Here is a 142,456-nt window from a genome sequence, read left to right as displayed (position 1 = left end):
TGCAATCTCGCACATTTGGAGGAGGAGTCAGTGATTGGGGGGATGGAGCGATGGAAGTGAAAATTAAGACCAAACTTACCAGGGAAATGAACACTTGAACTTGCATCAGTGTGATAAGAACTATCTAAAACACAGAAATCATTTTTGAAACAAATATATTTGACGTATACTCCGTGTCCCATCCACTAACATGGAGGAAGCTTGGTTTATTACCTGTACTATACTGCAGCCAGACACTTCATATCTAGGGAGCCGCCATGTCGTCGAATCTCTATATATACAGACCATGCCCAGGGACACAGTTTCTGGATCATGAACGGTTCAGCAGGAGAAATATCTGATCCTGGAAGACCACGACCGTGTGTGTGACCGTGTTTAATGAACAAATGAACCACAAACATCTGGGCGATGCGCAGATATCAAACAGATGTACGGAGTTAAAGTCAGAGGAAGTGATAGTGTGGGGAAGATATGTGAGAAAAACTTTGGCCCAAAATATGTAAGTGCAAGAACAGACTCCTGATGATCCATTATGAGTGAGAGAAGGACGAAGAGAGGGAGAAAGGGAAGAGGAGGAGGAGGAGAGACAGGCGGGTTCCAAATGTCGGGAGAATTGTCGAGACAGAAGTGGGACTGCAGGACAACATGCGGTCAGCTAAAAGAGGATGAGTCAGACGAGGAGGGAAGCGTGGGAGGGCGAAGAATGGGGTTACATGGAAGTCAGGGTAAGATACGGATCATTTAAAAGTACTTAGAGAGGCAGACGGGCGGGGTTCACTTCATCAGATACCGCACATTATGTTATTTGAGCCCGGGTATGTGAGGTATGTAAACTTCCCGGACATTTAAGTAAGAAAACAACAGATGCCATTTGACCCATATCTATTTAAAGTCCCTCTAGGAGAGTCCAGAGGTGGGCACGAGACAAAGTGCTTATTAGATTAGACGGATTTCATTGAAAAGCCGGCACTGAAAAGCCTCTGTCACGTAACGTGTGAGACAGGAGACAAGTGAGGGTGGAAACTGTCACAAGCTGCGACAGGGACAGAAGCAGGACCGCAGGACAACTGATGGTCAGGTCCAATTACCAGGAAATGCACTCCTCCAGGCACAAGACACTGTGGGTAAACACTGCTTCCTGACAGGTGTGTGTGTGTGTGTGTGTGTGTGTGTGTGTGTGTGTGTGTGTGTGTGTGTGTGTGTGTGTGGGGCAGGGAGTGCCATTACGGGAGGAGAAGCCGGGCTTTCATATAATGCTTGTGGTCTGAATTTACTGCTCGTGTTGGTTCTGTCTGGCACCGGACTGTTTGGCACGAGCACCCCCCCCAACATATAAAATGTACTCTCTTTAATAAAGCGATTGGGATTCAGAGCACAGCAGAGTTTGTACTTCTCACAGAACAGAAGGAGAAGCACCAGCACAGGAAACACTCACATCCAACTCTCATCAATACGATCAATGTATGCCCACGTGAACCACACAGCTTCAAATCATGATGATAAAAGAAGTAATGCACTTATACTTTATTGCATCATACAATTTAAAAGGAGTATTTTTCTACTTGGTGCTAGTTTTCCAACTCTAATCACTAAAAAGTTAAATTGTATAATCTTAAATCCAGGATTTGGCCTCATTCATTTTAAGTAGCTTGTTTCATGAGGTGATAAAAACTTCTCTCACAGCTCTACACAACAACATGGATGCTCCTACTCTGAGAGTGAATCACATTACTTTTGCTAATTAACCGAGATTATGAGGCAGGTTAACTCCTCTCAAAGCACATGTGGATCAGGCTAATAACTCATTTTAATATCCCTACTTTAAGCCCATAGACATATCCAGAGTTTTTGTAATACCGTGATATATTGCAGTCCCTATAAACAACTAAAAAATAATCTATTATCAATCTACTGTAACTATCAGCAAATAAACAACAAAACAAATAGGTATAATTTCCCCAAATGACAACTGACTCTATTCCTTTGAATTGAAAACCCCATATTAGGTTGTACAATCTCATGTAAAGTAAATTCAAGACGACATTTCTTTCCTTCCGAAGTAAACTGTGTCTACACACATCACGAGTGTCCTCATTGTCCTCTGCAGCACTTGAAGCCCTGATGAGATTCTTTGTGTGCAGCCACTTTATTACATCACGTGAAACAGTAGCGTAATCGTAAAAAACGTCAGACCCTCGTGCAGCTCTAACCCACCACTGGACCGACGTGCTGACCAACCAGTAGAAATCACTGGTGCAGCTACAGGGAGGAGATAGCGTGCCAGTTCCTCAGTCCACAGCCAGCTGAGGTCACTGGAGGCCCCGTGCGGGCCCAAGGCGCCGCGGCTGGGAGCCGAGTCTCGTTTCCTGCCGCAAACGGTGAAGCTCCATAGCCTTAAATCACTCAGTGACGACTAAACAGACCATTTAAATGCAATAAAATGACAAGTGATGTGATCGGACGCCAACGAAGACGCCTAATAAATGTGAGTGGGAAGGTGAGTCAAGCTCTAAGTGACAAATAGTGGCAGCGCTTCAGTCTGCTTTGACACAATACACCTTCAATCTCACACAAACACACACGTGCCATTCGTCCACACGATAAAATGCACAATCACGTGTAAACACAACTCACGCACACAGATACTCGAGACGTAAATCCCCTCCCCCAGAATGTTCTTTCCCCTTTGTGTTTCCCCCGGTGTGTTTGTGTGTGTTATTATTACACACTCGAAGTGTATTTACCGTCCTGTGACACTGGGGGAGACAGATCAGTGCAAAGGGCCACAATGGAAAACAAATCTCTGCCACTCAAAGGCCCCACTGCGGTGACACCATCAGCTTTTCTTTGATGTGGTGAGCGCCGCTGAGCAGAATTCAGAAGTGTTGCGTGTCGGCTGCCGCTCCTGTGGACTTAATACTGTCTCGAGGTGGAGAAGAAAATAAATCTTCAACATGTGAACAGATCCCAGCTTGTTCTCACTGTTACATCTGGTCAGTTTTGAACTTTAATAATCATATTTGGTTCGCCTATATCAAGTAAAGACATACTATCTTTGATGGTGAGAGCGCACACACGTGAAAAAATGTGACCTCAAAACAAAAACAAACGTAGAGGTGGACCTACTAGAGTCGGTACGGAAAACAAAAGTCTTACGTTGACTGTAGGCCGATGCATTTGGTTTCTAATCACATGTTATGAAATATCTGGTTAGTGACGCTTCCCGATCAGCTCGCTCTCATCTGCTCGCCTGATCGATTTTAGTCTCCCCGATTGCGAAATTGTAAAACATGTTCGATATTTACGATTCACCACACAGAATAATTTGGCAGGATAATTTGTTCAGATTGGCCTCAAGTCAGCAACCCCCCCCCCATCATAATCATAGGGACCTGAAATCGGCCCGATTACCCTCTGGTGTGCAGGAGGCATGAATGTAATTTGGGGAAATTGGAGTTTTGAACCCAGCCAGTTTTCTGTGCTCTATTAAACAACATTTTTTAGATAATTCCGAATCCATATTTTCCTCCGTCTGACATCTATTAGTTTATCAGTAGACAGTGTGACCTGCAGATTTGTGATGCGACCCTGTGAGCTTCCTGTCCCTTTGTGGTGCTACTCAGTGTGAGGACTCCCACAGAAACCCGCTCTCGATAATAATGAAATGTGCATTGGTGCAGGTATGTAACCGCAAGGCCACATCCATCACGGGCTTTTCATTGATTTAGCACCATGACACCGGCGGGAGACTGTGCGGTTAAAATGGAAGCTTAAAAGTTGTGCATTGTGAGTCAGGATTTAAGGGATTTAACGAGTGACGGTGCAGTTGCCAGAGTTGGGGATTGTTAATAGTTCTGACAGCAATCCCTGCTCTCGCTGACAGGCAGCGCTGCCTCCAGTCTCTTTATTTGTTTATTACACGGCGTCAAATAAAATCAATCACTCACTTATTCGCGCTCTCTTCCTCCTCCTCCTCCTCCGTCTCTCACCCGTGTACGCACAGAGACACAAATGCAAAGAAACCGAAGGGCATGACTGCAAACGCACACTTGCACACACACTTGCACACACACACACCCAAGGAAGAGAGGTGGGTGATGTCTTCAGTGTTTCTAGGCGACCTGTCACTGAACCCTGAGGCCTCTTGTTACGACAGAGCTGGAAAGATGTGGTCACTCAGCTGTCAATAATATATGAACTGTAACTAATGGTGTGTGTTGGTGTGTAAACAGGTTACATACAGTTAAGTGCACAACTGGAGGGGTGTGCTGAGGGTGTGATTACTAGTGTGTGTGTGTGTGTGTGTGTGTGTATGTGTGTGTGTGTGTGTGTATGTGTGTGTGTGTGTGTGTGTGTGTGTGAGTTTTCAAGCCTCAAAGTAATTAAAGCGAGAGGTTTATTGCGTGTGTGTAAAACATTCCTGTGCACACTGGGACAGTAAAATCTCTCAGAAAGAGTTTACCTTACGTTGACGCATCACTCCCTGGATTACTTAGATCTCTCTAATGGATGCGTGTGTGTGTGTGTGTGTGTGTGTGTGTGCGCGCGCGCGCGCGCGCGCGCAGTGGGTATTGATGACGTATGTGAGTTTCCATTAATCTGGTGGTGACCGTCTGGTGGGGTCTGACTCACTAGGAATGTTTATCCCTTATAAATAAAGTTTTTATGACCACATAGTGTAAAAGATATGAAATATTCTTGTAAGATACAAGAAAAATACTATTCATGAAAGGTTGATGGAGTAATTGATCAACACCAGTGACTCAATAACTACGATTACAGGGATGAGGATATTAGAGAAATACTTTGGCTAAGAGTGTGTCAACTTCAGTGAGGTCAAAGTTGTAGTAAATATTATTCAAAGGATATCTCATTTATCTTTAAAAGTACTGTTGTTTCCCAGAACACAGATAAACGACAGACGCAGCCAGAGTACAGGAGGTTAACTACGGCACTCTGATACCGTCACGGCTGGTTAATCGTGCTCTCCACTGGGTCTTCACCTGCATAATTCTTAAAGCTTTAGTTTTATATTCAACGCACAGATGTAACTTCATCAAAACACTTTTATTCAAAACAGGGCCAAGAGTCAGATTCATGTGATCCATAACTTTATCTGACACTCGGATCTCTGCCATTAAAGTCTCACGTTTGCTTTTCCATTCACGACCTCAGCTGTGACTCCGATTTCTCACACTCCCTCAGAGCGTCTCGTTGTGTGCGTGCACATGCCCGGGGGGGGTCACAGGAAGAGGTCACATGTGAGTTTATAGATTATTGATGAAGTGATCAGTGCGCGGCTTGGAGGAGGGGCCTCTCTGACAGTCCACCACACCTCATTGGTGCGTGACCACATGACGAAGAAAGACGGAGAAACTGAAGCTGCTTCCTGACTTCATCTCTCACATTTCTTGTCCAACAGTGTCACGCAACACACACGACTGTATTTAACACATATTTCCACATTCAACCATATGAAGGTCACGATCCAACCACTGATCCTATTGTTAGGAAATCTAACGTTATTGTGCTTGTTTTTATTGTGTTTAATCTTTTTTCATTCAGGCTATACATCCTATAGCTTTAGCACGTCGTATACGTAGCCGCTCGATGACACGACTCTTCTATATTTAACCGCCAAGAGCCAGATTAGGACCAAACACAGGAGACCAGGAAATCTGTTCTTTGTTCTTCCTGCTGTCTGTGACAGTGATTACATAACCCTGCCCTCCTTTACGTAAGTGTCATTAGTCAGCTGTGAATTTCAAAATGTTAAAAATGCATTTGAGGAGCATTCGGCCTGTTCTCCTGCTGGATTCCATTTACTGTGGTAACATAAATACTTTTTGTTGCTGGTGGTAAACGGTTGTGCTGGAGAGCATCTCTGCACAGCCGGGCAGCTTGAGGTCGGAGAGGGACGTTATTTATATATTTGTTCACAGAATGTCCCCTGATGTCAAACATACTTCGATATGACCTGGTTTGTGTACATGCTAATAGATAATATCAAGATTTTTAATTGATGATCATAATAATAATGGCTAGACTTGAATGGGAGCTATTAAAATATACAAAAGGACAACGGCCTACATCATTTTTTTAGTCATACATTTCTCTTCCCCACTTCTTAATTACTGTTGTTCACTGTAGATTGCAAAGTCCTCCGAAGACTATGACTGAGGAAATCAAATTGTGCAGCTTCACACCACATGTCAGCACAAGTCAGTAGCCACTTCTCAGCAGCATTGCCAAGGCTCAGAAACGACCAGCTGGTACAGGGAACATTATGGCCGGAGCTGTGTGGCCAAGCCAATTTGCATTTGCACGTCAAATTATTGAATTCTGCTCCCCAAAGTGCACTAACTCCACAAACTGGGAACAATTACACTGAAGGCTGCGACACCGTCGACCTGGCAGCGCTGCCGGTACACAGAGGGTCGTGAATTCAAACAGATGGAATGTAAAGTGATTTCAGGAAGCTGGGTTTCTATGGCGCCATCTTTTTTCTTCGAACATTAAATATTAATGTCGAGATTTCCATCCACATCACATAAACTGAGCCCCTCGGGAGAATTCAGCCGCCACGCGAGATCGACTTTGAGGCTCAATTCAAAGCAAAACTAATGTATATGTTGATGTATGAAATGTAAATCTTTCAAATTCAAACTCTGCAAAACAAGAAAACTGTTCGACACGCATACGTTTAATGTATAAAGTGATGTAAGCTGCAATGTTGTGTTGTGGAAAAGGAAAAAGCATCCATCACTGTAATCTGCTCCCACTTGGTTCAGGTTCTGGAGTTCTTACTCTTTCTCTGGTAAAAATCCCGTCTGAGGAGCTGGTTCCTGTGAATCTGTGAATCTTTCTCACGCTGTCAGTTTCTTCCCTCAATCAATCTTCCTGAATAAAAACGACTCTTGTCGCCTTGTATTTTCTATTTGTAGCGATTGTCTCTTGCAGAACTATCGATCGCATTCATATCATCAAGCCGATCTAGGCAAAGAACTACATCTTTCACTGTTGCATTCAGGGCAGGTCTGCTGTGGGGGGAAACTCTTACCAAGTGAGAGAGGACATTTTAAAATGTAAAACGTGTTTATGTCTTTACTGGAGCGCTGAAGCTTCATCAGATGGGACAGGTGGGGAACAGAACGGCCTGGATTCAGCCCTCTCGTGGCTGGGAGTCAACAAAAGCAGAGCGTGAGGCCCACACGACAACTCATGAATAAGAGAAGGAACTCAGAAATACAAAGGAATTCTCATGACAGCAATAACGATTATCAACGATAAAGGAAAATATCTTAATAGTAAACTAAAGGTCCATTTAGGCTGTATTTTCGTACAAAAAGAGATAAGTGTGTTTAAAATGAGTTAACTGTCACCACCCACATACTTCCATGTGTCCTTGTATCTTGATTGAAGTATTAGCTATACGGCCCCTCCCACGATTTCCAGTTGTAGTGCTCTACTTTGTACGGAACAAATGCTCTGTCCATTTCCATAAACACTCAAGGTTAACACAGCTCACACGTGATTGTAATGTTTCAGTGCAGACAGGCATTGTGCCGAAGTAAAAAACAGCCGCAAGTAGCATTATCATCATCATCACTACCATCTGACATCAGATACCTGACTAAATAGAAGTGGTGCTTGCCATCGCATTGGAGAGGTTGCTATGTTATACAGTAAGTGTTCAATAATTTAGTCCTAAAAGGATGTAGTACAAATCTAAACAACCCATCATGGGGGGGGAAAGCCTGCTGTAAAAGGGGGGTGGGACAAAATCCTTGAAAAACTCCTTGCGCCTTGAAAATATATTTTTAAAGATGAGCCAAAGCCAATAAATGGAAAGATTTAAATGGATCAGAATGTCAAGTGAGTGAAGTGTGGAAACATGTGTGTGAAAAGTCCTGAAGTCCTGCCATTCTTCATTTATCAGTCAAAAACAGAAGCAAAATGGACAATTCTTTGTTGTTGTGGGAACTATTTCTTTCCTTTCATTTTATGCACAATAGTTGCCGCAAGAGAGACGGCACCAGAGTTTGAAAAACACATGATGGAGATCAGACAAGAACAGACACACACAACACACACACAGAGTAACAGATTAACACCTGATGCAGGGACAGTGGGGGAGGAGTGTGAGGAAGTGTGAGAGCACACACAATTAGATTTAAGTGAATTATGATTTCCTTATATGTGTCATCATCAACTGTGATTAATAGAATATATGTTGATTGTACTTAGGAAGCTCATTGAATTGAGCTCATTTGAACTGAGATGAGCAACAGGGTGAAGGAAAGGACGGAGGGAAAGGCTCAAGGGAAGGGAGCGAAACAGTGGAGGGGAGAGGTGATGCAGGGAGGAGGAGTGTGATGGAGGGAGGGAGGGAGGGAGAGAGAGATGGAGTGATGGTGGAAATGTTGGGGAGGGAGGAGGAAACATGTTGGTGTGGACGCAAAGAACAGATCATTCTCTGGTTGGAGATGACAGCACATAGTGACGCAGACATCACGTAGAAGTGTGTGTGTGTGTGTGTGTGTGTGAAAGCGAGATAATGCCTGCTCAGTCGTGCCATCATGCACCAATCCCTTGCAATATGGCTGATAGACATATCCCTCCATAGAAAACAGAAATCTGAAACCATTTTTACTTTTATTAACAGATAAAACAAGCATGAGTTGAATAAAACAACGTTCATCTGTAAGCAAAGTCGAGCATCAAGTATCGTTAGATTAACGGCCTTCACCTCCCTGTATCCTTGAAATACTCATTAATATCATTGACGAGCCAATATCAATTACTTGAAAGTGGTTGATGTGCATTATCTAAGCTCACACACTGGCTTAGCTATCTTGTAACACTTAGGTGTCTTGACAGAGCTCCGGTCATGTTTAATTCATGAGGCACCATCTCCATGTCTGGATTAGACAGTAGCTGCATGAATATGGATCAAGAGAAACACACACGCACACACTAACACGCACACACTCACTAACATACACACCTCAAACAAAGCACTTGGTTTTTCACTGGCATCATGTGGGTGGGTCATCAAAAGAAATTAGACAGTTTCCTTTTGTGGTGGCAACATCCAGGTCCGATTCAGATTATTTTTAATGCTGTGGGTCAGATACTGATTGTGCACTCAGACGTCATCAACATCAACTCTCGTCTTCTGCTCCTCGTCCTTTCATCTGCTTCAGAGGCTTTTATCTTTACAATATTTCATCATTTACATTCTGCTTTTCTGAATGCACCTGCCTTGTTTGATCTGGATCTTCAGACTTTTCAGTTTAGTCAACTGAGCAAAGCTTAGCTCGATCAAATTGAACCATCGTTTGGTTCGTTTGCAGAGTGAAACCAGAACTAACTGGATCATATGTAAAGATCCTTGTTCGGACTTTCAGGGTGAAAACGTGCTTTGGCTCCATTCACACAAGTTTACTATAAGTGAAAAAAACACAGTCCTTTACATTATGTTTAACGTCTTAAGTCATTTCATCAAAAAGGCCTAAAAAGTCACTTTCTTCTCGTGCCACAGTGTTTTATCTGGTTCAACTTCTGCTGCATTGCAGCGTGATGTAATCAGGTGCTGCGTTGTCCAATCACATAAATGTAAGCGAGCATTCCTGGTGGACTTTCTACTCACTATCCTGAATGCTGTAATTCTGCTATTTACCCCGAGACCATCACAACAAAAGCAAAAACCGTTGCCACAGCAATAACTTTGTAAAAATCAATAATAAAGTTGTAAAATCCTCGATGTGAGTATTACAAACCTGGTGAGCTATTAAACACATAAATCTGATCCTCCAACTGGACTTCCTGGATCGTATTTGATTGGTGTCACTGGTCCCACAAGAGAGAACATGACCCCACAAGAGAGAACATGACCCCACAACACATCCCCCCCTGTGCACGGCTTATTGTCTGTGTGGACACAACTGTCCAGGGTGCAATTAACTAAAAGTGGCGCCCCCATGTGGCAGAAATGGTAACGTTACTGCTGCATTTTGTATGTTGTCCCACTGCCCTTTGACTGAGCGAAGTTTATATTGTGTGTCCAATATGAGCGATCAGAAAATATCACAACAACAAAAACACTCCTGCTCTGTCATACAATACTTTGTTGTGTTGACAGACGACAAAAATGTTCCCGTCTTCAGATTCAAGCCGGTGTCAGACGGCGTTCGATGAAGGTTTTGTGCAAAGTGCAGAGACACACAGACACACAGACACACACACACACAGACACACAGACACACACACACACACACAGCTCTGAAAATGTCCTGTAATTTCAGTGCAGGTTGTTTAGGAGGTGGCTCCTGTGACAGTTTGAGAGGTTGCGGTCGGGGAGAGGACACACAGACCATTGATCCTGTCAGCCGGGCCAACAACATTTAAGAGAAGTTTAGACTCTGCCGTGACCCTTTCTCCTTTTCTTCTTGTTACATCACGCTGCCAGACCCTCCCTCTATTTCGTCCTCCTTTTCCACACCTTCCCTCCCTCACACACACACACACACACACACACACACACACCTGTCTCTGGAAGGAGATGCTGCTTTGGATGCAAGCAGTGGTTTGCCGTCACCAGCAGAAAAATCTGGTCATATAGCACGAGGCGTTTACAGCCATGGAAAAAGAAAGAACAAGAGGTAACTGAGACCAAATGTTGCATGTTGACGCTAATGGCGGCTGTATCCTGGCTATATGGGCCATATAACAGCAGATCTGACGATGCCTGCTGGAATCTCCGCAGGCAGCTCTGCTCCACCTCGTAAAGCTGCAGCTCCACGGGGGGTTGTGCAGAGCATCATTCACCTGTCCAGAATTGCTCAGGTAGTAAATGGTACCGTCTCCCCGACCTCCTGTGCATGTGTGATCCGATTCACTGGAAATAGCTGCTACACACAGGGTCTGGACCATATATATAAAGATTAGAGCCAGAGCCTGTGGAGCAGGTTTTATGACCTGTGACACTTTGGCTTCAGTTTTGAGGAGCAGCCATCTCATCCAACTTCACCGTATATACAGTCTGATGTCTGCACAGACACAGATTTCTGCAGAGCAACAAACTGAATGGTACCAGGACCGATTCTCATTTCCCAACAGCAGGAGCATTTGCTGCAAATCGCAAAGACAGACAAGGGTTTAAAAACCTTCAGTGAGGGGAGTCTGATGGATCTTTACTAATTCTTTCTCTAACGTGACAGAAATTCAAGTTAGTCTGGAGAGCAGGAGCAATTCGGAAATCTGTAAAAAAACAAACCAGATATATCGCACTTATATATTTTTACAGAAAACAAGCAACAGGACTGATCGTTAAGACTCTAAATGAAAATGAATAACTGAAAACATGTGTTGGCTAACATTCTTAGCACATAATAGCTAAATGCATGAATTACCATTTATTTGTGGCCACCTGTCAACTGTAGAATATTCCCTCTCCTCCACTTCAGCTGTGATTGTGGTGTCTGGCTCTGTAGGTGCTAAATGCTTCACTCGTTTCACCAGCTGGTTGCTAAGTTTGTCCGCCTGCTGTGAAGTGCGGGTCACTTATGGATTTATCAGAGCTTGTTCTCTGGAAACCGCCGCCTGCTGTGACGAGAAACAAGCTCGAGGTGAGAGAGTGAAGCGAAACATCAGAGAAGCTGAAAGAGTCTGAAACACGGAACTGTCGGGTGATAAATCTCTGTGTGTCCCGCAGACATGTAATCCATTGGTAATATAAAGAATTGATTACAGCCACTTTGTTGAAAAATCGGAAGTCATTCGTTGAGTAAATAGATGGAGTTTTTGCTTGTTTCCCTGTTTGAATGCCGTTAATACAGACTTAATAAAAGTCAGATGAAATTAACGAGTCACTGTGACGGCCGTTTATCATCATGTCATGTTTAGCTTTGAATAACGAGGATGACTGAATACCATTAACCAATTTAATCACAAAGACAGAATGTAACAACATTGATGATTAAACCAGCCGCAGTCGGATCATTATTAAACTTATGAACTGCCTTTTAAATGGAAAGCTTCCTTTGTGCAGAGTGATGTCGCTGACACGCTTCTATTAGCACTTCCTCTATTCTTCTTTGTCTCGGTTTCCTCTGGCAGGATTTAACTTTTTATTAATGTTTGGATTACTGGGTCATAACAACCTCTCTGCCGGCTGCACCGAGAGATATCACTTTATAATCGTGTTTATCCGAATCCAATCTTCTCATTTAGTCATATGCATAAAACTGTGCACATCCTGCCGCAGCCAACTCGGGGCTTCCCCTCACTTCAGCGCATCCTGCAGACGCACTGAGCCTCTTCTGAAGCTGGAGCTGTGTGGGTTTGCTCCTTGGAATCGTGTCCAAGATTATTTCCCGTGTCTTGATTACTGCTCAATGTGGAGATGATGCCTCTGGGCTGCATGTGACACACGCGTCAATACATTAGAGCTGCGTCTTATCCGGTGACGGTGATGGCAGCAGCGGGGGTATCACAGCAGTCAAGTGGAGGATAAAACCCAGTTTTGCAGCATCTGTTAGCACAGTGAATTATCCAGTGTACTACTTTAGCTGCAGGGGCAAATGAAGAAGTTATGCATATTTCTCTAACTAGGCCACAGGGGAGGTGGGGAGGGAACAGGGCTGTTGAGGGGTGTACTAGTGGAGGGGGATGATGTGATTGTCAAGACATGCAGAATTCCCACTTTGTGTGAAAGGAAGAGAGGGAGGGGGGGGGGGGGGGGGGGGGGGGAGAGAAAAGGAGAGAGTGAAGGAAGGGAAGAAGAAAGAGAGCGAGAGATGAAAAAGTGTAAGCCACTGCATCAAAGCGGGGCAGACTTAAATGCCCTCGCTGATACTCGGAGTAAAAACAACAATATTCAGCCGCCGTATAAAGCTGAACTGCGGGGTGGATTTGAGTTCCCCGTCGCTCTCTCTCTCTCTCTCTGTCCGTGATACTGCAGAACTGGGGGGAGGACTTCCTCTCGCTTTCTCTTTCATGTGTTCAGCTCCGTGCAATCCACAGATAACAGGCATGCATAACACACACACACACACACACACACACACACACACACACACACACACACACACACACACACACACACACACACACACACACACACACACACACACACACACACACACACACACACACAAGCTGCGGTGTCCTTTAAGCATGCCGCCACACTCAGAGGTGAGAGTGTGAAAGTGCTAAGAATGTTTTCAGGTTACTCTGTAGTTCAAACACTCACACAGAAGTGATGAAGAGGAGGAGGAAGAGTGGAGTGGGGGTGATTCTGTTGCTATGCAACCAGACTGCGCTGTTTGAGAGCATAACTATCCACTCTGCAATGAGTTGATGCAACGTGTGAGCACACACACACACACGCACATGCATGCACCCACGCACATGCACAAACTGTGGGAATCTGCACAAACATTCCACCGGCTGATTCCCACCATTGAAATGTTTGACACGTGCACCATCATCATTATTATGCCAGAATCTTTCTCTCAAATCCATGCGTGTGCTCAGTGGCCGGTGCACTGATTGGTTATCAGAGATCCAGTGAAAGTGGCCAGAATAAAGCCTCCTTTCCTCTGTGTGACAGACTCTGCCTCCAGGGATGAGAGTTTGAGCAGGAGAATGATCCAAAGCACATTGTAAATTCAGTGCGAGTGCCATTCTCCTCTCAAGTGACCCACCAGGACAAATCATACAAACGCATGAATGGCTCTTATTATTCATTTCCATATTAGCTCCATGTCCCACAGTGCTATCTTCCAGGCGTAGCGGTGCTTTGCATTTGTATGTTTTAAGTAGTTTTCTCTGTCAGTGGGGAGAATCATCCCTCACATTCCAGCTCATACATCCACACTGGCCCACAGTGTGCTGAACATACAGCCAACCCAGCAGCTACTGTTTTACCATCTTCAAGTCATTCATCTGGTTTTAGATTCAAGATAGATAATGGTACCAACACCCCACAGAAAATAAAAGCTCACTGTGTGTTTGGTGTATATATATATATATATATATATATATTTTGGTCTGTTCTCTTTTAACGTTATGTCCCGGGACTTTTTTCACTAACGTATAATCTGACAAGACTAAAACTAATTCTCCTTAAACCTTTTGTAAATGTGTCAAACTCTGTAGATCACTCAGAGGCTTAACAAAGATTAAGCAGCGTGATATTTTCTCACAGTGACATCCCCATGCTGTGCGATGTGTGAGCTTCTTATGACATTACTCTTTCTAATATTCTGTTGAGGTAAGTGAATTCATTCCGACACAGGAGGACACAGAGAAAACAGGCAAAAAATAATTTAATAACGTTTTTCACTCAATTGCTTCCATGTGATATTAAACCTTCTTTAAGAATAGGTAAAAAAAATGGATATTTTAAAACATCAGACACAGATGAGCTAGCCGACGAGAGAGCCGGCTACAGACAGAGAGTGGTGGCTAAAGACAGAGAGTGGTGGCTACAGACAGAGAGTGGTGGCTACAGACAGAGAGAGGCGGCTACAGACAGAGAGTGGTGGCTACAGACAGAGAGAGCCGGCTACAGACAGAGAGCGGCGGCTACAGACAGAGAGCGGCGGCTACAGACAGAGAGCGGCGGCTACAGACAGAGAGAGCCGGCTACAGACAGAGAGTGGTGGCTAAAGACAGAGAGTGGTGGCTACAGACAGAGAGCGGTGGCTACAGACAGAGAGCGGCGGCTACAGACAGAGAGCGGCGGCTACAGACAGAGAGAGCCGGCTACAGACAGAGAGAGCCGGCTACAGACAGAGAGAGCCGGCTACAGACAGAGAGAGGAGGCTACAGACAGAGAGAGGCGGCTACAGACAGAAAGTGGCGGCTACAGACAGAGAGAGGCGGCTACAGACAGAGAGCGGAGGCTGCATCAGGGCAGAAACATTTTTAATCTTCTTCCTTTTGTTGGAAATTGGATTCTGTTAATCAGAAAAAATGCTGAATATTGGATCTGATAATCAGCTGCAGGCGATAAAGGGTCGACCTCTTATCAGTTCAGATTTTTCCCTCCTTTCCGTCCTTCTCTGTTGATTAAATGTGTCATACGCCGCACTCCATCTCTTACCCCTCCAGTCCTCGGCCTGTGCTGCCAACCTTTTCCTCACCACCAGCACCAGCCTCACCCTCCTCACCCTCCTCACCCCACCGACCGTCCACCCCTCCCCTCCAGCGCTGCTCTTCAAAGCAGCAGGCAGAAGTCTACAGCAGCTCTGCATCTCTTGAAATATAGATTCTATTGCCTGTGGGAATCTGTGTTGCTGCGCAGATACGTTCACTCACTTGGTTACACACACACACACACACACACACACACACACACACACACACACACACACACACACACACACACACACACACACACACACACACACACACACACACACACACACTCACACATTCAAACCCTATTTCTCTATTTCAGCTTCTCACAATGATTCATACACACAGACACCAAACGTTTTTCACTCCTCTATATGTTCTTTTGCAATAAAGTCTCTGCTCTTGCACCACTTAGATGTTATGAGCGGCTCAGTATTGGAATGAACTGCAGCCTTCACTAATAACTTCCTCACCCCCTCCACTCTTCTCTCACCCCCTCCACAGTTTGCCATCTTCATTCTTTTAAGCCTGGTTCACGTGTGCTGATCCTGTCCTTGCACGAGGTAATGGAAGCCAGAAATAACGTAATTTCTGCTGGTTGTGCGCCTCCCAACTTTTTAAACAACGTGGACAAGCTTGAGCCAAGAATCTGTGAACAGGTCTGTCCCTACAGACGTCTCGATTCTCCCTAATTAATGGGGGAGCGTAGAGATTCTCACATGGCTCCTGGAGGGAGATTGCTGGCACTTGCCGGGACTTAATTCTGCAGGAAACTACGGAAAAAGCTCTGCTACTGGTTTGTAAAGACAAAGAAGCAACCACAAGCCCAGGAGGAAACAAACCAGTGCCCAATCAGTTCCATTTGTTTCTTCTTTGCATTGTTCTCAGTGGTGACATCACCACACGTCAAGGGCAAAATTTAAAAGGAAAGGCGTTGTGTAAATACGAGCAGTGATCAGACAAGCATATCAGAGGCTTTAGTTTAGCAAGTTAGCATCCCAACATGTAAAGATGGATGATTGATGGGAAGGTAATTAGCTTTGGATTATTTGATCCATTGTGGTGGAAGCACTCACAAACCAACATTAACATCCCTAGAGCGAGTGGATAAAAACAATTTCAGGGATGGTACATTTTCATAAATTAATATTTTATCACCACTCATTGTCCACTCGCACAAAAAAAGTCAAATAGGCCAAAGTCAACAGCCTCGACTTCTCCACAAAACAACACAACTGACCTTTTTGCTAATTGGTGACAGAGAAGTAAACACAAAACTGAATCAATAGCACAAATTGAAGCAATGTCAGTGAAAAACATCGAATTGAGGAAGATGAATTAAACACATCTTGTGGGATGAGAGGTTTTCAACGGAGGGAGGCTCCACTTTCCGCTGATTATTACAAATGATTCAGAGAATAATTTTACATTGAATATTATTACACAAAGTTTTATTTTTAGGTGTCGTCAGGTACTCTGAGATTTTTGTCCAGAACATCTGCTTTCATACACACTACATTAACCTTTTTCCTTTTTAGAGGCCATTTCAATTTTATAACAGCCTTCGGGGGCCACACTAAATTGAACATATATTACACTAACCTCTCTAATGTGATGGCAGGGACTGCTTCTCTTTGGAGAGCCATCTGATGTCAGGTAATAGTGATGATGATGCTATTCGCGGCTGCTTCTCCAGGTGTGAGTCAGTCAGGCTTGAGCGGAGCCGACGGGCAAACAACCAGAGGAGACCACCGAGAAGAACATGTTCTTTTATCCTAGAAACAAATGAATTGCCGTTATATACATTTTTTATATATATATATTTCGAGTTAGGTCATATACAGCCCAGAGGCAGGAAGTTCCCCACTCCAGCAATAAAGCTCCACTTTGCCAACTCTCTTTACCACTTTAGTCTTTTCTCGTTTCTCGATCGGTTTGTCTTCCCCTGCCCACCTCTTCTCCTCTGGCGTTTTCCTAAGATCCATTTTAACTCGAGTGGCGGTAAATCCGAGATCACGAAAACATCTTCAGCACTTCTCAGCCCATCAGTTCAGAGATTCTTCTCGAGAAAATGGGCCTGTATAACTCAATTGTAACCGCGCTGCTTTGGAAACGTCTCCCGGGGGGGGGGGGGGGGGGGGGGGGGGGGGGGTGGATCTCCATCACTCACCCTCTCTCGTTTTCAGCCACTCGACGTTTCCTCTCAGTCTTCCTCGTTCGAGCTTTCTTTCATTTCCCATCATCCCTTCTTTCATTATTGATTAGGTCGAAAACCTCTCAAATCCCGAAGAGTTGACCTGCCCAAGCTGAGTGTGTGTGTGTGTGTGTGTGTGTGTGTGTGTGTGTGTGTGTGTGTGTGTGTGTGTGTGTGTGTGTGTGTGTGTGTGTGTGTGTGTGTGTGTGTGTTATGTGCATTTGCCCAAACCAAGTGGGAATTCACTACCCACTTTGCTACATTGACATCAGCGGTTGCCGGGTGTGTTCATAACTACAGTGACCCTGTTGTCTGGGTGACGGCCATTATGTTGTCACGGAAGCACTCAGGCTAATGGAGGAGCCATATTAATGATGATGCTCTGTCCCCCCGCCCTCCTTCTCTCTCGTCTTCTCCTCACGCGGGGCATACAGATATGCATACATTACTAATGGGCTTTCATAATAAATGGCTTCTTCATTTCTAAGACGCCAGCTATAAATCGATGACACTTTTACCTGACCTCCTTTCTTTTATTCGTTTCCCGATGCGCACTCAAGGCACAATCGCACAGACGGCGACGCAGCAGCAGCAGCTCTGTTTACCTGAGTCACTTCGTCTATTGATTAAGGATTTCACCGAGGCCAGTTGTTCTCTGTAAGCAAAAAGAAGCAGACATCGGCCGGTTTAATACACGTCAGGGCAAACACACTGCAGATGGGAGTCATTATCAGTCACAACATGGGTTTATCTCCGTCAGGGAAAATGCTGCCAGAGATTCATGTTGAAAAGCACTGGCAGCAAAGTGTCGTTACATGTGTGTGAGTGTTGTTCTGGCTGTCAGCTGGTCTCGGTAATGGAAGTCAGACAAGTCAGTGAAAGGAAACATTACTGAGAGGTGGATGAAAGGATGATGGGTAGACGGACGGTTATCTATTCAGCGGGTAGTGTCCCAGTGTGTGTGTCTGTGCGCGTGCATGTGAGCGTGCATGTTTTCACCGAGGTAGATTTCTTTCTTTAGCCACAGTCCAGAGGCAGAGGCTCAGTGGATTGGAGACTCTTAACTTCCCTGTGTGTGTGTGTCACAAAACAGCAACTGGTGGTTGGAGAATACACAGCGAATGTGTGACTACTGCTAAATATGAGATACACAACTGAAAGGTTCCCTGTGATGGTTCAGTGTTTACACCACAGGTTTACACACACACCCTATGCATAAAGTTTGATATACCGAGGATATTCTTTCATTATCTGGCTTCACTGAACCCAATGACCACAATCGCATTATGCAGTCGTACAAAGATTCAACTTGGAAAGTCAACCCAAGTTTCCTCAGGTTCATTCACATTAAAGTTGGGTGGTGTTGCAAACATGGACAAGTCTACAGTCAGCAGCCAACAGGGAAATAATGGAGCTGAAGAAAGGAAGAACCTCCAGCTGAGGAACTCTGCTGTAAGGAGGGTGGTGCATTAATGACTGATCCGTCTCATTGGATCTCGTCAGCTCCCAACAGGCCACATTTTAATGAGTCCATGTTAAACTACTGTGATGCTCAAGAAAAAATATTATAATATACATTTCCCCCCGACATGTTGCACTGACAACAAACGGCTGAAGAAGCTGACGCAGATAAGTGATTCCCTCCGGATAGAATCAATAGCCGTGTCTCATCCTTCGGAGGCTGGATTTAAAGACCGACTGTGTCACGGCAGAGTGACTGAGCTGTCCCATCTCAAAAGGCTCGTTCCAATGCGGCTGACAGAAGTGTCCTTCCATTCCTAAGCAGCAAAGGATCCAAATGGTGGAGCCTTGTCAGACCAAACCTATCTCAGGACTCATCACACCCCGGTGATGAGTTTGCTATCTGGGCGACTGAGCTGCAGTAAGTACAGCAGCTTAAAATGTGACACACTGGAAAAAAAAGATACTTCCCACTCATAATTATGACTGTGATTAATTTCTATGACTGTAAAACTGCACTGGACATCAGGGTCAGTGCAACCAGACCTAGACATGGTGTAAACAAACCAACAGTGGAAAGATATTCTCATGGAAATTAAGCAGCATGAGCCTCCTACCCAGGATGGCACTGTAGATAAGAACGGCTCCTTGAACAGCTCGCCTGCTTAAACGAAGGTGAAGCGTTTGAATGAGCAGAGGCACGGGGGAACGGTTTATTACGTAACCAAGGCACTCCAGGCTCCATCATTCCCCATTACATCTCAGTGATGTTCAGATCACATGACTGGGGAAGCGCCAGCAGTCATCTGAAACCCCTCTGGTATTAGTTTAGCCGTGTATCTGGGAAGGATTATTGTCTCAGCACCATCAACAGCTACTGGTTTCACACTGTGTGCTGCAGCAGCTACAGTGAAACGTTCTTGGTTGTTTGAACCGCGCAGAGCAATAATCTAATCGAATGACTTGTACTTAAGATGGCATCAAAACCGCTGTAGATCATGAGCTAACAGCCGGGAAGACACAGCTCAGGACATTCTTTGGCTTCCTCCATCTGACCACATGAAGGGAAAAGGTGACAGATGATCTTTTGGGTCGTTCTTCAACCACCCATTTGTTTTTAAACATACTAAATGTTCGGGGTTACGGGGACAGAGGATGTTAAAGGCCTCTCAATGACAGCCACACTTTAATGTAGCTTAAAGTGTGGCTGTCGCAGCGTGGGTTCTAGTGGTGAACTCTGACCTGTGACACTCGCTTCACGCGTGTATGCGACCGTGCTCTCATGTCCCATCCAATCACAAGTCTGTCTCCCGTCTCCCGGTGCTTACGGTGCTCCAATCAGATTTGAATCCAACTGATGATCTCATTCAGCCAAATCATGTGGTCGCTGCCAAACTTTAAATCTGTTCTCCTCTCTCTTGCTGTTCAGGTCGAGTCCAGCTGAGTCCACTCGTCTCCTTCAGATCCAGTGTCTAGACTCCAGGAGTTTTACTATTCTACGCACAGGGTCACTCCCTTTCCACAGTGATGACATCACCAGGAGTCTAAGTGCCAAATGGACTTTATCTCTTGTTGTACACAGCAATAAATTTAGTTCATTTTTCAACTGGAGTCTCTCCAGAAGAAAGTGTACGGAGCCAATTTTGAGATCCGACACATATTTTTCAGTTACCTTGTTAGTGTTTCTTTCTCCCGGTGAGATAAGGAGCCTCTGTCTGACTCGTTGGGAGCTTCCCGTCATCACGATAAGACGTGCATGTGAGGAGAGTCAGAGGTTGGGCTTTATTATTTGGAGAAAGGGCATTCAATCTCATAATAATAGGTTGGCTTTAAGTAAAAGAATGAGTCAATACCAGGGAGAAAAACACCAACTCCTCTGAAAGTTTCAGGTCTTGTCTGTGCACCTCTACATCCCAGCAGGTAAAACACAAGAGGCCACAATACCAAGGCTTGTTGTCTTTTAGCTTAGTGCAGTTTGCGGTTTTGTTTCCATCTGCTCTACCCGTCACTGAGGTCCCTCTATCAGGTGCACCTCTGCTCAACCAGCACATTGAGCCGTGTCTCGGAAACGCCAGGTGCTGGAGCAGATGTGGGAGATTAGCCGGTGGAAAGGTACAAGCAGATTACAGCCCCTCTCTGGCCCGCTCCCACTCCGACTGCAGATAATCAGCTGAAATTACAGGAACGACGGCTGGACGCGGAGCAACAGCAACGACAGCACATGTCGATGTACAGCAGGAGAAACTGCTCAGGACTGCTACTCCCTAATATCGGCATTCATTAATATGGATAAGTTTGAGGCTGTTCTAACACATTTTACTATAACACTGTGCACTGTATCCGAATCATAAATTCTAAATTATAGGTGATTGTATTTTTAAAAATAGGACAAGATGGTGAATATCCTTTGTACGATAAGTTGCCCCCCCACAGGCAGATGTCAGGGACACGTCATCTCATGTGACTCTTGTAACCCTGAACCCTCAGTCTACCGAAACTGTATGTTTCATGATCAGGATCCTGAGGTGATTCTATCATGAGGAGAAATTTCACTGAGCACAACAGATCTGGGACTAATTAACTTCTACGTCCACGTGGAAAGAACAGGCAGCAGTGTTACAGATATAAAAGCCAGGGGAATTGAATTGTATCAATTAAAGAAATGTGATGCACAGGATCTGCTTCTCTCCGACAGGCTCATGACTTACAACTCTGGGGAGCTGGGGAGGCCAGGCTGACCTTAAAGACTCACTCCAGTGATGAATATCTAAATAAGCTCCCCTCTGAGTTCTTCAAATCAACCTCTGCTCGCTCCCCCCCCCCCCCCGTCCACCTTCATCAGCTGCTTGATTCCCTCCTCTCCATCACTGCCCACTCCTCTACAGTCCCTTAAACCGGCTGTCGTTAGAAAGCAATAGATTTGTCATTTTTTGGTCCCTGTAACTTTCCCCTTGTAACACCTCGCTGCCCCCCCCCCCCCCCCCTCCTCGGTGAAGGACGGCGGAGGGTAGAGAGCCGGTTCGTAGCCTGCGGGCAGATCAGGCTCTCAGCGAAGGAAAGACGAGGCTGAAGTTTAAGTGCATCTCTCTCCAGTCATGTAGCCCCTGAGCCTTTAAAAGCTGATTCTACAGTAACCTACGTGCAAAGTGAGTTTGTTTTGTGGGAGGTTTGTGGCCACACAGGTTTTATCTGAACATAAAGAAATGCTGATGGTAGATTATAGCTTTCCCATTGAAAATCAAGGGTAGGAGACACATAGTCACTATGTCACATGTAGCATATTCTTCAATATTTAATAAAAAACACCTTGCTAAAAACCAGTAAAATATGAAAAATATATGAATCCCGTATCTTCCTTGTACTGCCAACATTTCCCCCTCTCTGGCAAAACAACATGACAGAGTCGAGTGAAAACCGGCAGCAGCGATAACACAAATGCTTAAGTTGCACAGGAAGTGAGAAACAACCGCTCATCAAACTGCGATGTCTCGTTTTTATAATCACGTTTTTTGGATTAAATGAAAGAGGTACAACGTGAGGATTAAAGGTGTCATTATGTGATTTCCTCCCCTGGTGGCGGTATCTTATATCCAAAATGTCCAAAAAAATCCATTTCAGGTAAAAGTTATTGATTTGAGTGTAAATATGTCTTCAGTGGAAAATCTGCTCTAATGTTCACGATGGCTGAAAATGAGCCTTTGGCCTAAACAGCCTGATTCTGGACAGATGGGCCCGTGGGAGATGAGAGGACTCCGAGTCTGAGGCGGAGAGACATTTGGGGGGGGGGGCGTAGCATGGAGGGCAGTCATTTCAAAATATGATGTGGAGATATTGTGCCTAGAATAAAAGAAAGTGGGCCAAAGATGCACCACAGACAAACAAACACACCCACATGCACCACACCAAACTGTAGAACTCAGCCGGAGTAGAAAGCAAGTCCGAGTTTGGCACATGAGAAGACGACCTAGATGAGAAACTTGTGCCGAGAGTCTGTCCAGGAACAGAAGGAGCGACAGAACGGCTCCGCTGAGGAGGAAGAGCTCATTAAAGTGAAAGTGACTTATTACACAGGGTAAATGTTTCCACTGTCACAGGTAGGTCTCTTCATTAAGCCTCTGAGAATATCTGCTATGGAATTAATAGGAAGATTTAATTTAGGAAGATGTTAAAATCTCTCTCTATCTGGTAATGTGGCCTGTGACGGGAGAATTTGACCAATCAGGGGTCAGTTCAGAGAGAGCACACTCCTATTGGCATTCTATTTGACGCACGTGCATCTGGCTATGCTAAAATGTTATTAAATCTGTTCGCGATTCCGTCTACTGCATCTTTAAATTTTCCGTCTCAAAACCGAACCCACAGCATCACCTCCCTCTTTCTTTCCCCTCGTTCCTTCCAGCAATGCAACTAACTCGGTCATTACCTTTACGATCAATTAATCAGTCAATTATGTTTTCCAACTCATTTCTGCCCCATAAAATATCAGTAAATTGAATGTTCACGGTGACCGGCAGTCCAAAACCAAGAGAGAAGTCTTTTCTTGGACAGCAGGTCTCTCAGGAGCAAAGTGTGTGAACCCCCGGTCACGGACCATTAGTCACACACAGCTCCAGACATTAACCTCCATCAGCAACTCCTTTCTCTGCTGCGTCTGTTCCGTGTCTGCAGCCGTTTGAAAATTAGATAAACAGGACTCACTGGATTAAGCTCGTCAGACATAACAGTTCTGTTACTGAGCAGGGATTGTGTGGTGAGTGTATGCGTCTGTGTGCTTCAGCTGCAATAAGAAAAGCTCTACCCGTTGTTTTTTTTTGTCCCTCTATTTTCCACCCGTGTTCTAAATGAATCACACTCACCGAGTAGATTCCTGTGAAGGGCACTTCAGCGAGACATTTTCTCCAAGGTGCTGCAGCCTCCAGGCTCGAGATCATTGTGTGATCTATGACATAGAAAGAAAAGTCCATAAGGAACACACAAACAAAGCATGTGTTACTTTCAATCACAAGGGGACCTGTGAAACGCACGAGGTGACAAGCGTGAAATGTGTTATTCTCATTTTCTAGTTATTTGTCAGTGGAAATACATATAAAGTGTTTTTAGAGGCCTAATTTATGGGCTTTTATTTTGAAATACACATGCACAGATTGTGGAATTTGAAGGAAAACACCAGATAATCCTTCTGACAGGCCACTCCACAGCAACTTTTAATGGTCTGACTCAAAGTCAACCATTTGGAAGGAAGAAAAAAGGATTGTGGGAGATGAGAGGGCAGAGAGAGGAGGAGACAGAAGGACAGAGCCACCACAGGAGAAGAGGGAGGAATGATACATGTTCCATCGAGGAGAAAGAGACAAGGAGGCGGACAATGGAGAGGGAGGGGGGCGAGAAGAAGAGGAGAAAATAGGCAGGACATTGAGAGAAGGGAGGAAAGAGGGAGGAGGCGAGAGGGAAAATAGGTAATATGGAGAAGATGGAGCATTTAAAAAATGACAAGGGGGACTGCAGGAGGTGGAGAAAACACAAAGACACATATTTGGCAGGTGGAGAGGAGGGAGGGCCAGTGAAGTGGTGGGATGAAGTGAAGAAGGGATGCTGCTGGGAAGAAGATGAAAAGTGATGGTGGGGGGCCAAAAGGAAGGCAGTTGGATTGGAGGCGGAGGGAAAGTGCTGCAGGAAGGGGGAAGGAGACTTAAGGAAGAGACAAGGAGTTTGTTGGGAGAAAGTAAGGAATCAATGAGTGTGTTTAGTATCCTGGTTTGGAGCCTTACCCCCTTTTTTGAGCATGAAAAACCTAGTTATTCATTTTTCTATATAAGTGATCATAATATTTTTGATCGTGCCGTGAATTCTCATTGTTTCCAAACCTGGATGTGGTGTTTCCTCAAACTCGACTGTTTCCAAAATGAACAGAGTGAGAGGAGGAGGAGGAGGAGGAGGAGGAGGAGGAGGAGGAGGAAGTTCAGGTACTCAGAGGAAACAGGAAGCGGAGGGCTGCTTGCATTTATCACAAGGCTACAATGTCATCGTACTGGCATTTATTTGAATGTCTGGGAGGCTGATGTCTTTTGGCCGACTGTGTGATGCTGAATGTCAAATGATTGTGTCCCTTTACTTCAATACGAGACGGGTGGGGTTGGGTAACGATGGGTGGAGAGCTGATGAACAGAGGAAAGAGAGAGGATGGAGGATGGAGGAAGGAGAAGAGAGCGGCTGTTTGGGCAGGAATAAAAAGGTCAGAGACTCGGGGGGGCGCTGGGTGGGCGCTGCTATCTGCAACACACACACACACACACACACACACAGAAAGAAAGAAAGGGAGATAGAAAGAACGAGGGGGGATAGAGAGACGAACTGAGGGGTAAATTAATGGTGTGTGTGACAGAGCTGATAGAAACAGTTGATTATCCACAGTAAATCTAAAACAGCTAATTATCTGAACAATTGAAGCTAATGGACATGTAGCCCGATAATTACCCTTAAGTATATATATGCTATTATGAGTGAAAAGTCCTGTGTAATAGACACAAACTCCCCACAGCGTCTTAGTGGGATCATCTGTATCTGTAATTGTTGTTTGTTACAGCACAGTTTGTCATTCACATGTAAACACTGTCAAACTGAACGGAAACACAGCCAGAGTGGAGTTTAAATAAATTCCCAGGGGGCAAACTCCCCTCAACCAAGACAAGTCTACACATTTAAACTTTTTCCCACAATATAAATACATATTCAATGTCAGTGTTGAATTTAGGGCTGGGAAATAAAACAATATCAACGATTACCACAGTACAGTTTTTATAAATAGCAAGAAAAGGTTCAACAAGGTAATGCTCGTACATAGATTAGATTTGTTGAGTGTTTGTCATTCTCTGCCAATAAAGAAGAGTTTAAAAACACGAACTTCACTCGGGAGGAGAAAAAAAATCAAGTCTTTAAACTTGACAGAAATAATAATGTGAGATGTATCGTGATAATTATGAATATTGACTCATTTTAGGGTTTTTATCCCGGTAACATTTTGGTCATTTTGCCCAAATGTAGTTACTGTAGCTGTTGTCACAAAACTGAGAACAGTCCAAATCCCCCGGGTGCCAACTCTCCTCTAACAAAACCAGCCTAGAAATTGAAAGTTTTCCCATAACTTATAAATAAAATGTAGCTGCGTTGTGTGAAAGCATCCACCGCAGTAGATTACACAGAATTCTAGGGAATAAATGTTAAATACACAATTTAATTTCTGCTCAAATGCAAGAAACCAAAGATATAAATCACCCTCTGTCACACAGCACTGGACAAAGCTACCTAGTTGAGAATTAATGTTATGTTTGTGTTTACAGGGGAATATTTAATTCAGCTTCAACAACACACTCCGTTGATTCTTGTGGGAATTAATTAAAGAAATATCCATTTTCTGTTATACTCTTGTTTACCACAGTTGCAAATGTGACTTGCTGAACAAAGTTTATTCTTTAGCTGGGTTAAACTCAGAGCTGGGGGGGTGGGGGGGTGTAAACACTCCTCAAGGTCCACTTACTGCATCTCTGAGGCTGGCACCACATCTCATGTTCTTCCTCAGCAGACTGGGGGACTAATGAAGATGAAGACATCTCCATCCTGGCTCAGCCCACGTTGTGTTTGATTGAAAACCCCCATGATGCATCAGTGTAAACAGGTGGACGTTTAGTTTCCGGTGAGGTGAGCGCGTGTCTGGCGTCAGGTGTGGTTGGAACACTGCCGCCATCTTGTGGACAGTTTTTAATTGCAAAGTACAAATCTTACAATCAACGTCCTTTCCAATAAAAAAACAAAAGTTCAGTACTGAGACTTTTTAATTGGTTAAGGTTTCAAAAACAAGCAGGAAACCAAACAATAAAGAAACAAAACAAATGATAACACAAAGAAGGATGTGAAAATAAATTAAATACATGTTTGGGGTCCAGTCGAAAGATTCATTTAACATATGTTCATATAAGAGTCTGGCTTTTTTACAATTGATCGATTTAAATGAGTCCGTGTAAAAAGACAGTTGTGGTGTTTTTTTGAAATTTTTTCAAAAAATTTGGATATAATTATCAAATTATTGAATTCAAATGTTCTTTCCTACATTATTAGAAGAAATTTGATGTTTTTGTAAGTCAACACTGTTTTCTAGGCAAATTATTACACTAAATTTTGAAAGTCCTTCCAAAATAAACAAGAGAACATCATATGTTCAGTTGTTTATATTTCTTTACATAATACACATTTATTATCATTACAAATTAAATTAAAGTCGTAAAAATCCACTCATATGATAAATATCATTGTTTTAAAGTGTTTTTCTTTCGCTTTATAATCTTTTTTAGCACGTTTTTAATTCTAGCAGCTCTTCCGCGCTCTGGTTCGGTTTGGACCAAGCGGGCACCCGTTGGATGGGAAGCAAGCGTCGCCCTGGCAACGGACGGCTCCTCACTGGTTAGCATCGAGATTCTGTTCAACTGATCCGAATAAACCTGAATAACACCGCGTTGTTTACCGTTTTACTGACAGACCCCTGCTGTGATGGCCACGAGCGACCCGTCCGTGTTTCTTCTGATCGTGAACGGACAGATCGAGGGAGGCAATGTGAGTGCTTCTCTGTGGTTAGCCTAGCCTAGCCGCTTACCCCAGCTAGCATCAGCAGCTCATCTTTGTGTTAATCTGACTTGTGTGTGTCTCGCTGTGCACGTTCATCTCATCTGTTTGTTGTTGTGTCTCAGTTTCCAGAGTACGACAACCTCTACTGCAAATACTGCTTCGTGTACGGACACGACTGGGCCCCGATCTCAGTGAGTAGCCGAGGGAAACACAGGACTTGTGTTTAATGTACAAACAGTGAGAGACTGTTGATGCACTAATCTTAAAATTCAAGAGTTATGTAGATGTGAGTTGTGTAATATATTGTCCACATCCAGCTACAGGAAACACAAACTGTGTATTTAATACTAATTGTACTCACAGAAGTATTTTGTATGCATGTACAGTGAAGTACTTTGGTCCAGTTTCCAAAACTTTGGTTACAAGAGAAGTCATCTAAAAAAATAAATACCTATGAATGTAAAAATTATAAAATTAGCTCCTTTAATCTATGTAATGACTTTGTAAAGTAACATAGTGATGTTTTGATCTGTTGATTGGGCATCATTCACTATTTTCTTACATTTAATCGCAGAAATCATAAAATAATGTACATACTTATATACATTACTTTCTTTTTTATATGTTTAATCTAATTGTCTAGTTTTTGTACTTCTATTTTTCTCCTTAATGTTCATGCACCTAACACCAGAGCTAATTCCGTGTATGTTGAAAACCAACTTGGCAATAAATCTGATTGTCCTCCTCCCCCCCACCCCCCCAACACACTTTAGTATGTAGTTATTATTGCCAGTTAATCTTTAATGTTATTAATGTTAAGTTTACTAACATTAATAACTTGGTTACCTGAACGGTCACGTTTACAAAATATTACAACAATTAACTTGGCTTTAATGTTTCTTTCTTTAACTTCCATCTGTTCAGGGGCTAATTTTATTATAAATTGCTGAGAATGTTTGTTGCAATAACAGCGCTGCAGTAAAATATGATTGTTAAGTGTAATTGTTCCGTTAAGGGAAGGCTCATTAAATCTAATGTAAAGAAATCCTTTAATATCCCCAAAGGGTTAAAAACAACACTTTTTAATAAAGTCTGAATAATGATGAGCTTTTCACAGGCATGCAGCTGCAACAGAAAAATAACTTATAGAAAATAGAGCTTATGGTTATATATCATCTTCTCTCAAAGTGTTTGTGTGTCTGTTTGTGTCTCCAGGGGCTGGAGGAAGGCATCACTCAGATCACCTGTAAAGGCAGCCAGTCGTCAAACAAACTAATATGGAACTTCCCACTGGAGACAACTTTTAAGAGCACAAACCCATCAGGATGTAAGCAGCACTCACTCACGCACACGCACACACACACACACACACACACAGAAGCTGAGTATTCATTTGGGAGTTCCTTTTGATTTCACAGGGCCTCAGCTGGTGGTGAGCGTGTACGGTCCAGATGTGTTCGGCAACGACGTCGTCCGGGGCTACGGAGCAACACACATCCCTTTAACCTCTGGACAGTCAGTATCACCCCCCCTCACTTCCTCTTCTTTTATATCAATGATTAACCAAGGCCTTGTTTGTAATAGCAGCCGTGCATATTGCTTGTTATCACTTCCCAGACACACAAGGACCGTCCCCATGTTTGTTCCCGAGCCCACATGGAGACTTCAGAAATTCACAAGGTGAGACGTGTGGACGGTCGTTCAGCTTTCTCTCTGCGTCTCAGCCGCTGTGAAGCTGAGCTGAGGCAGCAGAGTGTTATCAAATATTTAGTGTGTGTCCGTCTCAGGCCTGTTGTGAGAACACGCCACATCAGTGTGTGATGCTTCCCAGCTGCTGTTGTCAACGCATGGAAACACACACACACAAAGATACTTACTGGTCCAGAGGTGCACATCTGCATTTGCAATTTAACCAGCAGCATTGGTAGCAAGGTGTGTTTTTCCACTTGACCTGGGAAAGTGTGTTTGTGCTCTTTAACTACTGCACTGTCTGTTAGTGGTATGAACAAGAACATCAACACGTCACTGACACCACAGAGGGAAGTGATTTAGAAGAGCAAGAGCATAATATCTTATGATTAGTTGAATACAGATTTATATTTATGAAAATTTGTTGTACAAAAAAAGATGTATCAGTGATTAATTCATTATTTTAATCTTTGTGTGGATTCTGTACATGATTAACTGTAGAATGACTGACTTCACTAAACCCTTTTTCCCCCCCCCTCTCTCGTTTAGCTGGCTGTTGGGACGGCGGCCCGAGTACACAGACCCAAAAGTCGTGGCTCAGGGTGAAGGCAGAGAAGGTTTGTTGTTTAAATCTGAATTATTATTTATTTTTGTGGACATTAACATAACTGTAATGTGTTAGATATGTAACAGTAGATGTTTACTTTAAGTGTATCTGGACCAGTGTAACAAAACTACCTCAACTGAAGCAGACTGATGGCTTTTCTTTTCATATTGTTATTTCATACATGGTTGTTTTAATTACGTGTATTTCTGTGTCGTAGTGACGCGGGTTCGTTCCCAAGGCTTCGTCAGCGTCTCCTTTCACATCCTGACTAAAGACATGAAGAAACTGGGTTATGACACGGGGCCATCGAGTCCTGCGAACAAGCCGTCTGATGCGTCTGCCTGGTCGACAGAAGAACAAACCTACAGGATGTAGTAACACGAGAGACTTTGAGAACTTGTGGCTGTTATTTTTTTTGGGCCCTCAAGGATACCTGGTCCCCCACGAACACGAAAACACAACCCCCCACTGCCACAGTTTGTAAAGTGCAGTGCCACAGCCACAAGAACACAAGATGTAAATAAAATAAGCACAAATGTTTTATAGTAAAATGTTTAGAAATGAAATGATAGAGGTTAAATATTTTATTAGATAATTTTGATTTTAGGCCGTTTTCAAAATATTTGCATGTTTTACTGTGTTTTTTACTTTTTTAAATAAATGTGGATTCAACACTTACGTTGTTTTCAGTCATTCTCAACCTGAAGATCCGTGAAGATCTCAGCTTCCTGATCACGTTTGGACATTTGTGTAAAACAAAGAACAGGACGTAGACACTGGAGTTACAGATCTGAAGTGATACACATTTTATTTTTGAACCAATGCAGCTACAGTTGTCATCATCCAACAGGGGGCGGTGTGCTGCGTTCGTTTGTTTAGATGCCGTTAAAATATCACGGTGACTTTTCCTACAAAACCCATTACACAGAATAATAAGGTATACAGGAGAACAGTATGTTACAATAGTACAAATGATAAATTATATTATACAGTTATAATGCCAACGGGTTGAGCACGTATCCAATAAAAAAAAGCAGCCTGCTCCCAGTACTATGAGAAGAGTAAATAGACAGAGGTGGAAAAAGAAGAAAGGAGGCTGTTTATGCATACAAAGACAGTCCATAGGGTCAGTTAGTCCTCTTGATAAAAGCATAGTGAATACATAGTAACACACAGAGGAGCTCGCTACACACGGGCCACATTTTCACTGCACCGTAAAAGTTGTAACTGTGAAACTGCTGCCAGGGATCGAGACCGAAACAAAAAGTAAAGAACTGCAGTGTCGTGACAGTTTGGGAGCGTTGACTCTGATCAACACGGTAACAGGTTCGCCTTGTGATTTTTCTTTTTTTGACCAATGCATCGATAAAACAATCTTTGACACAATCAGCCGGAGTTAAAAGTTAAAAGGTCAGGCCGCAGTGAAACCAAGGCCAGTGACAGAGTGACGTGTCCCGGCTGGAGTTCATCACAGTCGCATTTCAATACACAATACTTCTATTAGCAAATCGGACTTTGCTAAACTCATCCAAGCGTTCGGTCTTCTTAATCTTTTTTTCTTACTGTTTCCAGCTCAAATTGTTTTGCATATATTTTGTTAGGATTTAAAAACATCTGCTGGTCAGTGTCACACCCATTCGTTCAAGACCCCAAGCATAAAAATCACCACAGCCCTCAGCATCCCAAAAAAAAAGAAAAAAATATCATACACACGGTTGGAGCTGCCCCTCCTTTTGCCTGAGAGAAATTAAGGTCTGCCTCTAGTGGAAGGTCCTGGTGTAGCTATCAAATCACAGCAGACCAGGAGAGGGCGCCAACCCACACAAAAGAGAAAAGAAAACCCCTCTTCCACAGTAACATTGGCAGTGAAGAACTGAAGAGAGTACAGTGACCTAAAGGGAAGAAGGGTCTAAAAAAAAAACCCAGGCGCAATTCATAATCTGTAGCTGTTCATCAACCCACTTCTCCCAACCAATAGACACAGAGATGCTCGGTTTGCCGTCAGTAAATGTGCCGATACGCAGCAAACAGTAACACTTTCTTACACAAGTTCCAAACAAATGGGGGGGGGGGGGATAAAAGCAGTGAAAATATAAAAAAAACAAAAACAACGGAGTCTCTGCTAGTGTGAGCTCCCTAAACAGAAAAACAAAACATGTCAGTGAAGTGTGACCCTACTGTTCAAACTACAACGTCCTCGCAAATCACAGTCGCTATGACTTTGGTAACAGTTGTGCTTCTAAGAGAAGAGAATTACAAAAGCCTACCCACAGGGTGAGAAAAAAAAAAAAAACTAGACAGAACAGAGACGAAAGAAGAGAATGAAGATGATACTTGGCTTAGCTAGTGCACAGCTCCACAACTCAGAAAGACTTGGCTATGAATTTACATCTAATGAGTAAATAACAGAAACAAAAAATGCTTGTTTACAAGACGCGTCTCGCTGCTGTGTGCTGCAGGATTCCCTGGCTATGAATACACCGATCCTGGAGCAACCCCAAAGTGTGTGTGTGTGTGTGTGTGAGTCCACCAGATAATGTTCTTTCAGATAGATTAGCCACAGTAAATCCACTCAGAGGTAAACTGTCTTCACAATGCTGACTGGCTGACCTTTGAACCCAGACATTTCTCTGCAACCCGTTGATATATGGTCGCGCACGCACACACACGTAACACATGCTAGCACATACACACACACATTTAAGGCTGCAAATGTCTACATTATCTTTTGTTTTGATTCTTTAGTGACCAATGAAAAAACCTGTTCATTAAAAGACACTTGGAAGCTAAACGTTTCTCATGCGCGCACACAGAAAACCCACCTCTTCCCTTTGACCCTAGAAACAAACTAAAACAGGGGAAAACCGTCCCACTGCACGTTCAGACAGTAAAATACTGATGCCATCACAGTTCATGTCATTTTCTCTAAACACACACTGGGTAGTGACACTTAATTTACCGCGTGGCTGTTAGTATCTGAGCATTAACGCAAGGTCACGCACGTACATACACAAAATTAGCATTTACACATCTTTTCATCTCTTGTCGATGAGTGTTTGTTGTTAATCCTGTGACTCCTGGAGGTCAAAGTTTATGCGAAAGGTCAGGAAAAGTGTCCATGGTGACGGGAAGTGACCAGACGAGAGTTGAGACTGAGTGGTACCAAGAGTCGAGGCAGTGTGTGTGTGTTGTCGTCGTCTCCGTCGTTTTAGGGGCGAGCCTCCCTCCCTAAGCTAAGGTGTAATGGTGAGCCCAACAGTCGCAGAAAATAAAAAGCAAAAAATTGTGCAAAATCCCTGCTTAGTATCACATACACACGCACACACACACACAGATTATAAACCCATCTCTCATCCTTACTCCAGTGTGCAAGTAAAACCCACTGGAATATACACAGTGTAAAAGTACTGAGATGTGTGCACACACACACACACACACACACAGACACACACACAGACACACCAGCTGACAGGGCTTATAAAAGATTAGCTTTAGTGAAGAGATAAGATCCTGGCATTAGTACAGTTATTCTCTCCCGTCACTCCACCGCAGAAGAAGAGGAGAGGTCCTAAGGGAAGAAGTAAGGGACCGGAGGCAGGTGAGAGAGGAGGACAGAGGATGAGAGTCTGGGCCCTGACGTGCCTCTGTGGAAATAAACTGTAAACACCACTGCTACTCTGTAAGTCTGTAGACAGAAGCAAACTCTTTGTGGTCACCAACATCGTCGTCAGATCAGCATGGAACACACAGGACTAGGCAGCTTTTAGCACAGAGACAAAGAAACTGGAGAAAGGAGTGTGGTAAGTTAGGAGGAGGCCGGGCCGGGACTATGACCTGGGTAGGAGTTGGTTATAAAGGGATAAATGGGATATAAGACATCTCCTTGTTCATGTTGAAGCTTCTTAAGGAGCCAAAAGTAGAAAAGAGAGAGGGAGGAGAGAGGGGTAACTCTGGGGCAAATCGTCCCCCCAGTCACCCCCCTCACAAAAGGAAGGGGTTGGTGGTTCCTGTGGGCTGCCCCGGGGGGGGCATGCTCATCAGGGGCTGGGGCATGGACATGGAGGCTGGCATCCCCACACCTCCGACAGCGCTGACCCCCATACCGGGCATTGCACGCCCGATGGGAGCCATCCCTGCCACAGGGACCATGGTGATTGGCTGGGCCATGGACTCAGGCATGGCGGCGAAGCCCGAGGGCATGGGGCTGACCCGCATCTGGTTGAGGGTGGGGGGAGCTGGCTGGCTTACTTGGAAGGGGTTGGCGTGGGTTGCTGCTGCTGCCGCCGGAGCGGTGCCACCTGGAGAACGATGGGTAAGGGACAAAGGAAGAGAGGGAAAGTTAGTGAGTTCATGGTATTGCACTGCTGAATGGAAAACCACAGTAAATAGTATAAGAAGAGATAAAGTAGAAACTACCTCAAGAAAACTATCCGCAGAAAATACGATCATGTGCTTCTGTCATTTTATGAAAGTATTAATGTGACTACTCTCTACTGCCAGAGAGTTAAGAGCTTGTATTGACAGGACGAGGTAAGATGGGTGCGTCTGGTTGAGTGTGTTCAGGCCCAGACGTGTACGTCCATGTCTCTTAGTTTACTGACTACACTCCCAAGTTCACCAACTCTGTTATCTAATCGCTAAACGTTAATTAGCGTGTTCACTTCTTTAACAAATCATTTTGTACAACATTTTTTAGCTTATCCATCTCTAAATTGCAGATGATATATATTCTGTTAAAGTGCTAAACAGTTTAGATTTTAAGACCAACAGTGTGACATTGTCTCTTCCTCTCCCACCTGTCGAAGCCAAGAACGGGTTGACGACTGGCGGGGGCTGGGCTGGTTTGGTCACCAGGGAGTCCAGATTCACCAGGGCTGCGTTGGGACCCAGGAAGGACTCAGGAGTCTTTCTGGTTGGGTGTGTGTTGATAGATGTGGGCATGTGGTCGAAGAGGTCCAGACTGCCGCTGCTGGCGAGACTGGCTTGGGAGGGAATAGAGGAGGTGATACCCCCATCACCTGCAGAACAGAAACCAGGAAGAAAGTGAGCTTCTCTTACAATGGGTGAACCAACACTTCCATGATGTAGAAATGATGTGGGTATGTTAAAAGAATGTGCACGTCTACAATACAGATCAGCCATTCTAAGTTAAAGGTACAATATGTAACCTTGGCCACTAGGGGTCTCTCAATCAAACCAATAACTAAAGACCTAATTTGATGACACCGTGAAGCAGCGTAGGATCATGGGAGTTGTTTGATTAAAAATCTACCGGACACAACTCTGTATCAATATATCTAACATATGTCTAGTTGTGACATTTTAATGAATTGTTACATATTAAAGCTTTCAAAAGGGAAAATCTATGTATTATTATTATTACATAATTTTCATGTTATGTCCATTCTTGCAGTCAAACCTTCCGACATCTGAAAGTCTACAAAAAAAACTACTAACCCTCTGTAAACATAAATGTATGGAGCCACATTTACTGTGAGAAAATGTGGATTTGGTGCATTAAAATGAGCAGAAGGTGCTATTATTAGAGGACATCAGCGGCAGACAGCCTGGCTGTTCAGAGTCTTTTCTTTTGCAGCAGCAGAGATGTTTATTAATGCACACACACAAGGAAATGTCAAAGATGGAAACTGTCTCCCCAGAACAGGAAGTGATATGTACCAGAGCCGGAAAAAAGGGCTCATGATAAAATCAGCCCAGTGTGAATTATTGCCCCATAAATCCTGTGGATTTCAGCCAGAGCTGATTCAAATGTTATCATTTCAACAGCTCGTTCTGGCTGCTTCCTCAACATCACCGACGCTCTTTGTCCTCCACACACACACACACACACACACACACACACACACACACACACACACACACACACACACACACACACACACACACACACACACACACACACACACACACACACACACACACACACACACACACACACACACACACACACACACACACAAGGTGAGCTAAAGTTTCAACAGAGGCATTTTCCTTCCTGGAAAAAGTTAGTGAAGTTCTACGTCTGTGTTTGCGTTCCTTCTCACCTTGTCCTTGACTGTATCAGAGGTGTTTGTGTTGAGTGAAAACACAAGTCTGACATCAATGTCACCCTCCCACACCCAGAGACTTCCAAACCACATGAGAAAAACACCCAAGACGTGGCGTGAAGTGTATTTGAAAGAGGTTCCATTGACTAGATGGCCCAGGTCTAATGTATACAGACAAAAGCTGCATAGATTACACCACAGTGATCTGGGACCAGACCAGAGCAGAGCAGCTACTGTTCCACCAGTCATCGTGTTTACAGTTTGCAGTGAACAATTATCAACCATTAGAAAAAGAACTCCAGTGGTTCTAACACTGTCTTTGCTCAGGTCTGGGCCCATTTACATACAAAAGACAAGACATGTGTGTGTGTCTGTCTGTGCCTGGCAGCAGAGTTGAATCTGCACACATCGTTACAGACACAGAGAAACCACGAGTCATTAGAGAGACGAAGACAAGGGTGAGTACCAGTGGGGACAGAGGAGGAGGAGCGCAGGCTGTCAAACTCTGAGAAGTCCTCTTTGGACGTACCATTGGATGAATTGAACAGGTCGAAGCTACCTGAAAGAGGACAGACAGCAGACACACACACAGACAGATGGAGACAGACGTATGAATGAGTATGGATATTTTGGTGCACTAACAGACAAATGAGCACAATAAGCATGCCGACATTAGACATCATTCCAGGATAAACTAACTCAAATGTTAACCTCTTTGGTGGAGGTACAGTTGTGGCGGTGAATTTTGCAAATGCCCTACAAACTGATGGATGTGGAAAAAACTGGATGGTCACCTGTGTTGGATGTCTTGGGGCGGGCGGCTGCAGAGCCCCAGGGGTCAGAGGCGGGGGTGGAGTTTGCCCATGGGTCGCTGCTCTTCATGGGTGGGACAGAAGGCGGCACACCCCACGGGTCAACTGGGGCTGCTGGCTTAGGGGCAGACCCTATGGTGGTGGGGGGGAGAGATTCAGAGGTGTGAGGGAGTTGCATGAAGTATCAAAAACATTAGGTATCATTGGAGACATGGGAAGGAGGGGTAGAGACAAGATTTCCCGCTAGCCCCCCTCCCCCTTTGCCACAATGCCACTGAGCCAGTGCAGCAGCATTCCTATTTAACAAAGAGTCACAGTGCTGAGAGCTGCAGGTGGAGAGCAGAGACGACTCACACACAGAATTCTGACTCTTTACACAAGTCATTCTCACCAGTGTGAGGGTATCGTATCACGTATTAATTTCCAGTGAGAGTGTGTATACCATAAGGCTGCCAGGGGTCTCCTGATGCAGCAGCAGCCCCGGCTCCAGCTACGGCTCCGGCTCCCGCTCCGGCTGCTGCTCTGGCCCGAGCTCCAGCACCCCAGGGATCGGCACTGGCACCAGCCACTGGGACGTCCATCAGATCCAATAAAGATGACTGTGGCTAGACATAGACAGAGAAAGTGGGTAAGAAATATTAGGAGACATGAAAAGAAAAGAAGGAAGAATGCAAACAAAAGAGGAAAAGGAAGAATGGGATAAATAAAAAATACTAAGGGAATAGATGAGGAGAAAAAAAACCCATCAGTAAGGGCCACAGCACAAACACTGTTCACACACTAGCGGTGGTCAAGCAGCCCTGTGTGTCAGTCGGCTATTCGTGCAGAATAATGACGAGTAAACTCTGCAGTCTGCTGCCAGTTAGTGTCTTCATTACTGCTACTGAAGGAACAGACTGGGTCAGGCAGAAGAAGGAGCTCGGGAGAGACAGGACGGTTAAAGAAGCATGGCAACAATAATGGAATAATTGAGTCACTCTAGTCTCAACGTTTGTGTATTTTACCTCTTTCTTCTTTTTGGGCAGTTTTGCTGAACCTGGACCCTTCTTGCTCTCCTCTAAGGCCATCTGTAGTCTCAAGTCATCCCCTCTGCGAATGCGATCCTCCTAAACAACCAGAGTGCTGTTAGCAACAACAGCATGTGCACAACCTCTCACAGTTTTTCTTAAAAATATAAATGAGTCTTTCTATGGCACACTGCATGACATTTCTAGAACAATGTCATCAATTTATATTTTCTATTCATCCAAATTAAGTTATTAATTGCTGTCCCAGTACATTTGGTTTAAAAGGAATTTGGATGGGGAAATAGCAACAATTAACTGCAACCTGGTTTAAGTTGCTTATTTGCAAACAATAACATGGTTATTTGTGCAAAAGCATTTGGCTTGAAGATGTACAATGTTAGTGGTGTTTAATAATTCAGTACTGCTAAGTATCTGTGAGTAACTTCATCGGCCTCCAATGACAGCTGGTTCAAATGCACTGCTGTAATCATATCGTTCCGTATTTTTCTGACTTCAGAAATGTTCATGTAAGTGGGAATCTCACTTGTCTATTTACAGAAGAATTACCCAACACAGACAAAGTATTCTTATGTCGTAGAATTTAATTAAAGATAATTACTCTTGAACTGTAATAATAAAATTCAGTCTTTAAACGAAGAAAACAACATTCATAATCCCGTCAATATATATGAAATATTCTAATAAGGTGGTTTCTACACATGTAAATTTCAATCACAGCCACTGAGTATCGAAAAGAAATGACAAGACTGGATTCTTGCTTTGTCATGTGTGTGTGTGTACGTGCACACGTGTACCTGCTCTGCAGCCTCTCTGCTCATGGCGAGAGCGAGTTGCAGCTGTAGCTCCTCCTCTCCGCTGGTCTGAGGTCGGGCCTGCTCCAGCTCTGAGCCCGCTGCCGCCGCCGCCGCCGCCGCATTGGGGGACGTGGCTGACAAACACATTGAGAACGTTATGTTAACAATCACTGCCTCATGGGTCTCCATCACATACTGTACAGGTATGTAGACTAGAAAGTTACACTGAATATACAACTTCAGTTTGTCTGTAAGAGATGACAGGTCCATTCTTCTTATTGGATTAGATCAGGCCATGAGGCAGCACACAAATACACACACTTAAACTAGGGCTGCGAGCAGTACTGTGCGGGCCCAAGCACTTGCAATCTCGGGACCTGATGCGGCCGCTGGGGAGGGCGAGCTGGGCCTGGGCTTGATGACCCGTATTCATTTCTTGTGTTACTTAATGAATTTTTACCATAAATCATTATTTAACTTTTTCTTTTCTTACTTTATAAACAAACGTAAATTTTGTATTCCTTCATCACTTTTACACACATGGGTAAAAAATGACCCATACAGCATCTATTCTCCTACCATACATTTCTACTCAAAATATAACAGTATATACTTAATAGACTGATTGATATGCATTTGAAAATATGCTACTGATTATCTTTATCCAGAGTGTGAGTATGGCTTGTCGCAATCATTTCAGACTTACGGTTGACATAGCTATTACGACGACGCATAAAGAATAGGATGAGGAAAATGAGCAGGCAATTCTTGGTCTTGTTTCTGAATCTGAAATCTCTGGTGCTGAGGACCTAGACTATGTTCTACAGCTGGTGTTGTGGGTGTGTCTTGGAATCCACAGGAGACTAAATGAAGAAGTCTTCTTTGATGACAGAGGACTCTCCTATCTCATATGTCATCAAAAGAGCCTTCTCCTAAATGAAAAAGAAAGAATAAGCTATAAAATAATATAGCAAAGAAACACCCAGCTATGCATGAAATAACACTTTTTGACCCATGTTGTGCATTAGAGGCGGTTTGCACAGCTTGTGTACTAAAGGGTTAACATATTCAGAGTAATCACCTGAACAACTAAACTCAACAGTGCAGTAAATCGAGGGAAAGACCATAAAGGCACACGAGATGAATGACCAACAGCTTATACATTCCCCGTCGGAGCTCGGGCTCTAATAAACATGGTCTAACTCCTTGTGTATACCTAATTTTTCTCTGCTCCAAATAGCAACACAGATCAGTCATGACAAGCTGCAGATGTGGACACTCCCACACACACACACACACACACACACACACACACACACACACACACACACACACACACACACACACACACACACACACACACACACACACACACACACACACACACACACACACACACACACACACACACACACACACACACACCATGATGACCTTGCACATAATGTCACATTATTTTGGTAGCTATTCTCAATGCCGATGAATACAGAAAGATAAAGGCCACAGTGCCAAAACAAAACAACAACACTGACACACATATGACACAGGGAAACTAGAGATTTATTACGGTATCTGACACATTGAACTATGAAAGCTCACATCTGACTAACATCCGCTTTCCTGTCAAGACTTCTGTACGCAGTAGACACCATATAGGAGTAACAATGAATTTGCAACATCAAATGTTTCCAATGAAGCGAAATGGTTAACATAATATGTGTGGTTAGATTCAATTGTGTGACGTGGATCAGTCTAACATCTATTGAGGTGGTTGGGCTTTGAAAAGACAGATGCTGCTCAAAACACGACAACCTGGAAACTACCAAGGGAACTGGCTGTTGTTGAAAAAGGTTGACCACTAACTTGTTTCATCTTCTGCAAAGTAACCATCGCACAGAATATATATGAGAAGCTCACCACAGGCTTAAACCAGCACAAACAACAGCTAACTTTCATCCTCAGACCTGGGTCCTCATCTCATCTCCTTCCTCGTTCTATGCCTGGGCTGTGTGTCTCCAGGGGACGTGACCAGAAGTACCAGGGCTAAAGGTGTGTTTGGTTAGCTGGTTGGACTTCAGCCATGGACTCCTCATAAGCATCATGCCTGCCTTAAATAGACAGTGAACGCAGCTGTACCAAAGCCTACACAGAGACAGTGTATAACCCTGCAGGTTGTGCTGGGATTAAAGTTACATATCCCGTTCAAAAGTGCCTAGCAAGCAACAGAATGTGTTCTGTGCAACAGGTGGTACATTTGTGATGGATGCATTTGGTCGTTCCATCGGAGGGAAAACTTTCCTAGAGCCAAATACAACAACAAACTAAAAGAGCGTTTCAACAGCAGTTTGTAATCACTGAGCCCAAAGAGAGACTAAACTGGCACACAATAACAAACAGAGCAACACTTAATAGTAGTGAGGCAGAAAGACAAATAAACAACTCAAAGCCAACTACAACACACCAGCTTCTTACCCACCACGGTGGGAAAGGACCAAAAATGGATAATCTATCAATTTCTGAGCATACCTTACATTTCTGTCTGCTCAGAGAAAAATGTATAGAGCCACATTTTCTGAATAATTCTTCTTCAGTCTCCTCCGGTCTCCGTACTCTACTGTGTAATTCAGTCTGAACAGAGAGTTTTTGGGAAAGTGAAAAGGGATGAGGACTACTAGTGTCACTGGCAGAAGATTTATGTGGTGATAATAGTGTGCAGGGCTTTTATCCCAGGGTGTCAACCGCTAACTACCTCGCATTTGCAGACACTCTGTCTCTCGTCTCTCTGAGGAATAAGGTGGCAGATAGAAACCCGGTGAGAGAGACAGTTTCTCTGAGGAGTTGGACTGTCTCGCATTTTGCAACATTTTGTGGGAGACTTCATGAGGTCGACTGAGCACTGGACAGGAGAACCAATGAGGATGAATGATAATAAAAATATAAATGTCCTGTGTTTACACTATATGTGCCGGTTATTGGGGGAAACACACTGCAACACATACACCATTTGATAATATGGCTTAAGTCAAGCTAAAAAACTTTAAAAGGCACAACAGACCTTCAACTTTTAGACTGAAATGAAAAGGAAATGAAAACCAGTGATCTATAAATACAGAAAACCACAGAATCTAGTATGGCTATTGGCTGGAAATCACATCCTACTTGTGTAACTGAAAAGACAGATCTATTTAAAGTATTATACTGGTGTTAAGTAAATAATGCAGAAAGCCAAAGAAAACTAAAACTTACTGATTACTGAAAATGACACCTCTATATTATATTAAAGTGATTTTAGTGATCAAGATAAGGCAAACGCTAGATCTTTTCAGACACTCTGCAGACTTGGGGATGTGGTAGGTTAACAACAACAAGAACACTTGCATGGCCACTCATTCACACCCTGTCTGGACAACAATACTCGGAAAATTCAGCTGGAATCCCCAAAATCCCTCCTGGCAACGCCCACAGCTGCCGCCCAGCCGCGCTCCTATTGGCCAATCTCCACTTCGGCTTTCTTAACTGATGATTCAGCTGCTGGAGCTTCCACCTCTGAGCCACACACTCAAACACAAGGTGCATTAAAGAATGAATGCAAAATGAAAGATGAACACATGCTCCATGCAACACAGAAGATTCAAACTGAAACCACTTGTGTTGCATCAGACACACATAACCCCCCCCCCCCCACACACACACACAAACACCCACACAGCTGTATACAAAGGACCGGGGGGTCAGAAGGTGGAAGGAAAACCGGCCATGGTTCATTCTTTCATTTCAACTTCTCCATTCTCACCCTCTCAGCATTATCCCATTTCCTGAATGTGATTTATGTTGCTATTCAAATCTTTCCCTCTCTCATTTCCATCTTTCTTTCAATCCATTCAAACGCTGCTTTTTTTTGTCAGGCTTCCATTAACTCACTCTCTGTTGAGGTAAGTAGAAGAACTGAAGGCATTTGTAGGAACTGAGCCCATACATTGTTATATTTGCACTTACTAATACATATAAAAAGTGTACACACTTCAGAAAACATTTCGTGTCCCCATTTCCATTCATTAAAGAATGCCCAAGCCTGTATACTGGTTTCCAATATGTTGTATCTATAAGTGCTTTAAATACCCGGCTACACTGTCTATCACTGCGCCCACACACTGTATGTGCAGGACTCAGTTTACCTCAGGAGTTTGTCAGCAGTCGTGGTTATGTGAGTGCATGTATTTGTTTGTGGATGTGTTTGAGGGTCCGGTTCCCTTCATACGAGCCCAAGTCAGCCCTGCACAGAATAGGAAGTGAAAGTGGCAGTGGCTAGGTTTTGTTGTGAATATTAATGAACCATGTGAAATTTCAGCCGCAGAACTTCTGATTCAGCAGAGAAACACTGAGATTCCTCTGTCATGCGGAAGATAGAGGTTGGGGTGGAAGTCTGCTTCCTCTTCTCTCTCTCTGACAGTGTGTGTGAGTGTGTGTGTGTGTGTGTGTGTGTGTGTGTGTGTGTGTGTGTGTGTGTGTGTGTGTGTGTGTGTGTGTGTGTGTGTGTGTGTGAGAGAGAGACAGAGATCTAAGGAATGCAGCCCTACTGCAGACTGCAGTAGAACAGGGGGAGGGGCAGGTTTCAGGATGTAGGCCAAAGTTACACCAAGTGGGACACAATAATAATGGAGTATACTGTTTAAAAATCAATGCGGTTACTACAAGCCAGTACTCACAGCCATGGTAGGAGGCAGGTGAGCCCTCTGACCTGCCGTACTCTTCGCTGTAAGAAGTGGAGAGGTTGGGCTGAGACGAGCCTCGGCCAAAACCCATCTGACTGCTCCCTGTGGACACCTGGGCCATGCGCTCTTTGGTCTTCAAAGCCTGAGACCTACCAGGGCCAAAAGAAAAACAGAACAGCATTATAATACGACATCTTCACTCAAATATCAAGATTTTTATTATCGTTGGAGGAGCATCAAAAATAAACAAGAGGTGCAAAAGACTTATTAATCTTTGGAGCCCTAAAACCAATAATATTACTATTATATTATTACCAAAACCACCCTGAGAACCAGGACTTCAAATGGTTTCGATACTTAAATCTCAGAGCAATATCCTTATTAAAAATGAATCACGCTGTCAAAGACATAATGAAGCCTCTGCCCAAGGCTAGTTAGTCTAGCAGTCTAATTCTGGAAAGTGCTACGCCCTAGAATTTGCCAAAATGTCGCCTGTGTGCCTGTGGAAGGTTTAGATAAATAGCAATACCTTACAACTGCCCAGACAAAAGCTGGAATTACCATTAAAGACTGTCTCCACAAACATGGCCTGTGCAGAGAACTCCGCTTTATGTCAATACATCATAATCTAAACGAGGCTATAAACAATAACTATTCAATTATTAGTGTAATTGGAATATACTATGCATGTCAAAGGGTCTGTTTGGGTCAGGTTTGGTCGACCTTGCTGAGTTTCACATTCAGATCTGAGATCAGCAGTCTTCTAAAATGGCCTCCTAAATATTGATGATTTGAATCGTTAGTCAAACAGAAAATGTCTGAGGAGGGAAGTCTATTAGTGTCATACCCCCTCGTGCAGTAGAATCAGGTATGACTGAATTTCAGATTTAGGCAAAACATCATATAACATATAAGACAGGAGGACTGGATAGTGGGTCCACGTTGTTGCAGGACTCGACCGAAACACTGCTCATTCACTTTAACTGGAGTCATGTCGTACTGCTGCTCCAGCTGCGTGCGGTAAAAGTTAATTCGGTAGCGGAGGCACCAGCCAGTAAAACTGTGTTTAAACAACTACTCACGCACAAGCACTGGCCAATCAAATTATATCAAACACAGGTCTGTCTGTCAAGCGATCTAAATGAGCCTAGAAAGAGGATGTAGACAGATTGTGAATCTGGTGTGTGTAAATCTGTGTACTGCTCTTTTGCATTACACTGACAGCTAGCATGACACACAGGTGTGTTCCGAGTTTGATTGCGACATCACCAAGCGACAGGCACACCCACTCCAAGCATCCTGCGTAATGCTCAATCACAAAATCCCTCCACCTACGCAGTAACAAAAGCTGACTACTACGAAGATATTAAACTGTTTTTATTAGATTTGATTGAAGTTTTTACCTTTCTCCTTTGAGGCGCTCCTCGTCTTTGAGTAGGACCACCAGCTGCTTGCTCTTCTCTCTGACATTGATGCCCTGGTCTTTGCCGTCCCTGTCAATGTACTGGAAGTCCTTCAGAGTCTGGATGGCAAAGATGTTCTCTTTGCATTGCAGCGCCACTCGCTCCGAGCCCGTCTTGATCAGGTAGTCGAGCAGAGTGAGCGCCTTGTAGACGTGGCGCCAGTTCTTGCCGTGGTCGTTGAGCCGCTTCCAGATCATGCTCATGATCTCGCTGAAGGCCACCACGTTGTAGGTAAGGTCTGCGATCTCGGACATGAGAGAAGACGACGGGCCCCAGGGGTCGTTGGAAGTGGCCTCTCTCACTTTCTTCTCTGCATCAGAGTAGTTGTTCACCATGTTCTTCATCTGCCGGCGGATGGTGGAGCTTGGCATGGTGGCGGCGGAGGTGGGACAGACAGGGGGAAAAAATGTACACTCTCACACAGGAGAGGAGATAGAGTGACGGGCTGCTAACTCACAAACACGCAGGATGTGAATTGGCGTGCCTGTGTTGTGTGTCCTTGTGTCTCTGTCCTATCTTCCAGCACGGCAGCAGAGTGTTTATGTGTAAATCTTCTTGTCTACAGGTGTTTGTTTATGAGGCTCCTCCAGGCCAGTGCAGTGTTCCTGAGTCCTCCAGAACAACGTCTGTTAAAACCATCTCCACACATACAGCGCTGGCTGTACACATGACCACGCCATCACCTGGGCCAAACAGACAAACAGCAGGTTAGCGAACAGGAGGTCAAATTATATTACATTACACCCACACAGTAAGTACAGCAACACTTTGAGCTCTTCCTCATTCAAATCAGTTTCTTACCACTTCTTTTAGACTATCCAATGCTCTCCTCTGAAAATAAATTCTTTTAAATAAAAAAAAGGAATACTTTTAACTTTAAAGTGTAAGACTGTTAAGAGAGGTTTTCTTGTCAGTCGAGGGTAAAATCCAAGTCAGCTACTGACAAGTGCAATTCAAATGAAAATGATGTGTTCATAGAAACAGCTGTAGTGTCTTCCTTTTTGAAACTAGACAAAACAATGGGTTTGATACTTTCCTAAGTAATTTCCGTGCAGTCGCACAGTGCCTGCCTCCTCCATATTATGACAAGGCCAGGGGGGGGCGTGAATTGTGTTTCCTCTTTTGTAATCTCACTTGAGTTTACAGTAACTTGACTCAATCGCAAATTACAAGGTAGAGTGTTGAAAATGAATAGCGTCAGTCGGGGCAGTCGGGTCTGTGTGGCCATGCTGTTCCTGCTCAGAAAGCCTCAGGTGGTGAAGAAGCTCACTGGGTGGGCTTGAAGGGCATGAGGTGGCAGCACAGAAAACACAAGGCAGTCAAGACTAAACACAATATAATTTGGGACTAATCACAGAACCTTCGTGATGAAAAAGCATAACGTTAACCTACATAATTTGTGTCTTACATGTCTCACTCAAATACAGTATGGAAAATATTATCAATAATCTGTTTCAGCATAAATATATAGTATGAGCAAAACCTCTTTAATCTGGCGATAGACAGAAGAAAATAGGACAATTAAAACCTAGTAGTCACAAAACTATTAGCTCGTTTTAGAAGAGCGATATTCAACGTTTTGCTGATATAAAGTCCACAAATTCAAGCATTATTTTTAAAGAGAGTCAGAGACCACAATGAGCCTTTATCTATGCATCGGTTTTAACATTCAGTCGACTGTTTGAGAGAAACCAGAGCAATAAGTGAGTAAAAATTTGATTCCACCCTTTGGTGGGTGGAAGAGGAGATTTCCAGTCTGATGATGACGAGAGGAGCGACTGATGACTCTTATGTCCTGTTTCTAACAGAAGACCAGCTACTAATCACTTCCTTACTGACACACACACAGTTTCGAAAGTGTGTGGGGCCCAACATTTCTAAGTTCCAGATACAACAATACTTAAGCATGTAATATTAAGTTGCGCAACACAAATTGACCATGTCTTCTGTTTACCCAGTTGTCCCTTTGTATGTATGTGATATGGGCATCATGGAAATAAAAATCGATGCCACTGAAACACAATATTATACAGTTTGGGCTTTGCTGCTAAACGTGCCACAGCTTGATCATTTAGAAAGATTAGTCCTGGGGCTGATCTACTTTTATCCAGAGCAAATCTGTTGAGCAAACACACACATCGCCCACCGCTGTCATGCACCACATCAGCAGATTAATAGACATTCCCACGGCAAAGTTACCTAATCTCATTTAAACTGTTGTTCAGTGATAAACATCAGCTCAAGTTTTCTGAGATCTGTCAGGTCCCACTGTTTTTCTATCAGGGGAGACCAATGATGACTTGTCCTACTCAGTCATCTGATCCCTGCACCGAGCGTGCACCGACATGCCCTTAAAGCCTTAAAAGTACTTTCATGAACAGAGGAAGTGTTTTTTAAAGCTGTCTGTGCAGTTAAACAAATGTGTTAAATATAACAGGATTTTCTTAATTTTCAAATTAGCGTGTATTTCCTTGCATATGTATGAATCTGTTTCAGGGAGATTCCTGCTTAGCAGTGCCATGGAAGGACAGCTGGGGGGGACGAGGGTGAGGAAACGAGGAGGAGGGTGTGCGTGTGCGTGTGTGTGTTTGGGAGAGGGTAAGAAAACAACTTGGCACATCCCGTAAATTCACTTAACGCCAGTGAAATGTGATTCCTGTGGAGCACCCCCCCCCCTAAACGTTCCCTCGTCACCCTCCTCCTCACCCTGCATCCGAATGAATACAGCTCAGACCTAATGACACATCTGCTGTTATAATCACCTATTCACCCAAGGCAGACAGGAAGAAGAGAGGAGAGTCTGTCTTGTCCATTCCACCCCCCCGCACCCCGGAACAACCTCCACCAAAAGACACTGCCCGCCTTCCTTCAGTCCTTCTTTGCTTAGATTGCACAAGCCTCAAGTTCCAGAGAAGATGCCACACATACAATTTATGTTTGTGTGCATGTACAAATACATATTAATGTGTCAATGCGGATTCAATATGACTGAGCCCATCATCATTCGTGTGAAACTGCCAGAAGGCCAAGTAGAGTAGGAGGGCGAACAGAAAATCCAGTGTCTGACATGATGAACTCAAAGCACCTGCCGTCTGCCGCCACCCTTTCTTTCGTTCCCTCTGTCTTACTTCACTGCACAGCTCTATCTGACACAATCAAGAGTTTGAGGAACTTTGAGAAGTCTTGTGGCTGCGAGATATAATACTTGTATATGTTGTGAAAAAAGACTGCCTCTTGACAATATTGGATTTAAATTGGATTACATTTAACAATATGGATTTCCTCTATATCCTCTTCACCTACACAAAGCAAAGCTCCACCAAGGCCCAACAGTCCTTGAATTCAACCGGAACCAGATTGCACACACTGATAGAAATCAGTGAAAATGTCAAAACAATGTCCTATCTCTAAATGTTTAAATTCCTGGATCCACATAAAAATCTAACCAAGACATTCTGCACCCTTCCACCATTTTTTGTGAAAATCTGGATACTTGTTTTTGTATAATCTTGCATATAAACAAATCAACCAACAAACTAACAGAGGAGTAATAACCTCCTTGAAGGGGGTAAAAACTGCAACAGCAGACCACACATGCATCTGTTGTTCCCAAAGAGGCCTAATTAAAAGTCATGCAGGGTTTTTCGAATGAGGACAAGTGAACGTGACCTTCGTAAATAGATGTTGTAGCAAAACATTAACCACACCACATCCACAGTGGACAACACAGGGGTAAAGACAGAAAGTTAAAATCAAGGCCCTCTGTGTTATGTTTTAACCATATGAGATACTTGTGAACTAACTTATAACAGTATTATCAGATTTAACGCATGTGGAATGGCAGAAAAACATACTGCAATGTCATTTGATATTGTCATGTTTACATTTACAAAGAAATATGAGATGGAGACATTGATGTCTGCAACAGAACGTGACGCGTGAACGTGGTTTGATAGCTATCGCTTTGCTGTCAGTGCAGACGAGATGTAGCAGGGACGGAAAAAAACTTGTGGACAAGCAAATATTGAATTTCAATAGTCCATCAAGAAGGAAGTGAACATGAACTGTCTAACGCAAGTGCACAGATTGTATCTTATGTGTTTACACGTGGGCGTACGTGCATGTGTGCGTCTTGGCAAAACCTAGGTCAGTTGTAATTAGCATTAAGGTTTGAGAGGCAGTGCTCTGAGAACAGGTCTACCTTGCCTGGCCCACACAGCGAGAGTAAAGCTGATCTGGAGATAGACGGCTTGCATAACTAGGCTCGTGTGTTGTGAATGTGTTTGTTTGTGACAGAGTTCAAACCCGGGCACGAGTCTGCCAAAGTGTGACAACAAGTAGCCCAGCCGGTTTTTTTAAACCATCCATTTACTTCTTTTCAGGTAAATTCAGGGTTCATCCAAAGGCAACTCGTTAACCACATTTAATCCTCAACTATCCGAGGATTAAGCACCTAAGGGCCAAACTAAGAATCCAATCAAGTCGAGCCCACGGATGATCTATCCACTGTGGCATGTTCCAAAAGACCTCAAGTGACTTTAAAGTGTACGTGCTGTGTGATGAGCGGCGATCTTGAAAAGCAATGAGGAGAAGACAGGAGGGGAAGCCACCTTCTGATCTGCATGTCACCGCGCCTTTTGTCCTGCCAGGCCGGCCGAGATGGTTTTTAAACCATCCGTTTACTTCCTTTTCAGGTAAATTCGGGGGTTTATCCACAAGCAGTCAGGAATAGTGAACTATTCAAGCATTAAGCAGGAACTCAGAATCAAATCAAACCCACGGATGACCAATCCAATAGCAAAGGTTCCACAGGACCTCAAGTGACTTTCAGTGCGATGAGCAATGAGGAAAAGACAGGAAGGGACACCACCTTCTGATCTGCATGTCACCCCCGCCTTTTGTCCTCCCAGTCCGGCCCGTGGGAGACAAAGCCAAGCCGGGGACGGGAGGAGGACGGCGATGATGCGTCTGTCACCCACTGTGACTGACTGAGCATCCTGACAATAGACAAAGCCCTGCCCCTATCTCCCGAGCCACGTTTATACGAGCCAAGCGGAGCCGTGATACAAAAAAATATACGAATCCAAACCTCTACAATAGCTCATAAAATAAATAAACTCTGCCACTGTTCATTTGTCTTTCAGCAAACACGCAGCGGGGGTTAGGTGACTGGAAGCGGGGCGTGTAAACAGACCAGCGCCCACACCGGGGAGAATGTCTTAAGTTGTACCTGGATTGAGTCGCTGAACTGGGGGTTAAATCCTCTCAATCTCCGTGTGGAGCCTGGAGGCAGAACATGTGTTTATTCAACAAAACCCAAGCCTTTCTCTGAGGAAGCACACAAACACACAAATCACGGCGTTTCCCTGAAACTGATGTCACTGATAGCATGCAAGCTAACGTAGCTTCAGCTAATACAAACGCCCCGTGCTTGATAAGATGTCTCAGCCGTATTTGTAAAAAACTACATTCGTTAAATAATACAGTTTTAAATTGTAAATAAAACTCTGGATGTGCCGTTAAGCAGAGATGCCCGGTCGCTTTGATAACTACCTCGGGGTGGAGTAGCTAGCGCTCAGCTGTTGCCGCTAACGCTAGCGAGTTGCGAGCAAACTTGCGTCAAGTATGTGTTTGTTAGCTAGCACAATACGCTAGCAGGACGGGGTTCAATTGTGCGCTTTAAAAAAGTGATAAACCCGACTTTTAAACTGTTTCAGCTGCGTGTCCTGGTCCACTCGGTTTACCCGCCGATTTGAATAGTAGCGCCGGGGAGATACAGCCACTGACTCGGGCTAATTCCTGACAAAACTTGGGCTTTGGAAAAAAGAAAAAGTTGGACGAAGCTAAGCGTTGGGGGGGGGTTTAGCCTTCCACAGACACCGCAGGAGTTCGGCTACGAGCACAACTGTTGATCGCTCATGGTCGTGACAGTTTATCGGATCCACAGCCGCGTCTTTACCGGGATACGCAACGAATCCGACCGGCTCCCAAGTGTACTTTCACCGCTAAGATAGCCGTGTAGCATGCTAGGCTAGTTAGCTTATAGCCAAGACGGGTGCTCGGTGGAGACATCACCAGAGAAAACCGGATTACAGGACACTCTGGAGAAGAAGAAGAAGGGGAAAAAAACACACACACAAAACAACTCGATCGTCTCGAAACCCCCTCCACGAAAAAAATTAACTCACCGTGTCTTCTGTCAGCTTCCGCTTTCAATCCCGGGATTTAAACCCATACACGAGCGAACGGCCAGATCCGAGGAGCGACCCAAAGAAAAAGAGGGGGGGGGGTGAGATCACTTATTTCGGCGTCCGAGGAGCTTGTTGCGCCTCCGCCTTAGCTGTGTGTTGCTAATGCTAAGCCAGCTAAAGCCAAGGCTACACGTATCTCCTCCTCCTCCTCCTCCAGAACATGGCGGGCACAGTGGGAGGAGGGGAGGAGGGGGGAGGCTGGGAAGGGTGTGACCCCGGGCGGCTCGGTTGGGCTTGGTCTCGGGGCGCAGGGAACCCCCCCTTCCCTCTCCCCTCTCTCCCCTCTCTCCCCGCTGAAATGTTTTTAAAAACCGATGACCACCCCTCCACAAGTAGTCCCACATGTAACGGGCCTGTTTTCCACACTTATCCTCGTTATAGTTGGTCTGAATGGAAGTTTTTATTATTTTTGTATTCACAGGAATGCCATGTGGGCAGCTTGGGGAACAATGTCTGATCGTTTTTTTTTTTAAAGCACAGCCTCTTTTGTGTTGTCCTGTGAGTGTGTCCTGGCTGTGAGACAGCCTGAACAGACCTCTCAGGTTAATCAGGTTCCTCTCAGGAAAGTAGTGTCAGTGATTGTTTTATTTCCTTTGTGCATGGCATGATTTATTAAAGCCACGAAAAGCCTCTAGTGTGTGTGTGTGTGTGTGTGTACTTTATGGCCTCTTTAAGACATTTCCCAGTCTTTTTCAAGACCAGTAGACCTCATGGGGACCAAAGCTGAGGCCTAACTAGGGAAACATTTCTGAGGTCCTGGTTAAGATTTGGGATAAGATGTGAATTGTGGTTAGGTATGAACTGGTCGTGGAAGCGCACCCAGGCTCGGAAGCTAGCGGCGCTTCTGTTTCTGTCAGGAACACAATAATTCTACCTGGTCACAAATGGTCAAATGTAATGTCAAACTCCAGAAAAAAACGCTTACATCCCAAAACACAACCGATCACTACTACGCAGTTGGCGGTGGTGACTACTCCCTTATGTGACGTTATATGACGCAATAGGGAACAACAAGCATTTGTTGGTGCAATGCTGAAAATCGCCCCTGGTTTCTCTGAATCTTTCCACTTATGTCTTGGATTAACTTTTTGAATGATAATTTTCAAGGGTGTTTTGGTTCAGCTGTCCACAATGAATGGGAGTCAATGCAAAGTCTTAAAGGTTCAGTGTGTAGAATTTAGTGACATCTAGTGGTGAAGTTGCATGTTGCAGCTGAATACCCATCACTTCAGCCTCCCCTTCCAAACATGACAGAGAACCTGTGGTAACCTTCAGTTGTCATAAAAACTTAAAAGGTGTTTAATTTGTCCAGTCTGGGCTACTGTAAAAAAAACATGGCTGCCTCCGTAGAGAGGACCCGCTCCCGATGTAAATATAAAGTATTTCAATATAAAGGGCTCATTCTAGGCTGAAGAAAACAACAATTCATACAATAGATGAAACACACTAGAGAAAGCATAATTTTATATTAAATGTCTGCCATTAGATCCTTTTCACCTAATAAGGATAGTTACACAGGTTTATAATCGGGTTAGTGTTAGACGTTTAGTTGTCAAGGCAAAGGTTATGATAAGGTTCCTACTTTACATACTTCAAACGATAAATATAAATGCAAACATCCATTGCTCATTTTGCACAACCCTCTAGTGCTTATAATATTTTCATACCGTTTCCTATTCAAATATTTATGGTTGCACAAACACACCAATACAAATTTCTTGTATGTGTAAACCTACTTAGCAATAAACCCTGATTCTGATACTGAAGCCGCGAGGGAACGCATTATGCAAATGGCTGTCCTGGCTGAGATAGAAGTACAAGGCTGTGTGTGGGTTACAGGTGTGTCAGAACAAGCCGCAGAACATTGCAGGACAGCATTCCATCACTAAGACGTTTCCACTCTCTGTGAAACCGCCCCATTAGTTTTAAAAGAAGGGAGGGGCCAAAGTTATCACACGCTTTAAACACACATGCAAAACACGCCATCTAATCAGCTGCTATAAATAGGCATGAAAGTTTCCCTGCAATGTATTCAGCGAGCTATGAATAGAAGTCTACATGCGTAGATGTCGCAAATGGAGACTGCGTCGCTTAAAAATAGAAGCAGGGATCCAAAGTGTGAGAGTTTTGCGTCCCTGCCAGCACCTGAATTGCAGTATGAGTGGACAGCCAATGTGGGGTCGCTAAACTTTTTCTGTCTTTCTATTATCAATATGCCATACATCCAGAGCCAGCACTGCCAATTTCATTCCTCTTTGAACCTTCTCTCCGTCTCTATATAGACTCACTGGAGCTTCGCCCTCCCTGCTATGTTGGGAGCACAGGATAAGCCAAAGGAAGCCTAAGCCAAGCTGATGTAAGTGTGTTTGTTGTTCTCTGCGTGAGACGGTGAGAAAGAGAACAAACAAAAAAAAACGTCCAACCAGCACAGTTTAAACAAATCCTGCTCGGCCACATATGCTTTACTGCTTGAAACAGAACAGACAGGACACTTGCAAATCGGGATGCCATAAAAAAATTTATATGACATGTTTGCATTTCATTAAACAGATTAAGATGTCATAAATTTCCAGGAAGTAGGTGGTAAAGTCCTACTTCTTTGACCTTTACCAAAAACGATTTTCTAGTGTTTATACAAATAGTAACGCTAACCTGAATGAACTGGTTGACTACATAGACAGATTGGAGTAAATGACTCATCACGCTAGACTTCAAAACAGCCACATTAAAAAAAGCACAACTCCCGGAACACACAGGCACAATCAATATTTAGCTCAGATATGATTCTCGTAAAAATGAGATTACAAACTAAACACTGTTTGTCCAGCAACACTGGAGGTGACAAGAAGAGGGCATTGTGTCTTTGTGCTACTATATATTAACATAAGATTATATATAATACAGCAGGAAATCAAACACAAGTGGAATTGCTCTAACAAAATGTGATAAATACTCGTGCGTCGTCAAAGATAAAACTGAAGTTCAAGGTTGTTTCTGGTCTCTCAGTCAAAAAAGGACTTTGCAAACAACATGTAAAAAACAAACAAACATGCTTTAACATTCACAAAGTGTCACCTTGGTATGTTAAACAACTTACTAACTCTCCTTATCCAGTGGTTATGCTTTCTAATCATATCTCCTTGGGTGTTATCAAGCACATATGAGCCTGTGCAAACGTTGACTGTGCTATAAGACCATATGTAAAATAGTTAAATGGGAAGTGAATGCATCTGAGGCATGAAACGTCTGGATCTGGTCTTCCTGCAGCTCCAGTTTCAGCCAGCAGATGTCAGGAGCGATTTACTTTTCACAATGCAAATGTTTGGGTAGTACTGTGGGAGGGGGGGGGATTTGGGAGGTCTTCCAAGCAGAGCCCCTGCAGCCATGTGTGTCCTTCAATATGTGATTAGCATCAGCGACCCTTGATTTAAAAAGTCATTAGAGCTAATTAACATTAAACACCATAGTCTCCCTGCTTTCATATAATTACCCCCATTCACAATGCTCACGACCTATTAGAGCGTCATCAACCCTCAGGTTGCACTGACCAGGGATTTGTATTCTGAGTCGCACATGAGTCAAATGAAGAAAGAGCCACAAACACAGGTTTGACTGAGCAGCCAAACACAAAATGGTCTCTTTTGTTTTGGACACATTCGTGTAAACCCTCTTACATTATTACAGTTATATTTGAGCTTTGCGTTATTCCTGAGGTAATGGCAAAAGCTTCCTGACCTATAGCCTGTCTGAGAAAAGTTCTCTCCTCTATTTCAATTTGCAATACTCCCCACAAATACTTTTACACTATTATAGACTGTATATAAAGATGGACGACATGACAGCTCCCCAAAAGTGAACCCAAGTTTCTCGATTGCCCCCTGGTGGCTGGCTGTTGTGTAGGTCAAACACTCCACCTCCTCCATGTTGGTCAATGGAACAAAGACTAAACTAAAAAGTCAAAGTACACGATAAATGCGCTAATTCTTCCGCCAAATGTTGTTTAACAATAAATGCAATGCAGCGATGTCCACCGGCCTCTTATCTCTTCAGACTTTAATTAAAAGAATCCATGCACCGCACCACAGAATGCATCAGCCCAGAAATACAACACTGGTGAAGCTCAGAAAGTTCCATCTCTGTCAGTGATTGTTTGCCATATCTCATCTACATTATATAACTGAGCAGTGTTTTGTCACACACCAGCAGTTCAGGCCCTGACGGCAGTAAACAGCAGCCGCTAAGGCAGCAAGACACGGGATTCATTTGACCACCATTCAGTCATGTGCCAACACACATAAGGAAAGTTATAGATGTGCAGAGACGCCCGATAAAGCTGCGTGAATAACTGGTGCATCTGTTTCGAAACCGGCAAAGTTGCGTAACGTGGAAACAGGAAAAGAGCCGTAGGATTCAGTCTGTGGCCCAAAGTGTCACACGTGGCTCCAGACGGAGCCCAAATCAGCAGAAACGCAGAAGACGACAGAAAGCATGAAACAGGATGAAGTCTAATACCTGCCACTCCTGCCGGCTTATTAGCTAAATCTCTTCATACATGCAAAAGGTTTTATGTTGGCTGGGGGCAGGTGTGGATTCTACCCGGAGCATGAAGGTGAGCGTGAGGTAAAAGTGCTTAATGGCTTAAACAGTTGACATTCACGCAGTTTTATCACACATACCTGATGAGATTTTTAAACTTGTGTGATTTTTTTTTAACTTTTAATTACCGACAGCCATCACAGGCAACATGTCGATTTATTTTCCCTCTTATATAAGCAAGAATAGAAAAACAGACAAAGTTCCATCTTGAAATCTATAATTCAGTAACACTCAGGGGATCAGTCTGCTTCTTTGCTCACACCACTCTGTAGTTCTCAGCCTTTCATTGTTGAAAGCGGGAACCACATAAACCACAAAACTGACTGATGTTATTTGAAACAACAGCAACAGAGGAAACATTAATAATACACAGTGTTAATCTTACTTTGCTGCAAAGAATGATATTAATTCAAACCCCTTTTTTCTGCATAACTTGGTGCCAGATATGATTTATTTGAAAACACGCTGAAAACACAACAATGTTTAATTTACACATAGTTTTTCATCCACTCTGGTTTCAATATCACTGCTGACGCAAAGTGAGGTCAATTAACGGGAAAAAACACCATAATTACAGAGAGTAATTAACGTCCCTTACAATTTTGAAAGGGCGACATAATGAGTGGACCTTATTTACACAATTAAAATGATCACATGATATTTAATGTCCATTATACGAGGCATGGGGTTTTTGATTTAAAAGAAGATGTCTGCTGTTCTATGTTGCTTCGATGTCACACGTCACTAAAAGAATCACAAACATAAACAAAAGATTGCACACGAGTAAAAGTGGACGGATACGTCTGCTTTGTGAGAGAGGAAATCCCCCAAATGGTCACTGAGTTTATATAACTTTTCTAATCCCAGTGTTGTTATGACTAAGGAAATAGCTCAGCGGCCATCTTATCCTGCTCCCTGCCTTCTGTTCAATACGTGCATGAGTGTGGAGAACATGATTTAAATCTGAATTCTGTGTAAAACCAGTGAGAGAAGGGGACAGACAAGCTAAAGACAGAGACAGAGATTTTTAAACATATTGTGTGACAAAGACAACGTGACTGAAGGAGAATGAAGGAGAGGAAGAGAATCCGTGAACACAGACCTTTTTCAGACCATAATAGTAAGAAAAAAATAAGGTGAGACCAAACTGTTGAGAAACTGGGCCTCAGACCAAACAGAGAAGGAGGCAGCGTTGTCACTGACTTTGAAGGGAAGTTGAGAGACTCTGTGCCCACCTGCTTTTCTGCTGTTGCCCACTTGCTTCTTCCGACACACACACACACACACACACACACACACACACACACACCTGCTCATCTAATTCATATCCTCTGCATCAGTGCTTCTGTCAGGAGGAAATGTTAGTGTCACTGAGGCAGAAAGCACAAGCGTGCATATGAGATGTGCCTGTGAGTTGTGGGTAACACATGATGCATCACAGCTGAAGGCGACAGAATTTTGTTTACATCGACGCTGAGATCAGAGAAAAGATTCCGGAATATTTTCAGAAAGTGTATCACTGAGTATGTGTACAACTGGGGAGTGGCACACGGACACACAACATTGGCACCAATTCAAACACAGAAATGAAATTAAGCTGCCAAATGGATGCTCATCTGTACAGGTTGTGTTGATTTCTCAATCCTGGCTCGTGTTTAAATTACACAGGAAGTCTTCCCACGCAAAAGACAGGAAAAAAAAGTAAAAAAACAAGTTTGTGCTTTGGCCCTTGAGCTGAAAGGAAGTTCTACTTCCTCTCCTCCTCTTCCTCTTCTATTGTCCCATCGCCACACATCCAGCCCTCCTCTCCTCTTCCTGCAATCCCTCGTCTCATGGCTGAGTCAAGTGAGCAGCTGACCGGGGATTTCCTGGACAGGTCATGCAATAGAAACCACAGACCCTTCCATGGTGTTCTGTTGTTCTGCTTTGCCTTGTTCTGCTTCATTTTTCTCTTCTTATCTACTGCTGCATCCCCTCTCTTTCTCTCTGGCCTCTCACTCATTCACATTCATGCCTCACGAGCTGATATTTTTTCCTGAGGCGTGGTTGATAATGTGGTAATTACTTTCACCCAACTGGTCAAAATCCTGTCTGGGTATTAAGAGAAGTTTCAGACTCCCCCTTATGTTAATGCATTCAATACACACTCGAAGCTGTTTTCACACTGAAGTCCTCACATCTCCATGAACTTTTCAAGAGGGGCTGAGTTTGAGAACAGATGCTCCGAACCTTTCGTGCTTTTTCGTGAGCCGATGTGAAGATACAGCAGGAGAATGTCAGGGAAAGTCCCAGCAAGCGAGCAGGCGTGTTGATGATGTTTCTAACATGTGATAGATATGAAACTGGAAGTATAAGAATATCTCAGGCTGAAAAAGAGGTGCCATTCAAAGGTGTCATCTTTGAAAGACTCAGTGGAATTTATACGTGGAATTTATACGTAATGTCCTGCCTCTTGATTTCTCCCCTAAAAGTCGCATGAAAAAACATTTTCATGTTGTTGTGAATGTGTATGAACCAGATAATCTGCGTTCTTCATATGTTTTGAAAGGGAAACTCCCTTTCAAATCAATGCTTAGGCTTGTTTTAGTTTCACCGATGCTTTTATCTCTTTGTTTGAACTTTGCAATCGAAACCTAAACTTAACCTTCACAAGTGTCAGACACATTTAGCACCGTATGGCTGCACCACTAGACTAAAACACATTAAATCACAAATCTTCACACAACACTGAGCCCATCTTATACACTTAGCCATGAGATTGTCCATTGCACTGCAGGACGAGTTCATGACGAAGAATACAAACACATCAGTCGGGATTCTTTTGAACAGCTACAGAAAACGGCGACACTTCTCAAGACGTATTTGGACCGGGCCAAAGGCTGATTGCTTTTCTCAGCTTGTGGCCTCAGTGACTCAGCTTGGGGCAATTCAGACCTTAGAAACAAGAAGTGAAGTGTGCATGTTGTATCTTCCACTGAAAAAAAGAGAATGAGTGACCGTGTAAAGTACTGATGAGCCTGTTTGTGCAAGATTCCTCAGCGTTACTGTCTTTTAGGGCTAATTCACGACATCTGGTATTAACAACAACATAACACAAGACAGACGTATTTCACTTGATCAGGCCTTATTGTTCCTTTATTATATTTATCGCTCAGTATAAAGTCTTTCATTTGTTATGAAAAAACATGTCAAACACCAAAATACCACAAGTTACTGTTGGACAGATTTAATTCCCAGTATAATAAATGTCTTTGAATTCATTTTTACTACAGAGCAACACATTTCACACTTTCTTCTTATACCAGCGGCTTCATTAAGCATCATTTCACTGGGACAACAATTCAGCTCATTGTCTCCTTCAACTCCCGACTGAGTTTTTGATTTCAAGTTGTAAATGAAGTGAGAAAAATTTAAGCCTCTATTACACCCACACAGTGTCATGGTGATTCGATCCCCACATCCTGAGTGCGTCCCTCAGGGATCGAAATGAAAAGGCTCTTCAATAACAAACCACTTTTTAACTGTCCTCTGTTTCCAGCCTTATCCTAGGATCCACCTCTCGCGACATTGAATTCAAGTCAGCAAACGTCGTAAGTGGGACAGATGATGTGAGAAACACTTAAAAATATGATTAAACTAGAATTAGCGTCCTGCGGTTGTAAGCCTCCACCTGCAGTTTCCGTCCCTCCAGGTGTTCCTGACATATTGCATTCACAGTGAATGGGAAATGCTCTGTATTTATATAGAGCTTATCTAGTATTAATGACCACTCAAAGCTCTTACAGCCATTCACACACACATTCATACAGCGCATCTATGTGTAGCACTTTCTGTATGAGCATGCGAAATGGGGAAGACGGGGATCGAACCGCCTGGTAAGAGGACGACCGCTCCCTCTGAGCCACAGCCGCACACTAATATGAGGTCAATGGGAAATCGAATTAGTGAACCTTTGACTACAAGTGACATTGGGTCAAAGTTTTGAGAGCGTTAGACTCGCGATAACGTGTTCAAACATGGTTTATGAGGTCGATGGGAACTTGACGTTTGAAATTCGACCACCAAATTCTAATCAGTTCATCTGTGAGTCAAAGTGAATGTTTGCACCAAATTTTTTAAGGATTCCCCGGAGGTGCTCTTTAGATATAGCGCTCACAAGGCAAAAATGGGTTGACAATTAAATTCATCAACCCTATTCTATTGGTTGGGGAATTTTGACAGACATCAAAAATGCAAGCGCAGAAGAAATGAATACAAGAGCTGGGGAGAAATGCAAGAACAGATGTTTCATGCATGCACATCCAGCAGTGTGAGTGTGAGGAAAAGAGCTAGAGCTGGACCGCAGGTCCAAGCAACAACATTATCTGAGTGCAAGCGCACAGTTTGAGCACAAGCAGACCAAATCTGAGGGGCTATTTCAGTGCGAGTGCTGGGTTTGGAGTGAAAGCTAAGATCTGAACGTGAAATCAATAAGTCCTGTTCTCAAACTGAACGACCACGCTCTTGAACAGAGAGGAGAAAAAAAACCCCGAAAGGTGACGCGGAAGACAAGAGCACATGAGCTCACTTAACATTATATATACACAGGAAGTGCCTCCCACTCACTCGTCCCTTCATGCTCTCTCTCTCTCTCTCTCTCTCTCTCTCTCTCTCTCTCTCTCTAAACGTTACTCATGGCAGTGTGTTGCTGAGCAGCAGCCAGTCGTCTCTCTCTCCCCTCACCGAGCTCACTCTCTATCTCCTCCTCTGCTCCGTCTCCCTTTACGCGCTCTCAAGCTCGGCGGACGGACGAGACCTTTCTCCCTCTCTCGCTCTCTCCCTCTCTTCCATTTCATCGTACCCTCTTCCTTTATCTTTTTGATATAATTTTTGTTACCCTGCCTACCACCCCCCCTTCCCCCGTGTCAGGGGCAATTGTGGGGGTCCCCAAAGTGTGTGATTGAGAGTGTGTGTGTGTTTTGGAGGGTTTCGGCATGGAAGCAGTGGCACTGTATACGTTCCGTGCCACTGAGGGCGATGAACTCAGTTTCAACAAAGGCGACATGCTCAAGGTAAGAGAAATATCTATCTATCCATCTATCTATCTATCTATCTATCTATCTATCTATCTATCTATCTATCTATCTATCTATCTATCTCTACATCTCTACATCTATCTATCTATCTCTACATCTCTACATCTATCTATCTATCTATCTATCTATCTATCTATCTATCTATCTATCTATCTATCTATCTATCTATCTATCTATCTATCTATCTATCTACATACATTACTCATACTTGGACCAATCACCCGGCTCTCTCTGCCTCCGCTGTGATAATTGCAACAATTATAACTTTAGCGCCTACAGCTCTTGACATCCTGTATCCAGGTGATGCTGTTGCTGGCTAAAAGAAAGAGCGGAGCGTAAAAAGAGCAGCATGTAGACGGCTTCAACTTCTTCGGACTGTTACGATGATTGTGAACATTTTCCCATTTGAGATAAGGGTTTTTTGGGGGGGCTGGTAGCTGAGACGATGTTTATACCTTTAAAAAACTGCTTGTTCTGCATCTGATTGTAAACTTAGACGAGTGAGAGATGAGGAGACTGATGGATGACGTATGTGCTGTGAACGTGTTTCTGGAGCCAGCAGCTAGTTTGGCACATAAGACTAGAAACAGTGTGAAACAGATCTAACAACATCTGTCCACCAACATCTGTAATGCTCCCTAATTAACAGCGATGTCAACGTGCTACTTCTCAGGGGTTAACACACCATACATCTAGATCTTGACCAGCAGCAGTAAGTTCCTGGACTTTCTGCTGGTTGCCAGGAAACTGGCCGATCTATAGCGAGATATGTATAACCTCTTATAAAGTGGCAAGTTGTCATCTCGTGTGCTTCAGGCTTGCTGTTCCGCCTGTTTTGAGTCTTTGTGCCAAGTTAAGGAAACTGTCTCCAGGCAGTAGTGTCATATTAACTGAACAGACACAAGAGTTCCATCAATATCTTCATCTCTGCAGTGATAGAAAGAAACAAAAACCTATTCCTTTTTACGGTACGTGGTCTATTTTTGCACTGACATCCAGCTGTGGTGTTTTTCTGACGGTTAGCAGGCCAGAGACATTTTCTGCACAGCTGGAAGTTATTGTCGTAGAAAATCGTCCCTCTAAGACATCAGCAGTTAAAGCTCGGAATTAAAGAGCATGAGCTTCTTTCTGGCCTTACAATACGTGCTGGCACCAGCTGTTCCACACTCATGGCAGAGGAAAGCGAAACCAATTTGTCCTCCTCATTCTCTCGCCCTTATCATGATATTGCTGTGGCCACTTCTACGTGCTACTGGTTTGTCACTGATCTCCGCCAAGGGCTTAGAACTGTGGGAAAATTGTAGGAATCGCTTGATGAGGTAGGAAAATGGAAAAACCCATCACATCAAATGGCACAAAAATAACCCATGACATGAATTTGATGTCGTCTAATGGGATAGTGATGCCTGAGGGTGGAATTTACCTTTAATCGTATGCAGGAGGCGAGGTTATTATTCACCCCAGACAGACTCGGTTCCAATATTAGAGACAATATGAGATGGCATTTAGTTTTGTTGCCGCGTCAGTGTTTTCGCAGCAAATAAATGTGATTCTCTATTTCCATGGAGTATTTATGTGCAGATAAAACTCTTTTTTCAAATCTGCACTTGTGACTGGAGAAGCTTTTTTTCCCCAAATAACCTACTTGTAAATCCTGATGTACTTATTTTTGGGGGCTTTGATCAGTGCACGGTGAAATAGTATTATACCAAAGTCACAGAGACGCATTTATTGTGACAAAAAATGGGATGAACACTTAAAAAAAGCTGTTCACTTTATCTGCTTTCTTTCCTCCCACTGGGATAAACTGCTGTCTTGTCTTAGTCAAACAGCTCCGGTTCACACTTGGGTCAAACTGTACTTAAACAGCTCTGCACATTTGTTCATTCACTGGCTGCAGCACAGATGAACTGAACCTTGTAGTATCATCACAAAATCATGCAAAATGTTCAACACAAAAAAAAATACGACATTTAATTATCACTTAACATCTTTTTCTTGTTTAAAAATCACACTTTCTACATAAAAAAGCTTTATTTTGGTCCCAAATCTTCTCTTTTTCCACCTGAATGAAAGAAAATAGATTTTCTTTTTTACTGTGTCATTTTTCTGGGGGACATTATTTTGTTCATATCCTGCTGTGCCAGAAACCATGTGATCAATCGGGCGGAGTGGAGAGTGGGCTCATAAAATAAATGATAAAAATAGCTTCATAGTTAAATTCAACTGACACTCGGTTTTAAAGCCAAGCAGCGTTGCCAAGATTGACACGAGGGAAGGGGACACAAAAGTGGAGCGTTTTCTTTTTGTTCTCCAAACCTAAAACACATCAATGTGACAATCTGGAATTTTAATTGGATTTGGATGGTGTGACTTCTCTGTTAGCGAGTCAAATCCCAGGCAATAGCAAATTAGAGGAATATAAAAATATGAGTCACTGAAGTTTTTATTCGTTCATGTCCCAGTACAACAAAAGCTCAGGCTGGCGCTGTGTGTGCAGTGGGACACTCAGGTTGAAGGGCATCACTCAGGCCATGTCTGGGCCTCAACTAGAATCTTATTCAGATATTTGCAGTGAAAATGTTCATGCCATAGACTGTATATGGAAATTGACATAGACTCCGGGTTGGGAAAGTGAAGCCATTGCTGACATGCCTGAGACCTGTATTCCTTTCAAATGACCAGCAGAGGGTGACCCCACAAGAAGACTGTGAGAAAATGACCCTACTTCACTTTCAAAAAGTTTAAATTGCTGGTTTCAAGTCTTTGATACAGCAAGATGTTTATTTTAAAGCTCGCCATGCATTGGGACGTGGATACCGTGTGATTGACAGCTAGTGCCATCCAATAGGTGCTCGTCGCAGGTGTAGGTGGGCGTGCAGCGTCCCTGAGCTCTCAGTCAGGCTCCACCCCCCCCCGCTCCTTCAAATATGGTTATTTCTGGTTTCAAAACACCAAGCTGGTGCTGGACAATGTGTCACAACTCGAGGCTTTAAAAGGGGCAGCTCACAAACCAATGGGTGACGTCATAGTTGAACGCCACTTGATTCATGCTGAATATTTATGCTGAATATTCCTTCATTCTATTTGGATTTTAAATGTGATTTTTTATTTTTATTTTGTAATTGTTAAATCCATTTTTAAGGCCCTGGAGCAGCTGAGTCAGTCACAGCTGAATCATCGGGGGCGGTGGTGGATAAACATCCTAAATATACGTTTTTTAAAGACATGAGTTTCACAGATGGGTCCAAAGGACGCCGCTAATATTAGATCAGCATTGAGAATGTACTGAATCTAAAGAAGTAAATAGTGGAAATGTTAATACAACATTGTGTAGTTGTACTGTTTATTGTTTATTGGCAGCAGAGCTACAGCAAGGCCAAATAATGACTGAAATACAGGTAACGATCTATAAACTTTAACAGGCAGAATGCGAGTGGACTTGCTCTGTTAGAGCACAGAAGGGTATGAAGAAGCAAAAGCCGCAATTTTCTGAGAGAAAGCAGATGTAGGTATAAAGAACAGAGCGCTTCAGAAGATATGAAAGGAAGAAATTATTTATAGATTTGGCTAAACTTGGACTCACAGTGCTCTGTACCAAGACAGACTATGTGTGATAAGAACATAACCAGGGATCTGGAGTTTTTCCCATGATGCAGGGCGTTACCCAAAGATGTTGGGACTCGGTTAAGTGCTGCTTATTGTTTAACTAATAAAGGGTGGAGCAGTCAGGACGAGGTAAAGACGAAAGAGAGGAAGAAGTGGAGAGCTGTAGATTGTAAAGTGCCCCCTGGCAAAGTGGAATTCAGAAGCAGAATCCAACAAGGAACTGGAGAGGGAGTGTGGTGAGAGGTGGGCAAAGTCTGTGGGTCACAGGGTCACAGTGATGAATTAACCGAGGCTGTGGTTGAATGGGCTTGACAAGAGAATGATGTGCAAATAATGGCCAATCACTCAGCTCTGTGATCGATGGTGAGAACAGTAAATCACTCTGTAGCCTGCATGCGACGTCGTACAGCAGAGTAACCATGAAACTAGCTGGTGCATGAAATAAAGTTCCAAAAGGCAAAGAGGAGACAGGGAAACTTTTTGACAGACGGTGGCAACAAAAAAGGAGCTGAACCCCTTCACAGTCGTAGAAACTTGGCAAAGTCTTCATCTAAGTTCCAACACACAAAGGATCGTATCACATTTGTCCATATACCAAAAAATATTCACAGTGTAGACTGGAAAACGTACATGAACTCTGAGGATAATGACATGAACAGAAGTCAACAGGACTCAGGGGTGTGTAAATCAAAGTAAGAGGGGCCTCAGAACACGATCCAGACCGACGGACCAAATTTAGTCTGAACAAAAGAATTGGTTCTTGGTCCGGATCAAACTGAACCATGGTTTGGATCATCTGAAGTGTGGAAACACTTTTTGAGAAAGTTTCGGACTTTTGGACCAAGAGCAGGAACTTGAGGCAGCTTTATGCAACAGAAGAAGCCTTTCTAAACTTCTAGAGTTGTTTACGATATGACAGTCACACGTTGACTGTTTTAATTTCACCGATAACACACAGAGGCAATGTGATAAATAAATAAAACAAAAAAAAGGATGATGAAGATGAAGTGACTCGAGCTCTGCAGGGTTGATAAGACGGAGGGTTTATGAGACGTGTCACTGCGAGCAGCCGAGCAGAGCGAACAAAACAACAGTTTAAAATATCAAAATGACAAAGAATGTCACAGCTGGATTAGAATCACAGAAAAAACCCACATGATTACAAAAAAAAACAACACCCAGTGACAAGAGAGATGGATGAGAAAGTATAAAACAGGTAAATATGAAACTGGGACATATCAGGTGCAAGTGTCTCATCTTTTTTGTTTCTAAAGCTTGTCTAAAAAAAAGAAATACGAACTAGAAGTCGATCTCAGTTTAATCCAAACTGATGCTGAGGTATAGAGAACAACAAGCAGAGAAGGGAGGAGCAGCTGTCACTCACTTCACTCGTCGAACCCATTCTGCTTTGTTATGTGAAGCCAAATGTTGTGTGTGTACTTATACTGAACTAATGTAAAAAATATTACATGTGGGATTTGTGTGAATTGATAGCTTGATGTGTTTGTGTTTGTGTTTGTGCTCATCCCCAGATCACCAACATGGAGGATGATCCTAACTGGTACACAGCTGAGCACCACAACAGAAAAGGCTTCGTGCCGAAGAACTACATCAACCTGCGGCCGCACGCGTAAGTATACACACACACACACACACACTTTGATAGGACGTTGATGTAATGCATTCCCTAGTCCCTGACCTCAACCTCAACCATCACAACTACAAGCTAAACCCATAACTTTACGTGTAGCTGTCACTTTGAGAGCTGAACGGAAACTTAACTCTCATCTGAACCCTCAGTCTTACGCCTAAATGGCCCCACTTTCCCAAACTGTCCTTTCTCTGTGAAGCCGATAGCTCAAACTTGTCCCGAGGCTTCACGCACGCGCACACGCACACACACACACATATTCATTTGCAAAGCAGATGAATACATTTCACACGTCCAGCACTGGTCCGTCTAAGCAGCTCATCAGTGAGTGTGTACGGCTGCAGGCGTTTTCTGCTTTGGACATCTGCACTCCGGCATAAGGCAGCCTACCCAAAGGGACACACTCGCTGCTTTACATAATCACACACAATGCAGCCGCGTATGAAAATGTTTACAGTGAAGCTGCTGGTACACCCTGAATCTCCATCAGATGGTCATGCACCAGCTGGGGCTTCTACTTCTTCTCGCTGTGACAAACACTAAACTGACAGCACAGCCATTGCAGCGGCTCGAGCTCATTAATGAACACTGGTGTACGGTCCAGTTGGAGTGTGTGCACACCACAGGGGAGATGTGTTGTCTGCTGGGAATTGTGTTTATGAGAGTGTTTCCCCTCCTCCACATTTCTGCACAGAACCAATGTAATAAAACCCAGAGAACACTGACCCTGTGACCTCAATCGAGATCATCCTTTAACTTGTCCACCACACTGGATATGTTCTCTGCTCATATGAGTCATCGAACTGCCGTGGTCGGCACGCAGGATCATGAAAGCAGAACATCATTTATGCAAGTCTCGCATCCCGGCAAACTGCTCGACTAAGCAAGACTAATAAGCAAAAATAATAAAATGAAAAAATGACACTATTACTTACGCTTCACCACTGACAAATGAAATCCAGCATTCTGGGATTTGTGTTGAGTGCATATTTAGCCGCGCGTTTAAAAATAACTTCACAGACGTTCTAATTTCCACCACACTCAACAGCTCCTTCATTTGTCAGCATTGATCTGTGCAGTGCCGAACAACACAAACAGCCGGAGTTTTTTTAGGCTTTCAAACAAACGCCAGAAACAAGTTTGTGGGTGCGAGACACAAACAACAAAGCCGTAGCATCGCTGACGTCTTTTCTTTCAGTCTGACTTCTGTTCTGTGTTTCCTGTCGTTCCTCCAGCTGGTTCGCCGGCCGTATATCTCGCGGTGTGGCCGAGAGTCGACTCAGACAAATGGGCTGTGGAGCTTTTCTGGTCAGAGAGAGTGAAAGTGCCCCCGGAGAGTTCTCCATGTCCGTGAGGTAGGAGAACATTCAACAAATCTTTGATCCATGTATTTGTTTTTAATGACATATTATTACCATTCTTCACGTATCTTCTCACGACTGCAACCACCCTGTTTCAATTTCTGCATCTGTGGACATATGTGCGCATCCCCTCCACACACAGAAGTGCTATCAAAAAGTTCCGGGGACTGATTCTGCAAATCTGATTTACATTTGGCCACCAAATCAACATGTGCAGCGAAACACTGCTCCCAGCGCTCCTGCCTTGATTGGAACGCTCCCTGGAAGTCCCGTTCTGTAAGTGTGTCAAGCGCCATCTGCGCCACGCACTGGATCTCCTCCACTGTGTCAAAACGGCAACTCCTCAGATTGCATTTCATTTTTGGGGGGGAAAGAGGAGGAAGTTGCGGGGGAGCCAAATTTGACAAGTAGGCCAATTGGAGGGCCTGTGTTGGTGGAGCCAAAGCCCACGCTGTGAGTGGGCGTGTTGTCATGACAGAGAGGCCAATTGAAATCACGCCACAGTTAAGGTTTGTTTGCACCGGATGGCCTCCCGTGGACACTTGAGCAGAGTGCAAAATGAGAAGGTCTGACCCTGCACGGCAAATTCACAGTGCAAAGAAAACCAAGAGCATGGCCTCGGTCACACGGGTCTCAGAGGCTGTGGCTCGTCCACTGTCAGGCTGCTGTTCGGTCTCTGGGTGACAGTCGTCGACGGCCGTGATGATCCTCAACATGAGTGTGAAGCAGAATCTGAAGTTTCCTCTCTGCACAAGGTTGAGGTCCATGGAGAAATTTCCGAATGCACACATGTTGAGCTGCAGTTTGCACCTTCACAGCAGGAGCATTATCGGGCCTCGCTCCGTTCATGCGCGACAGGAACAGTCAAAGAACTTTTTTTAATCGCACCTTGTACGTTCTGAGCAGTCACAGGAAGGGGGTTTAGAGGACATGGTGTCGGGAAGAGGGTAAAAGGGAGGATCTGCAGCCCCTCTGGCCCGATGTGAGCTAATCCTGTGTGGCACACTGTGGCATCTGGAGCTGCTGAACCGGCCGATCCGTTGTCTTGTAGGGGGGATGAAGGTCAGGGATGCAGCTGAGGCTTGGCATTGTGCTCCTGGGGGCTGTGTGGATGTTAGAAGAGTGGAGCCAGGGTGGTTGTGTCTGAAATTTGGCTTTATTAAGAGAAAGGTCTGGAGCTGAGGGTTGGCTCCTCACTTCCAGTTGGGGGCTGTAAGATGGCTCAAGTCATGGAGTCAGGTTTTTGGGTTGTTCTGAGGTTATTTCAACGTCTGGGCTTGACACTCTTTCCCAGTGGATTTGTCTCATGCCTTCGGAAAACAGGACAGGAAAGGAGAAGGAAAACTAGGTTGTCTGCAGTGAGGGAATTAAAGGGGGAAATTACAGATGAGTGAGGGAAGAGGAGGGAGGTGCTGTGTGTAAAACAGGTTTGCCAAGAGGGGACAGACAGGATTTTGCTGCTACTTGTTTTTTTGGCACTTTGTTGGTGTGTCTCTCCGGCTGTTGTTGCTGGATGGTGCAGTAGCTCGAAAATTGGGTCAGGTGTTTGTGTGCCTGTGTGTATGTGTGTGTGTGTGTGTGTGTGTGTGTGTGTGTGTGTGTGTGTGTGTGTGTGTGTGTGTGTGTGTGTGTGTGTGTGTGTGTGTGTGTGTGTGTGTGTGTGTGTGCGTGCATGTGTGTGGTCCTTGTGTACTGACAGCTCTCCTGTCGGAGGAGATGTCCTGGCAGGAGTAGCTGTGAAGATTCAGCTCAGCCCGATCAGATCCACTTTCACAGTCATGAATGGAGCCATGAGAGGGAGTTTGTTTCTAATTGTAAAAAACTAAGTTAGAAATCATGCAAAACAACTTAATGTTATTTTCACTGAAATTAAAATGAAATCCCTGGCTGCAATTTCCTGGTATAATTGGCTTTTTAAAAAATTGATTCATTTATAATGTGACAATTTCATTATATATATTTAAACTAAGGCTCAGTTTCATTTTCATCTGTTATCACTTTGATAAGTTGATTGGGTTATAAAGTTTTAATAGTTGCTCTAAAGTCAAGGTATCAGGTTTTGCATTGTTTTGTCAGCCGAGGAAGTTGGAGAGTTTGATCAAACCTTAAGGAAAGAATAAAGTAAACTTAAATCTCTAATTCCTATAACTTAAAAACTTGTAACTTGTGAGAAAATAATAATTCCTGCATTTATTGAGTCATTAAAACACTAAAATAACCCAAATGCTCCAACAAGCATGCCGGGCAAGTATACATGAAACTGGTATATAGAAAAGCTGTGATGTCATAGTTTCCCAAAACGCTCCTTTTTACACTTAAAATGTTCCTTTTAAAATCTGCACTTTGGATGGTGTTTGTAAAAACTCTCTGTGTTAGTGGTTTAAAGTGTGGATGAGAGGCCCGAGACGCGGAGGGAAAAAGTTAGTTTTGCAGAGAATCCGCATTAGTGCTGACAGGGCATCAGAGACAGAGCAGGGGGGGGGCGCCTTGTTTAAAATGCAGACGACAGAAGACAGCAGAATACTTTTTGAGAGGTGTGTATGAAGGAATATGTGACGGGGGACTAGCTTCAGACTGTGCCTAGTGAAACTGTCCCAATGGGTTATTTATTAGCAGTGTATTTTTGGAAAGTGGAGCGAAGTGACGCCAACCTTTATAGAGAGAGAGAGAAAGAGAGACGAGGAATACATTTTGCTGAGCTCGGCTTTACCAGCTCTTTTTGACTCAGCAGCAGATGCACCCAAAGGACGGATTTAGTCTTTTCCGAGTTTCTCACAATAGTATAATATCGATCTATTCCGAGAAAGAATGTTTGAAGAGCTCAGATACGTCAACGTAGTTCTAAACAAAAGGGCAGGATGTTGTGTAGCGGGTTCCATTTTTGGAAGTGTAGTCGAAGAAATGTAACTCTCACTTTTTCTCGAATGGAAAATCTCACTTCCTGGTTCTCTTGCTCAATATCAGTCCCTCACCTGCACATTAAACCCGCAGCTGAATGTTAGAACTGTGTTCAGGCTCCGTGAGTCATCACAGGACACGAGATGTGAAGGTCTCCCGAGATTATTTGAGTTTTGGGAATCTTTTAGTGTCGTTTTGTTTACTGCCACTTTCTCCTTGAAACGATACTAAGAACCAAATGTGTTCTCTTGTCTCTTTGTCTGTGAGAGCATGACATCACTTCCTATTTGAGCGCTGGATATCCTCTTGTGTGACACAGACCAAGGTTGTTCGACCACAGCTACGTCCTGCTCGACACAATGTTCTTCGAAACGAAACAAAACAGCTCATCAACACCCAGGTGGTTTTTGTTTCCACTGGCCTTTGTCTTTTTATCAGGTGAACATCCTGCAGAACAAAAGACGTTTTTCTTTCACTCTGACGGTTTCGACTGAGCCAAATGTCTGTCAGCGACTTTTTTGTGTGTCTGTGTCTCAAGGTCTTGTTTTTGAGGGAGTTCAATCCAGGTGCTCTACCCTGAAACTAAAGCAGATATTCTTTCAAATCTAAACCATGTGGTTTTTTGGGGTATTAAGTCCAATCTAAGTAGAGATTTTCAGACCAACTCGTTCTTCCAGTAGCTGATGGCTCATACGAACTCGGCTGGTCGTTCAGCCTCCTCGTCTCTTACCAGGTTCATTACTCTAAAGGGGAACCCTTAAAGGGAACTGCCCCTTTGGCTTATGCTTATTTTATAGCTTCATAATCTTCTCCGCAAGTTCGCTGTCCCATGAATGTCGTCACTCGGGGGCAATTTCACACCGAGTGACTCCTGATATCCCCTCAGACAGCAGTTAATTTACTTTGACAAGTTAATGCTCATGGATGCATTATAATGCACAGTCAGTGAGTTATGCGGGGCCCATTTTGGAATAAATATATAAGTGCAATTAGCTTTTTTTCTAGGTTAAATTCTCCTGTGTGCATATTTGGAAAGAGACGACCAATACGGATACGACTCCGATGTCTGAAACACTTCTAGAAAGTTAACTTGGATTTGTTCAACGAGATCTTAAGCACACACATTATATAAAATCAGATAGAGCCAGGCTAAATGTTTCCCCCGTTTCCAGTGTTTCTGCTAAGCTATGCTAACCAGCTTCACATACACTCAAACACATCAATTGTATAAATCTCAATTCCACCGTTGAAGACAACTTTGTCTAAATGTGGAGGACCCATCGAAAGAAAATGGTGAATTGCTCTTTTTTTTAGCTCACACCACAGTTAAATTGCACAATTTACAGTTCAGTGGCCAAAGCACAGCTGAGAGAGACTTGAGAAAGACGGAGTAGAGGGCAACGTTTAAGAGAAAGAGAAAGAAAGAGCGACAGCAGATAGAATACACAGGAAAAGAGAAGAGCTGAAATAGGACCAGTCAGGCGTCTGGGAGACAAAAGAAGAAGAAGGTTTTGTCCAGTCCCGCTGTTACCAAGATTGAATTTATAGGAAACTTCAAGGATTAGTTGGAAATTTGGGGAATTATTTGCTTTCTAGTCTAAGGTCATACGTCATATGTCTTATAGTAGCTGTCTACGCTTAGCACAGAAGACAGGGAACTAGCTATAGCCAAAATTGGTAGTTTGTAGTTTTTTCCTGGTTAGGCCTGAGTAAAGCTCGTAAGGGTTCGTATAAAACTACTCAATCTCGTGAATCTCTATTATAGGGATTCCTTGGTTGAGGTTAAATTGAGCTAGATGCAGATACGAGATATGTATCCCCCTGAAATACAGGATCTCTAAACCAGATTGTATAAGTCTGTCCTAATTTCCAGGCTGATACCCAGGATGTTTGAATTCGTCATATAAGGTTTCACATTTAATGAGTCTCGAAAGTATCATGAGTTTTTATGTGCGTGGGTTTTGAGTCTAATTAAACATCTAATGAGGAGCTGGAGATGATGTAAATCTATACAGGGATATCTTTTCATAAGCGAAAACTAACTCTAATTAATTTGCAAATGTATGTTTTCTTTCTGATGAAAACCGACTGGAGAAGACACTGTTTCTTACTTTCTCGGGCTCATATCATTTTTTTTATCTGAAAGGCTCCTTATTTAGCAGTCAACACACTTTGCAGCCACCAAATATACTTTTTTCCATTCTTCATCTCATTCGTTTCATCCCAGCTCCGTCTCTCTGACACACACACACACACACACACACCCCCACCCACTTCCTGACCCAACTACCCATCTATTGAAGCAGGTGACGGTGGTGGGGGTAGTGGGGGGGCTTTTATAATGCTGCAAAAGGAGCTGAACCACTCACCCACTCACTGGCTTGGCTGACATGCAAACCACAGGATGACACACAAAACACACAAAATCGCACACAAGCAGCACCTACACACTCACGACCACTTTCCCACCGGCAGAGCTGCCACACGTGAGATACAAGCCGCTATCGCACACATGCATCAGACACACGTCGGCTGCCACATGTCAACTTCTTGACACGACCACCAGTTACACACACACACACACACACACAGACACACACAGAGAGAGAAACACACAGTTAAATCGACAGCTTTAGGTGCTGCAGACATCTGCAAACTGGACCGCAGATTAGACGGGTTGGGGGTCGGCAGAGTGAGAGACAGTCAGAACGGGGGAAGTGAGACTAGATTGATGGAGGAAGTGGAGTGACGACGATGGACGGATGACCTCCGTGCCTTTTGAATTGTGCTGGCACACAGCAAAAACTTCTGTCCTCATCTACAGTATCTCTCGCTGTGTGTTCTATCTCCGCATCTATTTCATTTTCCCCCCTTCTTTCAATCTTTCTCAGCCTTGTTCTGTCTTAATCTCTCTGTCGATTCGTTCTACGTGGAGAAATCACATAATCTCTCTATCGCTGTGGGCCTTAATTACACTGGATCAGGGAGATGAGAGGGCACTTGGAGAGAGAGAGTGTGTTTGTGTGTGTGTGTGTGTGTGTGTGTGTGTGTGTGTGTGTGTGTGTGTGTGTGATGAAGCTGAGACAGATGCTGTCTGTCTTGTTATAGCACACTAGTTCTCTAATGTCTCTGGGTAATAAAACCTTTGTCAGCTACAACATTTTATCCACTTTCTCTCGTTCTCCTTTTTATTTCTCTATTTCTTCACTTTTTTTTTACAAACTAACAGTCTGCGCTCACCACAATGAGATCACTGACCTGTGGTTTGATTTCCTCAACGTGCAGAGGCGTCGCTGAACTGCCACAACACGCAGAGCTGCGAAATCCAACATGAGAGATTATCGTTGGCTCGGAAACTTTACTGGTATCATTATATATTTGTTTTATGTATTTAAAGACTGGCTTCATGCTTTTTACCACATGTAGCCAGTGCTAAAAAAATAATACTATAAATTTGTTGTCATTACTGTTTGTGTGTCTGTCAACAGGATTATGAAATACAGGACCAATTTTCTTGAGGCTTAGCTGAGGAGAGGACTATGGGCCAAGAAGAACCCATTAACCTTTTTCTTTTTTACATTTTGCAACATTTTCATTAAATTCTCAAGAAATAATGTTGAGATCTTGTTAAAAAAAAGAAAACAGGCATGTGTAGAGTATATGAAACAAAAATACAGACATAAATATACAATAATACATTTTTGCAAATACGTGTTTTTGCGGTTTGCAATGAAAACATATTTCTACATTTCTTTCTACATGTATTCATTCATTTCTGTATTCCTACATTCATTCATTTATGTGTCCGTATGTTAAATAGGCAGTCAGGGTAACTCAGTCATATACAAGCTTGGTTGTGATCATTAATAAATGTGGAAATGTAGAAATAAATGAGTGAGTACATTTATAAATTAATAATTTAATGAGTAAAAGAATAAGAAATAAATGCAGAGAAATTGCCCTTTTCATCGCAAACTGTATTTATTTATATATGCTAATGTCATATTTGTGCTTCATATATATATAATAAGCGAAATGTGTCCAACCTCAGTGGCGAATGTCTACTCCCCAAGTGCCGTTCTTGTTCCTGTATATTTCCACTGGATTTATTTTACCACTGCCTTCTTATCTCCTGTGAGAAACCTACTTTGTTTTATTTGACATATCCGTATGTGGGTGTAGAGACAACCACTGGATGAAATCTCTGCCGTGACGCTGGATGATTGCATTTTTCTGTTTCCAAGTCTTTCTGCTAGGGCATTCAATTTTAAGCGGACATCTTTTGTATTTCAAAACGGACTCGGAAACAAACAAAATTGCGAGACATGGCATGCTCCCAGCTGCAGGAACCCTAAACGAGATGTGGTGAACAATAACGTTTTGTTTCCCATCCCTATAAGTATTTGATGATGAGGCTGTTTTAGAATATTTGTGAATGCCCTGAAGGAAAAGTCCTTGCCCTGTCTGCTCCGCACCCTGTCTTTCATCTCTAAACTCTTTTCTTCACCTGACACGGCTTCTGTCTTCATAAATCCTCACAGACAAAACAGCTGTACAGGTGCACAGCTTGTGGCAGTGACACAGCCCCACCAGTAGGAGGCAGCAGAGGGGCAACCCCACAACCAGGGGTAATGGAGATTCTCAGACACATTCAGTTGCATGTGTGAGTCAGCGGAGGATGAATCGAGAGAAAGCAACAGAGACACAGCGGAGCAGATAACAAGAGGAATTGCGATAGGGAGGGAATAGTTAGATAGAAGTCCCATAATAACGAAGAGTGAGCAACACAGAGAGAGAAATCTGGACCCAGAGGCACAGCAGAGGAAAAGAAAGACTGACAGATAGCACTGCTGCTCACACATAACGACTTAATATTCAAAGACTACAAAGGCCGGTACAGTGTCAATCCAAAAAACAAGTCAAAGAACATCTTTGGAACTGAAAGAACGCTGCAGTTTCATAATTTTTCAGAGACGGGCTGAGGGTGAGAAGAGGGGAAACGAGGGCACGCTGGGTGAGACAGAGGAGGCAGAGACAGAGGAGGCAGGGTGGAGGTGCAGCTGAATGCCATCCAGTCATCAGGGAGTCGGTCCTGCTTGTTCATGGAGCTCAGCGGCTGAATAAGAGAGAGGAATCCTGGGTGAGGAGACAAGCCGATGATCATTCACTTTCCCTAAAGCTTGGGACGGTGCCAGCCAGTCGGACTCGATCCAGGAGGAGCCTGGTGAGGCTCAAATGCCAAATTGTGATGGATCCAAAGAAAAGACACGACATTTATAGGAGGAACCTTTTACATTGAATATTACTATGAAAGGATATTGACGCCGTTTTTCCAAACAAAGGTTTAAAGCGTCATTAACACAGGCCGACACACACACACCTACTCTGTGATGTGTTTAGAAACATGGGGGAGTTGCATTGACTTCCGCTGCATATGATGATGCGGTTATATAACATGATCCTGGTGAGATGTCCAGATTTCTAAAGATAAGCTTACAAGTTACTTAGCAACCAACACAGAGCCGGATGGAGGAGCAGGTGTGATTGCCAACAAACACAAGGCAAACTTTACTCACAACAACGAGGCACGCACACTTCAACACAATGGCTATTTCGGGTTTGTGGCATTAGCTCAATTTTATTATTCTTTAGCGACACAAAATGATTTTCTTTCATCGAAATTACTGGTGCAACAATATGTTCTGGGATTTTCTTTACATACATTTGTGCAGAATCTACAACCCACATAGAAGCCTTTGTAAATGTGACTGTCAACATTTCCCTTCCAACATATGACTCACACGCACTAAAATAAACAGCATGACTGGTAACCGCCTCCAATCTCTACTAATTATATTGATTTGGATTTTCAGTTTGGCTTTTTCTTTACAAATATAATGTCTGTGTTTTTTGTGTCGTCTCACCTTTGTCTGGCCGAACATGAACGCAAATGAAAATTTATTAAAAGAGGAAATACAGGCGAAACACCCTGGGTTTTTCTTGGGTTTTTTTTTCGGACCAGGAAAATAAAGAGGACGACACTGAATGCATGCCAGCTCTGACAGCTGACAGCTGTGGAGTTAAAGTGGTGGTGGTGGTGGTGGTGGTGGTGGGGGGCATGAGATGAGTAAAGGCCAAGACTGTTGTTGTCAACCCAAACCAGTTCCAAATGGTTCGGATGCAAAAAGCAGTTTGTGAGGTGAAGACATGTTGCACTCGACCAAGATCTGTTGGACTTTGTTCATCTTCACCGTTGCCTTAAACCCTGCCTCCTCCTTGTTAGCAGATGGGACAAAGTACAAGTCAAAATATTTTTTCTCAAAGATGGTTTCTGTCTGTTTGTTCAAATGTTCGTTTCTCCAGTAAGTTTGGTTTTATTAGTTATTTGATGCTATAAAAAAATGGGATTGAAATATCACGATTGACATCTGGGACTGACTCACGATTGGTCGATCAAGGACGTGTCCCGTCACAGGGCTCTGGCTCCTCAAATTGCATCTTCGGCTGCAGGTGGCAGCGTTGGCATCTGGGACATTTCGGCCTCATTCGTCCACTCATCCATCTTCATACACACTTTAAGGCTCGGACACATGTCACATCCATTTTTAGTTTTTAGTCCAACTGCAGCGACACTGAGCTCCTCAAACAAGTCTCTGACGCAGAGAAGCCAAACACTGTAGCACCCGTAATAATTGACTGACACTCCTTGAACCCACTGGAGATATACGAGGGAGCAGAAAGCGTTATGAAGGCCCCTTTTTTTTGGGATGAAAGGCTGTTGTGAAATTCTCTCTTTCTCTCTGCTCATTTGTTTTGCAGCTATGGCGACCACGTTCAGCACTTCAAGGTGCTGCAGGATCGCAGTGGTCAGTACTACGTGTGGGACGAGCTCTTCTCCTCGCTCAACGAGCTGGTGGAGTTCTACCATAGCAACAGCATCGCTAAGGAGAGGAACGTCTTTCTGAGAGACCCCGAGCAATTCGCCAGGGTGAGCTTTGTTTGTTTCTTTTTTTTAATTCAGTTTAGCAAACATTTCTATTTTCAAATATAGCAACCGAAGCAAATTAGACAACTTTTAAAAATGTCAAATTCGCATAAACACACAAATAAAATTCAGTAATAAAGCAGTAATAACGATATTCCCTTTAAAAGTAAAAAGTTACACAACTATTTTCAAATTCAAGTCCTTCCTGTAACTTCCCTGTGACTGATTCATATTGTATGTGGGAGATTTACAATTATTGCAAAGAGATGTGTGACTTTTTTTCATTATAAAATGATTGTACTTAATTAACGTTGAGAATAGATAAGATATTGATTGATAAGAACAAAATAAACATGTTTTCATGAACAAAGAAATTATTATTCTTATATCACACGATTCGTTTCTAGTGATTCTCTTGACCAAACTTCTCTGAACATCCTTTTGTCTGACTTTGAACTCACATGTGTCTTTATAAATTATTTACCACTATTTTATCTTTGCAGTGTCATTTTAAATCTCCTGTCATCCTTCATCTCCTTCATCCCCCTCTTCTATATGCTGCCGGTGAAACTACATTTGGACGAATTAAATATTTTTTTCCATCTAATGTTAAAACCCCGACTGTCAGGACAAACATAAAATGGTCCCGGGAGTTCATATTTCATTTTGCAGTGACTCCAAATCATACGTATAGATATAGATATATATATAGATTTTTCTTTTTTCTTTATAACAGCTGACAGCTATGGGAACAGTCTATATGGTGGTGAGATTTGTGACCGTGGCAGCAGGGCTTGATATAGAGGTGCAGCTCGTAATGAAAGATCACAGGGGTGCCGCCGGTTAGCAGCGGAAACCAAATCAGTCATCTTGGGCAGGGAGCCAAAGGGAGGGAGCACTGCAGCGCTCGGGAAAACTGATTTTAAAGGCAATTATTTACCTCAGTCAGGATTTTAGTCCCTTCATATAAGTCTGGACCAAGCAGTACTTAAGTTTTGTATTAGTCCAGTTTCCCTCCAATAGGTCAAGCTGTCAGGATTTTACTCCCATTTGAATGAGATATAGTTCCTTTAATAAATCATTGCAGTTCTAAGTAGACAATCATCCAACGCTGTGGAGGGAGAACTTGTCATTCAGGGCGTATCCCAAACTTCACACAATGTTTTCTCTCAGGTTCGGTGAGAGAAAGTGCACGGGACAGGTAGTTCCCATGATGCTGTCACCATGTGAGAAGCGACTGTTGTCATTATTGTGAACTCATTACGCTGACAAGATCACATTGCACCATAACTATTCCTGGGGAGTGGCACAGGCAGGACGCCCGCAGGCGAGCCCGGTCGCTGCCGGGGAGGGGTTTGATACACAGTGATCCTGACGTGACAGCGTGTTCTTATCACTGCAGCAGCGGCCGCGTGCTAATACTTATCACATCGCACTTACCTCAGCATCCTGGCACCTGGGAGCAGACCGACAGTCCTAAGGGAAGATACGGCGTATAATTCTATTTGATGTACTGTACAGCAGGGAGGGTAAATTAAAATTGACTGAACAAACTAACCTTAACCGCAACAGACGTTCATTCATAATCATTCTCGCAGAAGAGACCAACATAGCAGTGATGCATACGACCAATAAAACCTCAATTTCCACCATACTGACTATCTGTGTTTGACTAGTCTTCCTGACAGTTTGCCCAGTAATGAAGTCACCGCACTTTATCTTTATCGTCATCTCATTTGGAAAGTCCCTCCAAGTCTGGGATTAAGTGGATGTGACAAGGATCCAGATACGATCAGGCCAAATGACTCAGCGGTGACACATCTCATTATTTGTGGTGACGACTAAACATGTTTAATGGGGATTGTCAAAATCTCACATGACCTCTGTGGGCAGGGCCTTCGTGTTAATTCAGATTAAACCATGATTTAAACTTCACTAATGTGAGCAACAAAAAAAAGCTTTGTCTGTATTTCCTTATGGGAAAGATTGTAGGAATCTAGTCCGGTCAATTTTCAAAGATGTAGTTTGAACAGCAAATTGGATTAAATGTAAAAAAAAAACTTTATATATCTAAATATATAAAATTATTTGTTTAACATTGCAAGATTTTTGATAGTTTTCACCAATTTCCCAGGGAATAATGTATGGATCTCGATGAAAACAAATAAGGCATATTTATGGAGCTCTTTCTATTAGTGTGGTTAAATTTAAAGGGCTGTTGGTCCAAGGTGAACTTCTCGCAAAGTTAAAGTAAGTGAAAAACAATTCTAGATCCCCCCTTTAATCAAAGCCAACATTTAAACGGTTCCTCCTTTGATCATTCCCCACCCTTCAACCAAGTTTCAGTAAAATTGGTTCTGTATTTTTTTGGTAATCCTAGCGACACAGACACACACACACCAATGAAAACAGGTAATTCAGTTTTTTTTCCTGAATTTCTAAAAAGAATAAAATATCAAGCGCTATATCACTGAAGTCATATAAGTTCATGACCATACGCAGCCCTTAATCATCTGATATGAAAAGTGTTGAGTCGGTAAGACTGTCTGAAGCTTCTGCTCTTTTGAAGATGATCCACGTGTATTGATCTCTGTGATGTGTGAGCTTTACTTCAATATATATATCTGGACCTTCAGATGGAGCGAGCGCTTTCTTTTCTCCCTCCTTTTTTATCAACTAATTTCTCAAACTTGATCTTCTGTCTCAGAGGAGGTTGAGTCGTTGCCGGCGGTCTGCTGCCGCTGCTGTATTTCACCTGGTGCAGACGCAGCCTCTCGGATGAGGATGACAGGTTTTGATCCTAAAAATAGTTCTGTCGTTTCGCAGAGCAGCATCTCACAAATGTCGCCGTCGTTTCGTAACATCCGGCTTCAGAACTTTAAAACTTTACCACATTTTCTCTCAAAAAGTTTCTAGAGAACGGTGCATCTCAGTCCTCTAAACAAATTGCAGCCGGAGCAGGTGCAACTGAAGCCGTGCATTTGGCTTCAGGGTGTTGTGATGACAGTTAGAAGAAAGATAATTTACCCCTATACCTGCTTAACCTGCATATTCCCAACCATCATTCTGTCATTGTCAAAATGAACCTCTGTTGTTAGTGGATCCACAGACAAACCCAAGTCAAGTAATGTTTCTGTTTCCTTGGACAACACCTGCATGAAATAAGGACAGTGGGTGTTTTATGGTTATACTTATTATTGCTATTATAAAATAGATTGAAGACATTAAGTAGATGTTCATGCTTATTTATTTAATTAGATTCCAGAGGCCAAAGGTCACGGTGACCTCATATGAGTCTGGATAAATATATTTGTTGACTGAAACTGCTCAATTAATCGATTCATAGTTTTATCTGCAAACTGTAAATCTTCTAACTATGAAAACCTAAAATATTTTACAAAGACAAAAACCAAACAGACGAACAGGCCTCACGTGTGAGAAGCTGGGACTTGATGTTCTGGCAGTTGTACTTGAAAAGTGACTCAAACAACGAGCTAATTATCAAAGAAGCTGCAGATGAATTTTTTCTGTTGACTGATTAAATGAGTAATCATCTCAGCTTCATTCTTCAGGCAGTTACTGCTCTATTAACGACACTCGACAGGACACTGAATGTGCACACGCTGCAATGAGCTGGATACGTTTCTAGCCGATAAATAAAAAGTATGCATTGCAGTATCAGGTGCAATGTGGAACTTTATTTTCAAACCTTTAGTTTAAATTCCCAGGGTTAATTTGACGATAAGAGCAAATGACTCGATATCATATCCTGAGATTTGCCACTGGTCAGAAGTAAAGTCACATCGTTAACATGAGGATTCAAGGTTAATGACGATGGTTTATTCCATAACATCCTGCCTCCGGTGTGAAGGATGAGGTCAGAGGTCACCGTGTTGTTTACTGTTATGTTTAGATGTAATACGCCTTGGGTGCTGTAGGTGCTGTGTTTACATACATGACTCCTAAAAATGTATTGTGCTTCCTTCATTGGGCTGGAAACACTAAACTCGGATTCAACAACTCAGAATAAAGAAAAAGATGCATGAATACAGTTCATTTAACATCTTTCAGACCTCAGTAGCTACAATACACATCTACAGTATATTTACCTCCTACTGCCAAGCAGGTTTTCATCTGCGTTTGTTTTTCATTAAACCGGATTATGCAAAAACAACTGAGCTGATTTCCATGAAATGTTTTGAACATGGCCCTTGGAAGAACCCATTCAGTTTGATAGCAGACGTGAATAAATAGGCAGATCCGGGATTTTTTTCACTTTCCTTGTTGCATTTGTGTACACAGACTTGAGAGTGAAGGAGAAGTTCAGCGTGAGAGGCAGAACTGTATTGCATGACCCTTGTGGACGGGAGCACAACTGCAGCTGAAGCTATGAGGTCCGACTGTCTGCGTGGACGGTAAAATCGTTATGGACGATAGCGTGAAACTGAAAAAGATGAAAGATGATTCTCAAAATTGGCCTCTAGATGTGCTTTGTTTCAAATTATTACTTAGTTAGCGTACCACGGTTGCTTTTTGCCGGTCATATACAGTACCCCACGTGTCATTCCAACACGTACTCATTGGTTGTGACTGTTCTTGAACTGCAGGTCACGGTGTTGCGTCGTCACGACCTGCAGATAATCTGACAACGTGCCCCACAGCCCAACGTGTCGTGCTGAAGTTGCAGTGTTTACCTACGCTGTGTTGTGAGCCTCAGAAACAAAAAAATCTGTCGGTCCACATCGGATCACGGCAGATGAGTCATACCTTTATGTTCGTGAGTTCTTGTTTACTTTACCGTCTGTAACTGTTTTAATTAGAGTCTCAAAGGGGTCGGCCATATTTTCCACGATCTATTTTTAGAATGGAAATAGGCAGTGATCCAGCAACAAGCGTTCTGTAAATGCAGATCCACTGTCTGCCAATGTACTGCATTATGTGATGTACAATAGATTTGCTGCTTCAGATTTATTATTATTATTATTATTTTGGACCTCGGCATTAAATCATGTCAAATTAAAATTAAAAGAAACTTTTCTTGAGTTATTTTCTTCAGCTTTCCAGGCAGCCTGTTTTTTTTTTTATCTTGCAGCAGAACAAAGATCATAAACTCCATCCTACCTTTTCTTCGGTATCTTCTTAGATGTTTAAGCGTATCATGTTCATCTTTAATCCAAGCCGGGGGTCTTTGTCTCTGCAGATTAAAACAAAGCTGCGATTTATTTGTCATTTTATAGAAAGTCATCATCACCTGGTCTTTATATCTGTCGGGGTTTTATCGTGGCCGTCAGCATCAACACTGCTCGGATCTCTCGCTGCAATACGGCTCCACACCGTTCAGTCCAATTAAAGAAATAATATGTAACAATTCTTCAATAGAAAGTCTAAAAACAACTACGTTTTATTGACTTGTCTACTTACATTATACAAAATATTAAAACTCAAAGAAATACACTATTTTATTCAAGGTAACAGGATATTTCCGTCATATCCGCTTTACTTTGCTCATCTCTGCTGAAACTTACGTTGCAAACAACTAGCCAGTTAGCCAGTCGGCCGCTGGCTCCTCGTAATGGATCATGTGTTTTCATTGTTGTCTGCGACGTAAACGTGAATTAAACTTTGATACGTGACCTAATTCGTGAACATGGTCAAGTAGAGCGGTGAAGAAAGCAACTCCCATGATGCCACGCTGCTTCACAACATCAAGTCTTTTTTTATTATTGTTTTATAATTGAGAGACCCCTAGTGGCCGGAGTTAAGGCTTCATTTACCTGGATTATTATGTCAGACAGATAATCTAATTGGAAACATTCAACCTTTTCTATCACTGTCAACATTCTGCCAATTCCTTCAGCAGCTCTCCTCCCGGCCTCTGCACCCTCGCTGTGTTTGCTCTCTGCCAAACATATATATAGTAAACATATTAAATATTAAATACTAATATTGTACCCACTTCTGCGGTTACCAACATACCGGTGCAGGTTTTAGTCGGTGACACTAAAAGCACAGAAGTACAAGAAAAAGCGAGTTCTTACACCGCTCCCTTTAGAGCTTTAGATTATTAATCGACTGTATGAAAACAGGGTTAGAAAGAACTTGTGTTAACTGGAAATTATTCATCGGGTTGATTATTCCTTGGCTGCACTTATCTTTCTCACTGTTTCTGACACCATCACATGATCGCTGTTTTTTATTTTTGTTTTTGACGATAAGAGTCAGTTTAATAAATCTGGTTTAATCTATGTATGTAATCCATGTTGCAAAAGCTTCTCAGATGTTTGTGGCAATGGCCTCTTAGATGTTGCAGTTTCTTTCTCGTGTTGTCTCTGCCATTGTGCGGTTTCGTCTCTCCAAGCTAATTCCACATCAGCTCATTACATGGCCCGAGATCACTTCTTATCTCACCACGGCAGGATCGGAAATAATTCTCAGTCTTTTTTTTTTTTTTGTCACTTCTCCAACCAGCGATATCCCCAATGTCCTCGTGTCTCTAAGCTTTTTCTTCAAATAAGAAAGCTGCAAAACGTTGCCCTCTTTTCTGAGGAGGAAATGGAAACAGAGGCTGTGTGTGTGTGTGTGTGTGTGTGTGTGTGTGTGTGTGTGTGTGTGTGTGTGTGTGTGTGTGTGTGTGTGTGTGTGTGTGTGTGTGTGTGTGTGTGGAGACAAATCTATTACAGAGCCCGCTGATGTTACGGAGCTCCGGCTCTGGGTCGGAGCTGATCACAGAGCAGCCGAGCACAGCTGATATGGAGAGACCCTACACTGCTCCTTCCAAACTGCTGTTTACAAGTTGGCAGTGAAAAGTGAATGGGTTCTTCCTGTGTGGTCATTCATATATACGCAAAAGTCACAGGATTGCGCACACACACACACTCGCTCACACCCAAACACTCACACACAACCGGGAAGTCTAGACGAGATCAGTAACACAAAACAGGATAAGGCTGTGAGGATTTCTTTAGATTGTTAGATTATGTTTGTCTGTCTTGTTTCTAATCCTGTCGTCTGCTTTGGGTGTACACATGTTTGTGCCTGTGCCTGCCTCTGACTGGATGCCATTAAACTGGGCCTTGGTCTACAATACTCAAAAGAATTAAGCCAGGATTGCAACACAGATCACACACATCCTACAGTCTGTCTTTATGTCTTTCTGTGTTTCTCATCAACCGCTCATCGGGGTTGTTTTTCAAACTCGGGGGATTTGTTGCTGAGGAACCACGGAAGTATATTGTCCACTGTGAGGTTTTTTGTTGGGATGAGCAGTTGTCACGTCTCTGTGATCTCACCCGATCCTCATAGTCACGGGTGATGTCACACAGCTGCCAAGTTTGAGGACAATACGCTGAGCCGTGCTCGAACGACAGAGGTGTCAGGGTTTATTTGAAAGAGTCGACAGAGATGAGAGGAGGTCAGTTATCCGTGCAGGAGAAAAAAAAACGACTTTATATGATCTCGAAGAAAAGCACATTATCTGTGGGTCACAGTTTAACACAGATCTGTTTTTAGTAGCAGTGTGTGTGTGTATGTACTTTATTCAAAGCCAATAATAAACAAAGCTGATGAGGAGAAGAGCTGTGGAGCCGGATTTACATATTTCATCAAGATATAAATGTTTTTTTTTGTTTTGCTTCGTACCCTGATTTCAAGCTTAAAGCCCAAAGTGCAGCAGAGATCTAAAAGACCTTTTTCTTAACATGATGTCAGGAGTGGAGATAAAGCTTAAAGATGGCTTTTTTGGTATTTGCCTCCCTGTAAGTCTGTCAGTCACAGTTTTCACCTCTCTTAGTCAAATTCACCTTGTCAATATTTGTACAGGGTTAAACATATTTGTGTTTCAAATGTCCCTGAGGCAACAAAGACTATTTTTTATGAAGGAAAAGTATTTTTTTCTGAATAAATATTGAATGAAAATGATAAATAAAATATATAATTTGCTTTAATGAATCATAGAATACATTCTTTATAAAGTGGACACAACTTTATGCTCTCTATGAACTCTGTCATACACCAGGGAGTCAGCTCATGCGTCAGTCTTTTTATTTCCACCTCCTCCACACAAATAAAAATATTTTTCTCTCCCCCTCTCTCAGATTCTTAACATCTTTTTTTTCATTAATTGATTAAAAAATTAACTATTTAACTTCTAACTAACAGGCACCGATCGAGTAGTTTAAGGTGTGATGGCAGAATGATGACCTGCAGTAGAGGAAGATGCAGTGCGGACAAATCATGTTAAGTTCCAGCTAATTACTACAAAACATAATGTATTAATAATATACAATAAAGTTTTATAGTTATTATATAGTTATTCAATTTTGTGGCTGATTTGCAAACAGGTTTCTGTGTTGGAGTCATCAGACTTTTTGCATGTTGTGTCATGTTGGTCTTGTATAACAAAGGAGGCGTTTTGAATTAAGCGGTGCTTCACTTTAATTATGCGTTTGTGGCAGTTCATTAGGGACAATGGCGGCTTCTTTGTTGGTAAATCAAACGTTATATCGGAAACGGAGAGTTTTTCTTCTGTGAAAGAAGAGCACAGGACGGCATTGAAGGCTTTTGTCAATGGAAAAGATATTTTCACTCTTCTCTACAGATACAAAGACCGGGTGACAGTGTCTCCGCCACAAACCACTAACATTGAAAACTAGTAGATAGAGAAGGAATGAGTGGCTCAGCTGGAAAAAAAGAAACAGGATCAAAAATGGGGGTTTGATTTCATGAGAGTCTTAAAGAGTTTGGCTCAGAGACGACTTTTATATTAACTTTCTCTGTTTGTCTTCTTCACTTCCACAGCGTCCCCATCACGCGCACGCCCTCTTCGACTTCGCCCCCCAGCACCCTTCCCAGCTACGCTTCCTGCGCGGCGACGTCATCGAACTCATCGACTGCTCCGATTCGCTGCGCTGGAGGGGCCGTTGCCATGGGCACGTGGGCTACTTCCCACCGGAGTACGTCCAGCCTATTTACCAGTGCCAATGAACTGACGCGTCAATCAAACGCAGAGCCAATACCGCAGGCTCCTCGATTGAGCCATCCTGACCCTCGCCCCTCACACTGCTCCCCTGCTCTGCACTCAGCCAATTAATGTCTGGAGCGGACGACCGACGAGCTGACGCTGAACTGCTCTTATGTTACTGACTCCTCCAATTTCCTGTGATGTCACAAGCCTCGTCCAATCGGTTGCCACAGCCGCATCAATTGCTTTCACCCGATCCCACGACCCCACTTCTCTGTAATCATAAGAAATTCCAGATTTGGACCTATACACTGTGGAGAATTCACAGACTAACACACACACACCTAGACATAATCATTTATTACAGCTTATCAGCACTGGTGCAGACTAAATAAAGGAACACGCACACACACACTAACCTGATGAAAAGGAATGAAGGGAGTGTGTGGGGCCCACAGGAGCGAGCGGAGGAGGGTCAAGGCTTCCTCTGCTGCAGATGAGTCAGGATTTGCTCCGGCACCTTGCAGCCATTCCCACAAGGAGATCCGGGGAGCTGGGCGGAGACACATGAAGAGTTATTGTGTTCTGAATAAATGTGAGAGTTAGTGAAGACTCGGTGGAAACTGACGGCAGATTCCTCTTCTTCCCCCGGACTGATGTGTGTGTGTGAGGAGAGATTCTGGGTTTAAAATGTGGGCCTGAGTACATGTAAACTTTATTTAAGTGTATGTTTGTTGGGTGACAATAAGAATATGTGTGTGAGTGTGTGTCTGTGTGTGTGTGCGTGTGTGTGTGTATGTTAGAGATGTTCACTCCCCAAAACACTGCTTTGTTTTATACATATACACACATAGCCGAAAATGTAAAAACGCTCATCTCAACTTATGGACCATTTGTTTCTATGTATTTATTCTTATTCACGTGAAATCTTAGAAAACATATATTACAAGTGAGAATTAAACATTGTACAAAGCTTTTGTTCCTGTTGCAGCAAGTTGATGAAGAGAAGCACATTTTACGTGGTGAACAGTGAGAACGAGGACCGGTCTTCCTTAACCTGTAATGACAAATCATTTCAATAAAGTGATGCATTTATCTCTTTGAACGTGACCCGTGGACATTATTGTTCGGTAACATTTAAATCCATGTTAAATTGATTTGTCTATTGAATTATTAATTTAACACTTTGCGAACGCAATATAGTTTAAAGACGTGGTATCAGATCAGTACATAAATTTCATGTACTCGACGATTAGTATTAACGTTTTATCGACGGCCTGGTTCCAGATCTCTGAATTGCCTCCTTCCTTTTCTTTTATTTCATCAGCTCCGATAGAATAATGAAGTGAAACAATTAAAGAATTAAATGAATCATGATAAATGTCACTGTTTTGAGTTTAAAGCCTGTTTTTTGCTCCTGAGCGAGAGTTGGGGTTTTAAACGCTCTTTATGGACAGAGAATTTCACAAATCTGAGGTTAATCAATTATGTGTCACATCTCACAAAGCATAAACATTATAGCGACATATATATTGGACTTTTGTTTTATTGCTAGTCATGAAAATCATATAGCGATATTTATTTATATTGTTTTATCACCCGGCCTTACTACAACTATTTTAATTATCGATTCATCGTGAAAGATGTCAAATTAGAGTGGTTCCAGTCTTTCCAGTCCCTGCAGCCTTGTTTATATAAATAGCTTGTGACTAAATGATTAATTGAAATAACAATAACACTAATAGCAGCTGAAGTGATGAAGATAATCATTACATGCCACTGTATAAACAAATTTTGTCGGCCACTGGTTTACATTTAATACTGTGCTAATAAGGTCATTAGTGTCATGACAAGTGTGCACATGCCAGTTGAGATCTCATTGTCAATTAATCCATAATATGTTGGGTCTGAGTGTGTTCATGTGTGTGTGAGACTGAACAGCACTTCAACTGATGACACCCCTTCAATGGATTTCATTATGGACGTTAGCGCCTTGTCTTGACACCAGACTGCTGCTATGCGAGGAATGCGGCGCTGCTTCTCTCACCAGGACGTCATGTTTGAAATGAAGCAGGTTTATATTCTGTTTACATTTTTCTCTCGCTCCTTTGTCTCCTCTTGTGTGTTGTTTTTTCTTTTCCTCAAACAAACCACGTTTTTCATTCCTCCTGACAGAGTCACCTCTGGCTTTTTGCACCGCCAGTCAATAAACCAGCGTCATCGTCCAGGGGAGAAGAGGAAAGGTGTTGGAAGGTGTCACCAGAAATAGCACTGCTGTTTTTCTGTTCTTTTTAAAACTGCAGAGTCACTTTGAAGTGTGTGCCTGACAGACTGGCCCAGTTACGATGGCATATTTGTGTCATACATTAGAAGTGAGACGACTTAAATGTCACTGACACACAGTCACAAGGGGAAAAAAAACGCTTTGAAAGTAACAGGCGAGAGCAGGAGAGGAGGACAGACAGAGGCAGAGAGGAAGAAACCTGAAGTGCAGTTGTGGAGACAGCAGCGAAATGAGCAAATGAGGAGAAAGAGAAATGTGCAATGACGTGTGACAGTAAAACAGAAAGGAAAAGGCAGAGCACTGATGAAGGGTGGAAACGGCGAGGGAAGCAACGTGTCAACAGAGAGCGACAGTGAGAGAGCGAGCGGCGAGGGAAGGTGTGTGAGCTGTGACATGATATCGACAGGCTGATATTCTCTGACTGTTTAAGCCCTGCAGTGAAAAGGAGGAATAGCCACAACCATTAAACCATTAAACCATTTATCACATTATTATCCATGTGCTGGCAACCTGCAAGTCAATAAATCAAAAAAGGTAAACTGCACATCGGGTGAGTGAGCAAGAACCGGCCTGTATGGGAAGTGAAGTGTCAGTCAGAGACTGAAATTTGGAAATACTTCAGGTTTCCGCAGGTAATTCTGCCCTCAAGGAGCTAAACCGGCACATTCTCCACAACCTCACGGTCTGCAGAGGAGGGTTAGATGACAGGAGACATTACTTCGTTACTTAGTCTCCTTTATGGTTTGAACTGGTCTGGGCGAGTTGCTTTATGCACCAGAAAAGAGTATTGAGATGTAGATCAATATATATCCAATGCACCTTAATGCACCAGCAACTTGCACTTGAAGGTATTTGATCACTCGAAAGCCTGAATCCGTAGTAATACGTTTTTCCTGGACCCCATTGTGACTCACAGTTTGGTGGAAATTATAGAATGTACAGTATATAAAGATGTACCATGCACCAACATGGAGGAGGCAGGCACAATTAGGCCAACACTGCAGCCAGCCACTAGGGGGAGATCAAGGCTTCACTTTTGGGGCGCTGTCATGTCGTCAATCTTCATTTACAGTCTATAATGGAAGTTAGTTTAGTATATTCTACGTAATCATTCTAACGAATAAACAAACGAACAAACTAAACAAGGGTGAAAACGTAACTACAACAAGAAGCAAAGGATACTTTAACATTTCCGATCAGTAAAAAGAGATTTGCATTTAAATGATTTGATTAGAATCAGGTTTTGTATATATCCTGTTCCTTAAACACGGCATGAAACCTGAAACCTGAGACTTATGCACCGACATTAACCTTCCAACAAAGCTAGTTTGCACGGATGTGTTCTGCTGCCTCATGCATGTGATAAACATTGTTTTTCTTCTTCCTGTTGGCCCGAGGGCAACAACATAACCCTGCTAACCACAGAACATGAATAATGCATGTTCATATACACATACTGACTGATGAGTACCTCCCAACATGCTATACTACGCCCCCTACGGCAAAGTAACAACCTTCAGATTAATCTGGAGTAGATACTGACATGCCAATACGTCGTGCACAGACACAGAGATCCTGCCTCATGTGACTGTTAATCAAGTGCGGTTAAGGTTTTTTAAAGTTATTCCAACATGAAAGATGTAAAACTACCCTAAAAAACCTGGAGGCTATGTGTTTGAGTTGGCCGCTGACTTTGTGAAGGCTTGTTTTCCTTTCACTGTGGTAAACTTGTTAGTGTCATCAAGGTGTGTAATTTAGTTGAACTTAACTAATATGCGGTGAAACCATTACTAAAGGTGGTGGTTTAATATTCACATGTGAGTGGGGATTGTTGTCCAAGACGTGACATAGATACTGAACTTTCTTGCAGTTATTTTTAAGATCTTCATTTTGTGGTCTGTCCCCTCCAGTTAATGTTTTTTGACAACATTGATCTCGACCTAATCTCCCTGTCTTTCTTTAAAAATAATTATGTGGTTCAGTTTGATCTTTTCTAAACACTCTCCACCCATTCTGGCAGAGGAGTGAAGAAACAAGACGGAACAGGTAAAACAGCCCCGAGCAGGTTATGTATGATATGCTGATGGCTTTAATGCAGACGGCTTCATTTCTACAACTCTGATACCACCTGTATTTCCCGGTCTTAGTCCAGGCAACACACACGCACACACACACACACACACACACACACACACACACAAACGCACAACCCCAACCTACCCCTTAACCAAACCATAACCTAAACCCAACTTAATCCTTACCCTAACCATAAACTTAACTCAAATCTAACCCTTAACCTAACTTTAACCTAAACCCAACCTAACACTAACACACACACAAAGTTGTTGGAGAACCCTACATGTCACGTGACAGAGGTGTGCATGTTTTTGCTCAGCGAGGGTGGGTGTGTTTTGTCTGTCAGGGTCACACCTGTCGGGCGGTGCCGCCGGCGGGATGAGTGCGTGGGTGCGCGTGTGTCTCTCGGGTGCTTCACTCCGTAATGTGTGTTAATGGAGCGCGGAGGGTCACATGAGGAGCAGCGGACCTCATGAAGTTGTTGTCGGTGTCTGGAGACCTGCTGCTCGGCTGCTTTGACTCGAGGCGACGCGTTAATGCGGCTCCTTCCCCCCGGAGGGTGGAGAACTTCCTGAAGTGCGTTTCTGTGAAGTGCTCTGGTTCTCTTGAGTGTTGTGGTTCTCCGGAGAGTCGTGGTTCTGGTCATGGCTCTGTCCCAGCTCCAGTGTCTTGACGACAACCACGTGAACCTGCGCACGCACGAGTCCAAAGTCGGGTTCCTGTACTGTGAGGACCAGCGGCTCGCGCTCGAGGCTCTGCTGCGGGATGGTCGCGACGCGCTGGTCAAGCTCCAGCTGGAACGCGGCCTGCGCGGCTTCCTGTCGGAGCCGGAGATGGAGGCTCTGGCCGCGGCGGCGGAGCCCTACGACCCGGGTCTGGAGCTGTTCCTGGGGGACCCGGAGGACGACGAGCCCCCGCTGTCACTGCAATACTGGCCCGAGCTGTCGGACACGTCCGTGCCGCAGATGGACCTGGGCTGGCCCGACTGCGCCTCGTACCGGGGGGTGACGCGCGCCACCGTGTACGCGCAGCCACCGCTGGATGGTCAGACGCACATCAAAGAGGTTGTGAGGAAGATGATTGCGCAGGCGCAGAAGGTAAGTGAGGGGGGGTGCACACCTGGACACACCTGAGTGTTGTTTTATAGACAGATGGATGCATATAGATAGATGATGGATAGATCAAAGCTGTACAAAATATGAGATCAAAGCTGTACAAAATATAAAGAATTAAGCATTTAAATCATCAGTGTAGGTTGTTTAAGGACATGCTATGAAATATTCATCTCTTTAGCTGGCTCTGCTTGTTTTAGACCTATATAGAGTCCTTATAAATATTCTGCTCCCCGGTATCTCCGCTGTATCGACCCTACGCTCTTTGATTCTCATGCCTTGCATCAAAGCCAGAGATACTGTCAGCAAATGCAACTCTTGCTCCAGTTCCTTTTAATGGCTGGGTCAATGTGGCATGTTGGTTTTCCAAGCTTCTTAAATACCTTCATGGCTGTGGAATTCATTAGCTGTGCCCATTCAAAACATGAACTGTGGTGTTCACCCGTGAACATCCTTGGCTCTGTGTGAGCATGAGGTCAGAGTACACAGAGCCAACCACATGAGACCATCTAGAGTAAAGTGCAACTTGCTTTATCAGACGTGTCGCAAGTCACCGGCAGCACGGGGGCACTATATGCTGGATGTCTGCATTTCTTCCAGGTTGCATGTGCGTAAGTGTGACTGACTCATCGGAAGGTGCAAGTTTATGACACATTTTAATTCTTAGCACCTGTTCTCAGAGGTGTGTGTGTAGTTTCCCTGGCGAGCTTCTGACATGAGAACTTGGGAAACAGTCGTAACATCTCAAACCGGTGGAACAGCTTTAATTTGCTCTTTTTGGCAGAAGAGGAAACTATTGTACAACCTTTGCATGTACAAGTATAGTCATCGACTTCCTGCTGCACAGTGATGAGGAAGCTGTGTGTGCATACGTACATATACAGCACATATGAACTGTACTGTGTGTTCTCAAGGTGATCGCAGTGGTCATGGATGTCTTCACTGACGTCGACATCTTCAGAGATTTGCTTGACGCTGGTTTCAAGAGGAGGGTTTCTGTCTACATCCTGTTGGAGCGCACAAGGCTACCTCATTTCCTGTCCATGTGTCAGAGGGCCAACATGCACCCGGGGCACCTCAAGGTGAGCTGCTTCCACCCCCCCAAACCCTTAATACTTTCTGCGTAATGAGATGATGTCTAGGATTATTGAAAACGTCTAAGTTGTACTCAAGATGAAAACATAATCCATTTAGGGGTCAGAACTGTTTGTGGTCAGTAAATCATCTTCTGGGGACCACATTTCATGGTAATTCTTATTCCATGATAAAATGTTATAATTCCTTTATAGAGAAAGCAAATAAGTCACAAATGAATCGCAACTCTTTTACCTGTGGTAAGTGGGGAGAATTCCCACGTGTTCGGAAACGCACCGAGATTTTATGTGACTATAAACCTTTCGTCCAAAACAACCTAATTTTGAGACATAAACACATCTGCAAACCAACTATCATGTGAAAAAGACAAGAAAAGACACAATCCACCTGCACTGATCCACGTTTTACGTTCTCTCTCACGAGCGTTCAAACAACGACCAGCGAACCCTACCATGGAAAGGCAAGTTATAACGTGAAGATAAAACAGTTGTCTGTTAAACGATTCTTAAGAAACAATTCACATTTGGTGCAAAGCCAACAAGGTTCTGGCAAACATCTCTGCTGAGGTGTTAGTAACCAAGGAAGGTAAAATGGTTTCCTTCTAACTGTGCAGTGTTGGGTCGGTACAATTCAGGCTTTTTATCTTCCCGCCTCACTGTTGCTGAGTTGTCCTACTTTCTCCAGGGAGACAGTTTAAAAGATGCTTTATTCAAAGTGGTGTTGATCATACGCTGCTTTACATCCGTGTTTGGCAGCCGTGAGACACTGAAGATGCTAAACGCTGTATTTAGGAGAACATAAGAAATGCATAGAAACCAGATTATCTGCACATGTACAAACACACACGTGTGGTGACAGACTCACATATTTAAAGATTATGGAGATATAAGGTTTTAATGTAACACACAAACACACAAGCACTCTAAAGTGAAACCCAAAGGCAGTCAGAGCCTGACAGACCTTCAGTACCATCTTGATCTGGGCTATAAGGCAAACAACAGGAAATACCACAGTCACGTGTGGAAGTTTGTGCTTTATAAACTGAAACATGCTTATGTGGCATATGACAGTTAACGCATGACAAGTGAATGAGGCTGACATTCTCAGAGATATTGTCTGGATCCGGTTTTATTCCATTTTCCTACATAGCAAGTTTTGTTGTCATTGAATATCAAATGACAAACAAACCCACAGACGACAATACAGCTGTGCAGTTCACATGTAGCCTGAAGGGGCCATAAAATAAAGTAGTCACATTTTTAATAGCAGAATACTTCGATATTAAGAAAATATGTCACATCTTTCTCTATTGGTTTCCTATGTCGAATGTCATGGCTCTGTTGTGCACTTTTCAACCAGCGCAGGTGCTTCGTCGTACAGTACCTGAGAAATTCTGCACAAGCACATGCAAAGGGGATTGTTCTTAACCTGCTCACATCGCATATAAAGTGCACATCAATAATGGCAACAGCCGGCTGAACTTTATTTGTTGATGCTCACTCACTCCCTCCCTCACAAAGCTGCATATTAATAAATCGATTCAGTGGATTAATGGAGCGCAGTGAGGAGTTTGACTGCTGATAAACCGAGAGCACAATTCATATCCTGGTCATATTCTCTATGTGTGCCTGGGGTCTGTCCTTTAAAACACTGCAGGGATTCGCTCTGCTGATAATGCGTATAACCATTTAGGTTATTCGTGGTACTCCGACATAAGTCTCCGACATTTGCCACAGCTTATCATTGTGGGAACGAGGTGGTTTCCCAGAAAATTGAATCGCCCGGGGCACAGCTGACTCAAAATTCCCCAAAGTAACAAGTCTGCCTGTGAGCTGAGGCTGAGCTGCAGGTTGGAGAGGACGGGTGTGACAGCTTGAGAACAGCCTGACTTTTTTTACTGTAAGTGACAACAGGAGGAGCAGGTGGAGGAGTCGATAGACAAGATGGGAGGAGACGCAGATACGTTGATGCCAGCAAAGAGGTGCCAGATTCCATTTGAGCGATGAGGTTCCTAGGTATTTTACACCTCCGTTCCAGGGACCTTTCAACCTGATGTGTGCTCCCAGCTTAGTTTAAGTATTTTCACAAAACGGGCCATGTCTCATTTGGCCGGGAAGCTGTTCTCTGTTGTATATTCACATAAGATTCTTTGCATGACAGTGTAAGTGATCTTCATTCACAGCTCAGAGCTGCAGAGACACACCCAGTAAAGCAATTTGCTGATTTGATCTAATCACCAAAGGAATGTACTGAGGGAAAGAGAAAGCAAAGGGTGGGAGAGGAGGAAGGAAATCAATTATTTCTAAAGGGGAGGGGGGGGGGGGGGGCACGCCGTACAATGACTAAAATGCTGCATCAAGACAATTGCTGACATGAATTCTTAGTTGCCTCACAGCTCAGGGCCCGGTTCCCCGGAGTCTACTCGCACGAGAAGGTGCGACTTCAAAGAAGAAGGCTGAACCTACGCCTCTGTCAGAATGTGCCGGTCAATGTGTAAACTTACAACAGCCAAAATAATGATGGGTGGGGGAGGGATGGGGGGTGGTGGCGGCCCCAGGGTGGTTCACTGAGTTAAAATCTCCTAGTATCTCTAGTGAAAGGGACTCAAACAGTTCAGCATAACCAGGCTTCCTATGAGCAGAATACAGTGGCGTTTACTGGGATTCTATTATGTACACCCTGTAGTATAGTCGTAAGTAACCAAACATTTTGAAAGCATGATGTGACCACATTATATTTCCAGTTTATGCCCTAAAGGATCACCGTATGATTATGGGAAACTGGAGGCCACAGTGACCAGTCATTTCCTCCAGACATCTGGAAAAGGAGGCTGCGTGTTTCTCATTCATGTGAAGGAGTCTTTAAACTAGGACATGTTCTCTGGCCATGATACGTTCTTCATTGAGACAGGCAGACATTTAGGAATTATTGGACCAGTACAAACATCCTCATCAATGTCTGCAAACAGTCTCTTCTCTGAAATGCTGTTTTTATAACTACAACATTATACCACCCGGTTGTTATCATGAATGTTAGGTTAAATGTTAACACTTCCACTCATTGAAGATATTACTTTGCAGTCTGTCTGAGTGCACAATGCAGAAAAGCAAATAGACAAATACGTGCACACACCCACACACGCACACACACACAAATAAAGGCTATGCAAACATGGAAAGAAACAGTGTGCAGAGGCTTAGTGAGCAAACACTTGACATCATATCACCCCTAGAAGAAGTTAACTGATGTTTATGGAAGCAGCCCACATTTACAACAGGTCATTTTCTTTTTCGCTTTCAAATGCAGCCATAGGACATAAACAGTGGACCGAGCACCGATCCCTGTGGGTTTTATTTGTATAAACCCTGATCATTCGTTAATAAATAATCAAAAGGGAAAATAAGGTCACTAGATAAAATCCTATGGAGTCATTTTAGTTCCTTTCCTGCTTGAAACTAGATGTTATGAATATTTGTTGTGATCGTATTAATTGGCGTTAATGTTGTGTAACCATTTTGCAGATCACAGACAAATATACGCTTTGTGTGTGTGTGTTTGTGTTACAGCACCTTCGTGTTCGCTGCTCAGAAGGATCAGAATTCCTCACTCGGTCGTGCTCGAGGGTCAAAGGGCAACTGGGACACAGATTTATGTTCGTCGATGGAGACAAAGCTGTGTCGGGGTCGTACAGGTCAGTGTTCTTCGTGTGTTTGTGTGACGACGAGATAACGTATGAAAGACAATGGCCGAATGAAAGATTATCCCTGTGTGCTCCACCTGCCTTTCGTCTGTGAGCGTGAAGTGGACAGATATGGATAAAGAATGCACTAAGAATGTCTCTTAATGTTCTGTAGCGCTCACTGCAAACGAGATGAACTGGTTGTAAATGTATCCCGTGCACAAGAGAAATAAATGCATCTACAATGGAGTTTGGATTCGACTCTGTACTCCTGGTTAGATTTAGGCCGTAAACATCCACATCATACATATACCTGTATAGTCCCCCAGCCTCAGGGAGCAGAAAATAAAGGGACGAATAAACATTACTGAAAATGATAAAACATAAAGTCAAGTTTTCTATACATCAGTGACGAGACATCAGCGGAAGTTTGACCTCTGTATCTCAGACACTTTAATTGCACAGTAATTAGTTGACAGTTCTAAAATAACAGGAAATGTGTCACTTTGCAAACCGCATGTAGTTTGAGTGATGAGTAGACACCTGCTGCATTCCAATCAGAATACTATCAGCCAACTTGTGTTACTGCTGTTTGCTCTGCCTCAGTATAATGTCAGTGAAGAGTCATTTGTTTTTTCCTTTCATGTAGTTTCACCTGGATGTCATCGCGGCTCGATAGAAACCTTGTCACCGTGGTTACCGGCCAGGCAGTGGACACCTTCGACACGCTGTTCCGCATCCTTTACGTGACCTCCAGCTCAGTTGACCTCCGGCAGGTTGCCACGGAGACCGAACCGGAGCCCGAGCCCATCCCACCGCCGGCCCCTGTCGCCACTCCGTCTGCTGCTGATTTAAGGAAAATGTACAACCCTAAATATGCCGTGCTTATGGCAGGGAACCCCAGTATGAACCCGTCCTCTGGTCCGAAAGAGCCCCAAAAACCAGAGAACCCTGAAGTCCCAGGAAGTAAGAAGAGGAAGAGCAGTAAAGACGCTCCACAGGAGGCTCCTCCCCTCCATCCTGGACTTGCCCATTTAGAGAAGGCGTGCTTGATGTCATACCTACCGACCTGGCCAGAGCCAGACCCCCCTAGTGATGTGATTGGATTCATTAACGTCCGGGATAACAGCAAAGGATTTCAGGTCCATCTGCAGCGATCTGAGCTGTTTGAAACAAGCCAAGCGGTCAGGTTTAGCAGTCCATTCAGCATGCCCGAGCAAATCCTGCCAGAGGTGGCCCAGCTCAGACAGTCAACTCCCAATCGAGAGGAGACGAACAAACAAAAGGCAACACAAAATAAAGCAAATGCTGAAGAGTCTGCGGTGGACGGTAATATGGCAACACAACCGAGTGTGGCGCCTGAACCTGTCAAAGACACAAATCAGGCTCTCGACACAGAAAGTGAACTGCTTTCAAACACACCCACCAACCAATGTACAGGTCACAACACTACACTTCACCTCAGTGCACACACACCTTCTGCATCCAGCAGCAACACATCCACTCCCAACACTGGCAGGAGTTCACACAGCGCGCAAACTTTAACGACCAGCAGTCATGAGCCGCAGTCCCTCCCTGGATCCAACGCTGAACAAGAAGCAGAAACGAGTTTAAACACACAGAGCGCAGCTGTGCAGGGGACACACACCCTAGAATCGGGTGACTCTGAACAACACACACAAACAAAGACAGAGGTGTCACTGGCAGATTCCCACACTCAGCCACACAACTCCTCAGAAACACCTAACGTACAGACTCCCACTGTCCGCTGCCACATTCCCACCTCCTCTGCTTCTCCTCCGAATCCTCCACCTGTCACTTCCACCTCCCTCTCTCAAAAACACCACACGGCCTCTACTGCAGCGCACACAAGGACAGCTACCAGTGTTTGTATTTCCGTTCCCCCTCCTATCTCTTCTTCTACAACTCTACACCCTCCCCTCCCTCCGTCCTCTGCACCCCCTCCTTCGACCCTGGCTGCACCCATCCCTAAACCTCGCACTGTCCATCTGGTTATCAAAAGCGGTTGCACCATCGACGGCCAGAACCTGCCAGAGATCAGTGTTGTCAGTAGAACGGAGACCCCGGCCAGGAAATCTGATCGGTCCGACGGTTTGACTGCTGATGCACCGAAGGCACAGAGTGTGAATATTCAAGAAATAACTCCAAAAGAAGTTGAGCCCGAGAGTTTGACGCCATCAGAAAGCGAAATCCCCCCGAAGAAGCAGAGTGAGTGTGCAGCCGCAGAACAGACAGACACCAAGGCCCCAGAAAAAAACCTCTGAGTTAGCCGAAGTGCCGAATGACAAAGGTGAAAATGTGGTACAGTGCAGAAAATACCTCGCAAGAGCACATGAACCTCAGAGAATATCATACTGTGAACTGAATGGGCCTGAATCTGTCACAATTAACGCACACGTACCCAAAGACAGTCAGCAAGGTAGTAGCCCGAGTGTCACAGCAGCACACCACACACACATTAAACCAAAACACAACACACACATCAGTATTACCGCTGAAGAATCCCAACAGACCCCTAAAGCACAGGGAGTGTCACACACTCCTGAAAGACCCCAGTGCTTACTTCTCTCCAACACACACGTGACAGCTGAGCGAGAGTTGCACCCAATTACTTCTCCCGTGCGCACTCTGACTCCGGACGGATCTCTTCCACGCACGCCCACCCCGGACTCACGAACGCACACTCCGGACCCACGGGCGTACACACCAGACCTTCGAACACCCACGCCCGACGGGTATATGTCACCGAGGGACGACTCCAATTTCTCCACCCCATCGGACGAGTATTTCGAATGTAGCAGTTCTCCTCTACAGGACCCAGTGATCGACCGAATGGATTTTCCCAACTACGCGACAACAGGGGATCACGATAGCTTCACAAACACAAATGGCGGAGTGAGACCAGACGAGGAGCAGCTGGAGGACGACGCAGCACTGAGACCCAGCGGTGGGGACAGGAGAGACAGACCTCAGTCACCCAGAGAGACTGAGAGACAGAAGGTACGATAACAAAAGATGTTTCCATCCTTTGTTCCAATTAATTCTCTGTTAATCTCCACACATTTTAATTTTCCAAACGCAATCAGTGACGTAAAGGTGAGACACAGGTCATGATTGATCCACTTTTTAACAATCGATCACAACAATATTTCTTCAAAAAAAGTTATATCAACCTGTCGGTGTCTCTTTGAAAAACCTTTTGCAGTTTGTTTCATCAATTTCATAATCAAGCATCAAGTGTCAAAGATGTTTTAATCTCGCCGGCAGTGAAAATGAAGACGCCTGAATATAAAAAGTAAGCTTCAGATTTCTTCGATTTTTGGTTTCTCACAACACTCAACTCCAAAGTAAAGTTTTAGAGAAAAGGTTAGAAGGTTAAAATGAGGACATTGATACAACTCACACTTCAATATACACAGGATTTTCCACGGGGTCTTAAAAACTCTAAAGAAATTAGAATTTTAGGCTTAGATATATTAAAATTTCACATACTTGCATCGTATGTATGTGAAATCCTACTTTACTCCTGCTTAAAATTGTATTGTTTTTTGTATTGTCTGTGATGTCACCGCTGTAATAAAACTACAAACAAGAGCTTGGTTTTGTTATTTTGATGTGGGTAGAATATAGTGAGACATTTTAATATAATTGATATCAAAGAAAACTATAAACAAGACCAGAATGAGATGATACTGATAACCGACTTTATCACATTACACTCGTCTTGACTCTGGGAAAGAATATAGATACCTGATATAATAATAATTGAGAATCCAGGGTTATTCTCTACTAGTTGTTGTAACCCTGAACATAGACTGTACCATAGATTGTGCTTCTAAAAGATGAGGCCAGGTGAGGATAAAGACTGGAAACCTGGGGGAACATCCTACAGGTCCCTGATCAACATGTTATATCTTGTGTGTTTTATCTGTACAGAAAATCTAAAGAGTAGAAACAACAAACGGGTTGTGCAAGGCAGTTTTTTTTGGGTATGAGGAGTAACTTCCTGGAGTCTCTGCTGTTTGCATGGCATCGACTCCCAACTGTCACATAGGCTGCTCCCCTCAGGTTAGCTGTCTCACCCTGTTTGTGACGGTGCTAAGCTACGTTAGCTAACCCATGAGAGTAATATCAACATTCTCATTTAACTTTTGGTAAGAAATCAAATAAGCATCTTCCCTAAATTACCATTTATTCTTATTTTATTTACTTATTTCAAATTAACCATTAAAGTTTGCATATCATAAGTGACAAGTTGGTTTTATTCATTTAACATGTAAATCTAGTCTTGTCATTAATAATTAATTATGAAGTCAGTAAATATTCATTACTTTTGAGCCATAGACTCTTGACTGTACATTACCAAATTACATTTGAACCTATATAACCATGAGATCTGTCTGTCTGTCTGTCTGTCTGTCTGTCTGTCTGTCCATTCAATCTCTATCGATCTATCATGTGTGTGTGAGACGCACTATACTATCTTAGCATTCCTGTGTGTGTGTGTTTTGAGTATGCACCAGCGGAGCGTCACTAAGTTGAAACACACGACACTTCTTCTTCATTATTGAACAAGAAGACTGTGTGAATTAAAGTGACACACCTTTAATGAAGCGGCACACCCGCTCGCTCTGATGCAACATTAATGAGCGTGCAAAAGACTGATCGTCTCCAACTCTCTCACTCGGGCCTGAGTTTACACTTTTTTTTAAGTCAGTGAGGTGCTGCTGACACGTTTCGACTGGTCCGTCATGTAATATTAAAAAGAAGTGATAATAAAACAGCTCACATTTGCACCCGCATGCGTCTCGTTTTCCATTTGCAGCAAAGCTTTTATGTCACTCAGAACTGCATATACCTCTTCTCTTTTCCTAGTCTCCAAGACGACAGCAGCAGGATGGCGGTCCTTCTCCTCACAGACCACCCAGAACACCTCCTCCACCAGTGGGTGCTGTCGGTTCTGCGACTGGGCGGAAGCCGGTGGAGGTTCCCCACAGCGAGAGCCAAGCCCTCCTCCCTCGACTGCCCCCAGTGACTGAGAGCAGGATGAGGACCGGACAGTGGCAGAATCAGCATTCCTACCCAAGAGCCCAGAACTCAAACATGCAGCCGCAGCTCCGTCCTCACTTTCAGAACCAGGAGGAATTTGTGCGAGGGGCACACAGGCAGGAGGAAGGAAAGTCTCCATTCACCCTCACCGTTAGCAAGTTCTACAACCTGAAGGGACTGAAGGACCAGATGAGCAAGCTGCCCGCACAGGGCAGGGGAGGCAGCGGCAGCCGCAAGAGCACCTACTAGTCTGGGCATCTTCTGGGAAAAAAAACACCGGCCTGGAAATGTAAAATAAAAAAAACTCCCCCCCCCCCCCATATGTTCAAGAAAAAGCTTTACAAAGTCAGGACTTGACACAGTAAACACACAGTGAAAGAAATGCACAAAACAGTTTTCTGTCCTGTTCAGACATGGCTCTGCATCGTTTGTTTTGCTCTAGGGTTCTGCTGACTGTTTGAGTGAGTGACTCAACTCTGAACTCTGACCCATGACTTGTGGTTTAACCTGCTCTTGTCTTGCTTGTTTGACGGAGAACACATTTTAAAGGGACAATGTGTGAGCATTGGCCGACTGTCGAATCCTGATGCTGCGTTCACACTGAACACGTTGCAAATATTTCACGTGTCAAGATTACACACACAGTCAGTGCAAAGCCACGATTGGACACGTTACGCAATGTCGGAGGAGAACAGGCGAATACTTATCGTTTTTTTATTGGTGCCTTATGAACCCAATAAACTGAAATGATCCCGTGGTGCGAATTGCGCGTTTAGGGCTTCACAAAAATGTGTGTCGCGTTCGGTGGGAACGCACCTTTACTCCAAACAACAAGATGGCAGCCTTTTACCAGCAAAATACGCTTTTGGTTCCCCCTCTCTCCTTTTCCCTTTCGTCGGACTGCCCCCTGGACATTTTGTGGACATCTCTCTGTGCACCTGTCATTCCTTATCTGCTGCATGCATGCTTTGCAAATGGGTTCACTATCACTAGCACCTCTTGAGGTACAAAGTGGTATTGCGAGAGAGAGATACTTGCTGTTTAGCCACATGCTCACGTAGACAACAGGATGTCTACTGCACATGATCCTGGAGTATTCCAGTAGAGGGCGCACCACAAAACTAAGACTGTAGAACTTCCAAATTTACAGTTGGACGCACCAAACGGACACAGGGTATGCGAGGCAGCCATGACGTGTGCGTGTGGTTAAAGGCAGGAATATCTCCATCCTTACACTGTGTGAACACAGGAATACACATAGAAAACATGTTTATGTTGTGTTTATTTATGCTGAATGACCCACCTTTGTATTATAACAAACCGAATCTTTGCATCCCTATATTAAAAGTTGAACATTCTTTATTTGAGGGCTAAAACTGCCCATGCAAAAATGTTGTCTTATTGATTTTCTTTTACGTCTCCGACCTTTTATTTAGGCTGTTTTGTAGTTTTTCCATTTTGTTCTGTACATCGAAACACTCAAGGAGTCGGGTCGTTGATTTATTCTTTGTTTACACAAAAATCCCATTTACATTCAAAATGCTTCTTTTGCCCGGAAGACAAAGTCCCAGTGTCTGTGGCCGAAACAAAACTTCAGGGTCACAGTGAACAGGACGGGGTTGGTGCCCTAGGTTCAGACGTCCTGCAGATTGTGGTAAAGACCCTTGAGTTTCCTCCGAGGACAAGAAACAAATAAACTAAAATTGTGTTGTCAGGCAGTTGAAACCATCGCGTGAGAAAAGATGAAGATGTTGTTATGGGAGATAGACGATCGATCTGTGCACTAGCTGAATAGTTGTGTATTTTCTTAGCCATTGACTGTAGTGATTCTGTTAATCTGTCCTTGCAGCTGCTTGTGTACTATGTTCTCTCTGTTTCTCTTTTGATTCATTGCACTAATTTATCTCTCTCCCTGTTGTCGTGCAAACCTCAAAGCAGAAGACGAGAAGAGGCACTATCTGTAATCTCCAGTCATCTTTCACATCCCGTTCTGCAAATATCATCTACGTCAGACACGGTTGTGAGTCATCAAATTCCCCGTAGTAAACAGTTCACTCAGAATGATCTAAAAAAATATCAGGCTGAACTGTGAGGGAGAGGTGTAATGGTTTATTATCGATTTTCACAGAAATATAACATTTAACGTTTGAAGTTTAAAGTTGTCATTCTGTGCTGTGAAATCAGTGACGAGTGAGGTGACACGTGTTGCGGAGGAGGAAATGGACGGAGAGATGTCTTGATTGTCAGGTAGGAAGTTGTGAAAACGCGCTAACACACACCCACTTTCACAGACTCCTAATTCCTTTTGTCTGCATATTCGAACCAGACAAGATAATTTAACACCTCAAAATGCTGCAACAATGGTGAATTATATCTGTTTTAATACATCTTGGCAACTATAAAAGAGTTCTGAGAAATAAAATAGCCCTGAAAAACGATATCTTGAATTAATATTTTGGATACAAAGAAAAATTTTTTGTGGAGCGTGTTGACAAAGAAGTGAAGGGTTGATATAAATTTGTCGACTTTTCCTGGAGATGAGAAACCAAAGTGTCAGACGCTGTGGTAGAACTGTATTCCGAACAAAATATCATAGTCATATAGACGTGAGATGAAATATGCTTTATGGGTGGTTTTCTGGGTCACACATCCAGATTTAGAATGAGTCAGACACACACTCATATCACTGGGAGGATGTGGGGGAGTTGGGAGCAGTGATTGAGATGCAGAGAGATGGAGAAACAGAGAGACCAACTATCCCTCCTTATCTGAAGTGAGATGCAGAGAAACTGAACAAAGCAAGATGCAGATAATGCTGGAGAGACAGAGATAGACGGGAGGAGACACAGGCGTCTGTCAGATACACCGGCACAGTGTGGCCTGGCTCGCTGAGTCAGCTCAATAAGTCCTTGTGAGCTAGTTTTACACTTTAAATGATTATTTGAGTAAACACAGCGGATTGGTTTGGTAAAGCTGATCTTTATTTCTGGTATTTCCACTGGTTTCTACTAAACGTTTTAATCTTAAAAGGCATTTTCTAAAACATCTGGGTGCTGTAGTTTTTAGAAAATGTTACAAAATACCATGTCAAATGTTTCTTTTGTGTCAGTTTTGCTGTAAATATACACACATAAAGACGTGTACACATAAAGATACACATACAGATTTAAAAATAATGTAAATTGTTTTAGTAAATTGCTCAAACCAAACAGGTATATTAAGGTGGGAGGGAGGAAAATTGAATGCTGCGAGAATGAGGCCACTGAAGCGGCATCAGAACTGGAAAACCAAGACACTAAAATGTGTAGTGGCAGCTTGCAGGCGCTGCAGGGCTCGTCCTGTTACACGGCTATATAGATGTACAATAGTTTTATCACCTGGCTGCAGCTCGTCGGATTTCCTCGGGAAACAAAGTGCACGAGGCGCCGTGCATTCAGATGCTGACTGCACAGAGCTCACGCAAACACGAGTCTCTCACGTAGCCTCTCTCGTGTGCTCTGGAGGCCACACAGTTTATAATACCAGCTGACAGAGTGTCCAGTAGGCTTAGAGGGGGAGTAGAGACTAAGACACAGTTCCCCCTATAGTCTATGGCATTCAGAGGAGAGTAACCTCAGCCAAGGCCCAACACCCCCCTCATGCAGCCACATTTAAATTCACTACACCCTGATTTGTCTTTGGATCTGCACCAAATTCACCACACCCACTAATATCAGTTCAAATGTATTGTGTTCTTCCCTGACTTTATCACATCCTTCTACCAAGTTTCGTGTTGACCCTTCCAGTCGTTCTTTGCGTAATCTTACTAACTAACTTACTAACAGACAGACAAACAAAGAAAGAGACGCAGACAAACACATAACCTCCTTAGCAGAGGTAATAAAATGATTTTAAAGCTGCACCTCACCCAAGTGAATAATGCGTATGGATCCAGGGGGGAGGGTGTGAGAGGTGGTGAACATATTTCACGAGCAGTCAGGTGCATCAACTTGTTTAGAGGCTCGAGCTTTGTGCCAACTTTGGTTGTTAATGTCTTGTTTAATGCGTGATCATTTGTTTTAGTGCTATTTTATGGAAGGTAGAGATTCCATTAAACTTGTGATTAAGGAGCAAAATATTAAAACTGGGAGTTTTAATGTTAGTTCGTATTTACTTCCTAAAAGAACATTTTTGAGTTTATTAATTCCACCGTCTGGAGGTTTACATTCAGAGTCTGGCACAAATGAATCGCAAACTCTGCTGAGTGAATTCAGAGGAAAGTTGAAGGGCGCTCGGAGAGAAGACATTTAATCCAGCCACACCGAAGTGCACACACTCGTCGATATCAGCCCTGAAGTCCCACATGTTGAAAAATGCCCTTAATTGCAACGTTAAAGAAAGTGAAAAAAAATCCTGGATCGACCTCCTGATCCGGATCCAAACCAAAATGGGTTCTAAAAACGTAACCTCCTTGGCGGCGGTAAGTAGCCGGGCACTCGGTGAGCACGCTAACCTCCACTGAGGCTAACGCCCTGTCTCGCTATGTTAAAGAAAGTGAAAAAGTGATTCCAGGATCCGCCCTCTGAATTGAATCCAAATAAGTTAGTATCTGCAACATGCTCACGATGCTAAAATGCTGGTGTTAAATAAGTAGCATTACTTGCTTTATTATATTAGTTTACCGAATAGCCCTGAAGAAAAGAAGACAAAATAAACTTCATTTCCTTTTTGAGGCGGAAAGAAAAATGACGCAATGACTTTGATAAAATGACAGATGTGTCTGAATAGGATTATAAAAAGGTAATAATAGTAAAGCTCTGTTTCTTTTACGCCTTCGAGGAACTCTCACTTTCCACTTAGGCTTCTGTTTTGAAAGTGGATACCAGGCTTTGTAAGATGAGTTGGGAATTTGTTGCAATAACAAAGTGTACAAGAGAAAAAATGATTTATTACATTGATTAATTATTGGTGCAACCCAACCTTTGTTTTTTTACAGAACAATTCCACTATAGGGAGCCTTCCAGCCACAGGGAGACTGACACGACAGCCCTCGGATAGATAATGTCAAGCCGCCACTTTGTGCAGCGAGCCACGCCTGCTCTGAGACGATGGAGAGTCGACCCGCTCTGACGTCTGCAGGTTAGCTCGGGGCTACCTGGCACATTCAGATAGGCACTCGGGATTGCCTTTGTTGTTTTGTGTTATTGAAAAGCGGTGGTGTTGTAAGATGATATTTCAACCTCGGCAGCTATACACAAGATGTGCCGGCTGCCAACCAGGGAGGAGGGAGAGATTCAGATCTGTTGGGGCAGAGCAGCAGGTAGGAGAAAAGAAGAAGAGAGGTCTCTCACTCCCACACAAACAAACACACACACGCACACACAAGGTCCACTCCTTGCTCTGGCATGCAACAGATTGTTGGAGTGGCATTTAATTAATCCTGCCAGAAAAGGTTAGGAAAGAGAAGAGAGGAGGGAAGGAACAAAATTAAAGACCTGAACAGAGAGAGAGAGAGAGAGAGAGAGACTCTGTTCTCTATGTTCTGTTTGCCAAGAGAAAAACTATTAATTTCACGAAAGCTCCTCAGCTCAGCTTCACTATGTAGACACTTGAATTCAGTGTAATTTCTGCAAAACAAAGATGATTTACAACAATTTGCAGCAACCAGGGTCGTCCACTTATCAGAAGGTTGCAGGTTTGATTCCGGCTCCTCCAGTCTGCATTCTGAAGTGTCCTTGGGCAAGATACTGAACCCCAAATTGTCCCTGACTGCTGTGTGAATGCACTGGTGTACGCATGTGTGCATGAATTTTTCCATCTAGGTAAGTTTCTGCTTTAGATCCCCTCCCTTCATAATTATTATCAATCCCTCCATCGAGGTATTCAACCCCTGCAGAGACGCACAGGAGACAACTTGTCTTATTTTATAGCAGTGATTGGATATGTAACAAGCGGTTCCAAGAAAATAAAACGTTCCTACTCATTAAATAAATGAGGCTAAAGTCAACGTCCTCAACATGGATTCCTCAGCATATGACTAAGATTCATGAGAATTACCGGAGAAGACCTCTTTATAGGTTGGAGGGTTTTTTCCACGGAGGCTCAAAAGAGTAATAAAAATGGGTTTTACTGTTCCATACCGCAAGATGACAATAACAGTATATCTGAAGTGGCTCATAAGGTCACTGATTACCCCGTCAGGGTCTGAGCTGTGTGTCTTTTTACAAGTCCTCGTCCAGAAGCTTCTCGCCTGCTGGAGTTCAACTATTCTGCACTTTTCATCCTCTCACTCATGCAGAGCACAGCCGCCGCAGCTCGGAGGATGTTAGAACCTCGTTGTCAGGACGAAAATTAATGACACAGCAGCATTGTTGTGACAGTAGTTTGCACTGTGATGTATGACTTCCCCCGATGGATTAGTCACCTAAATATTCAGCCCCTGTCTGTTGTGAATATAGGCTCTGCTGTCATCGCAGGGACCGAACGTGCCACAGACGGCAGCCGCTGGTGAGCACAGGACGGCAAAGGTCAAAGATGACTTGAGATTCCTTATTGTAATTGATAATAAAAGTGGCAGCTTAGAGGTGACCTTCGGCGTGACTCATGTTCTGTGGCCGTCAGACGACGAGCGCAGAGTGTGACACATCCGAGGTGAGGACGGGACACACAGCAGTGATCTGTGGCTTCCTGTGGAACAGTACGTCTGCAGCCTTTATTACAACTGCTCAGGGCCGCTAGAGCACTCACTCACACACACACATGCACGGGCACACACACACACACACACACACACACACTCAAATAAAGCCCCTATTCTCCCAGCACACAACAAACCATTACTACTTAGACTATAATGCCATCTCCTGGCCATCAACCTTCATGACCTCTGACACCAGTAATATGCAGTTACCAGTGCACCATGAGTTTAATGTGTTAAACTAATGGTGTGTAATAAAAACCCTAGAATAACTCCTATACCTCTATAGAACATTGGGTTTTTGTTTAACCTGATTCCCCTCTGTGGTCCAATATGAGGCTGAAGGAGGCTCGTTGTTTGTGGCTGTAGCACATTGGCCCAAGACAAATCTCCCCATGGGGACAATAAAGTAGATTTGATTTGAGACACAGCCTCTGTCTCTATCTAGTGGAGGAACAGGAGAAGTGCACTATGATAATCTAATGAATCCAGGTTGCAGTCTATGTTAAGGTTAAAAGGTATGGGTCACTATATATATATATATATATATATATATACACTAACCAGAGGGTTGTCGGTTCGATGCCAGTCTCCCCCAGTCTGCATGCAGAATGTTTCCAAATATATGCCATTCATATATTAATAAGAACTATTTGTTCATTTATTTATTTCATGTCAAATATACTTAATTTTAAAGGCAACCTGTAGTAATTTCCTCCTTATTGTAACCTCATGTGATTCATACTTGTCCATGACACTAATTTACCATATACCTCACTTTTCCAGTCTTATTGATCACTCAAAGTGTTTTAAAGTATATCCACGCACACTTTAATACAGTTCCTCTTATGCAGCACTTTTTCTATCACACACTGTCGTCAATAGTAACTGACAGTAAAGCAATTTTGTTTTTCCATCCTGTGCACACAAGTCATTTTCTTGTGCGTACGTAAGAAGATAAAAATCACTTTTCGAATCTGATCAACCCACATTCACTACCTATTAAATGACTCGGTCACACAGAGAAGGACAAACATGTTTTCTATATGAATTCATTTATTGGGCTTTAAAAAAGGAGGCATTACAATAAAATAAAATGAGATGCTTAATACCTGGTGATCAACATCCAGTCCAATGAGTATAGTAACAACCGTATATGAGCGTTAAACCTTTAAATCCAGGTCACTCTCTTCATGGAACTTCACAGATCTACAGAACCTATAAAATAGAGAACAGTGTCTGTATCGTACCCTGTGCAGATCTATGTGTTTCTGTTTTTATTATTTTGCAGTGCGCCACCTATCTGCTATCTTGGGTACTGGCTAAGGCACTTTCTAGAGAAGCTACTTTCCCTTATTCAATTTACTGCAAAGTGAAAAACGCCGAGAAGACGATTAACAGTATTTGTTTTGTCACTAACGCGGAGGGTACAACACATTCAGCGATACTACATGAAGCCCCCCGATCGACTGTATGCCGCTTTATATCACCACATAACAACACAATGGAAAACAATGACACTCATCACCTGTCTGCAGATCCTAGTATTACATCAGGTGGATTACAGAGATTTTACAGTGTACATGGTACAGAGAGAATAACTGATTCAGATTCTCAGAGGAGCCTGAGAACGTCGTCGGTTTTGTTTTCGTTCGTAGTCTTTAACACAACTTGTTTAAAAAAGGGGGGGGTTACATTAAAGCAGCCATTGGAATACAACAATTTAACAGTATCGTACCATTAACTCAACAGTAGTGTTTCCTACACTAACATTGACATGAATTATACTTTGCAGCTGTGTAAGTCAATTCCTCTTGTAATCAATTACAATGCGCTCGTATGAAAAGCAGGAAAGATGAGGCTGTTTGTGGAGGATACACTGTTACTCATACAGATTCCACATTGTACAGTGAGCGGTCCAGCAGAGGGAGCCCTCACTCCAGATTATCCTGCAACCATGACAGGGCATTTGCATAACTCCCCCCCCCCCCCCTCCCAACCAACCCCATGACATGTGCTTTATACGTTTAACAGTGCACGTGGGCATGAGTGCATCCCGCAGGACATGATAATGCACTGGACGCACCTGGTTAACTCCACTGAGGACACAGTAATGGTTAGAGGTACAGCGTGTTGCACGTCAAGTCATCGCCATGACAACCGTACAGTATGTATGTAAATGACAGAACCGGGATGTAAAAAAAAATCTAGTAATCGGCAATAAACGGCACTGCGGTGAAAATGATAACCGACATTTGTACAGATGTAGACTCGGGTCAACTTCAAGTACGTCACAGTTTGTTAAGGGACGGAATCAAAACTCGTGGGAAGAGTTTTCTAAAAAGAGGGTTTTAACTTTTTCTCCTCCCGATTTATGATTCTGTAATTGCTCCTCTAGTGACATTTACTGTAAAATGTTGTAATTTGCAATCAAAGAAAACCTATTGTTGCACTGAAGAGGACTTTGCTGTACGCCACAAGTCACAATCGTGCAAATGTGGAGGATTGTCTTTTGGTATCAGGGTTTTCTTTAGGTCAACCAGAGACCGTGTACAAAGATGGACGACGCGTCTCCACCTCCTCCCACCAGCCAGAAGCTAAAATATCCCAAATAGGAACATGGAGGAAGTTGGGGTTTATGACCTATACTGCACCCAGCCACCAGGTGGATCTCAAAATGCTTTGGCTTCACTTTTGGGAGCTGACTTGTCCTCCATCTTTATTTGCAGTCTACTACTGGTTAGCTGCGATAGCTAATTGTGGCTTGCAACAGTCTGAAGAGCAGGAGACGAATTGTTGTTTCTGCTCCGTCTCTTTTGAACCTGATAATTAGAGCGGACGTCTCTTCTCTACTCGGTTGACACATCTGGGTCTGATCGTCCAGATGTGTAACCTGCGTTTCTTCCAATGTGCATAAAGAAAACAGCCCGGCAGTGCAGATCTTGTATTATTCATGCACAACTGTCTTGCACATGAAGTCCTAAAATATATATTTCAGTCATGTTTTATTCTTTTATTGTTGGAAACATTTGAGTTTTGATTGCCCAACCCGAACACTGTCTCCATTTAACCAAACAGAAATCAAAGGGAGGGTTCAAAGTGGAGCACAAGGTTCAGCCCCCAATCATAGCCCCAATCATTTTAACACAGACCCTAAAGAAACTATATATATGTATAAATATAAATGCTATGCTTCTTTCAGTGGAAGCCAATCAGTCATGATTCCCTCGCGAGCTTCAGGAAACACAACAGGAAAACAGTCCGTCATTGAATTGACTTGATAGTAATGGAAAGCTGATGATCAGTGTTTCTCTGAAACCCATCAGCCTGTCGATGTTCTGCTTTTCACTTTCAGCATTAGAGGTGATTGAGTTTTTAAACGATGCATCAGCATTCAGACAATATGACAATTTGATCTCCTTCACCCTGTTGACATTCATTTTTATAATTACCTCCACCCAGAATGTTATGTTTTCATCAGAATATCGACTGTTATATTTTGGTGTAGATCTGGATCAGGGGGCAGATACAGAATTTCTTTCTTTTCATTTTCTTTAACTTTGCGAGTATTTCTAAACATTTTTGTAAATTCAGAGATATTTAGGGGCTTGGTATTAATCCGTGCAATATTGGTGCAGGTCCCCAAAAAATCCGACTTCTGACGGGTTTCATTGGTGGTGGAGGCTATTTTTACCCGCTGTGTGGTAACAAATAAAACCTGGAAGTAGCACCGATGTGTAGCTGAGTAATGTGACCTTGGTTTTAAGGTTAGTTTTAATTCAAGGGGACTGGTGGGCCTTGGTGGAGGTATGTGCTCTACTGAGTGAAATTCAGCTCAATGAATATGATCTGTTTTTTAAGATGAGGGAAGACGGCCCACTCTCTAAAAGGTGATGATTTTCAGCTTATGCATCACTTGCGGGTGTAACAGTCCTGGTGCGGCCTGTAATAAACTGTTGTGTGTGTGTGTGTGTGTGTGTGTGTGTGTGTGTGTGTGAGTGTGTGAGTGTGTGCGTGTGTGTGTGAGGGAGAAATTGGAGGGGGCCACGGATGATAATTCTAACATTTGCACTCTCCTCTGCTCCAGTGCACTAATGCTCATCACTGCACCATCAACCGCCAGCGAGAAGGCCACACGGCGATGGAGAACGCTTGACTCCCTCCAGCTCACATCGATGTCACGCCCCTCAATATGCAAGGCAGGTGTGGAACCCCCCGCTCTCTACACTTCTTTGAAACTCACTTTAAAGCTTTCGTATGAAGACAAACTAAACACTTCTCCAACTCTCATCAGCAGATTTATAGCTTAATATTAAGGACACATTAGGTGCTGATAGCTCATTAACTGAGGGAGAGTACAATCTCAGGAGGAGGAGAGGGGATCATCTGCACACAGGCAGACCAGACCCCTCCCCCCTAACTAAGTGCTGCAGAGATGTAAGGGAATGAGTGTATGTGTGTGTGTGTGAGGATCTGTGCATAAGAGGAGGGGGGGATGGTGGATAAGAAGGTGAGTGTGTGTTTGTGTGCGAGTGCAGGCAGTTCCTACAGTTTGATGATGGTTGCAGATCAACCAGGGCAAGAGAGCCGACACGGCAGGAAATGGATCGGGCGTTGGTGGAGGTGTAAGCTCGGCTGGCCGGGTCTCCGTCTGCCTCCACAGCACTTCATGCATTAGAAGCTGGAGGAAGTTTGTACACGCAGAATGAATCGGGTGCTAATTCTTACTTTGACTAGATCTGCTATTGTGTTTTTTTGTTGTTGCTTTTTTTTAATAAATACTATGCAAAGATTAAAGATATGTCAACATTAAATCCCCCGGGGATTTATATCTCCTCAGAAAGAAAGCTCCTCTTTACCAAGCTTAGGGGGAGGTGATGCTGTTAGAGCCCAGGAGGGAGATTGGCGGCCTGGTGTAGTACAGTGGGACAGGGGGCGTGGTTTCTCCAGGAGCATCCCAGGACAGGAAAATGTGCTACACTTCATGTGTGGCATGCTTATGAGGTTGGACAGCAGCATGAACAATGCAGTACACACACTACGGTTCACACACAAACGTAAAGATCTCTCTCGTGCGCACACACGCGCACACACACACACAGTCCCTCTCTCTTTCTCTAAACTGGTACCAGCCAGCAGCAAGAACCACCATCCATGGCTTGAACCCTGAATCTAACATGGCGAGCACAAGTTGCTTCAATAGAAAAATAGAGGAATTTCCAGAGGCTGTTCAAATGTCTTTGGCACTTCTGAAAACACAGCATACGGAAAGGAATCAGCACTGAATATAAAAAGGCCCAAACTAGAAAAAGCTCTACACCCAGAAGAAAGATTAAGATAATCCAGTTTCATCCACATATGAGTCTGGCCAGTCCTGGGTGGATTTGAGCCTGAACAGGCCCGTACTCCACCATCTCTCCATCCACAGTGATCACGCCCTGCGGAGTGATGGGCTCCAGCCGCAGGGCCTTCACCTTCTCATACACCAGGTGGGGGCAGCCGCACGCCAAGTGGGCGCCCTTCTCCATGGCGAGGAAAAGGCGCAGCAGGGCGGGACGTGAGATTCCTGCCGTCACGTAGAACAGATGAATCAGCCCGTCATCGGCCATCGCACCAGGGGCTGTCCACAGGTCCTCAGCGAGGTGGGACTGGTAAATAGCCAGTACCAAGACAAAGTCCTCCTCCTTGACCACTGTCCAGCTCTCTGGGACCGGCTGCTCCAGACCAGGAAGAAGAGAGTCCACCAGTACCACGGTCTTGCCATCACTCTTCATCTCAGTTCTCTTGGAGGTGATAGCATTATTGGGGGAGTTGGAGATGGTGTTGTGGTTGCAGTTTGTGGTGTTGTGGTTGTGATGAGCGTTCTGATTTGGAGAGGGGTTGGGGATGAGCCGACAGGGAAGGGAGGAGCAGAGCGAGGGGTGCTGAGGTGTGGAGGGAGGGTGGCTCGCCTTTATGCTCCCTTTTGGAAGTGCTGGCGCCTCCTTAACGGGCAGATACGCCAACTTGCCCTGATAGACTCTGAGGGAGGCCAGACGCACCAGTGTGCCCATCAGGAAGCGGATGGCTCCAACATGGCGGTACTTCTCGCTCTCGATGTCAACATCTGCCACGAAGCCCCAGGCCAGGGAGAGAAAGGAGAAGAGGCGCTGGCGAGAGGCCAAGTGGATCGACACCAGGTCTAAGGAGCCGACCAGACCTTTGCACAACATGAAGCCACAGCTCAATAGTAGTTCTTCGTTCCAAGCTGGAGGCGACCTGAGGGATCGAAAACTAGAGTCAGAATAAATATAGCTGTGTATTGTAAACAGGAACATAAATGGAGAGATAGGGCTTTTGTGAGATTTTCACCAATTTACTTTGTTAAGCTAACAGAGGGCACTGGGACTCATGACCAGGGTAATAATAAAACTCTGAAAGTTCACAGACACAGGGGTGACTACTACATTTGTTTCTTTGCTGCTGTGCCATCAACCACCCAGCAGATGGAGATAATATGCTGGATATGTGTTGGGTTGACTGGTTCCACCGCTGCACTTTAATCACTCTTAATGTGTGATTTTCTAAACCCATTACATCACTCCTTTGAGAGTTATCAACCTAAAATGACCTCCTGCTGCACAGCCAAGCAGTTCCAGTTCGCTCCACTGTCTCTCCTCCCTCCTGAGGAATGATGTGCCCAGTCAGCCTTCGGCATAATTACACAGAGAGGAGGTAAATCGTTCTTTTTCAGGACGAGGAGGGTTGTTCCTTGCTCTTCTTTTGCACTCTTTAGTCCATGCATTTAAATGACTCATTAATGGACGGACTCACTGTGAGTAGTGGTGGACGGAGGCCGCCAGGGCGTTGCCTGAGCCACCTGGTAGAATACCCAGAGGGGTCTGGATGGCCTCTTGCCAGTCCTCTCGTTCCATCAGACCATTTATCACCTGAATGAACAAGAACAATGAGAAAAAGAGAAACAGAGCAGGGTCCTCAATGGAAAGAAGATCAAAAGTTGTGACAGGATGTAGCTCTACAGCTGTTCTGTGTCAAGTATGCAGAGGAACATGAATCCACCCTGGCTAAGGATTTATGTATTAATGAGCAGAATCCACACAATGGCTTTTTAGGAGCTAGATTTGAGATGCATCACAGCAACAGAGCTGTTTGTAGTGTGTAAATTCAAATTAATTTTTTACAATCCTCTTGTGAGGAGCGCTAACAATAGAAACAGGGGTGTGAGGGTTATATCATTTCCATCTGTGCTTGGTTTAGAATTGTATGACTATGAGAAACAGAAACAGGTCAGGTAGAGGCAAAGCACCTCAAACAGCAGTCCATCTCCAGACATGATGACCAGGGCATCCCACTGGGACAGGTCCGCCTTCCTCACCAGCTCCCGTGCATGGTTCTGGTGCTCTGAGGGACACAAGAGATGAGGGAGAGCAAATAAACAAGACAAAAGCAGAAAACGTGGCAGAGTGTAGGAGAAAAGAATCACAAAGTAAAAATTAGGCCAAGGGCAGAGAAAGAGACACACACACTCCCATCCTCGCCAGCCTCTGGGGTGGGATCAGGGAGATTAGGCAGAAAAGAGATTCAATTTCCCCTTATCGGGACAGACATATCACATTAACCCATCCAGCGGCTACTCAACAGCTCCGAGGCAGCTTAGCTGGCCTGCAAACATCTGTGACCGACAAATGTCCGCATGTGTGTGAGCAAGTGTCGGTTAATGCGCTGGCAGGCAGAGGACTGCGCTGTTTGTTCAGCCTAGTTTTATTGGCGTTGTCTTTGAGAGGGTCCCTCCGCAGGGGGTCTCGGCGGGCTCATCCCACCAGCATTAAAGTCTACAATTCTGCCAGCTGAGACTCCCCAGTGTGGTGGTGTGTGCGTGGATGAAACAGCTTTAGAGCGAGAGAGGGAGAGGGGGAGGGAGAGGGGGAGAGGAGCAGGCAGACAGACAGTGAGGAAGTTACTGAGTATTGATGCACTGCCATCGCCGAGGAAATATGTTTCCACTTCAGCCAAGGTATTGATCAACTGGAATAAAAACAAATATCCCCCCCCCTTTTCCTTCCCCCTCTCCCAGCCGTGCTCCCCATGAGGCTGCTGTTTGTTTGCAGAGAGCCGGGCAGGCTGGAGGCGGTGATGCAGTCCTGTGTTGACAGACAGTAGCAGAGGGAGTAACGGCACGGAACAGCTGACTCAGCACTTTGAGCCCGCCAGGCTGATGCTTTACTTCCCAGGCACTTCCTTATTATTATGTATTACAAACAGGATCTTGAACCTGAACCTGAAGGCAGTGGTGACTTCTTCCACGGGCCGCACAGATGTTGTCTCTGTAAATACACACTTGAAAATATCATGGCTAAACTCCACTTCTTTCACTTCTTCTTCCTCCCCAGGCCACTCTCTGCTGCCGCTGCCTGAAGTCAACCAGGGTGAAGATAAAGCTTGATACACTGGATGCTTCATACACTATGTAAAAGGTACATGCTGACACAAGAGGTGCCTCCGTGGGTGCTTGTCCTTCCTTGGGCAAAGGCTATGTGATATATTCGTCACGGAGCGCTGCCCCTGGCAAAGGTTGTGCCAGCTAATCCACTCATAGTCACATTTGCCTGGCTACCATGTCGGACCACTGAAAGCCCTCAGCGACACGTCTCCTCCCTCCCTCCCATCTCCTCGGCTCTATTCTTCTCCAGCCTGGGTCGACATCAGTAATTACTCTGTCTTTTTTCATCACCATCCAGCTGCTGCCTCTCCTCTAAGTCCCAGGAGTCCGCACAAAGAGACCGAGCATCAGAACTCTTTCACAGATAAACAAACACAGTTTTCTCTCTGTTTCCCAACTTGCCTTTTGCTGTCATTCTCCATCTCTCTTTGAGCCGTGTATCAAAGATTCAGCTGGCGTATTATCGAGCTGTAGCCAGAGGACACAGGTTACTATTTTTGCCTGGTAAACCTCCAAGGGTCAGTGATGCTCTTTGCGCTGAACAGTTGACATTAACGTGTCTCACTGTTCCCCAGCAGCCTCTTGGTATTTAGAGATCACTTGAAGTTCAGAGCCTGTGACATTAGTAAGTAACACAGGACATTGGTTAAGGTCACGGTCGAGCCGTCGCCCACTGTTACAGAATCTGGAGCAGCTGGGCTGACTAATGTGACAATTTAAATCAGTGTGTGTAGCGACTTCACAAAAACAAACGAGTCGCTGAGAGGCTGAGGTCGGGCCTGAATAGTTTGAATGACTCGCTGATTCAGAAATCACTGAAAAAAACAATGATCTACTTATTGTAACGTGCACAAACTCATAGATTTAACAAATCACTGTGATCAAACGAAAAAAGATGGCGTCCCCACTCCCCCTCTCTCCAACCAACGCCAAAGGTGAATACGTGCTGATATAAACTCTAACCCCCGCCCATATCCTATGTGACCTACTTCCTGCCAAATGAATATGATCACATATAAACAATAAATAACAAATAATCGAAATATAACCCCCAAAATACAAACCCAGTACACCTTGTATCATAACCAAAATAATAATAATGATGTTCTTCTTAGACTTATTCATGGCTCTGAGAGTGTGCATGTGCTTGAGTACTGTACACTCTGTGTGTGTGTGTGTGTGTGCGTGTGTGTGTGTGTGTGTGTGTGTGTGTGTGTGTGTGTGTGTGTGTGCGCTCATGCTGCGTTTTCACAAATGATGCATAATAACTAGACAGCTCAATTCCTGCAGAGATGAAAGTTTGTTTGTGCAACAAAGATTTGAAAAAAAAGACCTCATACTGTGGTTATGCCATATTAAGAGAGAGAGAGAGAGAGAGTGTGTGTGTGTATGTGAGAGAGAGAGAGAGAGAGATGGGCCGTCTGTATGAATGGAAATGTAATATTCCCTGTTGCACAGTCAATCAAATGACTACACAGATATACAGAATGACTATAATCCTTTGTGTGTGTTAATCTCCAAACTATAACCATTTTGCCTCTCTCTCTCAGTATGAGGGTGTTGCTCCTATGTCGGATGGTGGGCGGCCTTTGCATGTCTGTGCTCAGAGGCCCATATAGTGTCCTGTCCATCCATCATCGTACCATGATTGGTATGAAAGTGTAATCCCCGTCCTCGCTGTTCCATGTCAGGGTGACCTTGAGAAGACAAACAGAGGTGTGCATGCGTACAACTGTTACGAACCTGTGATGATGAGTGTGTAGGGCACCGCGGCCTCCGTGAGCATCCCCTCCACGTGGCCAGTGAAGAGCTGCAGAGCCTGGCCGCGCCCGCAGTGAGGGTTCACGAGTACCATGACTCTGCAGGGCCGCCGCACCTCCATGTACGTCACACCTGAGACAGACAGAGAGGGAGCGCATGGAGATGAAGTGAGAACAGGTCTTCTCACGCACGACCAAATAATTCAGAGAATGTATAAGGACAGTGTCGTCCCTCTGGGTCTCTGCGGCACAGAAATGCACCGTGATAAAAAAAAGAGCGTGAAGGAGTAGAGTCAGCGGCTGTGACAGCATTCAGACTGACGATGCTTCATGTCAATGTGACGTGCTGGTTTCCTCCCACAGAGAAGATGCTGCTCTGGTGGGATCTCGCTGATTATTAATAGCAGCTCTCTGACACTGTATTCACGCCCATGAGGAGATTGTCCTGTTGCTCGTGTTGGATTCGTGGAGTGACTGTACTTCATCTGGGCCTGGTTGGGATTCAGCACCTGGCTTAAGGTCATTTTTATGTTTGTTTACTTCCAACTAGCATACCACATCATGATTAAACATATAATGCAACAGCAATTAGCCGGTAGATTAGTTTAGCAAAAACACTGGAACAGCTAGCAAACAGCTCATGTTTAAACAGTAAATATGATGAGCCGGTAGCTTAGTTTAGCAAAAAGTCAAACAGGGGGAACAACCAAGTCAATATATCCCCATAAATAATATGGCTACAAAGACAATCTTCAAGTCATCCCCCAATGTGAGAAAGACGCAGTCAGAAAACAGCGTCTCTGCAGGATTATAGACACGGACAAAAGCTTATACAGATGGAAAAATCATTTATTATTCTCTGATAGGAATGACGTCATTCTTCTTTTGTTCATATCTTTGTGTGAGGATGAGGTTTAACTTCTCAACTGTGTTGCACTTGCTGGCTAACATTAAAAAGGGGATTTTAAGTAAAGTCAAATTCGGAGAAAAGCTTCCTCCCTCTGGAGTTGGATTTTGCAGCAGATGCCCTCGACCTTTAAAGCAGCCACAGACTCATCAGAGATCATATCAAGTGAATCTGAAAGGACAAAGAACAGACTATTCCCTCTGGGGTGTTGAGGGCAGAAACCGTATCAAATTCTAACATATCTGGTAACTTTGGTTGCAGTCGATGCTGCTGGTATCAGGCAGGAAAATCTATTCAGAGCACAAAATGTAATTGATGGTCAACTCCTGCTTATAATGAGTAAAGCGAGAGGGATACAGTAAGATGCCAGATGTACGGAGCCAATGAAGTCCAAAAAGATTAGTTACCATCTTGTGGGAACAAGTAACTATCTATCATAAAACTTGGGAAATTAACAAACTCTTAAAAGCTATAAACGCAACTTAATGTTGTCTTCAAAGCATCGGCCAGTCATGTCTTTACTAAATAGTATAAACTTGTGCACAACTTATTTATCTTGTGAGCACAAGATAATAACATGTGCACACAAGATAAAAAAAGATAAGTTAAGATAAAACTTCACACACCGAGGAAATTCAGTTGTTACAGCAGCAGGCAGGTCAGAATGAGGTGGGTGTTTATGTACAAAAAACATTTGTACATACACAAATGTGCAAAAGCTTATTTGCTGTTAGAAATAGTGCAAAAATATATCATCTGGGACTTCAGGGTCTTCGTACAGATGTGTTGTGTTGACTCACTAACATATGTCTACCGCAGTCTGAGCAGTCTGAGTGTTTTTCCCTTTTTTACGGTTTAATTTCCACCGATGCACCGATGCTGTCGCTCAGCGGGACCCAGCACGGGGACATAAATATCTCAGAGAAAGAGGTGTGAGCCCAACAGGAAGAGCGGGGTGAGAGGGCAACAACACACAGGCACACGCTCAACTCTGCCTCCATTCACCCACACAGGGTCTCCATTGTTTTTGCTTGTAATAGAGCACAATGTGGCTTCCAGACACAAAAGAGCCTCTCTACACTTCCAGAATAGAGCGGAAAGTGTCTTTTGACAGTGAAAGCGCTTTAAAATCAGGGGATTTACACTCAAGTGTTCTGAGCTGAATGGCAAAGCTTTACTCGACCCACAGATATTTGACCTTAACAAGGTGACATGGTGAAATTCTTGTTCGTTAAAGAATAAATCCTCCGGCCACGCTGACATTGGAATTCAGGACACCGTCACACTGTCTACACCCCACTGGTTCCAGACCTCAAAATGTGCTGTCCACGTCTCAGATTAATACAGCTATTCAAACAGAATAATGAAGTGAAACGGCAGTTCAGTCTTATCACTATGCAGCTAATTCAGACCCGTGTAGATTTACTCTCTAACGCTGCACTGAATCACTTGTCATGCAGGACAGTACTTATTCATTTGATAAGAATAAATAACTTAGAAGGTGGGAATTCACTCAGATCGAGTAACTATTGGAAATATATTGTAACTTTAGATATTTTATAGATATTTTTAAATACCATTCATTATTATGTCAGAGTGTGGGTGATATGAAATGCTGATTAAGTGCTGATTAAGTTCCCTGAAACAAAACAACCGCAGCTTAATATTACAGCCCTGCAAGAGACCATCTCTCTATTAAGTGATTGAGAGGCGGTTATAATATTAATAGAAACATATCGCAGCATAATGCAATAAAATGCAACAGGGCCACAACGACATCTTCCACAGTGATCATAAATCTGAATCAATATATTTTATTGTTTATAATCTATGTGTACCTAATAAACTGGCTGAGTGTAGCTGTTGCCTGCAGAATTAGGCCTATGTTATTAATTTGTCAGTTGATTATTGTTTATTATTCATTTTGCACAGGACTGTCTCTTCCTCTAAGTAGATAATGATGTTTTAGCATCAAGCGTTGCCATGATACTTTACAAGCAGGATATAATTATAATTACAACAGACAGTAAATTTTCATGCTGTATGAAAGAAACAAAAAATAGTTTTAACCAAAAAGATTTGATACTGTACGTCTGGTTTCTGAAGACAGCTCCTTCCAAGGGCGTGTCTGTCTGTCTGCATGTGTGTGTGTGGTTGTCGTCTTTGTGCTGTGTGCGAGGGTGTATGTGAAATCTGTCCGTGATGTGAAGTCACATAACCTGCAGCTCGATGTGCCATCACACCGGCAAACAAACTTTTTTAACTGCAGAGTGTGTATTTCACAGCTGCAAGTGACTGAACAAACACACACACACACACACAGACAGACAGACAGAGTGGTGACAGGCAGACTGGATGTGACTATGTGTCAGTGTTAACAAGTAGCTGAGCTGACAGAGCAGAGTTATCGTCTCGAAAGCCACAAGTGCATCAGTGTGCAGGAAAAAAGCTAAATTAAGATTCGGTGTGCCTCCGGTATCACACACTGTGGCACAGGTTGGATCTGCGAAAACAAATATGTGGGCAATTGTGTGAAAGCCGTCTCAGTGAAACTGACACTTTATCCAGACTGGTCTGACGTGTCTGCAAACAAGCTGCATTCCAGGGTTGGGTGAGCGTTTTGCTGGAGAGGAGTGGAGGAAGTGTACGCAGAGTAAACACCACTGCCCACTGAGGCATCACCAGGCTGGGAGGGTACAGGGGGGAGGAGGGCACTGACAGGCCATCGTAGCCGCGTGTCACGAAGCCGGAGACAGAGGCTCCAGAGGGACCGAGATGCTGGTCAGGGCGAGAGGTCGTCTGGTGACGCATTCAGGCTCCATTTGCAAATTTATTGAAGGTGCACTGGGTCAGAATAGAAGCTTTGGGGGGGGGAAATCAAGACGGCAGACGATGCTATCGCTGCATAAATGGAATAAAAAAGACAAGTCAAGATTCCAGAGCGAATAAATGTTCAATCTGTAGCCGGCTCTCCCACCAGCTGTTTGAGTAACAGACAAGGAAACAGCCAGCAGCAACAGAGGCAGGCACAAGTCGGAAACGTCAAATCCAGTCAAAATCATCTTGTGGCTTCACGTGCAACTGTGGAGCTTCTGAGCGCAGGGAAATACTTTGGCAGAATATTAACACGAGCAGGAAGTCATCCCAGTGTAGTCACTTCATTATTTACAGCTCATTCAGTCAAATGAACCTGCTATGAGAACAAAAAACCTGTGAGACTACAACACAAACTAAATTAGTCGTTACAGCCTCATTGTAAACTACACCTTTCCCCCTTCACACATTATTATTATACGTGTTTATTTTTTGTTAGCAGGATTATGCAAATACTACTGGATGGATTACCAGGAAACCTGGTGGTAGGATTCCGTATTGGTCAGGGAAGAACCCATTCAATTTTGGTGCGGATGCAGGAGATGTGTTCATATTTCTCATTGATTTCTCAGAGAATTATGCGTATAAATTCAGACATATCCATGAGTGTGTGCAATTTCATGTGGATCCAAATCAAAACCCGGATCTAGTGGATTGAAATCTGGTTTCATAGAGGTGTAGGCTTTTTCCTGTGCGGTAACAAATAGGGCTACAAACCTGTAACTACCACCAATGTGTAGCTGAGAAAAGTAATGCAGCCTTGGGGAGGTTTGTTCTCTCCTCAGTGCAATTCAAGTTCACTTTAGACTTCAGTGAAAGTTCATCACAGTAGTAACTCAACACCTAACCCAGATATCTAAATGGCTAAATACCAATCTCGCACTGCATTTGCATTTTTAATCCAACCTTTCCATCTGCAATGCCAGATGAGATGACATGCAATTAACCGAGGGTGTATGAGGGATTAGTGAATCACACAGACTTTCACGCACCCTCTGCAACGTAGGCAGAAAAGCAGCAGTGCCGCCCCATTTAAAACCCATAATGCATTCTGCTAAATGCTGTATTATTGGCTGCGGCCTGGATATGGGACGCTAAAACAAGCTTATAAATTAATAATATGATCATCGCTGCGTTCAAAAGAGGCAAAGAAGGGCTGAAATGAGAGCTCGCTGACTGTTAGATGGCTGAGCTGGTTGATTAGTGTGTGTGTGTGTGTGTGTGTGTGTGTGTGTGTGTGTGTGTGTGTGTGCGCATGGGCTCTTTGATGGGTCCAGTGAGAGGGCAGTGATGGGGCCGGGCGGGGGCTGCCCAGTTACCTCTTAGGTTACCATCTGCCTGCCTGCCCGGCATTCATACAGGGCCGAAGCCCAGAGTCCTGCTGGCCGCGGATCAGAGGGCGGCTGGATATTCGTCCCCACACAGAGCCCAGTCTGTCTCTGAGTTTGCGGCGTCCACCTGGAGGCTGCCATACCAGGAGGAGGCCGACCTCTTTCAACACTCGCCTCCATCTCTGGCGACCAGCATTCCACATTAGTCACTGCCAAGTCAAATATCCGCTTCCCCTTTGAACTGCTGGTAGCTGGAGGTGGACCGTGCACTAGAGGATATTACCTGACCCGACATGGCGGATAATGACATCCAGATATCATTTGAGACACCCAAACAAACTTTTGTCTCATCGTCAGCAACTCGCCACTTCCTCCCAAATGAGTGATCGTGGTAATTAGACACATCACATACAGTACTTGTGTAAATGTCTGTATACCAGGATGGAGCTAATGAGGCTGGAAGACAAAGGAACCTGAGGACACTTTTTAAACAGAGCAAGACGTGATGAGACCTAATTAGACGAAGCTGCTGCTGAGCAGGATGAAAAACAGCCTTTGTTTTGATACGAGTTCTCCACCCGTCAACAACCAACTCTCAGTGGGAATTCAACTAAACTGGAATAATGAGGCGCGAGCGGCAGGTAACGCTCTCTGCTGACAGAGGATCAGATGGAAATCTACCTATTTAAGTTATCAGTGTGTGGCCTGGTCCTGTTTGAGTGAACGAGCTGTAGTTTGCTGCGGGCGGTGTAGAGATCACCTCTCGGAGCAGGTAGAGCAGGTCCCTGACAGCAGATGGAATGTGCCTATATAGTTTCTCTGCCAAACCGGTTCCTGGCAATAGGAAGGTGCGGCACGGTCCAATCATGTGGAGCTTAAGTCAGGAGTCAGGTCAGCCTATCCTTACAGATTAGCCTACTTTCCATTGTCCTTTAAAACGATAACTTTGCAAAACCTTTTGCACATATACACATGAGCGTGTGTGTTACCAACATTCTTATGTATTTTCTTTTTCATGAAATGTGAGACACTTGTCAGTTGTACCCTGTGTTTCCTTGGTTTCTTTTCAGGTGCTGGTTTGGTTGTGTTGCTACTACTGGTCTAGTAGTTGAGTTAGATCTGAGATTGTATTTTGGTTTGTGCTTAATGTGACCCTGGTGTGTTTGTTGTGTGTGTGTATTAAGGTTTTTCTTTAATCATAAATATAATATCCTGCTGTATGTGCCTTTAGTCTGTTAAATAGAGTTGTGAGTCTGTGTGTGTGTGTTTTAATGTGTAGCCTAAATATAAAGTAGCCTATATATGTGAATACTTTTTTATCATTATCCTGCTGTCTTTGGTACATACAGTTTATTTGAATAAAGGTGTGTTGTGTGTAAAGAAGCCTATAATATGAAAATGATATGAAATCTGAAACTAAAGTGACGACTTATGGTATTTCATAAACATTCTTAAAATAAAGTTATGTCAAATTTAAATTCTCCATCTCCACGGTGCCCATGTCCCCGGACTCCCCACCACCCCAGCCGGCTGCTCACCGTCTCTCCGGGGCGCCCGCAGCCCGGACGCGTCCCTGATGGCATCAGCCCACCTCTCCGCCTCCTGGAGGTTGGCGAGCGGGTCCTGGACCAACGCGACCCGAAAGCACTGCTCCACTCTCTGCCGGGCCACGCCGGCGCTCATCCAGCGCCGCTTGAACGGGTAGAAACAGGCGGTGAAGTAGGCGCCGACGTCCGCGCCGTCCGGCCCTCGGTACGCCCGGCACCCGATGCAGTCGGTCAAGTTAAAAACCACCTTGGTCCGGCCGGGCGACGAGGAGATCCGCTGGATGGTCAGGGCGCCCTCCGTCAGGCTCACCGAGTACCGGAGCCGGTCGTTGAGCGTGTCGGTGAACTCCCCGTACAGCGAGCCCACCGGCCCGTTCCGCTGGCGGGACGGCTCCGGTGGTTCCGAGGCGTCTCTCTCCATCCCGGGCGGAGAGTGCGACGCGTCCCGCAGGCCGGTGTGTGGAAGGCGGTGAAGAGACTCCGATCCGACACAGCCTGTGGTGGGACCCTGCTGTGTGTGTGTGTGTGTGTGTAAGTGTGTGTGTGTGTGTGTGTGTTCCCAGTTCTTTCCTAGTTCACAGTCTCTCCCTAGTGAGTGAAAAGGGAATGGCAGTGATGGAGGAGATCAGCCTGTTGTCCTCTCTCCTCCATCCAGGAGACACTTTGTTCTCCTCCTCCCCTGAAACAAGCGCATCTTCAACATCTCAAGAAATTATATTTATAAATCCATTATCTGGCCAGAACTCCTTCCATGTTTTGTGTCAGGATAGAAGTTATATGAGGGGGGGTAGAAACCTGCTGCATGGCCACCAGTGTGTTTATACCTGAAACAACAGTGATGAAAACAGATTCATTATAAGTTACAGGACATTTTTGGAAAAGTGGCTGGAACAAGGAATATGGGCTGTGTCTCATTTGAAGGAGTGTGAGAAATACAATCTCCTGTGCCCAGTCAAAGAATATGACTATTACAATTACCATCAAGACAATTATACAACAGTTTATTCTGTACTCTAATACGGTTTCAGAAATGAGGCCACTCTCGGTCTGAGGTATTAACTTACGCAGCAAGAAATTCACTAATAAGTTCATTATAAATATCTTATCATCAAAACACTATCAGCTGAAAAGAAAATGTGTTCTTCAAGGAAATAGTGAGGATGAATCGGGGAGAATAAGGAAACGACACTTATCTTACCGATCCTACCTAATGACATTTTGTCCATCCCAGAATTTCCTACATAAAATATTGAATGGGAATGAGAACTCACTCACTTTCTGTGAGAGGAGCATTGAGTCTGTGGAACATGTTTTCTGACAGTGTGGAGAACTTTGGTTGGTTCCAGTCCAGAAATGTCAGGACACCACCTCTGAATGTGAAGCTGGTTAAAGCTGGAGAACTTATGGAGGATAATAACCTTGATTGTTTAAATAATTAAACTAATTGTGTTATATAAGCACTTTATTCACAGATGTACATATTTAAAAGTCAAGCCCCATATCAACGGATGGAAGACTGAACTAAAGACATCTGCAAAATGAAACGCTGAAACTTTTTTTCGTTGCTGGACTTGTTTAGTATTTTCAATATATAAAAAAAAAAAAGATATTTGGTTTGTATAATGAAAAAGACATAACTCTGACCCCACCCACTTATAAACCACGTGGTCTGTGACGTATCCTGCTTATAAAGTCGTGATCACGCGAGGTTTCCGGTCTTGTTCTCCTGCCCGGCTCACTGAGGAGTCGATCCTGAACCTCCGGAGGCTCCATCATGGGTTCTTCATACTTTATGATGAACTCGAGCGTCAGTGTGAACTTCACTGAACACGATCCACCCTGATCAGGTAACGACTCAATGCTGGGGGGATGAGATCTGAGTGTGTGGGAACTGAGCTAGTAGCTGCTAGCTGTTAGCTTCCCTTTAGCCAGGCGAACACGTGCAAGGGAAGAGGAGCATGCTGGGCGGAAACTACAACTTCACTTTTAAGAGTTTTAATCAATCTAGAGAGCATGTAGTTGATTTACTATCACTTACAGTAATGTGATTAACATGTTAAATATTGCGTGTTGTAGTTATTTACGTGTTCTGATCTTTTACAGGCAGCTTTGGATGATGTGGAATCAAATCTCAATATTCATATATTCCTGCCCGACGAAGGTCTGCACGTGTCATCTGGATACAAGGTAAAGCTGATGTGACGCGATTGGCCTCTGTTCCCACTCTGCAGTGCACGTGATGAGTTTGTTATCCCTGTCTGAAAAAGTGTTGAAACCAATGGTATCTGATCTGCTGCAGACTGCTGAGTAAAGACATGTGCTTCCAATGAATTAGTACTAATGAAGTGTGATGTTGCAGGTTCGAGGCCCTCGTGTCCCCCACGCTGCGTTCACTGCCTGCAGGAGGAAGCACGTGGAAAAGGTTTGTACTGATTCATGGTTGATCAAAGTTGAAACTCGTTCTCTGATGAAATTTGCTGCATAGGAAGTGCCGTCTGATGCGATAACTGACGATGGACAAAGCTGTTCTGAGACATTTTACTTAACTTAATGTAGGGTGTCTTGTGATCTGAGCATTTCATAATCCAGATGTAACTTTTCACCATACAGATGTAAAGACATGAAGGAAGTCCACGTGAGGACGAGCGGGGTCCTGAGACGACATGAACCAGGTAACTGTTCAACCAGAAGTGTCACATAGTTAAAGTCAAGCCAGTGATGATACAAGTTATCCCTGTCTGAAATTAAAGTGTTGAGTCATGGTAATCTGAGGCTTGACTGGAGATACAGGATGTAAATGGTTTTCAGTGTTTGGCAAAATTGTAATTCTTGTATTTTTTTCAATTCTCCAGGTGGTGAAAGGAGCAGATTTGGACTGAGTCAGAAGTCGCACAAGAAAATACACGATGCATGAGATTGTGTAAACATTTCAAAAACTGTTTATTAAAAACTAAAATGTATAAAATTCAAGTATCGTGGTCATTCAAACATTTACGAGTAACAATGATCCTATGGGAGGTGCCCAGTACGCATCGGCCAATCTGAGTTGAAGGATGATCTGTTCTTCTTCAAATTCTCTAGAAAGATGTTCTCCTCATGGAGGTATTCTCGGTCCTGTGGACAGAAAATAACGTGTTTATAAAATGCTTTCAAATGTTGAAGTTATTATACACACTCGTAGCTTAAAGTTTGCTGAGGTGTAATTATCTACAATAAAACCTTGTACAGTAACAACCTTCATGTGTCGACTGATGTGATTACACATTTGTATAAGCTGTAGCTCTCAATACTTTCAATCTTGCAAAAAAGTACCAGGGTTTATAAGTTTGTGCCCAAATCAAAATGATTGTAAGAGCTATACCTTTTCTGCTGTGTACTTCCACAGAGCCAGACTGGCCTGAAGCATCATGGGCTGAGTATTGGCACTTGAAGTGGGAGGGGGGGTGCTCAGGGTTGACGATAGCTCTGGGTTTGGCATCAATGAATCTATGGATAAATCACAAGCATGTTATATTGTCCCCACTCACTGTGATAAAGTTTTAAGAGATGGTTTCTGTTGAACGGTGTGAAGCTACCTGGTAAAATGGGTGGAATCAGCTGTAGTGAAGTGATGTGAGGCTCCTCAAGTCTCTGTGTCGTCTTCTGTAGCTGATTCATTCTCATTCTCTCCTGCAACAAAAACAGCATTTAGATTCTAACCTGCTGCTTCTGTACATGTCCTTGCTGTTTATCTGAACTGTCACAAACCTGAAGGATTCGTTGTTCTTGCTGCCTCAGCCGCTCTGTTTGGGTTTGGATATATCTGAGCCTTGCATCGTGCTCGGACTCCACACGTTGTGCCTCCTGCAGCGCTCGTTCTCCTTCCTCATACCTTTCTGCAGCGAGCTGCAAACAACGCAATGTGGCCAAAAGTCAAATATGACATGTTTACTCCACTACTTGCAGAGGTGTGTGTGTGTGGTGTGAATTTACTTTGCTGAAGGCCTCCACCTCCTGGGCTCGTGTTTTGAGTCTCAGGCCTGTGCTGCTTATTTTGTCTTTCTCTCTGTCGAGTTCTTCTCTTAGTCTCTCCAACGTTTCTCGCTCCTGTGCCACGGCCATCTCCTTCTGTTTCACATCTGCAGTCAGGAGCTTCAGGTTGGCTTGTTCCTGCAACAGAAACACATGTTTTGGCACTTTGGGGTCCTGTGCATTCTAGGAATAATAGTTGAATCAGGGGTTTATGAATTATTAGCCTTTTGGTATGATAAAGAAACAGTCATTCCTCTTTTTCGCCCCTGAGAAGCTCACCTGTGCCAGGCCGAGGATGGAGCCCTCTCTCTTCTCCAAGAGGCTGCCGACCTCTCGCTCGGCCCTCTCGTGCCTCTGCTTCTCATGGGCGTGGAAGTGGGTCCACTCAGCTGCCAGCCTCCTCCTCTCCTCGGCACAGTGCTGCATCACTGACTTTTGCTCCTCCAGTAATGCGCTCTGTTGGAGAGAGCGACGTGGCGAGGTGAAGAACAAAGATGGAGCTCTTTATCGACTATCTGCACTGATGTGAATGTCAGGCTCACCTTGGCTCTTTCCAGCTCCTCTCTCTCCATGTTCATCTGCATGGTAAGGGAGCGCCGCTCTTCTTCCAGGCCTCTTTGTGTAGACTCTGCCTTGGCCTGCTCTCCTGTCACCTTCCAGCGTTCCTAAGGCACACAGAGAAAAGCAACAGTTGAGGTTTCAGCTGTTTAAATTAATGCACTTCAAAATATTCTCTTTTAAAGGTGTGTCTTTATCCCGACCTTCTCGAGCTGTCTCTGCTGCTCATTGAGCTGAGTGTCCATTCTGGAAATGATTTCCTTCAGGTAAGTTCTCTCCTCTGCCATGGCTTTCTGCTGCTGAGCCAACCGGTCCTGCATAACTGGAAAGTACGTTTAGAGAATGACCTCAACCCACTTGATATTTGAAACAACTTTGCCCTAAGACAACTTGTGTCTTGACCCATTTAAACAGAGTGTGTGTGTGTCAGGTACTTCGACGCTGCTCGTCTCTGTGCCTTTCCCCCTGCTCCAGGCCATGTGCCGTGTGTTCATGTGTGCTCTCCACCCGAGAAGAAAGCTCTCCCAGCCGAGAGGAGAACTGCTCCATCTGCTCGATCACTACAGTGAGAGACCTGGACAAGGGCAGCGCAAACAGAAAGTTAGAGAGTAATACAAATGATAAGAATAATTCCAGGCTCATTGTTAGACATAGAATTAGAACATTCTGCAGTAGTTTGCTCATTTTAAACTAGAACATACAAACGAAAAGCACTATTGTCATTTGACCTACCTGGTCTGAGATGTTGCACTTGTAACCGCATCAATCTCCTCATCTTTCAACCTCTTCAGTCTCTGCACCTGGTCCTCATGGTCTTTCTTCATCTCAGAGACAGATTTCCTTGATGGCAACATGGGACAAAGATGGGACAGATTTGAGGGGATTGTGGGTAATTTCAGTGAACCTGCCTCTTAAATCAAGAGACCTCCGATGTTCATAAAGATTAAACTGAAATTTCTTGATTCTTTTCAATGTTGATTACTTTAATTGTGACCTTTATTCAAAAGATGTGCAGTTAATGGTTGAATAATTGTCATAATCCAGTACAGGATTTTCTCCAACTGCTTATGCTTTTGAAAAGTTGACCTGTGTTTACCTCTGGAGGTCTCTGAGTCTCCCCACCTCGCGGTCTCTCTCCTGCTGGGCCTGGGCCAGTTTGCGCTGGTGCAGGGCCTGCAGCTCTGAGCGTTCCTGCTCAGCGGATCGTGTTGCGGTGGCCAGGCGTTCCGTTAGGTCTTCATAGTCCTGCCGCGCTCGCATCTCCCTCTGGGCAGCTGATTCCTCGAGCAGCTTCACACGAGCCCTGGATGAGAAAAGGGACATTTCCAGTTTAAATTGAGCATAAAGACAGAAATGGACCACTGCAGGGAGTTATATTTAATGTGTGTGTGCGTGGTTAGGAATACAGTACTTGTGGGTGTTCTCCATAAGCTCCATATCCTGATTATGCTGTTGCTGGACATTCTCTAGCATCATTTGGCTCTGGTCTCGCTCCAGCTGCAGGGTCTTCACCTGGACAATGAAATGTGCAAGTTTTAGCCTTGGAGTATTATTATTCCCCCACTACACATTCAGCAACAATACATTAGCCATGTCTGCCCCATCAACACATGAGCATTCACATACCTGTCCCTCCAGCTGGATGATGCGGACCTGCAAAGCTGAATAACCTCCAGGTTGATGCTCTTTGTCTACGAGTCTCTGCTGCACCCCTGCATCCACGACCCCCCCGAAACTCATCAACTGAGACTGCATCATCTGTCGGAGGAAAGCAAGTAAGTCCAGAACAAAGGTGATGAAGGTGTTGTCAACAAGTAGAGATACGTAAGGAGTTGAGGAGTTTCTTGCCTGTTGTTGTTGGAGAATCTGCTGCAGATTGTCTGCTGAAAATGTCACCTATACAAAAGATACAGGAGGAATTATAAAAGTCCCCAGTCACATAACCTTGCTATAAAAACGCATGAATACCTGTTGCTGGACAGTAGTTGATGTGTTTGGCATTTTGTTTTGTTGTGGAACTGCTGTTGATAAAAAGAAACATAGGTTATAATCATGCAAATTCAAATAGGTTGTTAAAGAAAGAGTAAAATATTCTACTGTATCTGAAACTACTTCCCTGAAATGAATTAAAAAATGTCCCTAAAATGACCTACACTCATTTGTGCCAGGCAGTGTGGTAGATATAGAGTTGGGCGATGGCAGCTGTTGCAGGAATTCCCCCGAAGCCTCATTGGGACTTCTTCGCACCCTGGGTCCCTTGCTGGGCTGGGGCCGGCTAATGCTAGAAGCAGAGACTGACATAGGACCAGTCAGCTGAGGAGGGTATTCTGAGGGATGAGATAAACTAAGAGTCTGTCCAAAGTCTACTTTGGCGAGGAGGACGTTAAAATGGTGGACCTGACAGTGGGAGTATAACTGGATGTGAGGGGTGAGTATGATTGGTGTCTGAGAGAGTGTATGAGAGGAGGGGTAAAGGATTCACACAGACGATAAGCATGACATGATACAGGCCTGGTTTTGGATATGGGTATTTTAAGTGCAGTGAAAATTACAAATGAACAATGTCAAAGTGAGGAAGGTTACATCTGGAAATGTACAGATTTGTCTGGGGGGGGGGGGGGCATGGCTTTGAAAAATGTGGTTATTTAGCAAACTTTAGAAAATATGTAACTGCAATGTGCTTCTTTGGGTGAATGGCTGTGCAACTGTGTGAATACCTTGCTCGGCCGTCTCCTCTCCGACAGGGGTGGTGTGAGCAGCAGGGCTGGGGGGTGCAAGAAAAATGTTACTGCACAAAAAACAAAAGGGGAGTGAAGAAGAAAATAGCTAAATAGTCACGTGTGGATTAAATGGATTTACACAATAAATTACCTAGTTTCTTTGGCAGAAGTAACAGTGTCCTCTCTGCCCCTGGGAGCCCGTGAAGTGACTGGTTTACTGAAAACAAGAGCAGGTTATCATTAAGAAGTGAGAAACAAGTTTCTTCCGTCACTGCACTGCATCATACGGTATTTTATCATATTGTATTGTAATGTATGGTTTCCACAGTACCTAACAAATAACTCCAGATCCAATTCTTCTCCCTCATCAGAAAAATCTTCCTGCTTGGACTTTTTGGACTCAGGGTTTGAAGCTGACACAATCTTCTTCCTGCTCAGAGCTCCTGCTAACCAGTCGTCCTCCTCCTCTTCTTTCTTCTGGGTTGTGGAAACCTCAGGCCTGATTTGTTTGGCTGGGGCTGGGCTCTCCGCTGCCGTTCTTGCAGTAGATGTGGCATGACCACCAGTCAGGGAGGGCTTTCTCTCCAGTAAGGGAGATGAAGGAGCATTTGGTGACTCTGTTGAAATCTTAGTCTCTTCCTCTAGAAATGTGTTATCGTCTTTTGTCTTGAGGCCTAACCAGTCGGCTGAGTTGCGTTGAAGAGCTGGGGTGGGGGTGGTGGGTTTGGGTTTCTTGTCTGTGGTAGAGACACTGACATCCTCTGTGGAAAATCTGATTGTAAAAAGAAAAAATCTAAGATGAATACAGTCCTGCCATGTACATATTTTGTGTCGTTGTCCAAAAGCCAACTGTAGAACACCAAGATATGACGACACACAAAGAACACACACCTGACTGACGGTCTGCGGGACTGACGTCCTTCAGGCATGGATCCCAAAGTGGGTTGATAGGACCCAAATGTCAGATCCTCTTCTAAACGCAAAATCGACTTTAATTATTTCCTACTTTTTAAATTTCCGTTGCTCACAGCTCATGGAGCTCTGTTACCTTCGACACCGGTGGTCTTCTCCTGCTGCTGCCTCTCTCGAGACAGAGGCTGCTCCTTCCTCTCGCCTGTGGGCGGTCGCTCCAGAAGACGAGGTGAAGGCAAGCTCTCCAGGATCTCGTCCAGTCGAGTGCGAGCTCTCTGAGGGGGCTCACTCCTGAGATTAAACACAGAGGAAAAGGGGGGTGGCGTAAGGCATACTGTACTTTATGATGCAATGTAAGACAGCAAGTCAAAAACAAGATGATGTTTTGGAAAAAGCAAATCATATGAGACAGAACAAGATCATCCCTGAGCAAAGTTTGTTTCTAGGTGCATCCCAAAGCACCGAGGCATTAATTATTTATTGTTTGAACACTATAAATAAGGACAACAAAAAAGAGTGAGACGGTAAAAGTGAAAACAGAACTGTCACCTTTCCTTGTTGGGCCAAAGCGATGTCTCTTTCTTCCTGGGATTGTTTTTATCACTGTCAAACCCAAGTGCATCCATCAGGTCATCCTTATCATCATCTAATGTGGCATTAGCTGGTGTCTTTGCGGCTTTAGCTGATGAACAAAGAATTAAAACGCACACATATTCAGTGTTTGATGGTTACCCAGAAAAATTAAAAAGCAAAACGTTTTAGAAAATGTAAGGCTCACATGTTCTATTCTTAAAGATGGGAGATGCTGAAGGAGATTGCAGTGGCTGCTCAGGTTTGGGTGGCTGCTTGCTGGCTTTAGCTCCGGGCTTGGTTTCATCTGGAAGCAAGTCATCAAGCAGGTCGGCCAGGGGGTCATCGTCCTCTGCAAAGGAAATCAGACTCTTCATTGATTTATTATTGTGTTTATGGACTTAATAATTTCAGAAAGACCCATTAGTAAATGACAGTGACTTCATACATATATATATACTGATCCACTGATAAAACGCAACTACAACTAAAAGGCTAAACAGGTATCTTCTACCTTCATTGTATGGAGTCTGACCAAGATCTTCATCATCACCACAGTCTGAATTCATGCAGCAGTTAAAGAAAAACAAAGCAGAGCTCTCAATAAACAGCACTTTCACTGTCTGGGTCCGCTGAGTGGGATACAGAAGGTCACTCACCAGAGAAGCTGAACTTCCTGTAGTTCCGAGTCGATGCAGCAGGTGCAGAGTTTGGCTTCTTCACTCCTGTGCCAGGTTCATCTGAGTGGGGGGAGGGGGGGAGACACAGCTCATAACGTAAACTTCAAAGCTGATAATAATGTGAGGAAATGATTCATGCAAGAACACTGCTCAGAATTACCTCCTCCCTCAGAGTTTCCATTATGTTCCAATGCAGTGGAGTCTTTCTTTGGCACCTTATTACCAAACAGCTTTGTTTGTGGAGGAGCTGAACTCGGCTTCTTTATTGATGCAAAAAGTTCAGCGTCCATATCATCCAGGTCCTGTATGAGGAGAGACAGGACAGAATCAGACCTGTGACCTGTGCTGTCTAAACAGGGAATAGTTTATATGAAGTGAACCCAATGTCGACAAGTGTTAACTCATCGTGGAAACTCTTATTAAGTCTTGACCTTACTAAGTCAAGTACAGTGAGATAACGTATGCTGTGATTTAGATCTACACAAATAAAATAAAACTGAACTGGGTACCTCGGTGTCTCCACCATCCTTCTTTACCTCCTCCGCCAGCATACTGAAGATGTTCTCAGTGGCAGAGGAGCTGGAAAAAATAAAACAAAATAAACTTGTAAGGTAAAGGAGTAAACATTTAGAATCGATATTAAAACTATTTTGTGACTCCAACTTACCGAGTCAAGGGTCCACCGCGAGCTGCTCTCCCCCTTACAGAGGGTTCTGTTGGGAGACAAAATTATAACATGTGGAGCTTTCACATGATAACGCCATTATGACAATGTTAAATCTGTTTGGTTTAAAACTGCAGAAACGGGCTCACATACTTTTGTCATCAAATAAGCTGTCGAGCAGATCGTCATCTTCGAATAAACCTGAGGAAAAACGAGGGGGGGGGGTACACTTTAACATACGTTTACAGTTCTGTGACCTATTACTGCTACATTTTGCTTATACTGCTAATAGCACTGGAGTGTTTTTATTTGCCACAAGTACTTTGTAGTATTGATATTATGTAGTTCTTGGTAGTTAAATGTAATACTGTTTGTCTGCGACTGTTTACATCCTGTTTGAGGGATCCTCAGGGCAGAAGGTGTCATCTACAGCTTGTTTATTGAATTTGTGCAGAGTTAAATAATAATAATAATAATAACACATGCACTGTATTATATATGTTTACTATAATAACACATTAAGTGAAGTTGGAGGAACTTACTTTTGGATGGTTTGTCCCTCTGCTTTGCAGCCTGCAAATGACAGTGAAATACAGTTATGTTATTTTTACATGTACAATGGATCAACCTGGTCCTGGAGCCAAAGCAAACAACTAACACACAGCAAACACACACACGAGTGGTTGGAAACTCAAAAACAGTTCGACTCACCATGTTCAACCTCTGCTGGTGAACGTGAGAGGAGCTAGCTAGCTGGCTAACGCTAGCTAAATCTGATCAGGCGTCTCCTGTCTCCATGGGAAACCACCCGGCTGCAGCGGCGCATGGCAAAGACACGATACACGAGTGTCCTTCGTTGTAATGACTACAACTACTATCGCTTTACACGTTAACACGATTGGTTTTTAACGTTAGTTTAGCGTTTTGGAACTGACCAGCTAACTTAAGAGTTAATAAGGGATTAATACACCACGTCCGTTTGAGGCTGCACGTTAGCCATGTAGCTCACCTAAGCTAATCCGTTCTTCAAACACACGTTCAGCACCATGAGCTTTAAATACAGTAAAATATAAAATAAATACTAAACCGCTGGTTTCTGAGAGATTTAAGTACAAAAGTACCAACTGGTGAAATACACACTTCCTGTTTACACTTCGCAGTGCACTCTGGGTAGAGTAGTTTTTCTTTGAGCGTAGCCTCAAGGGACTGAATCAGAGACTTAATTATATCGTTAATTATCTTGTTAATTGAGAAAAACAACAATTTTCTTAAAACAAATCTGCTCTGTTTTTCTGAAATATCTTGTTCATTCAGAAAAACAATAATGCCCCCCCCAAAAAATCCTAATATGTTTATTTAAATTAACAACTTAATTATCTCGTTAATTCAGAAAAAATATAATTTTCTTAAAAAAGAAAAAGATCTGCTTTTTTTCGATAATTAAGTTGTTAATTCAAATAACAAACTAGCAGATTTCATTTTTAAGTGAATGCAAAAGCTTCCGTATGTTTTGGATTGTGCTAACGCAATAAAAGAGATTCCCACAACCTCTGACATATTTATTCCCATCGTACCAACCCGGTTCACCACCAGGTGGCGTCAGAGCTCAGAAGATTTGTGAAAACAAATCAGTATCAACAAAATGTGAGGAGCTGAATAATTGATCCTCCGCGGGCCATGTTTAATTCAGTGAGGTCTGGGCCAGATGTTGCACTTTTAATTAGCACAATAATCACTAAGGCAGAGCACCATCGTCAAGAGGAGCAGAACATTGTTCCTCACGAGGTTTCCTCCATCACCACTGACAACAAGGTGTGGTTTGGAGCACATGCCAGCGTCCACCCATTCATCATTAAGTCAAAACAGGGATTTGGATAAATTCCATTTCAAACATTTGGCCTTTACACGCAGTGTTTTCTTTTCTTGTCTCTGAATCGGTGCAGCAGTGGAGGAGCTGTTCATCCTTCCTCGTCATGCGTCTTCTTCCATGACAGAGATTAATACAAACAAAATATGTGTCTCTAAACTATCTCTGATTCTGATCAGTCATATGAAAACATTCATTCAAGTGCATGATTCACCGTGACAAAGAAACCTGGTTGTGCGTGTCTCACTTCTACGGAAGCGTATTGCATTCACTTGAATTTCCGAGATAATTATCTCAGAGCATTTTGTTTTTTCAAGTGAATGCAATACGCTTCCGTACATTTCAATCAGATTGGATTGAAGGATTCTTTTGTACAAGTTTTTCCCCTTTTTGTAAACAGGTGGTGTCTTTCATTAAGATGTCATTGAGTTATGTTTTCACCCCTGTGTGTTTGTTTGTATCTTTGTTTGTCAGCAAGATTACTCAAAAACTACGAAACAAATTATCACAAAACCTGCTGGAGGGATGTGATGGGTCAGGAAAAGAACCCATAACAGTTTGGTGCAGATCCAGATCAGGGGACGTGTCCAGGATTCTTTTATCACTTTCTCTAACATTGTGAGATAGGGTGTTTTCATTTTTTTGACATATTTGGTTTAAGATGCAAAGGCAGAAATGGCAAAAAAATAAACTTATATTTTTTATCCACACATAATCATAATGCAAAATTACAGACAGCAGTAAATGACATGTATCAATTGAAATCATCAGACCGACCACAAGTTCAGAATCCAAGAATATTTTTACTTGGAAGGAGTTCTTCTTCATTTACTGTTACATGAGCTAAATGCAATTCGGAGGCAGGTAGAGCAACAGTCACCATTTCAAATCACAGCCATCTGCGGTGAAAAAGGAAAACTTCACTGGTGTCATTTTTTGCACCATTTGAATGATTAATCAGGGAATTCATTGTGTGATTGAGGGACAATATCGAGAGGCACACAGAAGCATTTCATTGTTTCATTCAGTCTGTGAGTTTCCGCTGTTAGAACAACACACACCTTCACAGGATTCACAGGATTAGTCATGGCTGCAGTGCACAGTGTGTACAACACATGCTTGATTTATGAGCTGATACATCCAATCAATCCTCAGCCCACCCTCATACGTTCACTCATCAAATTTGTCAAGGAAATTGTCGTGGTTGCTTTTTGTTCATGTGGAGGCACATAAGATGTTTTATCGCTTTAAACTCTGATCATATATTGAATTTTGAAGTCCCAATGTGGTTCTTCAGCAGATGATGATTTCACAGCATTGGTCAGGTTTCGTCTTCCACGTTGGAATTTACTCCAGCGAGAGCATCTGCAGGGCCTCATTGTTTTTCCAGCCCTCTTCTTGTTATTTTACTCCACATGGTGGGAGAGTCTTGGCATGAGCTGTTCAGATGAATCCGAATCAGATGAATGAGACAAAAAAAAACAATGACAGCCACAAAATATCAAATCTCCCATCGTCTTGAAAGCAGCGACCACTGGGGAAAATAGAACAAAAAACAAATGAGGATTAGCTGCTTGTAAAGGTGCAAGTAAACACACGTTTATTTTCTGGTTCATTCGAGGTCAAAAATGCAAATTCACCTGATGTTCACCACTGGATTTGAGATGATGACCCACTCTGGTCCTGTAGTTCACATCTACAAGCAACAAAGGAAATGAGAGCAAAGTTCAAAACTGATGTAATAATCACACATAAATCACCTCGACTCAGCTGAATACGCTCGACACCATAAAAGCGCTTCAGGTATTCAGGTCACAAGTGAAAGATAAGACACCGGTGGCCTGTGACCTGCATCTCCATATATACTCTGTCAGTGCAGGGCTTTATGTTAAGATGTTTCCCAGATGCATTAAGTGGTGTGGTTGTAGGGAGGTAATGTATTTATAATAACTCTCCAAAGAGATGATGGATTGTTGTTCTGCCTCTGAATCATTTAGTATTAACAGTGTGGTGGGGAGTAGTTAAAAGCTCAATGTGGGGCAGGCATCTTGGCTCTTTTATGCATCTGTGCCTCTGTGACATGCTCCAGTGCTCCACTTTCTCCCCTTGTCTGGAGCCCCTTCTGTAACCCCGCCAACACACACACACACACCCAAAGTCAATTCAGTTTTGCTATGGAACTGTAAACCATAACATAACCAGCACTGTAGAAGTGCTACCCAGTTTGGACGACACTGGTGTTTATAAGGCAGGAACGTGTGAGATGCACCAATAGAAAGGCAAGAATCACAATATTTGGATCTATAGGCTCTGCAGACGTATTCAGTATCTCTACCTTGAAGACTACAACTGAACATCTCTGGAGCATCCCCTCAAGGGTCCCTGTGGCCATTTATGACATTTGCTCATTCTGTTTTCACTTGATTTGTGTGTCCTTACCCTGTGATGCTCACTGTTGTTGTTTGGGGGTTTCTGCCACTCCATTGCTCCTCATGTATGGCATGTCTTTCTCATGAGCCTCTTTCTGGCTGAAAACAATAATCTCAATGATGAAATCCTACATGTTTATTATCACAATAAAACACAACTCTCTGGAAACAGCTTGAAGAAGGATGGAGAAGGTTCAGACGTGGTATATTGGCTCATAATTGTGCGAGTGAGCTGTTGCCATGCTCCGTGGTGCTGGAGCCATGTGCCACTGTTTGACATTGCTGTGTGAGTGGCAGAGCAGGGCTTTGAGTCAATTAGCAGCCATGGATGCACGAGCCCTGATGCTCCCCCCTTCTCTCATCTATCCATTTAAACAACCAGAGCTGGAATACTCTGTTGTCTAGTAGCAAACCACTTAATCCACACACCGGTGCTCAAGGCAAATCTCAAAATAATCACAGGAGTGATTTCAAATCAATGATGCAGATACGTCTCCTCCGGCCTCCATCACGCTCCCACACATGAAGCACACATGCAGTTTGTGTGTTAGTGTGCTGCTTGTGTTTGGAAGCATTTCATGTAGTTTAGTCTTACTTAGTGTTGACAGCTCACTAACCTTTAGCTTTTTAATTCTCTCTCATGCAATCCAAATGTAAACATGTCTCCAGTAACTATTAGATACTCACGGTCTGATTTTGTTGGAGAACCTCTGCCGCAGGATGAGCGCGATGGTGGTGAGCACCATCATGGTGGTGCACATGGTCCCACCCTGCAGGGACCTCCTGCCCTGGGTGTGCCGCTGGTTCAGAGCACTGACACTTCTCCTCCCATTGAAAAGGCTTGGAGGGTGAATTGCGGTGCGACAATCGGACTATTCCCGTCTCTCCCCTCGGCTCTCACTTATGATTGAGGAGATTAGCTCGGAGGATTAGCCAGGATCAAGGAAAGGAGGGGGTGCTGGATCTGGCTGGTAAACAGAGCATGCTGTGTGTTTCTATTCTGAAAACAATAGAAACGGCACCGTAGCATCCACGCAGCACGTCGAGTCAACCTGGATTTATTTTATTTTTCGTCTTTAAATGTTGAGACAAGGGAGCATTTTGTAAAAAGCCCAGTTGAAATTGGCTTTGAGTGGTATTTTTGGCACCTTCACGGCAGGAGTTTAGCACCATACCAGTCAAATTACTGTGTAACCGGAGAATACAAATTTATTGTTATCGCGCTCTGACTTACTTTTGGAACTGCTGAGTCGTTGTTATAGATATCACGGGACCGCTTCTAAATATACGGGGCCCTCTAATGACATCCCTGCAGGCCAAGTACAGTGCTCCGACAATATAATATGAAAAGAGAGAGCATAGTGCGATAAATGGGGTTATAAATAGACCGAGCCACTTATACTTAGCACTGCTGACTCAAACAGAGAATAGGGGAGCAACAGTTCAAGGGAGAGAAAGGAAAGGTCTACTTTTGCCGACACGTTCGTGAGTCGACGTGTTCGGGGGAATCGGATTAAAGCAGATCCACGTTTAAATGGCTTCGAGGTTACGCTGTGACGTCACACTGGTTTTCTCTGTGGTTTTATTTTTAAAAAGTGTGTTGAACACAGATACAAAGGTGAGTCATATTGAAAGAAAAAAAAGTGAAGTCGTAACGATTAATTGTTAAAAAATATAAAAAATGTCTTTCCGGCCTGATTAATAAGTGGGAGACACAAGTGCATACAGACAAGGAAACATCAGTAAAAACCTCACGATACTTGGAAGGATGATGATGACCTTCAAACGTACAAGGGATATTCAACATCTCGTCCTATATTCTCAAAAAAATACAGTACATGGCAGTTTACACATTCAGTAGAAGGCACATCCAAGTCAAATGTGACCTCTTGACCACTGTTGGGTTTACGTGTGCATTTTCTTCCTCTTTGCTCGCTCCGTTAAATGGTTTGGTCCTTTACACGAGTACAAAATTAGTGGGTTCCATCGCCCGTTAGTATCTTAGATTACATCAAAACCTCCCCGTCTTTAATGAGGCTCTGGCCAAACTAAAGAATAAAAAAATAAAAATAGGAGTCTCTCTGTGTGCAGGGCCCGGGTGAGACCAGACTTAATGTTTCACCCAGTGGAAGTCGAGAGCTTATTCCAGCCCACTTCCTCGTAGACGGCTGTGATGCCGCAGTAGACTGTAGCCAGGAGTTTGGTCCACGCTGCGGCCACCTCCGGTGTCACGACCTCTGGGAACGTTTCCTCCAGGACTTCCAGTATCACACCACTCAAGATCTTGGCAAGACACAAACAAATTCACATTATAATTAGGCTATTATATCTTATTGAAGGATATGGAAACATAACCTCTTCTCTCTCATCAAGACTTTTAAGTTATTATTTTTCCCCTTTCAAACATGACAGAGAACCTGTGGTAGTCTTCATAAAAACTTAAAAGGTGTTTAGTTTGTCCAGTCTGGTCCACTGTAAATAAAATGGCGGCCTCCGTAGAGAGGACCCGCTCCAAATGTAAATAGAAAGTATTTAAATATAAAGAAAAACTCAATCGTCCAATTTAGATGAAAACATCACTAGGATTATTTATTTATATACAATTTCTGCCAATAGATCCCTTTCACCTAAATCTTACACACTGGACCTTTAAGTAGTCCAAAATTCTCCCTTACATTGACAATATTTGTTATAGTCTCACGAGCAAAATGCCCCGAAAATCAAGACTCTTCATCATTACTCCTTAAATAAGAAATGATGGCCTGCAAAGTAAGGTGCTTGTCTGACAGATGTTCCAGATCACAGCTTTGGTTCTTCACCTGCTTTTGTCTCGATATCGGTTCCACCCAGATTATCTCATGGCTGTACTGGATTGTCTGATTACAGTAACTGACAAAGATGACAGCTATTAGGAAACCGAAATTCCTGTATGTATGTTTTTCAGCATTTTGTGTTCTGGAGTCTATTTTCGTTGTTGAAATCCCTAAAAGCAACTTCAACTTACTTTGTGTGTGTGTGTGATTCACTTATTTCTTCAGTTCACACTCTCCTCACCTTGAAGTACACAGGCTCCACCTTGTGCCGGACTGCGTGGGCCGTGCCCACCAGCTTCAGCACAGAGGCCATCTTGTCCGAGTTGTCCAGGCTCTCCACCAGCGTGTTGATGGCGGTCATGACCCTGTGAGCGTGCTTCCTGAGCTGGGCGCTGCGCTCCAGCT

At 43.7% G+C, this 142,456-nt stretch overlaps 7 protein-coding genes, 2 long non-coding RNA genes and 2 other non-coding genes across 20 annotated transcripts in view; 6 read left to right on the top strand and 5 right to left on the bottom strand.

Moving 5' to 3' along the window:
• The first annotated feature begins 27,243 nt into the window (after window positions 1-27,243).
• Window positions 27,244-32,126, top strand: b9d1 (B9 protein domain 1). Its single transcript, XM_034594125.1, has 7 exons — window positions 27,244-27,406; window positions 27,541-27,609; window positions 28,634-28,745; window positions 28,837-28,933; window positions 29,036-29,098; window positions 29,657-29,724; window positions 29,932-32,126. Exons 1-7 carry the CDS (start codon window positions 27,344-27,346, stop codon window positions 30,087-30,089), a joined length of 630 nt encoding a protein of 209 aa, XP_034450016.1. The 5' UTR covers window positions 27,244-27,343; the 3' UTR covers window positions 30,090-32,126.
• Window positions 30,497-51,075, bottom strand: epn2 (epsin 2). 3 transcript variants are annotated; one of them, XM_034594055.1, is made up of 10 exons: window positions 50,780-51,075; window positions 44,532-45,274; window positions 43,123-43,277; window positions 38,417-38,550; window positions 37,599-37,700; window positions 37,037-37,199; window positions 36,577-36,726; window positions 36,249-36,341; window positions 34,511-34,732; window positions 30,497-34,012 (listed from the first exon to the last, which is right to left on the bottom strand). In XM_034594055.1, the coding sequence occupies exons 2-10, from the start codon at window positions 44,960-44,962 to the stop codon at window positions 33,696-33,698; spliced, it is 1,767 nt and encodes a 588-aa protein (XP_034449946.1). In that variant the 5' UTR covers window positions 44,963-45,274; window positions 50,780-51,075; the 3' UTR covers window positions 30,497-33,695. The 3 variants fall into 3 exon arrangements, with proteins under 3 accessions (XP_034449946.1, XP_034449947.1, XP_034449948.1); XM_034594056.1 differs by having other exon boundaries at window positions 36,312-36,341; window positions 50,780-51,074; XM_034594057.1 differs by lacking the exon at window positions 36,249-36,341.
• Window positions 51,076-60,122: 9,047 nt separating this feature from the next.
• Window positions 60,123-87,081, top strand: grapa (GRB2 related adaptor protein a). The gene is made up of 5 exons (XM_034594120.1): window positions 60,123-60,489; window positions 65,655-65,752; window positions 67,009-67,128; window positions 76,852-77,020; window positions 85,814-87,081. Exons 1-5 carry the CDS (start codon window positions 60,412-60,414, stop codon window positions 85,997-85,999), a joined length of 651 nt encoding a protein of 216 aa, XP_034450011.1. The 5' UTR covers window positions 60,123-60,411; the 3' UTR covers window positions 86,000-87,081.
• On the top strand, window positions 77,767-102,683 carry LOC117766719 (protein FAM83G-like). 3 transcript variants are annotated; one of them, XM_034594026.1, is made up of 9 exons: window positions 77,767-77,771; window positions 90,967-91,433; window positions 92,363-92,530; window positions 96,110-96,234; window positions 96,872-98,326; window positions 98,487-98,782; window positions 98,813-99,169; window positions 99,200-99,243; window positions 101,119-102,683. In XM_034594026.1, exons 2-9 carry the CDS (start codon window positions 90,981-90,983, stop codon window positions 101,539-101,541), a joined length of 3,321 nt encoding a protein of 1,106 aa, XP_034449917.1. In that variant the 5' UTR covers window positions 77,767-77,771; window positions 90,967-90,980; the 3' UTR covers window positions 101,542-102,683. The 3 variants fall into 3 exon arrangements, 2 of the variants coding, with proteins under 2 accessions (XP_034449917.1, XP_034449916.1); XM_034594025.1 differs by lacking the exon at window positions 77,767-77,771 and having other exon boundaries at window positions 90,800-91,433; window positions 101,119-101,550; window positions 101,603-102,683; XR_004614738.1 differs by lacking the exon at window positions 77,767-77,771 and having other exon boundaries at window positions 90,800-91,433; window positions 99,200-99,538; window positions 101,119-101,256.
• A 10,058-nt stretch (window positions 102,684-112,741) lies between these two features.
• Window positions 112,742-125,375, bottom strand: LOC117766735 (sphingosine kinase 1). The gene is made up of 5 exons (XM_034594058.1): window positions 124,819-125,375; window positions 118,152-118,301; window positions 115,275-115,369; window positions 114,782-114,897; window positions 112,742-114,226 (listed from the first exon to the last, which is right to left on the bottom strand). The coding sequence occupies exons 1-5, from the start codon at window positions 125,246-125,248 to the stop codon at window positions 113,317-113,319; spliced, it is 1,701 nt and encodes a 566-aa protein (XP_034449949.1). The 5' UTR covers window positions 125,249-125,375; the 3' UTR covers window positions 112,742-113,316.
• A 1,160-nt stretch (window positions 125,376-126,535) lies between these two features.
• LOC117766794 lies at window positions 126,536-127,787 on the top strand. 2 transcript variants are annotated; one of them, XR_004614746.1, is made up of 5 exons: window positions 126,536-126,674; window positions 126,935-127,014; window positions 127,187-127,249; window positions 127,438-127,499; window positions 127,680-127,787. It is a non-coding gene; the product is annotated as an uncharacterized LOC117766794 (long non-coding RNA). The 2 variants fall into 2 exon arrangements; XR_004614745.1 differs by having other exon boundaries at window positions 126,931-127,014.
• Window positions 127,288-127,361, top strand: LOC117767070. Its single transcript, XR_004614832.1, has one exon. It is a non-coding gene; the product is annotated as a small nucleolar RNA SNORD49 (small nucleolar RNA).
• On the top strand, window positions 127,535-127,605 carry LOC117767069. Its single transcript, XR_004614831.1, has one exon. It is a non-coding gene; the product is annotated as a small nucleolar RNA R38 (small nucleolar RNA).
• LOC117766724 (fas-binding factor 1 homolog) lies at window positions 127,755-136,044 on the bottom strand. 5 transcript variants are annotated; one of them, XM_034594039.1, is made up of 30 exons: window positions 135,654-136,044; window positions 135,485-135,515; window positions 135,096-135,143; window positions 134,946-134,991; window positions 134,788-134,857; window positions 134,439-134,580; window positions 134,258-134,338; window positions 134,113-134,157; window positions 133,807-133,950; window positions 133,578-133,710; window positions 133,165-133,319; window positions 133,008-133,089; window positions 132,448-132,888; window positions 132,268-132,333; window positions 132,114-132,160; window positions 131,365-131,414; window positions 131,246-131,292; window positions 131,023-131,158; window positions 130,808-130,908; window positions 130,493-130,699; window positions 130,129-130,236; window positions 129,831-129,970; window positions 129,600-129,718; window positions 129,381-129,503; window positions 129,118-129,294; window positions 128,800-128,976; window positions 128,575-128,712; window positions 128,403-128,496; window positions 128,189-128,313; window positions 127,755-127,941 (listed from the first exon to the last, which is right to left on the bottom strand). In XM_034594039.1, the coding sequence occupies exons 1-30, from the start codon at window positions 135,654-135,656 to the stop codon at window positions 127,837-127,839; spliced, it is 3,381 nt and encodes a 1,126-aa protein (XP_034449930.1). In that variant the 5' UTR covers window positions 135,657-136,044; the 3' UTR covers window positions 127,755-127,836. The 5 variants fall into 5 exon arrangements, with proteins under 5 accessions (XP_034449930.1, XP_034449926.1, XP_034449928.1 ...); XM_034594035.1 differs by lacking the exons at window positions 134,113-134,157; window positions 134,258-134,338; window positions 134,439-134,580; ... (3 more) ...; window positions 135,485-135,515; window positions 135,654-136,044 and having other exon boundaries at window positions 131,023-131,154; window positions 131,245-131,292; window positions 131,365-131,417; ... (1 more) ...; window positions 133,578-133,704; window positions 133,807-133,949; XM_034594037.1 differs by lacking the exons at window positions 134,113-134,157; window positions 134,258-134,338; window positions 134,439-134,580; ... (3 more) ...; window positions 135,485-135,515; window positions 135,654-136,044 and having other exon boundaries at window positions 131,252-131,292; window positions 131,365-131,417; window positions 133,008-133,096; window positions 133,578-133,704; window positions 133,807-133,949.
• Window positions 136,045-137,556: 1,512 nt separating this feature from the next.
• Window positions 137,557-139,264, bottom strand: LOC117766802. The gene is made up of 3 exons (XR_004614754.1): window positions 139,249-139,264; window positions 138,450-138,505; window positions 137,557-138,326 (listed from the first exon to the last, which is right to left on the bottom strand). It is a non-coding gene; the product is annotated as an uncharacterized LOC117766802 (long non-coding RNA).
• A 1,536-nt stretch (window positions 139,265-140,800) lies between these two features.
• LOC117766777 (cytoglobin-1-like) overlaps window positions 140,801-142,456 on the bottom strand; it is a 5,171-nt gene continuing 3,515 nt past the window's right edge. The window contains exons 3-4 of the mRNA XM_034594129.1: window positions 142,293-142,456; window positions 140,801-141,521 (exon numbers count right to left, since the gene is read on the bottom strand). The exon at window positions 142,293-142,456 is cut by the window's right edge and continues 68 nt beyond it. Of these exons, the coding sequence (XP_034450020.1) occupies window positions 141,357-141,521; window positions 142,293-142,456 (329 nt within the window). The 3' untranslated portion in view covers window positions 140,801-141,356. The remainder of the gene's footprint in view (window positions 141,522-142,292) is intronic.

This window comes from Hippoglossus hippoglossus, chromosome 8 (assembly GCF_009819705.1).
Source record: "Hippoglossus hippoglossus isolate fHipHip1 chromosome 8, fHipHip1.pri, whole genome shotgun sequence".
In the NCBI taxonomy this organism is placed as follows: Eukaryota; Metazoa; Chordata; class Actinopteri; order Pleuronectiformes; family Pleuronectidae; genus Hippoglossus; species Hippoglossus hippoglossus.
The sequence above is the reverse complement of the archived record's forward strand: the minus strand, read 5'-3'. Positions and strand labels throughout refer to the sequence as shown.

Excerpts from the sequence above, each read along its gene's own strand:
- b9d1 (XM_034594125.1), top strand. The coding sequence starts at position 27,344 with ATGGCCACGAGCGACCCGTCCGTGTTTCTTCTGATCGTGAACGGACAG. Across the intron at positions 28,934-29,035 it reads ATCCCTTTAACCTCTGGACA|ACACACAAGGACCGTCCCCA; the intron begins GTCAGTATCACC and ends ATCACTTCCCAG. Across the intron at positions 29,725-29,931 it reads TCAGGGTGAAGGCAGAGAAG|TGACGCGGGTTCGTTCCCAA; the intron begins GTTTGTTGTTTA and ends TCTGTGTCGTAG.
- epn2 (XM_034594055.1), bottom strand. The coding sequence starts at position 44,962 with ATGCCAAGCTCCACCATCCGCCGGCAGATGAAGAACATGGTGAACAAC. Across the intron at positions 37,701-38,416 it reads GCAGAGAGGCTGCAGAGCAG|GAGGATCGCATTCGCAGAGG; the intron begins GTACACGTGTGC and ends CTGGTTGTTTAG. Across the intron at positions 34,013-34,510 it reads CCCGTTCTTGGCTTCGACAG|GTGGCACCGCTCCGGCGGCA; the intron begins GTGGGAGAGGAA and ends ATCGTTCTCCAG.
- grapa (XM_034594120.1), top strand. The coding sequence starts at position 60,412 with ATGGAAGCAGTGGCACTGTATACGTTCCGTGCCACTGAGGGCGATGAA. Across the intron at positions 65,753-67,008 it reads ATCAACCTGCGGCCGCACGC|CTGGTTCGCCGGCCGTATAT; the intron begins GTAAGTATACAC and ends TCGTTCCTCCAG. Across the intron at positions 77,021-85,813 it reads ACCCCGAGCAATTCGCCAGG|CGTCCCCATCACGCGCACGC; the intron begins GTGAGCTTTGTT and ends TCACTTCCACAG.
- LOC117766719 (XM_034594026.1), top strand. The coding sequence starts at position 90,981 with ATGGCTCTGTCCCAGCTCCAGTGTCTTGACGACAACCACGTGAACCTG. Across the intron at positions 91,434-92,362 it reads TGATTGCGCAGGCGCAGAAG|GTGATCGCAGTGGTCATGGA; the intron begins GTAAGTGAGGGG and ends TGTGTTCTCAAG. Across the intron at positions 92,531-96,109 it reads TGCACCCGGGGCACCTCAAG|CACCTTCGTGTTCGCTGCTC; the intron begins GTGAGCTGCTTC and ends TTTGTGTTACAG.
- LOC117766735 (XM_034594058.1), bottom strand. The coding sequence starts at position 125,248 with ATGGAGAGAGACGCCTCGGAACCACCGGAGCCGTCCCGCCAGCGGAAC. Across the intron at positions 118,302-124,818 it reads GCGGGCGCCCCGGAGAGACG|GTGTGACGTACATGGAGGTG; the intron begins GTGAGCAGCCGG and ends TGTCTGTCTCAG. Across the intron at positions 115,370-118,151 it reads CTACACACTCATCATCACAG|AGCACCAGAACCATGCACGG; the intron begins GTTCGTAACAGT and ends TGTGTCCCTCAG.
- LOC117766724 (XM_034594039.1), bottom strand. Across the intron at positions 134,158-134,257 it reads CAGGAAGTTCAGCTTCTCTG|ACTGTGGTGATGATGAAGAT; the intron begins GTGAGTGACCTT and ends GCATGAATTCAG. Across the intron at positions 133,711-133,806 it reads CATCTTTAAGAATAGAACAT|CTAAAGCCGCAAAGACACCA; the intron begins GTGAGCCTTACA and ends TTTGTTCATCAG.